Source organism: Dama dama, chromosome 20, assembly GCF_033118175.1.
Source record: "Dama dama isolate Ldn47 chromosome 20, ASM3311817v1, whole genome shotgun sequence".
NCBI classification, from domain to species: Eukaryota; Metazoa; Chordata; class Mammalia; order Artiodactyla; family Cervidae; genus Dama; species Dama dama.
This window is the reverse complement of record NC_083700.1, coordinates 40014855-40159033: the sequence shown is the minus strand read 5'-3', so window position 1 is coordinate 40159033 and position 144179 is coordinate 40014855. Positions and strand designations below refer to the sequence as shown.

General features: G+C 36.0%; 3 protein-coding genes across 13 annotated transcripts in view; all 3 read left to right on the top strand.

The window, feature by feature from the left end:
* Positions 1–31878: 31878 nt before the first annotated feature.
* Positions 31879–62208, top strand: RNPC3 (RNA binding region (RNP1, RRM) containing 3). Of its 6 annotated transcripts, none has more exons than XM_061121268.1 (15): positions 31879–32384; positions 33513–33560; positions 38538–38656; positions 39562–39645; positions 40073–40184; positions 41255–41323; positions 43409–43551; positions 45356–45481; positions 48194–48342; positions 50373–50534; positions 51604–51698; positions 51786–51844; positions 53907–54039; positions 54740–54808; positions 57310–62208. In XM_061121268.1, the coding sequence occupies exons 1-14, from the start codon at positions 32193–32195 to the stop codon at positions 54794–54796; spliced, it is 1548 nt and encodes a 515-aa protein (XP_060977251.1). In that variant the 5' UTR covers positions 31879–32192; the 3' UTR covers positions 54797–54808; positions 57310–62208. The 6 variants fall into 6 exon arrangements, with proteins under 6 accessions (XP_060977251.1, XP_060977250.1, XP_060977252.1 ...); XM_061121267.1 differs by having other exon boundaries at positions 55802–62208; XM_061121269.1 differs by having other exon boundaries at positions 31880–32384; positions 43460–43551; positions 54737–54808; positions 55802–62208.
* An 882-nt stretch (positions 62209–63090) lies between these two features.
* Positions 63091–119542, top strand: LOC133040976 (alpha-amylase 2B-like). Of its 6 annotated transcripts, XM_061121271.1 has the most exons (12): positions 95037–95216; positions 100631–100764; positions 105823–106036; positions 106371–106517; positions 107583–107780; positions 108175–108405; positions 109225–109358; positions 111530–111652; positions 111746–111845; positions 114634–114752; positions 114859–114984; positions 116297–119542. In XM_061121271.1, the coding sequence occupies exons 3-12, from the start codon at positions 105869–105871 to the stop codon at positions 116484–116486; spliced, it is 1536 nt and encodes a 511-aa protein (XP_060977254.1). In that variant the 5' UTR covers positions 95037–95216; positions 100631–100764; positions 105823–105868; the 3' UTR covers positions 116487–119542. The 6 variants fall into 6 exon arrangements, with proteins under 6 accessions (XP_060977255.1, XP_060977256.1, XP_060977257.1 ...); XM_061121272.1 differs by lacking the exons at positions 95037–95216; positions 100631–100764 and adding an exon at positions 63091–63227; XM_061121273.1 differs by lacking the exons at positions 95037–95216; positions 100631–100764 and adding an exon at positions 73858–73915.
* A 16701-nt stretch (positions 119543–136243) lies between these two features.
* Positions 136244–144179, top strand: part of LOC133040221 (alpha-amylase 2B) — a 13471-nt gene continuing 5535 nt past the window's right edge. Inside the window, exons 1-4 of the mRNA XM_061119973.1 lie at positions 136244–136411; positions 136903–137049; positions 141679–141876; positions 143154–143384. Of these exons, the coding sequence (XP_060975956.1) occupies positions 136244–136411; positions 136903–137049; positions 141679–141876; positions 143154–143384 (744 nt within the window). The remainder of the gene's footprint in view (positions 136412–136902; positions 137050–141678; positions 141877–143153; positions 143385–144179) is intronic.

Genomic DNA, 144179 nt, shown 5'->3' with positions numbered 1-144179 from the left:
TGCTAAAGGATCTTCTCTAGACAGGAAATGCAGAAAGGTTGTATAAATGTGAACCCAAAACAACAATGTAAATGGCAACGGGACTACACCTATCAATAATTACCTTAAATGTAAATGGGTTGAATGCCCCAACCAAAAGACAAAGATTGGCTGAATGGATACAAAAACAAGACCCCTATATATGCTGTCTACAAGAGACCCACCTCAAAACAAGAGACACATACAGACTAAAAGTGAAGGGCTGGAACAAAATATTTCACACAAACGGAGACCAAAAGAAAGCAGGAGTCACAATACTCATATCAGATAAAATAGACTTTCAAATAAAGGATGTGAAAAGAGACAAAGAAGGACACTACATAATGATCAAAGGGTCAATCCAAGAAGATATAACAATTATAAATATATATGCACCCAACATAGAAGCACCGCAATATGTACGGCAAACGCTAACGAGTATGAAAGAGGAAATTAATAGTAACACAATAATAGTGGGAGACTTTAATACCCCACTCACAACTATGGATAGATCAACTAAACAGAAAATTAACAAGGAAACACAAACCTTAAATGACACAATGGACCAGCTAGACCTAATTGATATCTATAGGACATTTCACCCCAAAACAATCAACTTCATCTTTTTCTCAAGTGCACACGGAACCTTCTCCAGAATAGATCACATCCTGGGCCATAAATCCGGTCTTGGAAAATTCAAAAAAATTGAAATCATTCCAGTCATCTTTTCTGACCACAGTGCAGTAAGATTAGATCTCAATTACAGGAAAAAAATTGTTAAAAATTCAAACATATGGAGGCTAAATAACACGCTTCTGAATAACAAATCATAGAAGAAATCAAAAAAGAAATCAAAATATGTATAGAAATGAATGAAAATGAAAACACAACAACCCAAAACCTATGGGACACTGTAAAAGCAGTGCTAAGGGGAAGGTTCATAGCATTACAGGCTTACCTCAAGAAACAAGAAAAAGGCCAAATAAATAACCTAACTCTACACCTAAAGCAATTAGAGAAGGAAGAAATGAAGAATCCCAGGGTTAGCAGAAAGAAAGAAATCTTAAAAATTAGGGTAGAAATAAATGCAAAAGAAACTAAAGAGACCATAGCAAAAATCAACAAAGCTAAAAGCTGTTTTGAAAAAATAAATAAAATTGACAAACCATTAGCAAGACTCATTAAGAAACAAAGAGAGAAGAACCAAATTAACAAAATTAGAAATGAAAATGGAGAGATCACAACAGACAACACTGAAATACGAAGGATCATAAGAGACTACTACCAGCAGCTCTATGCCAATAAAATGGACAACTTCAATGAAATGGACAAATTCTTAGAAAAGTATAACTTTCCAAAACTGAACCAGGAAGAAATAGATGATCTTAACAGACCCATCACAAGCAAGGAAATCAAAACTGTAATCAAAAATCTTTTGTAAACAAAAGCCCAGGACCAGATGGCTTCACAGCTGAATTCTACCAAAAATTTAGAGAAGAGCTAACACCTATCTTACTCAAACTCTTCCAGAAAATTGCAGATGAAGGTAAACTTCCAAACTCATTCTATGAAGCCACCATCACCCTAATTCCAAAACCAGACAAAGATGCCACAAAAAAAGAAAACTACAGGCCAATAGCACTGATGAACATAGATGCAAAAATGCTTAACAAAATTCTAGCAAACAGAATCCAACAACATATTAAAAAAATCATACACCATGACCAAGTGGGCTTTATCCCAGGAATGCAAGGATTCTTTAATATCCACAAATCAATCAATGTAATACACCACATTAACAAATTGAAAGATAAAAACCATATGATTATCTCAATAGATGCAGAGAAAGCCTTTGACAAAATTCAACACTCATTTATGATTAAAACTCTCCAGAAAGCAGGAATAGAAGGAACATACCTCAACATAATAAAAGCTATATATGACAAACCCACAGCAAGCATCACCCTCAATGGTGAAAAATTGAAAGCATTTCCCCTGAAATCAGGAACAAGACAAGGGTGCCCACTCTCACCACTACTATTCAACATAGTGTTGGAAGTTTTGGGCACAGCAATCAGAGCAGAAAAAGAAGTAAAAGGAATCCAGATAGGAAAAGAAGAAGTGAAACTCTCACTGTTTGCAGATGACATGATCCTCTACATAGAAGACCCTAAAGACTCTTCCAGAAAATTACTAGAGCTAATCAATGAATATAGTAAAGTTGCAGGATATAAAATTAACACACAGAAATCCCTTGCATTCCTATATACTAACAATGAAAAAACAGAAAGAGAAATTAAAGAAACAATACCATTGCAACAAAAAGAATAAAATACTTAGGAGTATATCTACCTAAAGAAACAAAAGACCTATACATAGAAAACTATAAGACACTGATGAAAGAAATCAAAGAGGACACAAACAGATGGAGAAACATACCGTGTTCATGGATTGGAAGAATCAATATTGTCAAAATGGCTATTCTACCCAAAGCAGTCTATAGATTCAATGCAATCCCTATCAAGCTACCAACGGTATTTTTCACAGAACTAGACCAAAGAATTTCACAATTTGTATGGAAATACAAAAAACCTCGAATAGCCAAAGTAATCTTGAGAAAGAAGAATGGAACTGGAGGAATCAACCTGCCTGACTTCAGACTCTACTACAAAGCCACAGTCATCAAGACAGTATGGTACTGGCACAAAGACAGAAATATAGATCAATGGAACAGAATAGAAAGCCCAGAGATAAATCCACGAACCTATGGACACCTTATCTTTGACAAAGGAGGCAAGGATATACAATGGAAAAAAGACAACCTCTTTAACAAGTGGTGCTGGGAAAACTGGTCAACCACTTGTAAAAGAATGAAACTAGAACACTTTCTAACACCATACACAAAAATAAACTCCAAATGGGTTAAAGATCTAAATGTAAGACCAGAAACTATAAAACTCCTAGAGGAGAACATAGGCAAAACACTCTCCGACATAAATCACAGCAAGATCCTCTATGACCCACCTCCCAGGATATTGGAAATAAAAGCAAAACTAAACAAATGGGACCTAATGAAACTTAAAAGCTTTTGCACTACAAAGGAAACTATAAGTAAGGTGAAAAGACAGCCCTCAGATTGGGAGAAAATAATAGCAAATGAAGAAACAGACAAAGGATTAATCTCAAAAATATACAAGCAACTCCTGCAGCTCAATTCCAGAAAAATAAATGACCCAATAAAAAAATGGGCCAAAGAACTAAACAGACATTTCTCCAAAGAAGACATACAGATGGATAACAAACACTTGAAAAGATGCTCAACATCACTCATTATTAGAGAAATGCAAATCAAAACCACAATGAGGTACCATTACACGCCAGTCAGGATGGCTGCTATCCAAAAGTCTACAAGCAATAAATGCTGGAGAGGGTGTGGAGAAAAGGGAACCCTCTTACACTGTTGGTGGGAATGCAAACTAGTATAGCCACTATGGAAAACAGTGTGGAGATTTCTTAAAAAACTGGAAATAGAACTGCCATATGACCCAGCAATCCCACTTCTGGGCATACATACTGAGGAAACCAGATCTGAAAGAGACACGTGCACCCCAATGTTCATCGCAGCACTGTTTATAATAGCCAGGACGTGGAAGCAACCTAGATGCCCATCAGCAGATGAATGGATAAGGAAGCTGTGGTACATATACACCATGGAATATTACCCAGCCATTAAAAAGAATTCATTTGAATCAGCTCTAATGAGATGGATGAAACTGAAGCCCATTATACAGAGTGAAGTAAGCCAGAAAGATAAAGGACATTACAGCATACTAACACATATATATGGAATTTAGAAAGATGGTAACGATAACCCTATATGCAAAACAGAAAAAGAGACACAGAAGTACAGAACAGACTTTTGAACTCTGTGGGAGAAGGTGAGGGTGGGATGTTTCGAAAGAACAGCGTGTATATTATCTATGGTGAAACAGATCACCAGCCCAGGTGGGATGCATGAGACAAGTGCTCGGGCCTGGTGCACTGGGAAGACCCAGAGGAATCGGGTGGAGAGGGAGGTGGGAGGGGGGATCGGGATGGGGAATAGGTGTAACTCTATGGCTGATTCATATCAATGTATGACAAAACCCACTGAAATGTTGTGAAGTAATTAGCCTCCAACTAATAAAAAAAAAATAAATAAATAATAAAAAAATAAAATCAATCAACCAATCACAAAAAAAAAATAAATAAATAAAGTTCTACTATACGTTCTCTGAATAAACTACAGAGAAAGAACCAAAACTAAATATAATTTTTCAAAGTAGCCAATCAAATTACAGATAGTAACAGAAGCTAGAAAACAAATAACATAAAGAACATTCTGACTAAGACTTAAATCTCAAATTGAAATCTGTAACAATCTTTCTTAACTGACTAAGCTGTTCTTTGTTCTTAATAAACTAAAGGGGAAAAACATTCTCTAGGAATTTGGTCTATAATTATATTTTTAAATACAAGATTTTTTAGTGATTTTGTTATCTCTGGAATAATACTCTTCTAAGTATTTACATAGCAAAGTTCATGGTAAGTACTCAATATATGTCCAATATTATTTTCAATTCATTTCCCACATACAAATTCTAGTCCTTTAACTCAGAATAATTAAGTCCTATTAAAAGCATCTTAAACAAGTGTATTTATCCTGCTTGCTTATGCTTCCCCTGAATAGGGTCTAGTACTGCTGATTTATAGTGGTTAATTTAAAAGATCTAGTTGACCTAAATATAAATTTAGCTTTGTTTGAAATTTCTGCAATTCCATTGAACATATTATTGTCCATCTGGATGATTAATTACTATAAATATAGAAAAGATGATCTCATATTGCCATTATATATACATTTTATGACAAGGTAGAGTTAAACATAATCTTTTTTTTTTTTAAACATAATCTTTGATAAATAAAACATTTTCTTCATAAGGAGACAAACAGAAATATTATTTGTTTATACTCTCTGACATTTTATAGGAATAGGGAAAAAAATGCCCAAACTAGCCTAAATGGATTAGATTAGGTAGTGAAAAAATAATTCATGAGAAAGTATTCCCTATTTAATTGAATTTGCAATTGATAGCAGAGTGTTAAAAAGTTCCATTTACTTAAATGTTTATCTTGCTAAATATTAGTGTCCTTGGAACTAGTGATTAAACAATTCTCCTAGGCAGTAGATCAATATAAGAGTTAGTGAACTAATTATATCTTATTTTGTCCTACTGAAAAGTACAGCATTATAAAGGTTTCACATTGTAATTTACAATCACAAACCATTAACTGTCTCAGCATGCTACTAAATGGTATGTTCTAATTTAGAATGTGGCTCCAACTAACTCTTAAATGAATTTACTTTAAAAACACTGAATGCTATACAACAGCATTTGGTAAACAGTATTTGAGGGATATTATTAAATATAAAAAAAACAAGTATGGCAATCACCAAATGAAGAAACAGAATGAAATTTTACAAAAGTTGTATTGAGAAATGTGATATATAACATTTGTACAGGTATATATAACAGGTGTACAATTTAATGATGCAATATGTGTATATACTGCAAAATGATCACCGTAATAAATTTAACAGCTATTATCTTATGCACTTTTTCTTGTGATGAGAACTTTTAATATCTATCCTCTTAGTAACTTTCAAATATACAATGCAGTATTTTTATCTGGAATGATCATGGTCTACATCACATCCCCAGGACTCATGTTTTATAACTGGAAGTTTGTACCCATTTCTCCCACCATCATCCCTTGCCTCTGGCAACCACCAATCTGTACAACTGAATTTTCTGAAGCTATTAACATAAAAACTGTACAAAAGTTTTCACATTTTACTGTTAAATAACCAACCATGAGACCTTAAAAGTGGCCCTACTATTCAACAGAATGGATAACAATTGATGGTGGATAAATGTAAAGAAAATCTGAGTAGTTGTCAGCTTTTCTGTTTTGTCATGCCCTCTGGTCAAAGACCAAATAAGGAACATGTCTATAGTTGAACAAGTTAGGTTTGTTGCTTGCTGCTGTGAGAGGGAATGCATGCTATGGAGAACTGTGGAAGTTTTCAGAGATCTAGACTCTGGCTGCATGATTTGGGAGAGGGTGAAAGCAGTGATGCCCTGAAGTTGATTGTTAGAAAATGGGACAATTTTATGATTGGGTATCTCAATAAATCTTATTTATAAGAAAGGTACACTAGAGTGAGGCTAAAGCTATAATTGGTAAAGAAGCAATAGACATTCATATTAGCTAGAAGACTGAAGTGTTTGCTCTTCTGTTGTTCCACTGTTATTTATGTTCTTTTGTGTTCAGACATGATTAAGTGGGCTTGTTTTTGTCTTGCTCCATCATGGTCACACAGTAGCCTTGTCTAATCTTGGCATTCTGTAAATTTATTCTATGAGCAACAAAAGAACACCAACATTTAGCTAGGAATGGCAGGGCAACTGATAAGAACACTAAGCCTATGTTGATAGTACCAGGCCAGCCCCCTAAACGTTGGCAGTGGCTTTTCTCTTCATCAGTATTCATTTATGTAGACATTTAGTTGACTTTTTTCCTCTTCTTTGACAATTAGTTTATTTAATTCAGTAAAAATGTATACAGTGGCTTTATTTTCACTGAATTCTGTACTATATTATCATGAATATTTTTAAAATGTTTTCCTTCCAATTTCACAGAGATAAAATTGACATTCAGGCCTGGATAAGTATAAGGTGTACAGCATAAAGGTCTGACTTACATTTATCATGAAATGATTACCATAATAACTTTAGTGAACAGCCATCATGTCATATAGACATAAAATAAAAGGAAAAAATTGTTCTTGTAATAAAAACACAGGATTTACTCTCTTAACAAGTTTCACATATAACATTAAGCAATGGTAGTTATATTACTCATATTGTACTTTAGACCCTTAGTACTTATTTATCTTACAAGCAGAAGATTGCAACTTTTGACCATTTGTCTTCACATGTAGATGCAAATGTGCTCCTGAATAAGCAATATGGGTAGAGTGTGTGCTAAATCACTTCAGTCATGTCTCACTCTTTGCAACCCTATGGACTGTAGCCCACCAGGCTCCTCTGTCCATGGGATTATCCTGGCAAGAATACTGGACTGGGTTGCCATTTCCTTCCCCAGATGGGGTAGAGTGCCTCAATATTAACTTTACTAAATTTAATTTTTTATTACAACTAATGATGTGATCTTTTAAAAATGTTTTAATGATATTGGGTGGACTTTCAATTTATATTAAGGACTTATGTAGGGGGAATTTTATCATTAAAACTAGTAATTCAAAAAGATTTGAAATAAATATGGAGAAAATAAAGCTGAAGTAGGAACTAGATTTTTTTGTTAACTTTGGAGAATCAAGGTTTACATAAAGTAAAAATAATAAAGAGCAAATAGGATAGAACTAGCTAATGGCTAACATTTATTAGATTATTATACCAATAATATTAACATTTTGAGTGCTAACAATGGGCCAAGTACTAGACAGGCAAAAATTTATTTACTCCTTGCAACAACAGCATGAGTTCTAGCATTATTCCAATTTTACAGATGAGGAAAAAGAATAAGACAAGTTGCATAACTTACCTTAGGTCATCCAGACTAATATGTAACAGAAACAGATATGTGATATGAAACCATGTCTGTCTGCTTTCAGGGCCAAGACCTCAATCTTTATGCTATCACTTTATTTTCTAAAGAGGTTCCTCTAGAAAGATAATAAATCATAAGATTTAAGGTTATGAGACATCAGAGTGTCTATCTAGTATGAGGACACAGAGAATATGATGCCAATCACTGATGAGGTCATTATTTTAGACTAGATAATATAATTTAATATTAATATAAAGAGTGAGAAATGTAATACATAATTTTCTGCTACTTCTAAGAGGCAGAGGAACCAAAGATCAAATTTTTAACTTTTTTTGGATCATGGAGAAAGCAAGGGAGTTCCAGAAAAAAAATCTAATTCAGCTTCTTTGACTATACTAAAGCTTAGTAGTGGCCACAGGACTGGAAAAGGTCAGTTTTCATTCCAATCTCAAAGAAAGCCAGTGCCAAAGAATGTTCAAACTACCGCACAATTGCATTCATTTTATATGCTAGAAAGATAATGCTAAAAATCCTTCAAGACAGGCTTCAACAGTATATGAACTGAGAACTTCCAGATGTACAAGTTAGATTTAGAAAAGGCAGAGGAACTAGAGATAAATTGCCTACATCCATTGGATCATAAAAAAGCAAGGGAATTCCAGGAAAACGTCTACTTCTGTTTCATTGACTATGCGAAAGGCTTCAACTGTGTAGATCACAACAAACTGTGGAAAATTCTGAAAGAGATGGGAATATCAGACCACCTTACCTGCCTCCTGAGAAACCTATATGCAGGTCAAGTAATAGAACCAGACATGAAACAACTGACTAGTTCAAATTGGGAAAGGAGTATGACAAGGCTGTATACTGTCACTCTGTTTATTTAACTTCTATGCAGAATACATCATGAGAAATGTTGGGCTGTGTGATTCACAAGCTGGAATCAAGACTGCTGGGAGAAATATGAACTACCTCAGATATGCAGATGATACCACTCTAATGGTAGAAATCAAAGAGGAACTAAAGAGCCTCTTGATAAAGGTGAAAGAGGAGAGGGAAAAAGCTGGCTTAAAACTCAACAGTAAAAAAGTAAGATCAGGGCATTTTGTCCCATCACTTCATGGCAAACAGACAGGGAAAAAGTGGAAGCAATGACAAATTTTATTTTTGTGGGCACCAAAATAACTGCAGATGGTGACTGTAGCCATGAAATTAAAAGGTGCTTGCTACTTGGACGGAAAGCTATTGCAAAACTAGACAGCATATTAAAAATAAAAGACATCTCTTTGCTGACAAAGGTCCGTAAAGTCAAAGCTATGATTTTTTCATTAGTCACATATCGATGTGAGAGGTGGACCATAAAGAAGGCCAAGTGTTTGAAGAACTGATGCTTTCAAACTGTGTGTTGGAGAAGACTCTTGAGAGACCCTGGACTGCAAAGAGATCAAATCAGTCAATCCTAAAGGAGATCAACCCTGAATATTTATTGGAAGGACTTATGATGAAGCTGAAACTCCAATACTTTGACCACCTGATGTGAAGAGCTGACTCATTGGAAAAGACTTAGATGCTAGAAAAGATTGAAGGCAAAAGGAGAAGGGAGCAGCAGAGGATGATATGGTTAGATAGCATCACTGCCCCAATGGACAAGAATTTAAGCAAACTTTTGGAGATAGTAGAGGACAGAGGAGCCTGGTGTGCTGCAGACTATGGGGCCACAAAGAGTCGGACATGTCTTAGTAACTGAACAACAAAATAAAAAGCACAAGAACATAAAAAGCAATCTGGAACCTATGTGCTACAACTAGAAAGTCAGTGTGTGGCATAGAAGATCCCACATGATGCAACTAAGACTCAATGAAGCCAAATTAATTAATTAATTAAAAATAAATTATTGTTTTAATGAATAGATAATTCACTAAAAGGTAGCTAGTACATTTCATGATTCTACCACTATTTCATAGAACATATGTGTCTTAGAACATAAAGTACAAACCTAGATCTCTCTCCTTGAAGTTAGTATTAAATTTTAACAAGATCTACTCATACTGTCAAGATTATTATATTTCTTTAGAGCATCACTAGATCATGAGTAAAAAGGATTAACAGAAGCCATGTTGTAAAATGACATAATCCTTTCAGAAAGTTGCCAATAACTTGACAAAACTCAAAAGTATGAAAAGTCTTCATACCCAGCTTCCTTACTACATACCAATAATCTAATAAAGAGAAAAAGATTAAAATCTAAAATGCAAAACAATAGAATAAAATACAGGAAAAAATTGTGAGCAACGAATTTCATCAAAATATTTATAATGTTGGAAACATACAAAATTTGTAATATCAGAGGACTAGCTAGGTGAATCACATACCCAAATAATTTAATACAATGCAATCATTTATAACTTATCTTTTAATGTTTCTAAGGATGTAGTGAAATATTTACACTATGTTAAGAATAACAAAAAAGCAAAATAAAACTCTATGCACAAACATAAGATCATAACTATGCAAATGTATATACAGAAACTGGAGAGAAATATAGTATGTTCTTTATGAATATTTAAGAATAGTAATGACATATTGGGCTTCCCTGGTGGCTCAGTTGGTAAAGAATCCATCTGCAATGTGGGAGACCTGCGTTTGATCCCTGGGCTCGGAAGGTCCACTGGAGGAGGGCATGGCAACCCACTCCAGTATTCTTGCCTGAAGAATCCCCATGGACAGAGGGGCCTGGCAGGCTAGAGTCCATGGGGTCACAAAGAGTCAGACACGACTAAGCAACTAAGCACAGCACAATGACATATTATTTAAATATTCCTTGAAATTCTACTTTCCGAATTTTTGACTAGTAGACATGTCTGTCATTCCCTTTCTTAAATACTCATTTTCTAGAATCTATTGTAAACATAGACCCTTGAAAGGCAGAACTTACAACTTTTTAACTCACCTCCTCATATTCAACCACAGAAAATCATTTATCCCAAAGCCAGTCAAGGTACTGGAAGTCCAATGCTAAATATTTCCAGAAATGAACTAAGACAGAATGATCATATCAATTACTGTAAAAAATAGATGCTGAACATTCTCAATTTCAACTTGTTGCTGTTGGTCTAATGATCATTATACAAAAGGAATGAGAAGGTGGTGAGAGAAAAAGAGAAGCCAAGTAGTGCAGCAGCAGAAAGGTAGAAAGCTGATTTTAGAGTTCACAGGATTTCTGAAAATAACAGAGTGGTCTCAGTTCCTGACATCCCAAATCCAGATTCCATGAAGCCCAACATTAATTATTTTCATTCTTTGGAATTCTGAGACATCTGTGGCTTTATAATAAACAACTTTTTACTTGACTTAGTTTAAGTTGGTTTCTGTACCTTGAAACCAAAAGAATTTGACAGGATAAATGAAAGAAAATGTAGCAGAACATCTTAACATACTTCCCCTCTTATGAAAAAAGGAATGGGAATATCAGCTGGAAAATAACAAGTTTCGTGTCCCTGTGACTATAAAATTCAGTTGTTATTTTGAGTTCCGGAGTTAACATGTTTTCTTTTATGACTAGCTGAAATTTCATTTAAAAACAGAAGAATGAGTCAGAGAGACTGGAATAAAGGGAAGTACAGGAGATTTCAAGCATGAAAAGGATTCAAAACACTAATGCTGGTTCTGATATGTACAAGAAAAAACTCCTCTATTAGCTAAGGTCAACCACCAGCTGACAGAAAATGAGGATCTCCGCCCTATAACCATGAGGAATTAGATTCTGCCAACAGCCTGAAAGAACTTGGAAGTTGATTATCCCTTGAGTCTTCTCATAAGAACTCAGTTAGTCAACACATTGGTTTTTGTTCCTTGTGAAATCCAGAGCAGAGAAACCAGCTGAGCCAATTTAGACTTCTGGACCGATGGAACTGTGCAGTGATAAATTTGTGTGTTTAAGAATCTAAATCTGAAGTAATTTATTTATGGTAGCAATAGGAAACTAATACACTATCTTAGACCATCTATCCACAGTTGAACATTCAGAAGTCTACAGACATATAAGAATCACAGTGTGAGCCTCGTCCAATTGTGATTCACAGAAATGTTTGATGTTTTAAGCCACCAAATATTCATATGATTCGTTAGGTACTAAATAAATGAAACAGATATAAGTACTGAGAATTGGGGTCTGCTGCATTAAAAATCAAAGCAAAGGTCATTGGCTTAGAGACTAGGTGAAGGGTGAAGCCTTGGAAAGTGGAGAGTAAATTTTAGTGAAGGCTGAAAATATGGTGATAAAACTGCAATAGGAAGCTATAAGTAGAAACCAGGTGCCTAGATAATATACAGAACCCTTCTGCCAAATGAGGCAGCAGGAGAGGTAAGAGATGCAGGTTTGATCCCTGGATCGGGAAGCTCCCAGGGAGGAGGAAATGGCAACCCACTCCAATATTCTTGCCTGGAAAATCTCATGAACAGAGGTGCCTGGTGGGCTACAGTCCATAGGTAGGAGGAAATGGCAACCCATCCAGTATTCTTGTCTAGAAAATCTCATGGACAGAGGAGCCTGGTGGACTGTAGTCCACAGGGTCACAAAGAGTCAGAGAGGACTGAAGCAACTTAGTGTATGCACACATCTGTGTGTGCACACTTGCATGTGCACGTGCACATGCGCGCGCACACACACACACACACACACACACACACGAGTATGGATAGTGAAAAGGGCATAATTAGATCCCTGGAAATCAGAAACATTTAAGGGATTCAGAGAGAAAGAGTAAAGGAGATCGATTGGTAGTATCCTAGGAAATGGGCAGAGGACCAAGAAAGAATGATTAAAGCAAACTGATAATGACAGAGGGGCCAGAAAGTTGTTTGACTATGTTAATGTATGTGCGTATCAGAAAAAAAAAATTATAAGTATGTACAGTGAAATAGTAATGGTGATCATCTTTAGTAATATGATTAATATTTATTTCTTCTCCTATTTACTAATATTTTCTATTTTTTCCTATTAAAGATATGTGTAAGCTAAGGGTTTTTCCTACTTTAACATTAATGAAGATATCTTTCTGTACAAAGAAACACTAAAATGCCACAGAGAAATAAATAAAAAGGAAAAAGGTGTTGACTTGATCTGGCAATCAAACATTATTTACAATTTAAAAAGCCATTCCATTTATCAAAAGAGGAACGGACAAAGAAGATGTGGTTGTTGCTGTGGTTTAGTCACTAAGTTCTCTTGCAGCTCCATGGACTGTAACTTACCAGGCTCCTCTGTCCATGGGATTTCCCAGGCAATACTACTGGCGTGGGTTGCCATTTCCTTCTCGAGGGACTCTTCCCCACCCAGGGATCGAATCTGTGTCTCCTACATTGGCAGGTGGATTCTTCACCAATGAGGCACCAGGGAAGCCCCAACAGAACATTACTCAGCCATAAAAGAGAATGAAATAATGCCATTTGCAGCTACATTGGATGGACCTAGAGACTGTCATACTGAGTGAAGGCAAACACAGAAAGACAAAAATCATATGACATCACTTATACATGAAATCTTAAAATGGGTACAAATGAACTGATCTACAAAACAGAAATAGAGTTACAGATGTAGAAAGAAATCTTATGGTTATAAGGGTTGAGGACAAATTAGGAGGTTGGGATTGACATATACACATACTATATATAAAATAGATAACTAATAAGGATCTACTGTATAGCACAGGGAACTCTACTCAGTACTCTGTAATGGCCTATATGAGAAAATAATCTAAGAATGTATATGTATATGCATAACTGATTCACTTTGCTGTATATCTGAAACTAACACAACATTATAAATCAACTACACTCCAATAGAAATTTAAAAATAAAAAATAAAAATAAGTTACTTAGGAAGTAAAAAACATTTTTAATGAAAAATGATTTCATGTGAATTTGGAAGATGAATGGAGGTTGAGGAATGAATGGGAGCATCCACTTCACAGAGCTGTCGTAAGTAACAAACATGAAAAAGTGGGTAAAGAGCTTGGCCAGTGCCTTAAACATATCAATAGAGTAAGCACTCCCAACAGCGAACACCAGTTAAGAATTTTAGGAAAGGATGACAATATCTATATCATGGTGAACACACTTTGGATATAGGTTACCTTCATCAAATACTTTGGATTCTTTGAATCTGTTTCCTCATCTGTAAATTGTGACTAGGAATATCTACATATGTTTGGTCACAAGGTTAAGAATTTGATACTATGTGCAAAGCCCAAGCTCTAAGCTTTGGTTTTGAAATATTTCTGAATTACTGAAATAAAGAGGTGGAGAGAGCAAGCCTATAAAATCCCTTACAAAAAGTTTGGCAGTGAAATAAAGGAGAGAGTATGATCAAGATACACAGAGCTAAGGGAGAGTGTTTCAAGACAGGTGAAATCAAGTATATATGTTTATTTTCAGAAGAGAAGGAAATAATGAAGAGTGATAAGATAAAGCTATGAAAAAAGAACTGAGGATTAACTCATGAAACAATATTATTGAAGAAATGGGAGTAGATGGGCTCTAAAGCATGGGAAAGGCCTTTATCTCAGTGATATTTCCTGTGAGAGCTGAAATCTGGGAAAATATTTTCTTGGTGTGTCCCAGCTTGAGTGTGCTTCCACCTCAAGGTTGGAGAATATTCACTGATGCTACAAGTTTGAAAGTGAAGAAGAACTAAAGAGCCTCTTGATGAAAGTGAAAAAGGAGAGTGAAAAAGTTGGCTTACAGCTCAACATTCAGAAAACTAAGATCATGGCATCCAGTCCCATCACTTCATGGCAAATAGATGGGGAAACAGGGTAAACAGTGGCTGACTTTATTTTTGAGGGCTCCAAAATCACTGCAGATGGTGATTGCAGCCATGAAATTAAAAGATACTTACTCCTTGGAAGGAAAGTTATGACCAACCTAGACAGCATATTAAAAAGCAGAGACATTACTTTGTCAACAAAGGTCCGTCTAGTCAAGGCTATGGTTTTTCCAGTGGTCACATATGGATGTGAGAGTTGGGCTATAAAGAAAGCTGAGTGCTGAGGAGCTGATGCTTTTGAACTGTGGTGTTGGAGAAGACTCTTGAGAGTCCCTTGGACTGCAAGGAGATCCAACCAGTCCATCCTAAAGGAGATCAGTCCTGGGTGTTCACTGGAAGGACTGATGTTCAAGCTGGAACTCCAAAACTTTGGCCACCTGTTGTGAAGAGCTGACTCATTTGAAAAGACCCTGATGCTGGGAAAGATTGAGGGCAGGAGGAGAAGGGGACAACAGAAGATGAGATGGTTGGATGGCATCACCGACTCAAGGAACATGGGTTTGGGTAGACTCCGGGAGTTGGTAATGGATAGAGAGGCCTGGAGTGCTGTGGTTTATGGGGTCACAAAGAGTCAGACATGACTGAGTGACTGAACTGACTGAACTGACAAGTTTGAATGTGATCATAATAATAATAATAATAATAATAATCTCCTTGCTTTTCTTGGTGTATTATAAAAATCATCCCTTCTCCCACAAAAAAGAGAAATTTAGAAAGATATTTGCTTGAATAAAAAAAAGAGAGAAATATATTTACTTGAGTGGTGCCTTATACAAACACCTTACCCCAAAATTATTGCTAGATTCCAGATATCCTTACAATTAAGCCTCAGTAATTTGAATTCCCACTTCATATAAACACTGATTAGCACAAGGTATGTGCTTGTTCCCTTAGTACCTGAATTAACATTTTGAGCACTTTTAATTTTGGAGGTTGTGTAAAAGGAACGTTTTTAGGGTATTTTTGGCAGGTGCTTTGGCTGGCTTAACTGAATCTATTCATTAGTACAAGGGGACATTTTCCACTAGTTGCAGACCAAACCTAAGGTAAAGCTTACTGAGTAAACATTTCTGTTTACTTGTCATGGTAAATTATTTGATTTACATTTGAACTAGCTTGCTATAGACAATAGTTTTGCTTGATAAATTAATAAATAGCACATAGGGGCCAAGGTACATGGCTGGTAATATGTTAAGGACAACATAACATTGAAAGGTTTTAAATAAAGTGAATAATAATATAATTAGTATGGCTATATTGCAATTATGACTACCATCATCATTTTACCTTCATGTGGAGTTGAAGTTTCTTCTAGAAAGTGAATATGAACATAATTCATATTTAGTAAGTATTTTGGTTATGCCTTTGTATTGGCCAGGGTTCTCTCTGAATATATGAAGATATTTGTTTTAAGAAACTGGCTTACCTGATTATGGAGGTTAACAAGTCCAAAATCTGCAGGGTTTGCAGGCAGGGAGGCTGGAGACTCAGGAAAGAATCAATGCTGCAGTTCAAATCAAAAGCAGAATTCCCTCTTTCTTGGGGGAGTTCTGTCTATTTTTCTATCTAAATCTTAAATTGATTAGATGAAGCCTATCCACTTTGAATCCATTTCATTCAAATTTCACCAATTTAAATATTAATCTCATCTAAAAACACCCTCACTGAAATATCTAAAATAATGTTTGAACATGTATTTGGCACCATAGCCCAGCCAAACTGACACATAAAATTAGTCATCATGCCCATTTTTAATTGTAATCAGGTTTAACACAACTTTTAAAACTGAGTTAGAAGGATATATATCTGTCAGAAATAGAGTTGACTGTAGTAAATGACTACCAGCAAGAAAGTTGTCAGATGCTCATACTTACCTCATCACTTCTGCTATTCTGGATAAGTAAGTTGTCTGCAAAACACTCACCCTGACTTTGTTTGATCTCCACCCCCACTCCCTAACCTTTTTTTTTTTTTTTTTTTTTATTATTTTTTTTTTCCAGTGGGTTTTGTCATACATTGATATGAATCAGCCATGGATCCCTAACCTTTATACCTACTTTGAAAAACCATCAACATTAATCCTATTGTTGCTCTTGTTTTAGTCACTGTCATCCTACTCTTTGCGACCTCATGGACTGTAGTCCACGAGGCTTCTCTGTCCATGGGATTACCCAGGCAAGAATACTGGAGCAGGTTGTCATTTCCTTCTCCAGGGAATCTTCCTGTCTAGGAATCAAACCCACATCTCCTGCACTGGCAGGTGATTCTTTACCCCTGAGACACTAGGGAAGCCTCAACATTAATCTTATGTCAGCCTTATTAAAAAATGCAAGCAGGCAATAAGTGGCATGCCATATGTTTCTCCCCTCCTCCCACTCCCCTCCTCTTCTTTGCTTCTGTCCTCTCCCCTCTTCTCTTTGGCAGCCTCTAAACCCAAGGACTTGTGAACACTGCTCTAGAGAGGTATGTTTGACATTAATACCTTACACAGGAGGGAATGAACACATGACAACTGGCCTAGTCAGGCAAGTATAATAACAGCACCAAACTCTTAAGACCATTCCTAGAAAAGAGAGTGCAGAGGGTAAGAGTTCTGATTGTTAGTGTGCATAAGCATACTAACACATATATTTTGTAATTTTTAAAAATATGTAAAACATTAAGCCATCTAAGTGGAATAACTCAGATGACTATGATATGCATTTTTATGATACACATTTCAAATATAGCATTACCAATGGCACAAATAAAACTGAAATTTATTCTCACACAAGTTAAAGGTCCATGCTGGTGTGACAGTTGTGCTACACAATTTAATCACAGAGTCAGCCTCCTTCTATCCTGTGTCCACCTATGTATTCATAGAAGATTCACTACCACCTATACAAAAGTAAGGACGAGAGAGGGAAGGAAAGATATTTCCTTTTTCTTTAAGGTTATTATTTACAGGAGGCAGAGAGTATGTCTATTTATATGCCACTGTCAAGTACATAAACATATCTAGCTTGAAGGGAGACAGGAAATCTTTTCCAGTCTAGATGATGTATCATTATTACAAGGGGAAAGAAAATGGGTGAGCGGCATTAATAAACAGCAGTGCTGACCACATATCTAAATTTTAGCTTAAAAATAATTATATACATATATAATTTTATATGTGTTATTTATATTATTTATATATAATTATTCTATTATATATGTATAAAATTAGGAACTTTAGCCTAATTTTCATTTTCACAATGGTCAAAGATAAAGTAATACAAGTCTATGCCCCAAACATTAATGCCAAAGAATCTGAACGGTTCTATGATGACATACAAGACTTTCTAGAATTAACACCAAAAAAAGATGTCCTTTTCATCATAGGACTGGAATGCAAAGTGTTGGAAGTCAAGAGATACCTGGAATAAGCAGGCAAGTTTGGCCTTGGAGTACAAAATGGAGCAGGGCAAAGGCTAACAGAGTTTTGCCAAGAGAACACAATGTGCATAGTGAACACCCTCTTCCAACAACACAAGAGATGACTCTACACATGGACATCACCAGATGGTCAATGCCAAAATCAGATTGATTATATTCTTTGCAGCCGAAGTTGGAGAAACTCTATGCAGTCAGCAAAATAAAGACTGGGAGCTGATTGTGGCTCAGATCATGAATTTCTCACTGCAAAATTCAGACTTAAATTGAAGAAAGTAGGGTAAACAACTAGACCATTTAGGTATGACCTAAATCAAATCCCTTAAGCTTATATACTGAAAGTGACAAATAGATTAAAAGGATTAGATTTGATAGACAGAGTAGCTGAAGAATAATGCATGAAGGTTGATAACACTGTACAGGAGGTGGTGATCAAGACCATCCCCCCCAAAAAAGTGAAAAAGGCAAAATGGTTGTCTGAGGAGGCCTTACAAATAGCTGAGAAAAGAAGAAAGGCTAAAGGCAAAGGAAAAAAGGCAAGATTTACCCATCTGAACACAGAGTTCCAGAGAACAGCAAGGAGAGATAAGAAAACCTTCCTCAGTGATCAGTATAAAGGAATAGAGGAAAACAATAGACTGGGAAGGAAAATTAGAGATAACAAGGGAACTTTTATGCAAAGATGGGCACAATAAAGGACAGAAATGGTATGGACCTAACAGAAGCAGAAGATATTAAGAAAAGGTGGCAAGAATACACAGAAGAACTGTACAAAAAAGATTGTAATGATCCAAATAACCATGATGGTGTGATCACTCACTTAAAGCCAGACATCCTGGAATGGAAGTCAAGTGGGCCTTAGAGAGCATCACTACGAACAAAGCTAGTGGAGGTGATGGAATTCCAGTTGAGCTATCTCAAATCTTAAAATACGAAGTGGTGAAAATGCTGCACTCAATATGTCAGCAAATTTGGAAAACTTAGCAGTGGCCACAGGACTGGAAAAGGTCAGTTTTCATTCCAATCCCAAAGAAAGGCAATGCCAAAGAATGTTCAAACTACCACACAATTGCACTCATCTCACAGGCTAGGAAAGCAATGCTCAAAATTCTCCAAGCAACACTTCAACAGTACATGAACCAAGAACTTCCAGATGTTCAAGCTGGATTTAGAAAAGGCAGAGGAACCAAGATCAAATTGCCAACATCTGTTGGATCATAGAAAAGCAAGAGAATTCCAGAAAAAAACATCTACTTCTGCTTTATTGGCTAACCCAAAGCCTTTGACTGTGTGGATCAAAACAAACTGTGGAAAATTCTGAAAGAAATGGGAATACCAAACCACTTGACCTGCCTCATGAGAAATCTGTATGCAGGTAAGGAAGCCACAGTTAGAACTGGACATGGAACAACAGACTGGTTCCAAATAGGAAAAGGAGTACATCAAGGCTGTATATTGTCACCCTGCTTATTTAACTTATATGCAGAGTACATCATGAGAAATGCTGGACTGGAAGAAGCCCAACCTGGAATCAAGATTGCCGGGAGAAATATCAATAACCTCAGATATGCAGATGACACCACCCTTATGGCAGAGCGAAGGAGAACTAAAGAGCCTCTTGATGAAAGTGAAAGAGGAAAGTGAAAAAGCTGGCTTGAAATTCAACATTCAAAAATCTAAGATCATGGCATCTGGTCTCATCACTTCATGGCAAATAGATGGGGAAACAATAGAAACAGTGACAGAATTTATTTTGGGGGGCTCCAAAATCACTGCAGATTTTGACTGCAGCCATGATATCAAAAGATGCTTGCTGCTTGGAAGCTATGAAAAACCTAGACAGCACGTTAAAATGCAGAGACGTTACTTTGCCAACAAAGTCCATCTAGACAAAGCTATTTTTCCAGTAGTCATGTATGAATGTGAGTTGGACCATAAAGAAAGCTGAATGCCGAAGAACTGATGCTTTTGAACTGTGGTGTTGGAGAAGAAAGGACATCTTTTTTAGGTGTTAGTTCTAAAAGGTCTTGTAGGTCTTCATAGAACCATTCAACTTCAGCTTCTTCAGCTTTACTGGTCAGGGCATAGACTTGGAAAACGGTGAAATTGGATGGTTTGCTTGGAAACAAAAAGATCATTCTGTCATTTTTGAGATTGCATCCAAATACTGCATTTCGGACTTTTTTGTTGACTATGATGGCTACTCTATTTCTTCCAAGGGATTCCTGCCCACAGTAGTACATATAATGGTCATCTGAGTTAAATTCATCCAATCCAATCCATTTTAATTCATTGATCCCTAGGATGTCAACATTCACTCCTGCCATCTCCTGTTTGACCACGTCCAATTTGCCTTGATTCATGGACCTAACATTTCAGGTTCCTATTTAATATTGCTCTTTACAGCATTGGACCTTCTATCACCAGTCACATCCACAACTGGGTGTTGTTTTTGCTTTGGCTCCATCCCTTCATTCTTTCTGGACTTACTTCTCCACTGATCTCCAGTAGCATAGGAGAAAAGGAAAGATATACCCACTTAAATGCAGAGTTCCAAAGAATAGCAAGGAGAGATAAGAAAGACTTCCTCAGTGATCAATGCAAAGAAATACAGGAAAACAATAGAATGGGAAAGATTAGAGATCTCTTTAAGAAAATTAGAGATACCAACGGGACATTTCATGCAAAGATGGACACAATAAAGGACAGATATCAAACAGAACTAAGAGAAGCAGAATATATTAAAAAGAGATGGCAAGAATACACAGAAGAACTATACAAAAAAGACCTTCAAGACCCAGATAATCACGATGGTGTGATCACTGACCTAGAGCCAGACATCCTGGAATGTGAAGTCAAGTGGGCCTTAGGAAGTATCACTACAAACAAAGCTAGTGGAGGTGATGGAATTCCAGTTGAGCTACTTCAAATCCTAAAAGATGATGCTGTGAAAGTGCTGCACTCAATATGTCAGCAAATTTGGAAAACTCGGCAGTGGCCACAGGACTGGAAAACATCAGTTTTCATTCCAATCCCAGAGAAAGGCAATGCCAAAGAATGATCAGACTACTGCACAATTGCACTCATCTCACAGGCTAGGAAAGTAATGCTCAAAATTCTCCAAGCCAGGCTTCAGCAATATGTGAACCCTGAACTGCCAGATGTTCAAGCTGTATTTAGAAAAGGCAAGGAAACAGAGATCAAATTGCCAACATCCACTGGATCATCGAAAAAGCAAGAGTTCCAGAGAAACATCTATTTCTGCTTTATTGACTCTGCCAAAGCCTTTGACTGTGTGGATCCCAATAAACTGGAAAATTCTGAAAGAGATGGGAATACCCGACCACCTGACCTGCCTCTTGAGAAACCTGTATGCAGATCAGGAAGCCACAGTTAGAACTGGACATGGAACAGCAGACTGGTTCCAAATAGGAAAAGGAGTACATCAAGGCTGTATATTGTCACCCTGATAATTTAACTTCTATGCCGAGTACATCATGAGAAATGCTGGGCTGGAAGAAGCACAAGCTGGAATCAAGATTGCAGGGAGAAATATCAATAACCTCAGATATGCAGATAAGACCACCCTTATGGCAGAAAGTGAAGAACTAAAGAGCCTCTTGATGAAAGTGAAAGAGGAAAGTGAAAAAGCTGGCTTAAAGCTCAACATTCAGAAAACTAAGATCATGCCATCCGGTCCCATCACTTCATGGCAAATAGATGGGGAAACAGTAGAAACAGTGACTGACTTTATTTTTGGGTCTCCAAAATCACAGCAGATGGTCTTTGCAGCCATGAAATTCAAAGACGCTTACTTCTTGGAAGGAGAGTTATGACCAACCTAGACAGCATATTAAAAAGCAGAGGCATTACTCTGTCAACAAGAGACCATCTAGTCAAGGCTATGGTTTTTCCAATAGTCATGTATGGATTTGAGAGTTGGGCTATAAAAAAAGCTGAGCAACAAAGAATTGATGCTTTTGAACTGTGGAGTTGGAGAATACTCTTGAGTGTCCCTTGGACTGCAAGGAGATCCAACCAGTCCATCCTAAAGGAGATCAGTCCTGGGTGTTCATTGGAAGGACTGATGTTGAAGCTGAAACTCCAGTACTTTGGCCACCTGATTCAAAGAGCTGACTCATTTGAAAAGATCCTTATGCTGGGAAAGCTTGAGGCCAGGAGGAGAAGGGGATGACAGAGGGTGACATGGTTAGATGGCATCCACAACTCAGGAGACATGCTGTTGCTCCTGCTGCTAAGTCGCTTCAATTGTGTCAGACTCTGTGTGACCCCACAGATGGCAGCCCACCAGGCTCCGCCGCCCCTGGGATTCTCCAGGCAAGAACACTGGAGTGGGTGGCCATTTCCTTCTCCAATGCATGAAAGTGAAAAGTGAAAGTGAAGTCGCTCAGTTGTGCCCGAGTCTTCACGACCCCATGGACTGCAGCCTACCAAGCTCCTCCGTCCATGGGATTTTCCAGGCAAGAGTAGAGGAGTGGGTCAATGGACATGAGTTTGGATAAACTCCGGGAGTTGGTGATGGACAGGGAGGCCTGGCCTGCTGCGGTTCACGGGGTTGCATTGAGTCAGACACGACTGAGTGACTGAACTGAACTGAGATGAACTAAGAGATCTTTTTAAACATTGTTTCTAACAAAAATTATAAATATAATAATAAGAGGCTGCTGGAATGACAGTAATGCTAAAATGCATTACTAAGTAAAATTGAGCTAGTCAGAGGGTAAAGTACACAATGAAATAAAGCAGGATAAAATATATGCAATTCTTATTTCATGCTTAAACTTTCAGATTCCTTTCACCTCACCAACCTTAGAAACACATTTGCCCCAATTTTGTGCCCTCATTATTCAGTTGAGGGCTTAATACCAGGAACATTTGCCTTGTCTAGGACACGATTGCCATCTAGTGATAATGACTTGTAACTACAAAATATGGGAATGTATTTAGTGGGTACACACATGGATGTGCTTGTGCTTGTGCTTAATCACTCAGCCCTGTCCAACTCTTTGCTACCCCATGGACTGTAGCTTGCCAGGCTACTCTGCCCTTGGGGATTCTTCAGGCAAGAATACTAGAATGGGTTGCCATGCCCTCCTCCAGGGGATCTTCCCAATCCAGGGATCAAACCCAGGTCTCCCACATAGCAGGCGGAGTCTTTACTAACCAATCCACTAGAGAAGCCCACAAACTTGCATGCATTACCTCACAACAAACCATTCTTTTTTTTTTTCCCAATGAATATTTATAGAGCTCATATTATGAGTTGGAATGTGGAGAGACAATGGTTGGAAATAATTAATATGGCTCCTAAAAGTTTAATGGGGAAAACAGATATCCAAATAATCACCAGTTAAATGTAAAAATAGCAAATATAATCACTTCTTTAGCAAATATAATCAATTCTCTAATTGAAAAAATATGTAAGTAATTAGGTTAAGATGAACTCATGAAGGTGGGGCCCTCATAATGGGATTTGCCCTTTTAAGAGTTATACCAGAACATTTACTCTATCTCCCTCTCCCTCACTCTCTGTCATGTGAGAAGGCCAGCCAGGAAAAGAGTTATCACAAAAACTTGATAATGCTGACACTGATCCTGGACTTTCAGCTTCCAAAACTGTAAGAAAATAATTTTCTTTAGGTAATCCACTTAGTTTATGGTATCTTTTTTATGGCAGCCCAAGCTATCTAATGCAAATTCTGAAAACAGAATTGCTAGATGAAAAGGTGTATTTATATTTTATTTAAGCAAAGGTTAAGGATTTACTCTTCTGAAAGCTAAGACAAAATTTACCTTCATATGCATGCCAACATAAGATTTCACAGCTGGTTAAAAGGCTTATTTTACCCAGAAGTAAATCTACACAGGCTATCCATAAGATCCACACATCATCATCTCTCAATAAGTAACACAGAATAATACTGACATTTTGTCTTGAGCAGCATGATAATTTTGCAATGAATTCTTTAGCCTAGTTTCTTAAAGTTGGCATGCAAATCAATGAATATGTAGCCCCTAGTTACCAGCAGGATATATTTTAGTTTCTGTGAGCAATATTAATTTACACATAACATTCAGTGACCACTAATCTACTTGTAAGGCATACGTTGGACCATTCAACTTCAGCTTCTTCAGCATTACTAGTGGGGGCATAGACTGGGATTACTGTGATATTGATGTCCTTTTCATTATTGGGGACTAGAATGCAAAAGTAGGAGTCAAGAAATACCTGGAGTAACAGGCAAATTTGGCTTTTGAGTACAGAATGAAGCAGGGCAAAGACTAATATAGAGTTTTGCCAAGAGAATGCACTGGTCATAGCAATCACCTTCTTCCAAAAACACAAGAGAAGACTCTACACATGGACATCACCAGATGGTCAATACTGAAATCAGATTGATTATATTCTTTGCAGCCAAAGATGGAGAAGCTCTATACAGTTAGCAAAAACAACACCAGGAGCTGACTGTGGCTCAGATCCTGAACTCCTTATTGCCAAATTCGGACTTAAATTGAAGACAAGTAGGGAAAACCACTAGACTATTGAGGTATGACCTAAATCAAATCCTTTACGATTATACAGTGGAAGAGAGAAATAGATTCAAGGGATTAGATATGATAGACATAGTGCTTGCAGAACTATGGACAGAAGTTCATGACATTGTACAGGAGACAGGGATCAAGACCATCCCCAAGAAAAAGAAATGCAAAAAGGCAAAATGGTTGTCTGAGGAGGACTTACAAATAGCTGAGAAAAGAAGAGAAGCAAAAGGCAAAGGAAAAAAGGAAAGATATACCCATTTGAATGCAGAGTTCCAAAGAATAGCAAGGAGAGATAAGAAAGCCTTCCTCAGCAATCAATGCAAAGAAACAGAGAAAACAATAGAATGGGAGAGACTAAGGATCTCTTCAAGAAAATTAGAGATACCAATGGAACATTTCATGCAAAGCTGGGCACAATAAGGGATAGAAATGGTATGGACCTAACAGAAGAAGAAGATATTAAGAAGAGGTGACAAGAATACACAGAAGAACTGTACACAAGATCTTCACAACCCAGATAATCACAAATGGTATGATCACTAACCTAGAGCCAGACATCCTGGAATGCAAAGTCAAGTGGGCCTTAGGAAGCATCACTATGAACAAAGTTAGTGGAGGTGATGGAATTCCAGTTGAGCTATTTCAAATCTTAAAAGACGAAGCTGTGAAAATGCTGCACTCAATATGTCAGCAAATTTGGAAAACTCAGCAGTGGCTACAGGACTGGAAAAAGTCAGTTTTCATTCCAATCTCAAAGAAAGGCAATGCCAAAGAATGTTCAAACTACTGCACAATTGCACTCATCTCACAGGCTAGTAAAGTAATGCTCAAAATTCTCCAAGCCAGGCTTCAACAGTACGTGAACCGTGAACTTCCATATGTTTAAGCTGGATTTAGAAAAAGTAGAGGAACCAGATATCAAATTGGCAACATCTGTTGGATCATTAAAAACGTAATAGAGTTCCAGAAAAACATCTACTTCTTTTATTGACTACGCCAAAGCCTTTGACTGTACAGATCACAACAAACTGTGGAAAATTCAGAAAGAAATGGGAATACTAGACCACCTGACCTATTTGTCGAGAAATCTGTATGCAGGTCAGGAAGCAACAGTTAGAACTGGACATGGAACAACAGACTGGCTCCAAATAGGAAAAGGTGTACGTCAAGGCTGTATATTGTCACCCTGCTTATTTAACTTATATGCAGAGTACATCATGAAAAATGCTGGGCTGGAAGAAGCACAAGCTGGAATCAAGATTGCTGGGAGAAATTCAATAACCTCAGACATGCAGATGACACCACCCTTACAGCAGAAAAAGAAGAGGAACTAAAGAGCCTCTTGATCAAAGTGAAAGAGAATGAAAAAGCTGGCTTAAAACTCAACATTCAGAAAACTAAGATCATGGCATCTGGTCCCATCACTCCATCGCAAATAGATGGGAAAACAGTGGAAACAGTGGCAGACTTTATTTTTTTGGGTTCCAAAATCACTGCAGATTGTGACTGCAGCCATGAAATTAAAAGATGCTTGTTCCTTGAAGAAAAGTTATGACCAACCTAGACAGCATGTTAAAAAGCAGAGATGTTACTTTGCCAAAAAAGTCCATCTAGTCAAAGCTATGGCTTTTCCAGTAGTCATGCATGGATGTGAAAGTTGGACTATAAAGAAAGCTGAGTACCAAAGAATTGATGCTTTTGAACTGTGGTGTTGGAGAAGACTATTGAGAGTCCCTTGGATGACAAGGAGATCAAACCAGTCCATCCCAAAGGAAATCAGCTCTGAATATTCATTGGAAGGACTGATGTTGAAGCTGAAACTCCAATACTTTGACCACCTGATGGGAAGAACTGACTCATTGGAAAAGACCCTGATGCTGGGAAAGATTGAGGGCAAGAGGAGAAGGGGATGACAGGATGAGATCGTTGGATGGCATCACCAACTCAATGGACATGAGTTTGAGTAAGCTCCAGGAGTTGGTGAGGGACAGGGAGGCCTGGCTACTGCACTCCATGGGATCACAAAGAGTCACAAACGACTGAGTGACTGAACTAAAGGAATACGTTAATGCTTAGGGGATACAGAGAGCAATATAGCAATTCTTATTTTCAAGCTTACTAGCAAGGGGGAAACCACACACACACTCAGTTAACTATAATAAAATGTATATATGATGATTTGAACTATAAAAATACATTCTGCCTTAGGAAAAGGAAAAGTCTTTGGTGGTGGTTTTATTAAACTACAGAGTTTTGGCATGGTTTATTACACAGCAGTAAACAACAAAAGCATTGAAAAATCTAGTTTTCTGTGTTTCAGCTGCTGCAACACAAAGGAGAACAGAAAGTGCAGAGACAGTGTTGACGGACAAGGAACAATATAGTGAAAATGCAACATTTGAGGACATGAAGAAAATTAGGGAGCCAAAATGCAGATCTCTGTGGGAAAAACATTTTTGAAAGTTTTAGCTAGTACAAAGATCTTAGTCAGGGGTCTGAAGAACTCAAGAACAGAGAGAAGGTTCATATGTCTATAGTACGGTGTGAAGGAGGGGGAAAAGAATAGATGAAGTTTGAAAAGTATTAAATACTACCCTGGAGAAGCCAGATCATGTAAGCTCTTACAAATCAAAGGAAGAACTTTAGCTTTTAGTCTAAGTGAGAGGAAAGGCCACTGGAGAGTTCCAAGGGCATAACAGAATCACTGTGGCTGCTGTAACAAAAACATATTGAGGAAATATTATATATAATATTACACATGTGTAATAAATTTAAAAATATAAAAATTAAGTCTATGATTTATTCATGTATTTTCATACTTGAATAAATAAAAATAAAATTATATTTTATATTTATTTTTGGGTTGGTCATAAAGTTTGGGTTTTTCTGTAACATCTTATGGAACACTTGAACAAACATTTTGGCCAACCCAATATATATTTATGTTTTATAACAATATATATAATATCATATATTTATAAATTAAAATGTGTATTCATTTACATATTCTTAAAATATAAATATATATATTTATTATGAAGAACTGGCTCATGTGACTATGGAGGCTGAAAAGTCTCATGATGTGTCATCTGCAAGCTAGAGATCCAGAAAAGCTGGTGGTGGAATTCAGCCTAAGTTTGAAAGCCTAAGAACCAAGGGGAGTTGATGGTGCAGAACCCAGTCTACTATTAAAGATGAGATAAGATGTCTCAGCCTAATCAGTGAGGCAGGAAAAAGGGGATGATTCTTCTTTTCTCCACCTTCTGTAGTATTCTGGTGCTCAGCGGATTATATGATGCCTATCCACATTAGTGAAAGTAATCTACTTTACTGAGTTCACCAATGCAAATGCTAATCTCATCTAGAAACACCCTCAGCTACATACCCAGAAATAATATTTAATCTGGGTACCTTGTGGTCAGCCTAAGTGACACATAAAATGAGCTATCACAGAGTATATTTTTAATGGTGAAAGAATAGGCTTTACTATGGGAAAAAAAATTAACTAGCCCTAAACTAACAGTGTATTTATTCAATAAAAGTTAATAAAAGCTATTTCTTACTTATGCAAAATTTGGAGACAGTCAAGCACATTTGTAGGGCAGTTGTCATCGATGTGGTGACCAGGTAGGTATTCTATGCAGTGTTTACCTCACAGCTCTTTGACCTTAATATACAGCCCCTACAATCACTGCTTACACATCTCTTCTTCTATAATATAGTTTGGAATTGACACATGTTGCTTTCATTAACAGCCCACTGACCGGAATGAATTGTACAGTCCCATCTAACAAGGGAGTTGGAAAATGCAGAGAAATAACATGGAATAATTGCTGAGCCTTACTGAGTCCGCCCAGGCGGCAGTGCCTCTTAAAAATCAAAAGGTGGGACTTCCCTGGTGCCCAGTGGCTAAGACTCTGCTCTCTAAACCCAGAGGGCATTTCCAGGTCAGGGAACTAGATCCAACATGCCACAACTAAGAACTCACCTGTTGCAACTAAGATTCTAAAAAAAAAAAAAAAAGAGGGGTAATAGGCAACAAGGAAGCAATGAGGGATGATGTGAAAAAATTACTAAAACAGTAAGGGTACCATAAGCTGAGAAAAGTCTGGGAACCTCTGGGCTATAAAAAGAAAAGGATATGAGAAAAGCACAACTCAAAGCAGACCACAGCCACTTGCACTTAAACATGGAAGAAATGAAAGCAAATCACATCTTCCTCCTATCCCTCAGGTCAAGCCTTATACGAGGGGAGGGTAAGAATTGTGAATTTATTAGAGTTTGAAGATGATATTTCAAAACCAACTTGGACTATTAGTAACTGAGGGTGACCAAGATATTATGAAATCTGCCTGAGTCATTGTCAAGGGAAAGATAAGTTGTATTCAATTGACTACCACTAAAGCAATTAAGTAAAGAGAAAATAAAATGTTGTCATGTTCTTATCTCACTGAGTTGTGATAGCTCAATTATAGTAAAGACAATTAAACTTACCTTGACGACTGATGTAGCTATTACTGACTATAAGAGGAAGGGATAATATTAAAGTTAATCCATTCATGAATTCATTCATTGAACAAATATCTACATATGCCTACCATATGCTAGGGCTTCCTTGGTGGCTCAGACATTAAAGAGTCTGCCTGCAATACAGGAGACCCAGGTTCAATCCTTAAGTTGAAAAGATCCCCTGGAGAAGGAAATGGCACCCCACATTAGTATTCTTGCCTATGAAATCCCATGGACTGAGGAGCCTGGCAGGCTACAGTCCATGGGGTCACAGACATGACTGAGTGACTAACACACACACACACCACATATGCTAATTATATATGATAACTGTAAGAGATGCTGGAGAAAGCCTCCAAAGATAGTGTTTAAAGCAGCACGCTCCAATCAGTTTGGGCTTCCCAGGTGGCTCAGTAAAGAACTGGCCTGCCAAAGCAAGAGACACAGGAGATGAAGGTTCAATCCCTGTGTTGGGAAGATCCCTGAAGGAGAAACTGGCAACCCACTCCAGTATTCTTGCCTGGAAAATCCCATAGACAGAGGAGCCCAGTGGGTTACAATCCACAGGGCTGCAAAGAGTCGGACGCGACTGAGCACACTAATCAGTTTCTCTCTCTACCTTGGCTGTATTATTTTTTTCTTTCTCACTCAAACCACTTATTTATTGTCCAAAAGAAACCCATTTACTTACTCATCCACATGTTTCAGTCAGTCTTTACTACTAGAACATAAGTGCCAAGAGAGAAAGGATTGCTTTGTTCTTCCTCCTCTCAATTCTCAACACCAGCATTCCCCATGGATCAATACTGGTCCCATTTCTCTCTACTTATACTCTTACACTTTGGATATAAATATTACATGTGCTGATGCTACATATGTACCCAGTGTTGCTGTTTCTCCAGAATGCCATACTTACACATCCAACTACCTACTTTAAAAATGGATACTGAATAGGTTCTTTAAATTTAATGTTTTCCTTCCTCCCTTATAGTCCCTAAACTAGCTGCAATTTAGGAACTCTTCTCATCCTCAGTAAATGACATCATCATTCATTGGGACTTAAGCCAAAACCCCCAAATTTATGTGTAACTACTCTTTTTCATCTGCAAATCTATTAATTCTACTTCCAAAATACATCCCAATTCCTGTTTTTTTCCCCATATCTACTGTTGCCAAGGGCTTCTCTGTTGGCTCAGTGATAAAGAACCTACCTGCCAAATAAGGAGAGGTGGGTTCCATCCCTGGGTTGGGAAGATCCTCTAGAGAAGGAAATAGCAACCTACTCTAGCATTATTGCCTGGGAAATCTCATGGACAGAGGACCCTGGCGGGCTATATCCATGGGGTTGCAAGAGTTGGACATGACTTAGCGACTAAACAACAACTGTTACCATACTATTTCTAACAGTGTCTTTTGCCTAGGCCGCTGCAGTAGCCCAGTTAGTCTTCCTGCTTCTACTCCATTTTTCACATTGCAACCAGAGAAATTTTCATACCTAACATGTAATCATTACATACATATTTACACAGGGCTCTATTAAAAAACTGTGTCAGTTTCCAACTGCTTTTCAGATAATCAAGACTCCGAACTAACCCATAGAGCCCTCATGGTCTGGCTCTCCATACATGACATTTTTGTGGATGGGTCCATCACAGTTTCTCTAGTTTTTATTCGTTTTTCCCTTCTCCGCTCCCCAATCCGTTTTCCATGGGAGCCAAACTTTGGTATACTGCTACTGCTGCTGCTAAGTCGCTTCAGTCGTGTCCGATTCTGTGTGACCCCATAGACGGCAGCCCATCAGGTTCCGCCGTCCCTGGCCCTCTCCAGGCAAGAAAACTGGAGTGGGTTGCCATTTCCTTCTCTAATGCATCAAAGTGAAAAGTGATAGTGAAGTCGCTCTGACTCTTCTCGACCTCAAGGACTGCAGCCTACCAGGCTCCTCCGTCCATGGGATTTTCCAGGGAAGAGCACTGGAGTGGGTCGCCATTGCCGTCTCCTTTGGTATACTATTTATTGCTATACAGTTACCATCTGATCAAGGAGCAAATTAAAAAGAGCAGTAAGAGGCACCTTAGACCTCCAGACTATAGTTGCTGCACCTAAAATACCTCTACCTAGAATTCTCAAGGCCCTCGCTGTATGGAATAAGTAAACATCTCAGGCTCACTCCATTCAGAAACAGGGCAGAATAGTGTAAAGTCCAGTCTTACTAGCAGGATCAAATTCCAGCTCTCTCATTTACTAGCGATGTGATTTACACCTCCTTGTACACATCAGTCTTCAACTGTAAACTAGGGAGTGATGTTAGGGTATCTCTTCCTGCATGCCAGTCCTGTCCGACTCTGTGCGACCCTAAGGACTGTAACCTAAGAGGATCCTCTGTCCTCATGGGAGAATCCCATGGAATACTGGAGAGGGTTGCCATTTCCTCCTCCAGGGGATCTTCCCGACCCAGGGATCCAACCTGTGTCGCCTGCGTTCTTTTACCACTAAGCCCCAGAGGCAGCTAGTTGCATAAAAGGGAACAACGGCCATACCTTATCAGGCTGCTGGGTCCCATGATTCAACAAAACAAAACACGGTTTGTGTCTCAATTTTTTCTTCCTTAAAACTGAGTTAGCCTGGCTATGTGAAGGATACTAAGCCGAAAACAAACGTGCAACCTTCAGGCATTCCAGTGCCGTGGGCAAACACCCTGTATTTGTCAGCCAATCACAAGCACTTGGAAATCTGCCAGGATTAGAAACCTAACAAGCGCCGTTCGGGACCGCCCGGGTGCCACGCCCAGACCGGCGCGCCGCTCGCACATGCGCAGCAGTAAGTCCTTCTGTCCTTGTTAACTTCGTCTTCAGAAAAGGCGGCTGAAGTCCGTCGTACTTTAACATTTTAATCCTCACACCTCTCTCGGGGGAATTTTTGTTTTAAACATCATCAGCAGCTATCTGGAATTTGAATCATTTTGGTTTCCCATCACTGTGGAAATTCCCGTTCCAATCTAAGGAATTTGTCTCCGAAAAGTTGTCACCCGTCAGTGGTGCAGGTCTCGCGAGAAGGCGACCGTGTCGCGTTATTTCCTTGTTTCCAGAATCCTTAGCGCGGAGTGGAAGAAGACTCTTTTAGCTCCGCTTCTTTTGATTAATGCGCGTTCCTCAGCGGCTTCACAGGTTCTGAGTCTGTGTGAGAAATGGCGGCCCCAGAACAGCCGCTGCCAATGTCCAGAGGATGCCAGAGCTCTGCTTCGCTTTCTCCCCCGCGGGGCGACCGAACCCTTCTAGTGAGGCACCTGCCAGCCGAGCTTACCGCCGAGGAGAAAGAGGACTTGCTGAAGTATTTCGGGGCGCAGTCCGTGCGTGTCCTGTCTGATAAGGGCCGCCTGGTAAGAGCGCGCGAGCCCCTAGTTTCCGGGGAAGATCCTGTGCTGGTGACCTGGGGAAGGGAAGTTCTGATAGAAGGAAAAAGAAGAGTGGGGAAGATGCGCTTGTGGAGTGGGGGCTTCCTCTTCCCCCTCCCAGTCTTTCCTCTTTTATATCAAAATATCTTTCTTCCCAAATCAAGTTTTAATTGGCTTGTGCCTCGATTAGTTGCCGCGCTGAGGAAAAGGGCGTTTGAGAAAGGCAAAGCAGACTGAAGTTATAGTTCGTGTCTCACCCACCCTGGGAATCTCTAAACTACTCGGATTTTAGAAGTGTTTCTCTAAAACTCAAGAGTATTCTCAAAAATATTTTTAAAAAGGGGCACTTAAAGATTTTGGTTTGCTTATAAGCCAACGTTAAGACATTCATCAAAATAGAGGAGAAACTACAGAAGTCGACAACTTGAGTAAGCTAGTTAGAGGATTTCTAGAGGAAGATGTTCTTCATAAAAATCATATGACGTAATCTTTCAGGGAGAGATAATTTAAGACTATTGAAAGTTCAACCCAGGAATGTACAAAATTACTTTATTTTCCATTATATCTGAAGACGTTTTAGATGATTGCTCTTCATTAAAATAGTGACGGTGATGTTATGTTTCTGCCAGATGATCTATGATGGGACAGGGCATCAATAGTTAAGTCTCCCCAAGTGATTTTAATATGCAGCCAAGGTTGTGAATTGAGTTAAAAGAAAGACCCATTTAAACTTTGCATTTGGCTATCTAGTGAAAAGTTTAGATCTTTGGATGCGTTATACATGGAACATATTTTATGATTTTGGATAGTTTAAGAATGGACCTCTCTGGATAGTAGAGGTTTTTAAACGTACGGATGGTTGAAGTACTTGAAAATATATTTAAAACATGCTGTGTGTGTGCACTCCCAAGGCTTTCATTTAAAAGAATTCTGATCCTAAACTGATTCAAAAACACTGTCCTGAAATTTGTAATCAGTTAAATGATCTTGATTTCCTGCCTTTTCTGTGATTTTATTAATATGTCAAATCACTGTCAGCTGGTAAAATATCAGACGTCCTTATGAGAAATTGAAATTATATTTGAAATAATTTGTACCTTAATTGTTTTTCAGAAACATACAGCTTTTGCTACTTTTCCTAATGAAAAAGCAGCTGTAAAGGTATGACTGTTTCTTTTCTGTTACTTATTACCAACTTTCTATTATCCAGGCATAGTTAAAAAATGAAACATGAGGCTAAACTATAGTTTTTAAAAGCAAAGTGAAGTAAGTGAAAGTCGTTCAGTTCTTTCCTACTCTTCAGGACCCCATGGCCTATATAGTCCATGGAATTCTCCAGTCAGAATACTGGAGTGGGCAGCTTTTTCCTTCTCTGGAGGATCTTCCTAACCCAGGGATTGAACCAGGGTCTCTTGCATTGCAGGTGGAGTCTTTACCAGCTGAGCCACCAGGGAAGCCCTTTTAAAATCAGAAAGGTTTATCTTTCCAGAGTTTGCCTCATTGGCTACATTTGGCTTGTCAGTTGGCAGATTTTGCCCAAAGTTTAGATATTTGGGCATAAGACTATTATGAGTTGACCAAAAAGTTCGTTGGGGTTTTTCCTTATGATGATATGCAATAGATTAACAGGAACATGAACTAAAATTGAATTGTAACCTGTTACATAATTAAAAATGACAAGCTTTGAAGGATGCAAACATCCTTTAGACATAACAGTTGCAAGGCAAGGTGCTTTAAGCATTAAATAGAGAATGTATATTTAAAAAATCCTAGGGGATCATTTGCAAAGGAGGTGACCTTTGAGGTAGACCTGTAATGATTAGTTGGATCTTGAGACAAAAACAAAGGGAGATGGGCCTTCAATGTTTAGAGACCGCTAAAGAAAGCTGTGGAGCATGGAAAGCTCTAAGTGGAGCAAAAGCTGAGTGTTGAAATCAAAATAGGACTTGGAAAGTAGGTTGAGTCTAAATTTGGGTTGAAGGAAGGGAGGGATTGAATTTTGTTCAGTAGTTATTCTTAAGGTACTTGGTAAATTTAAGCTGACCAGTAACATAGTCAGCTCTATGAAAGATAGCTTGTAGAGTTCATGTAATGGATTAGGTATGGAAAAAGATTAGATATAGAAAAATCAAAAGGAAAGCCTAGACAAGAGAACTGTTACAGTGGCCAAGGTAGGAGAAAAGATCTGAATAAGGCAGTAAGAGGACAAAAGAAGAAGTAGATATACATTTGGTAGAGATTGTGTTTGTAGGTCCTGTGATCCCTGTAGATACGGTTAAAAAAGAGGGAACACTTAAAGATTTTCAGACCGAGTTCTTGAGTTATTACATTAGGTAATATGAGGGGCAGGACTCACAGAATGTTTGCAAAGGTTTGTAATGAATTCATACATTATCTATTAACTTTGAGGAGTCAGTGGGCTACTTCTGTGGAAATATTTTAAAAAGCAATTAAAAATATGGGTCTAGAGTAGAGGCAGGCTTAAAAATGGAATTTCTTCAACAAGGTGAATGAACATGGTTTCCCAAAGGAAGAAGAGCCAGCAAGGAAGACAGGGAGGGAGGGAGAAGTTAAAAAAGGAAGTAGAACTAGAAAACAAATTCTCATGGCTGCAAAGAGAAGGGAGTTTTAAGAAGACAAGATCCTCTGATGACACAAGGTGAAGAATTAACAGTCTAATAATAAAGTACTTTTTATTGTAAAACTGTAGAAATGACCAAATTCTTAATAAGGGGAAAGGACACTTTAAATTGTAATATATCCATACACTGGACTACAACCCTCAGAAAATGAAGTCAAATGAATATGTATTGATCAGGAATGTAACCCAGATAGATTCATGAACAAAGCTGGGAAATACATATAGTGTAACCTTGGAGTTTTTGAAAACTACTACTATGTATGTTAGTGTATGCCTAGAACAAAATGTGGAGAAGGCAATGGCGACCCACTCCAGTACTCTTGCCTGGAAAATCCTATGGATGGAGGAGCCTGGTAGGCTGCAGTCCATGGGGTCGCTAGGAGTCGGACACGACTGAGCGACTGCACTTTGACTTTTCACTTTCATGCATTGGAGAAAGCAATGGCAACCCACTCCAGTGTTCTTGCCTTGGAGAATCCCAGCGACAGCGGAGCCTGGTGGGCTGCTGTCTGTGGGGTCGTACAGAATCGGACACGACTGAAGTGACTTAGCAGCAGTAGCAGAACAAAATGTAACAGAGCTATATACCAAATAATAAATGTCTTTCTCCCAGGGTGGAATTACAGAAGACTTTCACGTTGTATATATTAAAATATAGGAAAACATTTTTTTCAAAAAAGACCTTTTGAAATATAGTTTTAAAATATTGTTGGTAAAATATGGTAATGAACCACATTGTTCTAGAGTCAAAATTAACTTGGAGGAGAGGACATGGAACCCGTCATTGTCTTTGGGAAATACTATATTGAAAAGAAGGAATGAGAAGATAGTAGCAGTGATAGAGTTTTTAGGCTATAGTGCGCTTGATTGATAGTTTTTTAAAACAAAGGGAGAGACATGTTTCTAATAAGTAGCTGAGAAAGCTATGAGGACTAGTTAACGTTAAAAATTAAAAGCTATAACTTTGAAGAGAATGTGTGACACATTTTGAGGGGAAGAAACTTGAAGTAATTCACCTGTATTTCAGATAATCAAAGGTTCGTTGACAGTGAAAAGTTCTAGATTGAATTAAGGACTTGAAAATTATTAAAGCATTTAGAAACTTGGTTTGTATAATGGAGTCAAATAAGAATGCATAAAGATGGTAAAATAAAATAGAGTCCCAGTTAAGCCCTAAAGTTCCATTTGTTCAAAAAATACTGAGTACTTGCTATGTGCTGGATGCTCCTTTAAATCTTGGGATCAATCAGTAAATAAAACTCAGATTTGTGCCCTCATCTGAACTCATGTTCTCGAAGGAGAGACAGACCATAAATAATAAACTTAATAAGTTATTTAGTATTTTAGAAAATGAGAAATGCTATTTGGAAAAAAAAAAATAGGATCAGGAGTGCTGGGTTGAGAGGGTTAAGCTATAGTTAAGGTAGTTAGGGTCATGTTGATCAACATTTTGAAAGAAGTGAAGGAAGTTAGCTAAAGAAATAATCTGGGGAAGTGAATTCCAGTAAGTGGAATAAGTGAAATGCACTAACTTGTGACCAAGGCATAAAAAATGAGGGGAGAAGTTGAATTTGAGGTCAGAGAAGTTAGGGCCATAACATGTACATTTGAAGTACACTAGATTTTGCTGAATAAAATTGGGTGCCATTGTAGTACTGTGAGCAAAACAGCATCATAATTTGTCTTATATTTAGAAGTATCACTTTGTGTTGAGAGTAGATGGAAGGCAGGGAAGAGTAGAAACAGGAAAATGTGTTAAAAGATTATACTGCTAGTTTGGGCCAAAGATGATGGTTTCTTGGACCATGGTGGTAGCAGTGGAGATGGTAAGGAATAGTTAGATTCTAGATTAATTTGGAAGTAGAAGCAAATAGGAATTCTTGATGGCTTGGATATGCAACGTGGGAAAGAGGTATTAAGGATGATTGCAAGATTTTTGACATGAGTAAATGAAAGAAGGGAGTTTCCATTGAAAGTTTCCAGATGGGAAACATTTGAGGTGAGGGTGGGGAGAGAAAATTCAATTCCTGGAGTGTTAAGTTTAAAATGCTTAAAATTAAAAGAAGCTATCCAGTAGTTTGGATGCATGTTCATTGACTTAAGGACAGAGATTTTGGCTGAAATTATAAGTTGGGAAATTATCAGCATAAAGATGGTCCTTAAATTTAGGGTACTGGATTAGATCCAAAAATAGACCTCTGGAGTATACCGACATTAAGATTTCAAGACAGTATAAGCCAAAATGATTCAGGAGTAAAATACAGTAAGTGTGGAAGAAAACTGTAGGGAAGTTATAATGTCTATAGACTCCAAGTGAAGAACATGTATCAAGGAGGGAGTGATTGTGTTAAATAGTATAAAATGAAGATAGAGAGTTGGCCATTGGTGTGGCAGTACAGAATTTGTTGTTTATGACAAGCAGTGTCAGTGGAATGATCAAGGCATAAACCTGATTGGAGTGAGTTTGAGACTCGATGGGAGGAGAGGAATTTTAGATAGAGGGCATAAATGTTTCATGAGGAGCTTTAGTGCAAGAGTAATTTAAGGGGAGAGTGGGGAATAGTGATAAGTGGGATCAATAGATGAGGGAAAAATACTTTTTTAGGATGGGAGAAGTCAGATTGTGCTTGTATGCTGTTGTGGACAATCCCGTAGAGGACAGAAAATTAGCAATGTAGGTAGGAACACACCCTGTACAGTTTCAGAGAGAAGAGGGGCTGGGATTTAGTATACAAGTGAAATGAAGTGAAATTGCTCAGTCATGTCTGACTCTTTGCGATCCCATGGACTGTAGCCTACTAGGCTCTTCCATCCATGGAATTTTCCAAGCAAGAGTACTGGAATGGGTTGCCATTTCCTTCGCCAGGGGATCTTCCTGACCCAGGGATTGAACCCAGGTCCCCACATTGCAGACAGACTCTTTACCATCTGAGCTATCAGGGAAGCATATACAAGTCAACTAGATTTAAATAAGAACATGGATCATTGATATGTGATAACAGATAGAAGGTAGAATATGTGGATTCAGAAGATGGTAGATGAGAAATTATGGTGGGAAATCCTAAGTTCTCATTTTGTAGCTTCACTTTTCTTAAAGTAGGAAGCAATATCCAAGGCTAAAAGAATGGGACAGGAATATCATGAAGTTAAGGAAGAAGGCATTAGGGTGCAAAATATTATCTTAGAGATTGGTAGAAAAAAATGAACTGAAATGTAGTATGTAACTGGTTGGCTTCACTAAGGGTTGCCCTCAGATTTGTGTTTTTGATTGTGAAGTTAAAGTGAGACCAGCCCAGTTCATTATGTTTGTTTTTCTAAACATTGCCTAAGGAGTAATGAAGGCTTGGCAGCCTGAGATTAGAAATGGGTGAAAAATAGCCAAAGAAATGTCATCAGCTTTAACAAAAAACATGTATAAATTACTTTATATGTTGTCTCTAATAGATAACTTTGGTACAGTTATTAATATTTTTACTCTTTTGTTCTTCCAACTGAAGGCATTGACAAGACTTCATCAACTGAAACTTCTGGGTCATACTTTAGTTGTTGAATTTGCAAAAGAGCAAGATCGAGTTCATTCACCATGTCCTTCTTTGGGCACTGAAAAAAAGAAAAGGTATGTCGATAGGTTTTCCTAGCCTTTTAAAAGTTTATTATTATTTTTTTATTTTATTAAAAAAATTCTTAAAAATTAAAAAATTACTAATTTTTTTAAAGAGTTGTATTGCTCTTGGATTATTTTCAGACTAGCAAGTAAATAATCTGAAACAGTAAATGACTGTATCTGCCTACTGAATCTAGTACTTGAAAGCAATATATTTGTTTGTTCCTAATATGCATTAGTAACCTGAGTATTGATTTAATATTAGGACTTAACTAATGTGAAGTAGAAAGAGAGTAGGGTGAAAGTGTTCAACTATAAGTGGAGAGAAGGTAACTAGTATAAAATCCTAGTATATAGCAAGGTATTATTAATAGGCACGGCCTTGATTCCTAGCTGTAATTCTTCGTAGCTATATGACCTTTATAAATTGATTTACACCAGTGATTCTCGTAGTACAATCCCTGTACCAGCTGCATCGTCTAGAATCTTGACTGAAGGAAAGATTGTTCATCCTTAACCTAGTCCTATTGAATCAGAAGTTTGGGTTGCTTGGGGTGGGGAGGAGCATAGGCCTCAGTGGTCTGATTTTTAAGAAACCCTTGCTAATGCACATTAGAGACATTTGTATGCCACTGTTTTATACCTGTGAACTTCAATTTTGGTGGATGAGGGCTGTCAGTAAGATTCATCATACCATTTTTGTGTGGTTGCTATGAAGAATAAATGAAAATGTGGCTTGCCTTATATAATATCTGGAATTAGTTTCTCTTTTTCATTGGTATTTACTTAACAGTTGAAAATTTTACTTATGCAGCTGTTTTCATAATGCTGTGTATGAAAAAATAGTGTCATTTTTGTGTGCAATTTTTCATTGTTTCTTCTATAGATAACATCAACTTTGATTCCATATTTCTTAGGTCTGATGATCCTATGGAAGATGATAAAGAAAAGAAAGAACTGGATTGTTTAACTATAGAAAATGGAATTGCACCAAACCATGGGTTAGCATTTTTGTTTGTATTTCATTGTGTCTTTTGGTTTTATTTTGGATAGATAGGTTTGTGTGTGTGGGGTATGTGTGTGTGTGTTTTGTCAAATAAGATATTTTTAAAGGACATTTTATTATATATAATGAAGATTTTTAGTGTGTTGATTAAACATATTGAACATAAGAGTTTGTCATTGAATTTGGTTCCATTAAAATGTTCAAAGTTGTAAGATAAGCTCTGAAAAGAAATGCTATATTCTTCTATAATTCAGAGAGAAGGCAAGTTGCTGTTTAAATGTAATCATTTGGATCTTTTAGGAACAGAGTACTCTTAGATTTACTTAATAATTTGAGCAATTTGTATGTTATTAGGTTACCTTAAATGAGTTATTGATATGAAACTTACTAAACCACAATAAGCATTTTAAATATTTTTTTAGGCTGACTTTTCCTCTAAATTCATGCCTGAAGTATATGTACCCACCACCTTCAAGCACAATCCTAGCAAATATAGTAAATGCTTTGGCAAGTGTGCCTAAGTTCTACGTGCAGGTAAGTAGAATAAACATTTCTCAAAGTAAATACTTTCTCATACTTTTTAAAAAATAGTTGTATTAATCAGACTAATTCCTATAGGGGTGATAATATTCCAGAATTTTAAAGATGTCTTAGATTGGGCTATTATAGCTAAGTACCATGATTGGGGCGGTTTTTAAATAATAGAAAACTATTTCTCACAGTCTAGAGGTTGGAAGTTGTATTCCAGTGTGTCAGGATAGTTAGGTTCTGGTGAGGGCCCTCTTCTGGGTTGAAGATGGCCATTTTCTCTTTGTAACTTCATATAGCTGAAAGAGTATGAGAGAGCTCGCGGTTGTGCTTTTTATAAGGTACACTCATCCCATTTATGGGGGTTCTACCCTTATGACCTAATAACTTCCCAAAAACCTCATGTCTTAATATCATACCATTATAGGTTAGGATTTAACGTATGAACTTTTGAGAGGGACATAAACATTCAGTCCATTGCAAAAGGTAGTGAAAAAATTACTACTTTCAAGTAAGGGTTTTTATAAACTATAGCATAAAAATACTAATATGTTTAGTATTAATAATACTAATAAGGATAAGCTAATTTGGGAAATGTAACCTCTGGTAATTCTTCGTTACTTTAGCATATGCTTTTCCTTTCTTAGAGGAAAAGATATAGAGGATCCCTCAATAAATGCTTAGAAATATTGACAATAAAAGATACTTTTAAGTAAAAAATATAGATGATGATTTTCTTATTATTATGCTTCTCTATGTTTCATAATTCCACAATAATCAAGGGAAAAAACACTTTAGTAAATTTTACATTGTAAGAAAATGACATTTTTAATAATGATAATGATGGTATTTTGCACAATTGATAAATATTTTAGGAAGGCTGATCTTCTAAGATATACCAGTGCCTGAGATATACCAGTTTAGTCTTTTCCTGGGATTATAAAGGCAAGAGGTGATCCTTCGTTTGCACTAAATTAATCACTTGTGTTATTGCAAAGTTTTTGAGTACACTATCAGATGTGAGTTGAATCATGATTTTTCTATTTGATTTCAAATGTTTTATCCCTTTTATTAAGGTGCTTCATCTTATGAATAAAATGAATTTGCCCACACCTTTTGGACCAATTACTACCCGGCCTCCCATGGTAAGAAAGCTCTTGGAATTTTCAACATTCAAAATTTCTCTTCTTGTGGTGAGATTATTGAGGCTAAATTTTACAAATGTTGTGCCAGTGATCTCTAACATTTATTGAAAATGAAGAACCAATACAAAGTTAACTTAATAATAGTACTGTGGAGAACTGAAAGTGGGAAAAAACCAGAACTTTTTTTTTTTTTTCTTTCTTGGCCATGCTGTGCAGCATGTGGGATCTTAGTTCTGTAATCAAAAATTGAACCCATGACCCCTGCAGTGGAAGCGTGGAGTTGTAACCACTGAACTGCCAGGGAATTCCCCAGAATATTAAAGCAATGCTTTTGGTAATAGAGGCCATCATTTCTCTTAGGGTTATTCAGTCCTTTGATCTAGAACATTGTGCTATCCTATAAGACAGTTACATTTTAACAAGCTGAATTGTCTAAAATTTCAGTCATTCTGGTTTTATTGCTGGTAAGTTACATTTGCAGGAGATAAAAAAGGTTGATAATTTTTTTATTAGAGTTTACTATGCAAATCTATCAATAATTTTGTTGGTAGGTTATATCTGCTCTTGAGTAATTTTAGTAATTTTATTGTTTGCTATAATACTCAGTACTTTATTGGAGAAGGCAATGGCAACCCACTCCAGTACTCTTGCCTGGGAAATCCCATGGACGGAGGAGCCTGGTAGGCTGCAGTCCATGGGGTCACTAGGAGTTGGACATGACTGAGTGACTTCACTTTCCCTTTTCACTTTCATGCATTGGAGAAGGCAATGGCAACCCACTCCAGTGTTCTTGCCTGGAGAATCCCAGGGACGGGAGCCCGGTGGGCTGCCATCTGTGGGGTCGCACGAAGTCAGACATGACTGAAGCGACTTCGCGGTGGCGGCAGTACTTTGTTTTTTTATGTTATTTTTATTTTTATTAATTGGAGTATAGTTGATTTACAGTGCTGTATTTCAGGTGTGCAGTCACACCTATATCAGTTATATTAATACATATACATATAGCCACTCTTTTTTAGATTCTTTTCCCCATATAGACCATTGTAGATTATTGAGTGGTTTCCTGTGCTATACAATAGGTTCGTATGTATATTATGTATAGTAGTGTATATATGTCAATCCCAATCTCCCAATTTATTCCTCCCTCCCTTCCCTCCTGATAATCATAAGTTTGTTCAGATTCATGAGTGATTCTTAAGTCATGTTTGTAACTCTTTTATTTCTGTTTTCTAAATGAGTTCATTGTATCATTTTTTTTAGATTCCATGTATAAGCAATATTATATGATATTTGTCTTTCTCTGACTTAACTTCACCTAGTAAGACAGTTTCTAGGTCCATCTGTGTCACTGCAAATGGCACTGCTTCATTCTCTTTTATGGCTGAGTAATATTCCTTTGTATAAATGTCCCCTTAGTACTTTTTTAGATAATAGCAGTGATAAATTATTTTAAAGGCTAACATATAAATAGAAAATTTGCTTTTGTATTGTGCATTGATTGCTTTTCTAATGTCTGTATTAGCTTCATAATCTTTCTTTGTAACTCTGAAACCTCAATGCCTGGCATGTGCGAGGATAATAGTTAAGATTATACTAGCTGCTGTTAACAAAACTCAAATCTTAGTCATTTAACACAATTCATATTATCTCTTGCTCATGCCAGGTTCATTCCAAAAGTAGGGCAGAATGGTGTTCTTTTCTGTCACTAAAAAGACCCAAGTTAATCTGCATTATGTGCATTCCCTGGTTGGTGAGGAAGTTACCATGCAGCCTGCAGGTAAAAAAAACAAGAGAGAATTTTATGTGTGGGAAACTTTTATGCTAACCTTTTCATTGACTAAAGCTCAGGTGAAATCCAACTGCAAGGGAAGTTTGGAAATTTAGTCCAGCTAGGTGCCAAGGAAGAAGAAACAAGTTTTGTGATCGACTAAAGTCTACTAAGGCAGGTGTTCCATCAGTATATGTTGAATCTGTAAAAGAAAATCATGAGGAATAGAGAAATGTGAGAATCATGTATCTGAATGGAAATAGTTTTCTATTCTGTAAACATCATAGATTACCACAGTGTTTTTTGTTTTTACTTAGTATGAGGACTATATGCCATTACATGCACCTCTTCCACCTACATCTCCTCAGCCACCAGAGGAACCTCCTTTGCCAGATGAGGATGAGGAATTATCTAGTAAAGAATCAGAATATGAAAGCAGTGATGATGAAGACCGTCAGAGGTATGTAATGTCAAATATTTGTGTAGATTCTAATAAACATAGAATATATGAATGAGATTCTCTTACTCTTCTTAAATTTTGCATATAGTTCTTCCTAATTCAGGGTCCTTAGCATTTGTCCATCCCCAGCTCCCCATTATACTATAGATTAAGACCTGAGACTAGAAATCAAGACCTAAGGAAAAATTTTTGCATAACGAGTAATTTTTTTGATTAATAATGGTATAAAATTGATCATCGTTTTTTATTGATTCTGTATTTGAGAATTTGCCCACTTGTTACAGTTTGTTTATAACTTCAACATCAGTAATTGCAGTGCTTTTACGGTCTTCTGGCAGACATGGGCATGTACAGAATGGTGAAAAATTTGAGTCATTTGACATGCACATTGCTAGATGAGGTAGAACAAAGGGACATTCTGTCCTCTTGTTTCAGCTCTTATACTGTAAACAAGAGTCTTTTTCATTGTTTATATGTACCATGTTTTTCACATTTTTGTGCTGTTTGTTGGTTTTGCTGTTTAAAATGCCCCCAAGTGTAGTGTTGAAGTGTTGTCTAGGGTTTCCAAAATCAAGAGGGCTATGATTTGTTTTATGGAGAAAATTCTGTGTGTTAGGAGGCCTGAGTTAGTGCTGTTGACTATGAGTTCAGTGTTATTGAATCAAAAATATATATTAAATAAGATGTTCTTAAAAGTAAACAAACATAAAATGAGGTGTATATTGATCAGTGAATGAAATGTGAGCACATGCTTGCGGGAACCTAATCCTGAATTTCCTCTAGGGACAGTGATTCATTATTCACTAATTCAGTGTTTGCGAAGACTTTATAGAACAAAATTAGGTTGTATTTCTGTTTTGTCAGCTTACTTCCCTGGACTTTATTTACCCCAGAGTAATTTCTAGAGCAACTTCATAGAATTTTTACAAGAATATTCATAATAATTACTGCAAATGAATTATTCTTTTATTGGTTGTTCTTGATGATCTACATATATTTTATTTAAAGCTTCTGGAAAAGAGCAATAAGTTGTTAATAATGTTCAGCAGAGCCTAAAATAAAATTAAACTCTGGAGAAATAGAGCTGTGACTAATGGTTTTGAACTTGCTTTGTGGAAACACTGTATCTGATCCTGTGGAAGAGCCAAGAAAGACTAGACAAGATCTATTCTAAATATTCATAATCATAATGCAGATAAGTTATATACAAAGTATCAATTGTCAACCCTTGATTGATTAAGCTACTTTAGAGTATAGTATTTGAAAACTCTGTTTTCAAGAACGGTGTAAGTTATCTTATTTATATAAGGATGCTTTCCAACAATTATGCACAAAATGTTTTTAAATAAAGTATTTAAGTCTAGGTTTTCTTTAGTAATTAGAATATGAATCAAAATAATTTTACTATGTTTGTAAGGTCTGTTGAATGTCAGTCAAGGAAAGAGCAGTAAAGTTACAAAGATTATATTTAGTGTATCTTGTTTAACTTTTTGGCACAAAGTACAGTCATTTATTTGGGCAACTAATAATTTTCATAATAAAACATATCTTTAAAACTTGACAAATTGCAATTAAGAAAATTCCTGGTTCCTTCAAGCTAAGATGAAAATTGATCAAGGAGATTCATAACTTGAGCTTTTGTCAAATGAAATATATCTTAAATTATGACTTAGAGATTCTACTTAAGCTATACAAATCATTTTATAATTTATAAGCTCAAATAAAAATTTAAGCTTAACAAAAACAATGGTAAATAACTGGGCTTTTACATAAATCTTATTTACTTTTCTTTCCGCTAATGTAGAATGACCAAACTAATGGAACTGGCAAATCTTCAGCCCAAAAGACCAAAACCAGTAAAGCAGCGCCATGTGAGAAAAAAGAGAAAAATAAAGGATATGTTGAATATATCATCATCTATTTCACACAGGTAGTTTTGTTCTAGATTATAGGATAAGGGTTCTTTATATACTTTGTTTAATTGCTTAACTGAAATCATTTCTCATTCTGACTTTCATCAGTCCATTTGGCTTACCAGTGATTTCTTAGTTGCCAAATTCACAAGTATCCCTAATTTTCTCAAAGTTGACCAGCATTTGATACTATTGACTATGCCAGGTTTCAAAATTGTCTACCTTTAATTTTTTTGTTTCTCATCTTAACTCTGTCTCTTCCTCTTTTTCTTCATACTTTTTTCTTTTGTGACTTTCACTCACTCACTCACTCGCTTTTTAAGTACTGGATTCCATTTACTCCTGTCTGTGGTCATTTTCCATTCATATGTTTTCACTACTTGTTAATATCATTAATTTTTATGATTTACCTGTTGTAGCTGATAGATTCCAAATCTCCATCTCTAGATTTAAACTTCTGAGTTCCAAAGTCTTTATTTCCAGTTTCCTGTTTGTATACTCAATGTCTTGTATGCACTTAAGGTATTATTCAAAACAAAATTAATTTACTTTAATTATCTCTTTCTCTTCCTGTACTGACAGTTTTGAAAATGCATCACCAGTGTGCTTATATGAAAGTTTGTTAGTTTTTCCTAACTATACTACCTAATATCAAACATTTTTTTGCTTCAAAGTACCCTAGCAGGTAAAAGTTCACATAGCTTAGCACACAGGACCCACCTTTAAATATTTATTCAATGTGTGATAAGTTTTATGCTAAATATTGTGGGGTTTGGAGTATGCTTCCAAAGCTCAGTGCTACCTTTTCAAACAGTGAGTTAATGGTCTTATGGACAGGTAAAACATACACACAGATGACTATTGTATGAGCATTTATAATATTAAATGTTATAACAAGATGTAACTGAGAATGAACGATTGTGAGAAAGGAGAGATCACAGCCAGTTAAGAAATCTGGAATGATTTTAAGACAGAGGAGACAGTTTGAGCTGGGCTTGAAGGAGGAGCGGCAAAAATGGGTCAGGGAAGAGAGATCCAATTTGAATTAAAAAGTACATTTCCAGAGGTAAGACAGTTTGGTGCGTAGGAATAGAAATGATGAAAGGGAAAGCTAGAAGGATGTGGAGATACCTGCCTTCCTTAAATGTTATGTTACGATATTTGAATACATTGAAGAAACCGTTTTAATACCACTGACATTAAAAAGTTAAAAATTTCTCTCAGATTTTATCATCTTACAGTAAGCTTTCAGGAAATATACTGATGTGGGGTGATGATCAGGGCTATAAGTATGAAAGAATTTTATTAGATATAAATTAATTTCCCACTATGTCTTAAACTTTGTGTTAGAATAGAGAAATTGCCAGTGAAATAGTGTTTATTACTGTGTATTTTGTTTGAAATGTATTATCCCTTTTGACTGATGATCTGACATTTTGCATTAACAAATTTTTTTTTGAAATTATGGTAGAAACTATTAGCCTGTTTACCATGGATTTCTGTGTACTTAGATATCTTAATCAGTGAAAATTGCCATTAATTACAGTTTTAATTCTATTCAGCTTTTCTACAAGGTAAATTTACTTTGAACTTGTAAGTAACTTCATAAATTGAGAAAAGTTTGTTAAAATGATGTTTTTACATTTTTATAGGAGTGGGTCTTTAATCTTTGGATTTTTTAGAATTATTTTCTCATGTTAAGTGTACATAACATGTACATAACATTAAGTGTACATAACATATGATGCATATTTCCCACCTATGTATGTTTTGATATCACAGTCCCATGCTTTTAATTTCTATAACAGCACCAAGCAATTAAAAACTAATATAGTTGACCCTTAAACAATGTGGGTTTTAACTGTGTGGGTCCACTTATATTTATGCAGATTGTTTCAGTAAATACTACAGTACTACATGATCTGAGGTTGGTTAAGTCCATGGATATGGATCCATGAATACAGAGGAACCATGGATATGGAAGGTTGATGAAGTTATATACATACAGATTTTTGACTGCTATGGGGTCAGGGCCCCTAACCTCTTGAGTTGTTCAAAGGTCAGCTGTAATGTGAACCAATTAAATTTACCAGTGGCTACATTAAAAGATGAAATTAATTTTAATAATGTATTTTATTGAACCAGTTATACCTGAACTGTTATTTCAAAATACAATTAATATAAAACATTATTGAAATGTTTTACCTTTCTTTTTTTCCACACAAAGTTATCAAATCTGGTGTATATTTTGTACTTAGAACATAAGTACAGATTAGAACATAAGCAAGATTTCAAGTGCTTATTAGCCACATGTGGCTTATGGCTACTCCATTGGCCAGCATAGATTTATTACATATAGTATATAGAATACAGTGCATAAAATGCTTACATTAATCATAGAGTGAACTTTTTTGCATATTGGCCAGTATCCTGACGTTCAGGATCAATAGTCTTAAAGTTCTATCTCTGTCATTTACTGACTGACTTTATGCAATTATTTAACATCCTTTAACCTCAAACTCCTTACCTATCTAAACTAAGAATTTAATAATATCCATATGAAAATAGTTGTTAGGATTTTTAAAGTATTAAGTGTAAGTTACTTTGTTCAGTGCCTCTAGTGTGTTTTATTAGTGTTAATGTTTTAAATTTAAAGTTAATATGAAATAATATTTTTCTCAAAATTTTGTTTGCAATTACAAAGTAATGCTATGATTGTTTATAAACAGCAGTTTACATCCAGTGTTGTTACCTTCGGATGTATTTGACCAACCACAACCTGTAGGTAATAAAAAAATTGAATTCCATATATCCACTGACATGCAAGCTGCATTTAAGAAAGATTTAGAAAAGCAACAAAATTGTGAAGAAAATTGCGGTAAGCACATTCTAGTTCTTTAACATGCTATGTAAAAATTTTTCTCAATCAGTTTTTTGTGTTAGAATTAAATTTTGTGTGCTTCTGTTTTTAGTATTTGTGAGTATATTTAAAATGTGCAATTTGGTCTTCCTTAGTGTCATGGAATACTATTCATTTTAAACTTTCTAAATAAAACTAAAATTGGTTCTAAATGTGTTACCTTTTACTAGTAATGAACTCTAGGGTCAAATTTAGTCTGGTTTTTGCTGATGTTTATTTATGCGAAAAATATAAGTGTTTCTTGTACTGAGTTATTTTTCACTGCTTACTAAATGTGTGATGCTCTGTGGTTTTACTAGTACAGTTGAATTACTGGTTAGGAAAACAAGCTGTGAAATCTTTTGTAGGTTTCATGTAGATTTTATTTAATCCAAAAGACACGGAAGGTTGTTAAGCAAGATAGCATTCTTAAGTTTAAAGATAATATATTGATATTATAGATTTTTTTTCCTGCTTATTTTAAACATTAATTTGATATTATACTACAATGGCATTTCTTTATTCTTTTAATTTTTAAATTTTAGAAATAATACCAGCCTACAGACAATACAATCAGAACAGAAGCCTGTGAAATTTTATTTATTTTATTTATTTATTTTTTTTTTATTATTATTTTTTTTTTTTTCCAGTGGGTTTTGTCGTACATTGATATGAATCAGCCATGGATTTACATGTAGTGAAATTTTAAAAAGTTAACACTTCAAACCCCACTTTTCCCTATCTGACTACTTAGAGATAAGCATTGTTAGTAATTTGATATGAAGATAGTCCTTCCAGATCTTATCCTATGCTTATGTATAAACATTTTATTTTCTCTTCTTTTTTTAAAAATAGTCATCATAGGTTACTTTTTGAGGCTGTATTACACTCTATGGTATAGTTATGCAAATGTTTCGTCAAACTCTATTGATAGAAGTTGAGGTTTTCTTTTTTTTATTACTACAGAAATTCTGGTATGTACATTTTTGTACATATATCTTTAAGCACTTAAATGAATATAGGGTAGAGTTCTAGTAAGTATTGCAAATGTACTGAATGAATAGCTAGTTTTAGTCTTGTCTCTCTGATGGTAGTGAGAACATGTTGCCTTTACAGATAGCTCTTTTTTATTTTGTTTCAGTGTCTGTATTTGATGGCTAGTCACCCTTTGACACAAATTTCTATTTTTTTAAGCATAATTTACTCTAAGACTTATCTGTTATTGAGGGGCGTGGTAGTCATCCCATTCTGCATCAATGTAGAGTAATGGTGAATAAACAATGAAAACAGTTTTAAAGGTTCTTTTCTTGCTGATGCCTTCAGGCCACAGGAGATCTCTTGGAACAATAGTTTTGCTGCATTAGGAGGAGACTTTTAAGATCCTAAGTGTGGCATGTTATTTGCATCATTTTCATAGCTTTTTTAAGGTTTTGTTTGCCTTTTTAGGTAGTATAACTGGGAATTTTTCTACTGCATGTTTAATCCTGTCCTTCCCAACCCTCTACCCCAAATCAGTTTAACTTTCGCTGAAGCTAAAATTCATGTTTTCTGAATGAAATTCATTATATTGCTATGTTGTGAATTAAAAATTTATAATGATTTTAATTTTCCTAATTGAGTAACTGTGCAAATACATATTTTTCCTGACCTCTTGTAGGATCACCATTAGTATTGACCTTTTTTTTTTTGGTGGGGAGAGGTATAATGGATGGTTTTTTTTTTGTTGGTTTTTTTTTTTTAGTATCCTCAAATGGAAGTGTCTTACTTTATGATTTTCATGTTATAGTGTCAGAGTTGAATAGTCGTGATAGAAACCATATGGCCTGCAAAACCTAAAATATTTACTGCTTGAACCTTTATAGAAAAAGATTGCTCACCCCTGTTTCAAAGCATTGAGAAAAACACCAAAGAGGTTTAGTGCTAGAAGATATCGTAAAAATTAAAAATGGAAAAGAAAAACTATTTTGAAGGGAAGATTTTTAACGACTAATATCAATGTTAACTCTTAGACTTACCTGCTACTGAAGCTGATGCATCTAATATAGGATTCGGAAAAATCTTCCCCCAACCAAATCTGAACACCACGGAGGAGATTAAAGACGACTCTGATGAAATGCCATCAGAATGTATTTCTAGAAGGGAGTTGGAAAAGGGCAGAATTTCTCGAGAAGGTAATTTCATGAAATAAACCAGAACTTACTTCCTATTTTACACTTCTTTGGCCCTTCAGAAACAAAACAAATCTCTTCATGTTATTTACTTTAACTAAAGCATGTACTTCAAGACATCTCTTCAGTTAAATGTTTTTAATCATCACTTTTGGTTTTTAGTGCTCATACTTTATAGGGAAGAAAGTATTCCTCAGTACACTGCTCCCAGAGTATATTTGTTTGGAAGAATATTTTCATTTCTGAAACTTTTATATGACATCTTAAGTCAGTATGACCAACAGTCTGGAATTCTGTATTCAGGTTACAGTTGATAGACCATCACAATACTGTGTCTGAGATGTATGCAAAGCAGTTGTTTGTCTAAAATATAGTTTTAACTCTTTGGTAATTAAAAGCCTGTGTTTATGAATTTTATATCCTAATATGATAGCTTTTTACTTCTAATGGATTTTTTCCTATTTTAGTATATCTTAAAATATTTAGGGATTTTAGATTGACATGTGACACATTATAATTTTTTCATAATAACGGGAAACAGACTTCCAAATCGCATTTTTGCTTAAACATATAGTTGTCAGGAATACATTTCAGAGACTAAATAGAAATAGCTACATAGAGATTCAGAACCCACAGTTTCTTTGAAATTCTTGATAATTACATTGTAAGTAATTTATTTTACATTTGAATATATTGGTGTCTAGTACTTAGGGAGATTGACTTTAATCAGAACAATAACACAGATGTTTGATAGCATCTTTATTTGCTTCAGTCTTTCAAATAAAGTAACTCATTCTCAAAATTAAGCTTTAAAGTGCTTTAATGAAAATATTTTTCAGATACATTTTAGTTATTCTAGATGCCTGAAATTTTTTAACTTATCACTTTAGATTTTTAATGGGTATTTTTATACCATTAGTAACATTGTCATTAATTTCTATGATTTTAACATTTTCTTAATGCTTATTTGTCTATTTAGCAGTTACATTTGAATGCTGTTAAAGTTTTTCTTCAAAAAATTGATGAAGCTGTCTTAATTTTATATCTTTGTCTTGCTTTGTTTTTATGTAAGAAATGGAAAATCTTTCAGTTTTTAGAAGTTACGAACCTGGTGAACCAAACTGTAGAATTTATGTAAAGAATTTAGCTAAACATGTTCAGGAAAAGGTAAGCTGAAATTTATAAATTGGTTTTATTATTTTGCATATTTTCCCCTGGTTTTCCTTATTGGTCTTTTCTTTGTTGAAATTCTAGGACCTTAAATTTATTTTTGGAAGATATGTTGACTTTTCATCAGAAACACAGCGGATAATGTAAGTGGCATGTATATTCTCAAATTATGTTTTGTTATTACTCTGTTAGAAATTAACCCTTTTTTAATATCATTTTCCCTTTAGCAGTTAAAATTATATGAAGAAATTGCTCATATCTATTGCATAATTAATCTTTTAGACATCTAGATCAGGATTCAGCAAATTTCTTTTTAAATAGTAAAAATTTAATATTTTTATATTAAAATATTACAGTGTCTGTTGCAACTACTCAGTTTTGTCTTTGTAGCATGAAAGCAGCTCTAAACAATACATAAATGAATATTAATGACTGAGTTCCATAAAACATTAATAGAAACAGGTTTCATCATAAATTCTAGACTTCGTCCCTAACCCTAAAGCGGTGGTTCTCAAACTTTAACTTGCCTAAAAGTTTAGTAAAACCATTTCCTTGGTCCATCCCTAGAAAGGATGGTTTTCTAAGCTGAGATAGGGTGGATATATTTGTGTTTCTAAAAAGCCCGTGGATAACGCCAGAGCTGCTGGTCCAAAGATTAGATTTTGAAAACTAGTGTTTTAATGACTAATTCAGGAGTATACGGTACGAAAGCCAAGTGTTTCAGATTCTTACTGTGGTGGTAGCTTCTCTTCGTTCAGTTGGAAAGACTGAAAATTGGAAAGATTTCCAATTTTATGAGTGCAAAAGAGAAGGATATGATTGTAAATGATTTAAAAGCTAATGTTTGAAGTTAGAATTTCATTCTTTGAAATTTTATAATCAGTTAACTAAAATATGTATGACCTTGGCCATATAAATTAGAAGTAAAAATTAGAAAATGTAAGGAGGGAGACTCTTGAATGGAAGTTAGCTAGAGAAGTGACTCATGTAAAATTAATATTTTTAAAGTCTTAACCCGGGCAGTGTACTTCTTTAAATAAGCATACACTATGTTTTAAAATTGTCCATTTATATTCATCAGTGGCAGATACCTCTTTTTATCAGGACACCAAAAGTTTATTCTGCTGGATGTGCAAATACTAACCCTTGTTCTTGTTGTTGCCTTTGTATAAGTGGAAAAAATTTAAAAATATATACATTCGTGTGTGTGTGTGTGTGTGTGTGTGTGTGTGTGTGTGTGAATGTATGTATGTCACAAACAAATGTATTGTGTTATTGTATGTGTCTATATATATATGCATGTGTCTGTGTGTATATGTATATGTACATACCATGTTTATGCATCCTTTCTATTTCCCATATTGCCTCCCATTACCATTTGAGAGGAAAAGTAATTCTGTATTGAGAAACTGTACACATCAAAATGGTAAATTAATAATTGTTTCCTGTGGGACTAGTCTTGTGAATTTTTTAGAAAAAAATTTGACTGCACATTTTGATTCTTAAAAATTCTTTATATGCTTTTGCTAGTCTCATAGACTAAATGTTAGGCATTACTTTAGTTTTAAATTATAGTCTGTTTTTTAAGTAATTTAGAGTATAGTTTCCCCCCCCAAAATGTTGACAGCTATACACTAGGGAATAATGACTAACTTGGAATACAAAATCTGGTTTGTGTTTTTGGCCTTAACTTTAGCTCTCAGTGTTAACACTGAAGAATTCACTCAATCTCTGTACACATCGTCTGTAAAATGGTGATTTTTGACTAGGTGATCAATAAGGTCCCTTTCTCCTCTGAAATTCCATATTAATTTTCTATAGTTTCTGTCAACCCTTTTATTCCTCATCATATAGTTGTTTTTGTCACTTGAGTAAACAGTATTAAATTGGCTGCATAAAACTTTTAAAAAAGAGATAAAAGAAAAACTTATTTACTTTTATTGTTGTAAGTACTATGATTTTTTAAATCACATATGCTTTTATAATAGTTAAAAAATGATAAGAACATCAACTTACATCACCTACTTATGAAAACAATTTTAAAACAGAATATAAAATATAATTTTAGAAAGCCTAAGTAATGTGCGAATCAGATAGTATAGTCATTTTTATTCTGAAATAGCAGAATTTTAACACATTCCCATTCACAATCAGAATTCTTTGACATTCTTTGAGTCAAAACATTCTTTCTTCCATGACTTCTAGGTTTGATATACGCTTGATGAAAGAAGGTCGCATGAAAGGACAAGCTTTCATTGGACTTCCAAATGAAAAAGCAGCAGCAAAAGCGTTAAAGGAAGCTAATGGATATGTTCTTTTTGGAAAACCTATGGTGGTTGTATCCTTCAAATTAGTTGGTTCCAGATTGAGTTTATAGCAGTAAGGGTATAGTTGAAACTAATTTTTATATTATGCTTTGGAAATCTCAGCAGCTTGCATTCCAGCTTGAGAATATTCAGTTATAAATATTTATAATATAAACATTTGAGTCAGATGACAATGTTATTTAGATTTTTATCAGAAAATAAGCATAATGAGGCTATTAAAATCCAGCCAAGTCTAAACATTTTATTTAATACTTAAAATATATATACTCATGCTAAACCAAAGATAGTACAGTATCCAGAAGTACATTAGAATCCTTCAAAGGAAGATATGATTCATTGTACTTCAGTTTTATATTTTATTGCATTGTAATTCATATTTATGTTTAAGAATTTTAATAACAATATATCATTGATTAGCCATCGTATTTTCCGCAGTTAATGCAATTTCAAGCTAGAAATCAGTGGGATAAATGAAGGAGCAGAGGTCTAGGTGTAAAAAATGACTAAATGAAAGGGAAAATTTTTTGCTTCTCCCCCAGATCATAGACAGCTAGGAGGCATTCAAGAAATACTGACGAACGACTGAGTAGGAAGACAAATAGAGAAATTAAAAGCTCTGCTGCTACCCTGCATTAGGATGTTCTTGATAATTCTTTAGAAAAGATTCCTTTCATGTTTGTGAAGGAAACCTTAATTTTTAAATATTAGCAGTTTGCTCGATCTGCTAGACCAAAACAAGATTCTAAAGAAGGAAAAAGAAAGTGTTAAAAATTAGTAAAGGTAAGTGTGGAGATAACATACTGAAAGGATGACTTTCTTGAGAAAAAATTAAGAAAGGATAATAGCCTGAGTAATGTTTTTGAAGAACCCATCACTCTGACCGTCTAACTATGCTGTTAATTTTCATTAAACTTCACAATTCTGGAATAAAGCTCTTTTGTATGTAAAAAGTTAAATTTGGAGAGAATGAATTTTATAAGGCAATGTATCTTTAATATTCTTAATTTACTTTCTTTTCTTAGAATAAATCAGTACTTCTTACATTTTAACGTGTATTATAATCACCTAGAGAGCCTGATAAAACACAGATTACTGGGTTTCCTCTAACCCCCATACAGAATTTCTGACTCAGTAGTTCTGCAAGGGTGTTTGGCCTTGGGTTATCAGTTTTTCTAGTTTTCCTGTGAATAAGATTTTCTAGGATACTGGACTTTTTAATGCTAACATTGGGAAAATGTCTGCCAAGTTAGGACAAGTTGGTTATGCTTGGTGAGACATGAGAATTTGCATTGCTAATTTTTAATTGTCCTCCTCACAGAAATATGTCCATATTTTTTGGAATGAAGTATTTCATCTTTCAAATAAGTAATTTGAATTCATAATTAAGCAATTTAATAATTAAAAATGGTAAAATGAAGCATTTTATGTCAATGTTGATTTAAGAAAGATGAGTGGAAATATATTCATTTTGTTTTAAATCCTTCTGCTTTAGAATAATGGAAGAACATGAATAAATGGGCCAGAATTACTCATGGTTAAGCTGAAAAAATTATATAAAGTTTTGCTAATGTTTATTCCTTTTGGGAGGCACCTTGAATATTTGAATTTTGTAGTAAAGTATCTATACTGGTATAGTCAGATGTCTTACAAATACCTTAGAAGAACAGATGAAAATAAACCATTTTCTGTATGTGTTTAAAGTAAACATTTATTTGTAAATCTAACATGAAATATGAGAAAAAAATTAAACTGCATTCTGCTGTTCCTCTTTAGAAGCATCCCTGCGTAAATACTGCTGTAATACTGTCATACACAGTGTATCCTTTCTTGTCGTATCCTTTTGGGGCAGTGTTTTTTTATTTTCCTAGAAGTGTTTTGTCTCTCCCCAACCCACTGATCCAGCTTAAGCAATATATATATATATCTCTATATTTTTTTTACAATGTATTGAAATTAAGTATTTCTAAAATTATCTGTGTTGATTGAACAAATCTTTTATGTGGTTTTTAGATTTGTTGCTGAATTTTCTATGCTATCCTTTAGGTTATGTAGTTTTTCCAGAGAAAGTTAGTGAATCAGGTCAACTTATTTACTTGGAGAATGGATGCATTTACTTTAACACAGATTTTATTCTTCTTCTATTTATATAAGTCTAATTGAGTAACATAAATGCTCTCTTTCATGATGTATCTGGTTTAGGTGTTCTGTATAACCTGTTATAAAATTTGACTGGGGAAAGGGTTTTTTCCCCCTATAAAAAATACATATGTTGAAAATTTAAATAACTGAATTTCAGTGTGAATTCCAGATAAAAGTAGCAAACATCTGAGGTTTTATTATGGAAATCTCCTTTGAGATAGCAAGTGGAAGTATCTTTTTTCCCTTTCTTTTTCTAAACAAAATAAAAGGATTGAGAAAAGAGTAGCAGAGAGGGAAAAAGATAAAGTTGACTCAGGGTAGCACAATAAGTGGAAAGAAACAGTTCTGGTAGGTATGTAAGAGCAGTGGTTTCCAGACCGGTTGATAATCAGAACCACCCAAACAGTGGTTCTCAATTTTCACTGCATATTAGAATGACTTGCAGAACTTAAAAAAAAAAAAAAAACTAAAGAAAAATAATAAAGTAAAAAGTATTTTGCTTGGATTTCTTCCTAGAGTTTTGTTTTAATGGTCTGTATTTCTGCGTAGATATCAGTATTTTCTAACCTCACAGAGTATTGGTTCTAATGTACAACCAAGGTTGAGAACCACTGAGGAAGGATTTTTATACATTAAGATTCCTGGATTCTATCATAGAACTAATAGATGAGAATCTCTGGAATGAGGACCAAGAATCTAATTTTCCCTTAGTGGTTCTAAGGACTGACCAATTTGAATACTGCTTTGTTAGATTAAACTGATAATGTGGATCCAAGACATTACCCTAGCCATCTAAACTTTTATTAGTAGGAAAATACAGCATTGGAGGATTTACATCCCTTTTCTTGCAAATCCTACTAATAGTACTATGAAAACAATGCAAAATTCTGTTGTTAATCATTATCACTCAGAGTACCAAAAGCAGGAAATATTGAAATTGCTGTTGCTTTTTTCTATTGGCACAGTTAAAATTTTTATTTTTTAATGTTATAAGTCAGTTTATATGCTGTTAAGATGATTAAAATTTTGTTGCACTGACATGATTCACTAATTTTCTAAATAATGTTCTAGCTTTTAGTTATTTTAGAACTAGGGAACTGTTTAGTAATCATTATTTTTAATGAATTTTTATGGTGTTTTAGGTACCTTTTATCTCTCAAGTGCTTTCCACCTTTGTGGAGATGAAATTGACCACCTGGACTATGGAACTGTGCGTAATAGCTTTTAAAGTGTATTTAAAAATTAAATCTATATGCATTCAAATCAGTTTATTAGAGATCTGTCACATATTTTAATCATCTTCCTCATATAATAAATTATTTTCTTTCCAATTAAAATAATGATCTTAATTTTTCTTTGTTATTTATATGTTGAGGAAAGTGTAATTTGATAATTACATAAATTTTTTTATCAAATAATTTTATAATACTAAATAGAAATTTTCTTTTATGGTTACAAATATTGCCCTTTTTCATTCTCACTTGTATACTGATGCACTTAACACTTTTTTTTTATAGTAATCTTATTTTTTGTAATTATTCTCAGAGTAGTTCTGCTTGGCTGAGTTTTGATGATTTTGATGTTGTTTTGATTTTGTTTTTTCTCTTAAGTGGTGGGGAATTTTTCACAGGTTAGGGAATTTGTATACTTGCCCTAACAGTTTTTCATTGTTATGTCTCCCCGTGTATCAGAATGTCACGCAGTGGTATGAATGTTTCCTATATAAAATTATTCTGTTCCCTTAGTAAAATTAACTTCAGCTCTATGTTAAGTAGGAAACATTGATATGTTTTATTGAATTTGTTCTGGTTGATACTCTTCTGTGAGTATGTAGTAACAGTTTTACCTTAGAGTCACTTAGATCTTTGTTAGAATGATGTTGTATATTACAGCTTCTTCCCTTTTACTCATAGCTTTGTGAAATAAGGTAAGTGAAAAGTTTAAAGGTAGGAAATAGAAGAATGGAGATTTGAACCCTGGCACATGCTAATATTTAGATGTCAAGTGGTAAGAAAACTTGACTAAGAGTAGGTAAACCCAAATGAAGAAAGAAGCTCAACTAGGAAGGAGTGATTAAATATGTTAGGTCTGTTGATGATGCAAGAACGATGAGTTCCAAAGACAACTGTTAAGGAGTCTTGCTCTCTGAGGGAATAGTGAAATGGGTTGTTAATACAGGGGGATATAGTATCAAGAAGGTTTTGTTTTTATTTGATAAAGATGGAAAATATAGCAGATTTGTATGGCCTAATGTAGTACAGAAAAAACAAAGACATGATGCAGGAGTGAGAGAAATGTCCCTGGAACCATAGATATGGTGTATAAATAGAAGGGTTAGTTTTAAAGGTGGGTGTGTAAACAGCTCCTTAATAGCAGTGGAAGGAAGGGCAGATTATAAAGATCTAGATATTTGCAGTTTGGTATATCTAATGGGAGCATATACAATTTTTGTTATATTTTCTCAGTTAATAGGAAGCAAGGTCTTGAAGTAGAGGGATGAAGTGTTGGGGAAAAATGGATTGAGGAAAGATGTAATATAGATATTTAGGGAAGTGAGAAAAAGACGCTTAGAAGGATTGCTGGATATTACTTAAAAAGTGCCTACTTGAAGTCCATGGTTGTTAATTTAATTGAGATCAGTCAGTGTGGTTTTGTGTTTTTCCCAGTTTAGCCTTTGTACTGCTATTGAGTGGACAGTCAGATTTTTAAAGTTGGAATTTCCTCACATGAATATAACAAAAAGGGAGAAGGGGAAAGGTGTTGACATAATCAAAAGAATGATTATGAAGGAGGGACATGGAAAGTAGTCTGGTAATGAGCAAATTGAGAAAATGGAGTTTCATGCACAATGGAGAAATGGTATGATCCATTGAGATTGAAGTGTGGTTGAAGATGTGTTGTTATTTCCTAGAGGTAGGAAATTTGGGAGGTTGAAATAGAGTAACGGACTGAGATTGAAAGTGTTAGAGTACCGTAATTAGTAACTTTAGAATATGAATATGGTAGTTGAGTGAAAGTGAGGTTATGTAAAGATATGAATTCAAGAAATTAAGAAACTTGGATATTGAAAGGATCATATGCATTTTTTGAAATGATCATTAATTATGATAGGAATAGTGAGCCAAAAGCTAAATTATTCCTTGGAATGTGTAAATTTGTCAGGTTTATGACAGTCCACTCCACTCTTCTTGCCTGGAGAATCCCATGGACAGAGGAGGCTGGTGGGCTACAGTCCATGGGGTCGCAAAGAGTTGGATACAACTGAGTGACTAACACAAACACACCAAAAAAGAATATTTTTTAAAATCAACCTAAATAAAACCCTGGAGTCCCTGTCCTGCTATAGTGTTAAGAATTTCAGCCTTAATAGTTCACTGAAAAATAGTGTTTTTAAAGTGGTTTTACAGGTATAGATTCTAAATTCAAATCTTGTGTCCATGCCTTAGTTGCTTTAAGACTTTTTTTTCCCATTTTCCATGGGAATAATAAAAATGGCTACTGTGGGATTGTTATAAAGATGATTAGATGGATATAAAATACTTAAGTCTGGTGTTGTGTGTGTGTGTATATATATATATATATAAAGAGAGAGAGTCACATTTTCAATAAATATTAGCTCTCATAGTGGTGGTTGTGGTGGTTTTCAACTCACCCTGATACTGAAGGTGATATAAAAATTCTGAGATTTTCAGTAAAAATTCAGTCATCTTTCCACCTCAGTTATCACTGAGATGCCCAGATTCTTCCTTGCCACACCTAGGGAGCAGGAAACTATTTGAAAAGTTTAGGATCTTTGGTGTCTAGAAATTATGGAGATGGAGAAGTACTTACATAGCAAAAGCCCAAATAGCTAGTCCGTCATTGGATTTTTCAGTTATTTTAAACAATAGTAACTTTTTCCTTTTGCCAGAGAGATTTGGCACACTGGCCAAGTGTGGGTCAGACATTTCACCTCTGAGGCAAGAAGTGAAGTTTCATATAAAACATGTGACTTGAAAGTTGGGAATAGGCTTGTTCTCTCAAGGAAAAGCATAGCATTGTAAAATCAAAAAAGAAACTTAGATATTAGGCAGCCAAAAACAAATGTTTTGCTACAATATGAAGTCTATAAAACTCTTTTTGCCATGTGGTTGTTTTCCATTTATGCCTTTTACAAGGGCCTGGGCTGGTTCCTAGGGTGTAAAATTTAAGGAGGCATATACTTTCAAGTAATTCAAGTGCTCTTCACCTTACCCTAGTCGTTAACAAAATGAGCATAATCCTGATTGTGTAAATCAACAAATTAAAAAAAAATGATAGCATCCAAGTTGGGCTTCCCTGGTAGTTCAGTGGTAAAGAATCTGCCTGCCAATACAGGAGACGTGGGTTCGATCCCTGGGTCAGAAATATCCCCTGGAGAAGGAAACGGCAACCCACTCCAGTATTCTTGCCTGGGAAATCCCATGGACAGAGGAGCCTGGCGGGCTACTGTCCAAGGGGTTGCAAAAGAATTGGACACGACTTAGCAACTAGACAACAACAGCAAAGCACACAAGTTGCTGGTTTAGATGATTTGGAAAGTATTTGCTGTGCAAGTGAAACTCCTTCAAAAACCAGTGTCTTGAGAGATTAAGTCTTTGAAATTTGAAAGGAAGTAAGGGAAAGGAATCAATACCTATTAAGGACCTAAAATTTCAAAGACATCCTACTGAGTGTTTCAGATCAGTTCAGTTGCTCAGTCGTATCTGACTCTTTGTGACCCCATGAACCACAGCACGCCAGGCCTCCCTGTTCATCACCAACTCCCGGAGTTTACCCAAACTCATGTCCATTGAGTCGGTGATGCCATCCAACCATCTCATCCTCCATTGCCCCCTTCTCCTCCTACCCTCAATCTTTCCCACCATCAGTCTTTTCAGATGAGTCAGCTCTTCACATCAGGTGGCCAAAGTGTTGAAGTTTCAGCTTCAACATCAGTCCTTCTGATGAACACCCAGGACTGATCTCCTGTAGGATGGACTGGTTGGATCTCCTTGCAGTCCAAGGGACTCTCTGTTTATGTATAGTAATTTGATCTTCTAACACCCTATAAGAAGAGAACACTTCCCTTTGTGAGTAATGAAGTTTTTTGGTGAACTTCAAATCTAAGTTAATAAGATGCTTTATTACATTTAATTGTTTTTACTAATGCATGTAAAGTAAAAGATAGTGACTTCAGAAGGATTGTTCAGTAGAGATGACAGCTAAACTACATGTGTTAGGCACGTAAGAGACAGAACTGATGATTCTCAGAAGTAGATATAGAATTCCCACCCCCATAACTTAAGCTACTATATATTATACACTGGAATTTCCTGAAAGCAAACTATAGTAGAGATACAGCATTCACACAAAGGATAGTATAGGGAATTTAGAATAAACAACCAAGACTCACCAAATACTGAAAAAGTACTAGGAAAAAGAGATTCTGTACCCACTGAGCTCAAGCTTTAATACTATGGGGAAAAACTGGGAGATCAATGAAGTATCTTTGATTTAATATACAAAGATTTAAAGGGATGACAATGTTTAAAAATGTATGTGTATATTTATATGTATATCAGAAATCAGTAAAAGGGTATTTGACTACATAGGACATTTCTTTTTTATTACATTATGGTATGGCATCAATATACCACTTCTCTAGTACTTATATTCCAGGATCTTTGAAAATTTAAGAATTGCAGAAGAAAATATGAACAGCTGATTAATTTCTTTATCATGAATCTTTTCAGAGCTTTATATGATACATAAAATGTTATATATTATTTATGAAAACATTTAATATCTTTCTGTGCAAGAAAAAGATGGAGGGGAAAGAGAGTGAAATTTGAGTGGGTTGTTCTCTCTCTATATATATATATTGGAATTTTCTTTTAAAAATGTATTTGAATATTTTTCTAAATGTTAGCATTATTAAATTTGGGTCTTGGGATATGGAGTCTGTTACACTTTTTCACACTTTCCTGTATGACAAATACATCACCTCTTAAATGAAAAATAAAATAATGAAACATCTCTAATCCAGTGTTTCTTAGCCATTTTTTGCCCATCTCCCTCCATAAATTTTTAGACTTTGTTTTTTTTTTTCCTAATCATCCTTATGAAATTTTAATACCACAGTATAATGTTATGTCTCTTTTGGACTGTGTATCTGTTCTTATGTTTTTAAAAGAGTAAGGTTTTTCTTCCTGCCCAACCCAGTGAACTATCCAGCAGTAGAATTTAGAAGATAATTATTCTTATTAGCAAGCTAAGAATCTTAAATCATGTAATTCTCTGATCTTAGCTGAGCAAAATCAGATATTGGTAACAGAAATATCTGAAAAAAGTTCAAGTTCCTAGATATTAAGTAATGCATTTCCAAGTTATATATATGGATCAAAATAGACTTTTTAAGAGAAATTGGGAAGTACTTGAATGAAAATGAAAATATGGCATCAAAATTTGGGAACTGCAGCTGAAAGGAGGGTTTTTAAGAGAATTTGGCTTTATTAGAAAAGAAGAAAAATAACAAATTTAACCTTCTACCCTAAGGAACTAGAAAAAGAATAAACAGAATGCAGAACAAGGAAATAATGAAAATAATTATACATCAGTGAACTTGTAGACAGAAAAGAGTTGAAACTATTGGAAACAGAGCTAGTTCCTGAGAAGATCAATTGAAACAGTTCTAACCTGACAGCAAAGGAAAACTGCTCTTCTCTCTCAGGTTGTAAGTAAATGATACTGGAGTATTTTTAGTAAATTTATTTCCATAAATACGGCAACTTTGATGAAATGAGCCAACTTCCTGAAAGTATTTAACTAAACTTATTTGAGAAGCAGGTAACCTACTTCTCAATTCTGAATAACTCCATATCTAATAAATTTACTTTGTAGTTAAAAGTCTCCCTGGAGGCCTGAAGAGCTTGACTTGTGAATTCTGCCAATCATTAAATGAAGAAACCAACAACACTGTACAACAAAACACTTCCAAATTCATGTTAAGAGGCCTGCAGTACCTTAAGTCATGAAAGAAGACTGTGTGTTTCTATTTCTTGTAAGTATAGATATAAAAATCTGCAACAAAATATTAGCAAGTTGAATCAAGCAATATGTAAAAAGGATTTAAATCATGACCAAGAGAACTTTATATTGGGAAAGGCAGTCTGTTGAACCTTTTGAAATCAATAAATGTTTATTCATCCTGTCAGCAGACTAAAGAAGAAAAAGCTTATGATTATCTTAATAAATGAAAGAAAAACATTTGACAAAGCTAAATATCCATTCTTAGTAAAAACTCGGTAAACTGGGAATGGAAAAGAGCTTCCTTAAGCTGAAAAGTGTCTGCAAAGTCTCCCAGTTGTCTTTCAAAGTGAAGTGAAGTCCCTCGGTCGTGTCTGATTCTTTGTGACCCCATGGACTCTAGTCTACCAGGCTCCTCCATCCACAGAATTTTCCAGGCAAGAGTACTGGAGTGGGTTGCCATTTCCTCCTCCAGAGGATCTTTCCGGCCCAGAGATCGAACCTGGGTCTCCCGCATTGTAGGCAAATGCTTTGCCGTCTGAACCACCAGGGAAGTCCTAAAGGCTAAATGTTTTTCCCCAACGGAAGGGGAGACAAGTCAAGGAAGACCACATTGAATACTATTCAACATCTCACTGACAGCCAGTGCATAAAATGAGAAAGAGAAGGGTATACAAATTGGAAATTAAGAAATAAAACTATTCTTATACAGAGATGATATGATTGTTTATGTAGAAAATTCCAAAGATTTAAAGGCTCCTACAATTGAGTTAAACAAGATTGTAAGATTAAAAGTAAATATGTAGGAGTCAGTAAATAAACTAGCAATGAACTGCTAGACCTTGAAATTTTTTTTTTTTTTACAATTAACATTGCAGTAGTACCAGAATTGAAATAATTAGGTATAAATCTACGAAAATGTGTACTAGGCCCTTATGCCAAAGGCCCTCCACCAAACTTTGAATTAATCAAAATTAAAGACTTAGGTAAACAGAGAACTATACTGTATACATGACTTGAAAGAGTCATGATTGTTGTGATGTCTCCTCAAATAGATTAATTTCAAATTGGATATTGTAGCAGGATAATTTGTTGATACTGCTAAACTGACTTTCAGAGCTCTTTGGAAAAACAGCAATCAGAATGTCCAGCACAATTTTTAAAAAGTCAACAATTATATGACTTAAGTTACATACTTCTAAGGTTTATTATACAGCTAGAATAACAGTGAAATATTTGGCAGAAGGATAGATGCATAGATCACTGAAATAGAAAACTCCACAAGTAGACCCACACATGTATGGCAGATTAATTTTTGACAAAAATAAGACAGTTCAGTGGAGAGAGGATTGCTATTTAAATGTAAGATGTTAGAATAACCAGACACCTGTATCCCCACCCCCCACCCCCAAAAAAGAAAAACCTCTAAAAACTTTCTTTCACACAAAATTGATTTGAAATACAGACCAAAAGTTACAGGAAAAAATATCTGTGTGACATTACTTACACAAGGAATTCCTGTATACAACACCAAAAGTTTTCTTCATTGAAGATAAATTAGATGTCATACAATAAAAATCTTATTTAGAAGACACTATGAAGAATGAAGAGGCACACACTGGGGAAAATCTTTGGGCAGCATATATTTGACAAAAGAATATCCAGGATATATATAAAGAACTGTAAAAATAAGAAAACAAAAATGAACAATAAATTTGTAAACACTTCACCAAAGATTAGCAGATGGCAGATAAGCACATGAAATGATGCTACACATCATCCGTTAAGTTCAGTTGTGTCCGACTCTTTGCGACCCAATGAACCACAGCACGCCAGGCCTCCCTGTTCATCACCAACTCCCGGAGTTTACCCAAACTCATGTCCATTGAGTTGGTGATGCCATCCAACCATCTCATCCTCCGTTGTCCCCTTCTCCTCCTGCGCTCAGTGTTTTCCAGGATCAGGATCTTCTCAAATGAGTCAGCTCTTCGCATCAGGTGGCCAAAGTATTGGAGTTTCAGCTTCAACATCAGTCCCTCCAATGAACACCCAGGACTGATCTCCTTTAGGATGGACTGGTGGGATCTCCTTGCAGTCCAGGGGACTCTCAAGAGTCTTCTCCAACACCACAGTTCAAAAGCATCAATTCTTTGGTGCTCAGTTTTCTTCACGGTCAAACTCTTACATCCACACATGACCACTGGAAAAACCATAGCTTTGACTAGACGGGCTCTTGTTGACAAAGTAATGTCTCTGCTTTTTAATATGCTGTCTAGGTTGGTCCTAACTTTATTTCCAAGGAGTAAGCGTCTTTTAATTTCATGGCTGCAGTCACCACCTGCAGTGATTTTGAAGCCCCAAAAAATAAAGTCAGCCACTGCTTCCCCGTCTATTTGCTGTGAAGTGATGGGACCAGATGCCGTGATCTTAGTTTCTGAATGTTGAGCTTTAAGCCAACTTTTTCACCCTCCTCTTTCACTTTCATCAAGAGGCTCTTTAGTTCTTCACTTTATGCCATAAGGGTGGTGTCATCTGCATATCTGAGGTTATTGATTTTTCTCCCAGCAAACTTGATTCCAGCTTGTGCTTCTTCCAGCCCAGCGTTTCTCATGATGTACTCTGTATATAAGTTAAATAAGCAGGGTGACAATATACAGCCATGGTGTAGTCCTTTTCCTACTTCGAACCAGTCTTGTTCCATGTTCAGTTCTAACTGTTGCTTCCTGACCTGCATACAGGTTTCTCAAGAAGCAGGTCAGGTGTTCTGGTATTCCTATCTCTCTCAGAATTTTCCACAGCTTATTGTGATCAACACAGTCAAAGGCTTTGGCATAGTCAATAAAGCAGAAGTAGATGTTTTTCTGGAACTCTTGCTTTTTCAATGATCCAGTGGATGTTGGCAATTTGATCTATTTAGAGAAATACAAAATACAACCACAATAAGATGGCACCACATACCTATTAGAATGGCTTAAAATACATGCTGATAGTACCAAGATTAGTCAAGAATGTGGAGCAACTACAGCTCTCATATATTGCTGGTGAAATTACAAAATGGTACAACCTGCTTTACAAAACAGTTTGAGGAAGTTTGTAGTAATGTTAACATGTGACTTCACCACCACACTTCTGAGTATTAATCTAAGAACAACAAAAACTGTGTTCACACAGAAATCTATACCTAAGAGGTTTCTGGGAAAATGATGGGGTAGGAAGTACCAGGAGTCCCAACTTAGCACCTATATAGTTGCACCAAAGAATCTGCTTGATGTCACTATTTTGGAACTCTGGAGTCTAGGGCTTGCAACTTCCAGACAAAGCCTTGGACAGTAAATTGTAGTTAATTTAGACCAGTTTCAGCTCTTAGCATGGTGATAGCAACCAGTCTCCCAACGCCAACCATGTGGGCAGGCAGTCATATATGTATCCTGGAACACCTTGCTAATAGGAGTCAGAGTGGGCAAAAAGAACCCTGAGCTCTTAAATATTGGGGTATCTATGCCATGATTGTTAATGCCACTTTTGATCACAGAGGTGCAGAGATTGGCAGCCATGGTTGTTACACCTCCCATGTTTGTAATCCCTCTCTCCTATCTCTACCACTCCCAGTGAAGTGACTTACAGGGGAATAATAAGCCAGGTCGCCCCTTTTGCCTTTCCTCTTTAGTTTTTCCCACTTGTGGGAGCCAGACATGCTTAAAGACTAGGACATTCCAAAAAACTGCACATATGGGGAAGATTAGAAATTGACCACTAATCCCAAGGAAAGGGTAAAAAATGTGGGAAGATCTTGGGTTTTACAATTCAGGTTGATCCTTGACACAGATACAGCATGCAGTAATTTAAAAACCAAAAACAATAACAAATGAGCAAACTGTAGAAGGGGCTGAATCTGAATTCCAGAGTTACCATAATGTAAAATCAAATGACTAGTTTTCAACAAAACGTACAAAGGAATAGGAAGATATGAGTGATTCAAAGAAAAATAATAATTGTATGGAAACTATCCCTGAATAAGATCTGATGGCAGATATGCTAAGCAAAGAGTAAAATAACTGTTCTAAAGATGTGGAAGGGACTAACAGCAGATGTGGAGGAAGTAAAAGCAAAACAATGTATGAGTAAAATGGCAATATCAATAGATAGAAAATGTTTCTGGAGCTGAAAAGTACAATAACTGAAACAATTCACAGAAATCACTCAGGGAGATTTGAGTATGCAGAAGAAAGAATCACTGAGCATAGGACAATGAAAATTATCAAATTTGAGGAACAAACCAAAGATTGAAGAAAAGTGAAAATAGGCTAATGTCCTGTGGAAAACTATTAAGCAGGCCAACAGGCACACTGAGTCCCAGGAGAGAGAGAAAGGAAGAGCCAGAATGATTGAGGAAGTAGTAGCTGAAAACAAATCTGATGATGAATATAAATATCCAAGAAGTCCAATGAATTCCAAGTAAAACTGACTCAAAAGTCCACATCAAGACATAGTAAAATTACATAAAGACAGAGAAGTGAATATCCACATAAAAGGGATTCTCGAAGATTATCAGAAGATTTTCCATCAGGACTTAGGAAGCCAAAAGGAGTGGACTGATACAAATTTAAAAATTCAACTAGGAATTCCCTATCTGGCAAGACCATTTTTTGTTGTTTGTTTCTTCAAAAGTGAAGGAGACATTGGCATTCCTAAATAAAGCTCAGAGAGTTAACCACTAGACCTTTCCTGCAAGAAATGCTCATGGAAATCTTACAAGGGTCAAATGAAAGGACACTAGGTCATAACTAAAAGCCATATGGAAAAATACAGATCATAATAAAGAGAAATACAGGAACAATTATAAAAACTAATATTATTGTAAAAGTGATCAGTTGCTAAATTTTTTATATACAGGATTTAATAGACTAATACATTGAATAGACAATGATTAGTCAATAAGCTTGTAATATTGTAATTGTGGTTTGCAAATCTACATGTTGTTTTCTATTTCATTAAGGGACTAATGTATTTAAAATACTTGCTTATGTTTAGGGGCACACAGTGTATAAAGATGTAATTCAGGGGACCTCAACAATTGAAAAGACTGGAAACAAGTGTAAAGACTTTTTTATATGTTATTGAAGTTAAGCTAGTATAAATTAAATTAGAATTTATAACTAGTATGTTAAGTGTAAACCCCATGATAACCACAAAGAAAAGAGCTATAAAATACACACACACACAAAATGAGAAAGTATTTAAACCTTTTACTACCAAAAAAATGTCAACATAAAAGATACTGTGTGGTGCTGGAGCTGTGGCTTTGTGGCACAGCAGCGACTTTGAGGAGATACCCCACATCCAGGGGCAAAGGAGAAGCCCCAGCAAGATGGTAGGAGGGGCGAAATCATAGTTTAGAATCTAACCCCATACCTGCCAAAGATGCTCAAGGGGCTCAAACATACTTTGTGTGCACCAGGACCCAGAGACCCCACAGAGACTGAGACAGAACTGTGTTTGAGTATCTCCTGAGGAGACAAGATTACAGAAAAATAACCAATCTGATCAATTGGACCACAGTCTTGTCTAACTCAGTGAAACTATGAGCCATGCATGTAGTAGGCCCACCCAAGATGGAGGGGTTATGGTGGAGAGTTCTGATAAAATGTGGTCCACTGGAGAAGGGAATGGCATACCACTTCAGGATTTTTGCCTTGAGAACCTCGTGAACAGTATGAAAAGGCAAAAAGATAGGACAGTGAAAGATGAACTCCCCAGGTCGGTAGGTGCCCAATATGCTACTGGAAATCAATGGCGATATAACTCCAGAAAGGATGAAGAGACAGAGCCAAAGCAAAAACAACACCCAGTTGTGGATGTGACTGGTGATGGAAGTAAAGTCTGATGCTGTAAAGAGCAATGTTGCATAGGAACCTGGAATGTTAGGTCCATGAATCAAGGCAAATTGGAAGTGATCAAACAGGAGATGGCAAGAGTGAACATTGACATTTTAGTAATCAGCGAACTAAAATGGACTGGAATGGGTGAATTTAACTCAAATGACCTTTATATATACTACTGTGGGCAAGAATCCCTTAGAAGAAATGGAGTAGCCATAGTCAACAAAATAGTCCAAAATGCAGTACTTGGATGCTGCCTCAAAAACTACAGAATAATTTCTGTTCATTTCCCAGGAAAACCATTCAATATCACAATAATCCAAGTCTATGCCCCAACGAATAATGCTGAAGAAGCTGAAGTTGAACAGTTCTATGAAGACCTACAAGACCTTTTAGAACTAACACCCAAAGAAGATGTCCTATTCATTATAGGGGAATGGGATACAAAAGTAGGAAGTCAAGAAATCCCTGGAGTAACAGGCAAATTTGGCCTTGGAGTACAGAATGAAGCAGGGCAAAGGCTAATAGAGTTTTGCCAAGAAAATGCACTGGTCATAGCAAACACCCTCTTCCAACAACACAAGAGAAGACTCTACACATGGACATCACCAAGTGGTCAATACCAAAATCAAATTGATTATATTCTTTGCAGCCAAAAGTGGAGAAGCTCTAAATAGTCAGCAAAAACAAGACTGGAGCTGACTGTGGCTCAGATCATGAGCTCCTTATTGCAAAATTCAGACTTAAATTGAAGACAGTAGGGAAAACCACTAGGCCATTCAAGTATGACCTAAATCAAATGCCTTACGATTATACAGTGGAAGTGACAAATAGATTCAAAGGATTAGATCTGATAGCCTGAAGAACTATGGATGGAGGTTTGTGACACTGTACAGGAGGCAGTGATCAAGACCATCCCCAAGAAAAAGAAATGGCAAAAGGGTTGCCTGAGGAAGTCTTACAAATAGCTATGAAAAGAAGAGAAGTGAAAAACAAAGGAGAAAAGGAAAGATACACCCATTTGAATGCAGAATTCCAAAGAATAGTAAGGAGAGAAAAGAAACCCTTCCTCAGTGATCAATGCAAAGAAATAGAGGAAAACAGTAGAATGGGAAAGTCTAGAGATCTCTTTAAGAAAATTAGAGATACCAAGGGAACTTGTCATGAAATTATGGGCACAATAAAGGACAGAAATGGTATGGACCTAACAGAAGCAGAAGATATTAAGAAAAGGTGACAGGAATACACAGAACTATACAAAAATATCTTCATGACCCAGGTAACCAAGATGATGTGATCACTCACCTAGAGCCAGACATCCTGGAATGTGAAGTCAAGTGGGCCTTAGGAAGCATCACTAGAAGCAAAGCTAGTGGAGGTAGTGGAATTCCAGTTGAACTTTCATATCCCAAAAGATGATACTGTGAAAGTGGTGCACTCAATATATCAGCAAATTTGGAAAACTCAGCAGTGGCCACAGCTGAAAAGGTCAGTTTTCATTCCAGTCCCAGAGAAGGGCAATGCTAAAGAATGCTCAAACTACTGCACAATTATGCTCATCTCACATGCTAGCAAAGTAATGCTCAAAATTCTCCAAGCCAGGCTTCAACAGTACATGAATGGTGAACTTCAAGATGTTCAAGCTGGATTTAGAAAAGGCAGAGGAACCTAGATCAAACTGACAACATCCTTTGGACCATTGAAAAAAACAATAGAGTTCTAGAAAAACATCTATTTCTGCTTTATTGACTATGCAAAAGCCTTTGAGTGTGTGAATCACAACAAACTGTATAAAGTTCTTCCAGAGATGGAAATACCAGACCACCTGACCTGCCTCCTGAGAAATCTGTATGCAGGTCAAGAAGCAATAGTTAGAACTGGACATGGAACAACAGACTGGTTCCAAATCGGGAAAGGAGTACATCAAGGCTGTATATTGTCACCCTGCTCATTTAACTTATATGCAGAGTACATCATGAGAAATACTGGACTGAATTTAGCACAAACTGGAGTCAAGATTGCCAGAAGAAATAGCAATAACCTCAGATATGCAGATGACCCCACCCTTATGCAAGAAAGTGAAGAACTAAAGAACCTCTTGATGAAAGTGAAATAGGAGAGTGAAAAGTTTGGCTTAAAACTCAACATTCAGAAAACTAAGATCGTTGTATCAGGTCCGATCACTTCATTGCATATAGAGTGGGCTCCAAAATCACTGCAGATGGTGAGTGCAGCCATGAAATTAAATGACGCTTACTCCTTGGAAAGAAAGTTATGATCAACCTAGACAGCATATTAAAAAGTAGAGGCATTAGTTTGCCAATGAACATCCATCTAGTCAAAAGCTATGGCATTTCCAGTAGTCATGTATGGATGTGAAAGTTGGACTATAAAGAAAGCTGAGTGCTGAAGCATTGATACTTTTGAACTGTGGTGTTGGAGAAGACTCTTGAGAGTCCCTTGGACAGTATGGTGATACAACCAGTCAATCCTAAAGGAAGTCAGTCCTGGGTGTTCATTGGAAGGACTGATGCTGAAGCTGAAACTCCAATTTTGGCCTCCTGATGCAAAGAACTGACTCATTGGAAAAGACCCTGATGCTGGAAAACATTGAAGGTGGGAGGAGAAAGGGGTGGCAAAGGATGAGATGGTTGGATGGCATCACCCACTCAATGGACATGAGTTTGAGCAAATTCCAGGAGTTGGGGATGGACAGGGAAGCCTGGTGTGCTGCAGTCCATGTGGTTACAAAGAGTTGGAAACGACTGAGCTACTGAACTGAACTGAGAAGACACTAAAGGAGGAAATGAGCCCCCCTCCCACCCCGCCCTGTAAAAAAGCAACAAGTATGAGGCATATAGTATACAAGCAAAATGATAATCTCTTTAAAATACAAATGAATTAAACTCTCCTGGGACAACACCAAGATTGAGAAAAGATACAAACACTGGATCCCACTGTATGCTGACTACCACAGTCACTTTAGATCCAAAGCCCAAATCGGTTGAAATTTTGAAAATGATACTCAATGCAAATAATAACCAAAAAAGAGCAGGAGTAGCTATAATTAAAATAGACTAATATACAAAATAGACTTAGTCTAAAACGTTAGAAGAGACAAAAACATTAATACAAATTTCAATAGAGAAAAATGATATACTAATAATTATAATCATTTACACACCTAATGACATTATCAAAATATATGAATCAAAAACTGACAGAGTTTGAAGGGAAAAATAGGTAATTCTACAATAACAGTTGGAAACTCTGGGCTCTGGTAATGATAATGTGTAGTTCAGTCAAGCAGAAGTAAGGAAATAAATGACTAAATAACTCCCTGCCTAATAGCCATATACAGAACACCATAGCGAACAATAGCATACATATTTATCTCAAGTGTCCATGGAACATTTTCCAGAATAGACCATATGTCAAGCCACAGATTAAGTTTCAATAGATTTGTAAAAAGATGTGCAAAGTATCTTTTCCAACCACAATGGGATATTGTTAGAAATAAATAAAAGAAGGAAAACTGGAAAATCCACACTGTTGTTGAAATTAAACAGTGTGCTGTTGAACAACTAATGGGTCAAAGAAGTTACATGGGAAATTGGGAAATACTTAAAAACAGAAACACAACATCCCAAAAACTATTGTTCAGTCACTAAGCTGTGTCCAAATCTTTGTGACCCCATGAAGTGCAGCACAACAGGCTTCACTGTTCTTTGTTATCTCCTGAAATTTGTGCAAACTCATGTCCATTGAGTCAGTGATGCCATCCAACTGTTTCATCCTCTGTCACCCCCTTCTCCTGTTGCCCTCAATCTTTCTCAGCATCAAAAATCTTTTCCAGTGAATCAGCTCTTCTCATGAGGGGGCCCAAGTACTGGAGCTTCAGCTTCAGCATCAGTCCTTCCAAATAATTTTCAAGGGTTGATTTCCTTTAATATTGACTGGTTGCAGTGACCAAAACCATGGGATGTATCAAAAGTAGTGCTTAGAGGAGAATTTATAGTTACAGTCACTAACATTAAAAAACAAAGATCTCAAATCAGTGAGTTAGCTTTATAACTTTAAAGGACTAGAAAAAGAAGAACAAACTAAACCCAACCTAGGAAGTGTAGAACATAATAAAGATTAGAGTGAAGATAAGTGAAATAGGGAATTTAAAAAATAGAGAAAATCAATAAAACCAAAAGTTGATTGCTCAAAAAGACCAACAAAATTGACAAACCTATAGCTACAGACACAAAGGAAAAAAAAAAAAAAAAAAATCACTGAAATCTGAAATGAAATTGGAGACATACTACATTACAGATACTATAGAAATAAAAAAAGATTATAAAAGTAATATAACAATTCTCCACTAATGAAATACATAACTAGATAAAATGGACAAATTCCTAGAAACACAAACTTACTAAAGAGTAAATTGCAAAGAAATAGAAATTCTGAATAAACCTATAATTAGGACAGAGATTGAATCAATGATCACAAATCTCCCAACAAAGATAAGCCCTGAAACCTATGCCTTCACTATTGATTTCTGGCAAGCATTTAAGGAATAATTCAAACTAATTTTTCTTAAGCTTTTCACAGAAATTGAAGAGGAGGGAAAGTTTCCTGATTCCATGAGACCGATATTACCCTAATATCAAATAAAGAGAAAAACACTGCAAGTAAAGAAGACAGCAGGCCAATATCCCTTTGGTTCAACACTGATGCAAAAGTCCTTAAAAGGAACATATTAAAAGGATTTTGCATCATGATCATAAGGGATCTACACTGTAATACAAGGATGGTTCAGCATTGAAGATCTATCAAACCTAACAGAATGAAGGTAAAAACTACACCATCAACTTAATTGACAGAAAATCATTTGACATAACTCAATATACTTTCATGATAAAAACACTCAATGAACTGGGAACAGAGGAAACTACCTCAGTATAATAATATTCTTAAATGAAAAAACTCATAGCATCATGCTGCTGCTGCTAAGTCACTTCAGTCATGTCCGACTCAGTGCGACCCCATAGACGGCAGCCCACCAGGCTTCCCGGTCCCTGGGATTCTCCAGGCAAGAACACTGGAGTGGGTTGCCATTTCCTTCTCCAATGCATGAAAGTGAAAAGTGAAAGTGAAGTTGCTCAGTTGTTCCTGACTCTTAGCGACCCCATGGACTGCAGCCTACCAGGCTCCTCCATCCATAGGATTTTCCAGGTAAGAGTACTGGAGTGGGGTGCCATTGCCTTCTCTGTCATAGCATCATACTCCATAGCAAAAGACTGAACGCATTTCCACTAAGAACCAAAACAAGTCAAGGAAGCCCACTATTGCCACTTCTCTTCAAGGTAGTGCTGAAAATTGTACCCAGAGCAATCAGGCAAGAAAAGAATAAAAAGAATTCAAATTAAAAAGGAAGAAGTAAGATTATCTCTCTTCACAGATTTTTTTTTTTCTCCTGCTTTATGGAGACATAATTGATATATAAAATTCTCAAAGTATACAACACAGTGATTTAACATATATGTACACTGGAAAAATATCCACATTGATTTATTTCACACACTCATCATACCATATGTTTTTGCTTCTTTTTTTGTTTTAACGAGAACATTTTAAGTATTACTCTCTTAGCAAGGAAGGAAATGGTGACCCACTCCAATATTCTTGCCTAGAGAATCCCGTGGACAGGGGAGCCTGGTGGGCAGCTGTCCATGGGGTCGCACAGAGTCGGACACGACTGAACGACTTGGCATGCATGGCATGCTCTTAGCAAATTTCAATTATAGATTACATTGTTACCAACTATAGTCATTATACATCATGTCCTTAGTCCTTATTCATTTTATAACTGAAAGTCTGTAACTTTTACCAAGCTTTCTGTATTTCCCCCACCACCCAGCCCCTGGCAACCACTTTCCTACTCCCTGGATATGAGCTCAGCTTTTTTTTTTTTTTTAATAGAAATGATACCATGCAGTATTCGGTCATCTTCTCTCTCGTTTCTTTAATGCCTCCAAGCTCATTCACACACAGTGGAATATTATGCATAAGTATATGTATTTATGTGTGTGTGTGCATACGTATATACTTATATCATGTTTTCATGATCCATTGATTTGTTGTTGGCCCTGTAGGTTCTATTGCAATGAACATAGGAGTACAGATGCCTCTTCTAAACAATGTTTTGTTTGAATATATACCCAAAAGTAGAATTAGTGGATCATATAGTAGATAGATTTTAATTTTTGAGGAATTCCCATGCTGTTCTTCATAGTGACTACCAGTTTGCATTTCCACCTGCAGAGTATAAGCCTTCTCTTTTGTTCACATTCTTGCTAGCATTTCTTATCACTTACCTTTTTGATGATAGTCATACAAACAGGTGTGAGGAGGGTGATCTCATTGTGGTTTTAGTTTGCATTTTTCTGCTGATTGGTTATGTTGAACATCTTTTCATGTACCTGTTGCACGTTGTATGTCTTATTTGGAAAAAAAAAAAAAAATCTGTTCCGGTCCTTTGCCTATTTTGAAATTGGCTTATTTGGATTTTTTTTTTTTTTTTCTATTGAAATGTAGATACGATCTTATTTAGAAAATCCTGAAGATTTCACACACGCACACACAAAATCAACATACAAAAATCAGTTGCATTTCTATACACAAATAATGAACAATCTGAAAAGGACTGATCAGTCTGTACATGGAAACAATTCAGTTTACAATAGCCTGAAAATGAATAAAATGCTTAGGAATTAATAAAGGAGATGAAAGACTTGTACAGTAATAACTGCAAAACATTGCTGAAATTAAAGAAGACATAAATGGAAACACATCCCCACATTTATGGATTGGAAGATCTAATGGTGTTGAAATATAAATTCTATGAAAAGAGATCTGCAGAGTCAATGCAATTCCTATCAAAAATCCCAACTTTTTTTTTTTTTTTGAGCAATAGGAAAACCCATTCTAAAATCTATATGGAATTTTAAAGAACCCCAAATGGCCAAAACGATCTTTTGAAAGAAGAACAAAGCTGGAATACTCATACTTCCTGATTTTAAAACCTACTACAAACCTACAATGTGATAATGTCATAAAAAGAAACATATAAACCAATGAAATAAAATAGCCCAGAAATGAATGAATGTGTTACATGTATGGTGAAATGGTTTTTGACTAGGTTTCCAAGACCATTCAATGAGGAAAGATTCTTTTTAACAAATGGTACTGGAAAAACTGGATAGTCACGTGTAAAAGAATGAACTTGGTGACTTACTTAACACTATATACAAAAATTATCTCAAAATGAAAAAAAAAAAATTATCTCAAAATGGATCAAAAATATAAATTTAAAAGCAAAAACAATGAAACCTTAGAGAAGAAAATATAGGATAAAGACTTCACAATGTTTTATTTGGCAATATGCTACCAACAACACAAGTAACAAAAACCAGTCAAAATGGATTTCATGATAATATTTAAAACATGAACGCCAAAAGACACTATCAATAGATAAAATCCACCCACAGAATGGGAGAAAATATTTGCTAGTCCTGTATCTAATAATGGATTAATATCCAAAGAATAGTTAGACAGGTTCTGGGCCTCACCTGGCTTCCCTGAAGTTGCTTCTCCATCTTGGGGTTGTCAGTGAGATGGAGTTATGTTTCCACATTCACAGCAGGAAGCTTGCTGGGTATTTGTTGAAGTGCTGTCATCTTTATATATCTTAGTAGGGGCCAAAATTCCATCCTCTTCAGTGCTGAAATGCATTAACAACAGAGGATAAAGAAGGCAAGGTTCCTAGCCCAGAGGAAACACAGAGGTGAAAGCCTCAATGACAATTTAATGAAAGCATATACATTTGGAGTCAGGAACTGCTGTGAAAGACCTGTGACATTTAGAGAGACTTTATGGAGAGGCTTATTGGAGAGGAGAAGCTGCTATTCAACAGCGACAAATGTAGGATAGATTTGGAAGAGATGAAATAATCATCTCTCTTTAAACCCCAGAAAAGGAGGTGACTACTAGACAATTCGTGGATTACAGCCTTGTTGTGGTGAAGGGGCTTGTTTAATTCACTGAAGCTCTGAGCTATGCCATGCAGGGCCACCCAAGATGGACAGGTCATAGTGAAGAGTTCTGACAAAATGTGGTTCTCTGGAGGAGGAAATGACAAACCACTCTGGTATTCTTGCCTGGAGAACCCCATGGACAGTATGAAAGGGCAGAAAAATATAATGCCAGAAGATGAGCCTCCCAGATTGGAAGGTGTCCATTATGCTACTGGGGAAGAACAAAGGCCAATTACCAAAAGTTCCAGCAGGAATTAAACAACTGGGACAAAGCAGAAATGACATTTAGTCGTGAATGTGCCTGTCAGTGAAAGTAAACTCCAGTGCTATAAAGAACAATATTGCATAGAAATCTGAAGTATTAGATCTATGAATCAAGGTAAATTGGGACGAGGTCAAGCAGGAGATTGGGTTTCCCAGATGGTTCAGTGGTAAAGAACCTGCCTGCCAACCAGGAGATACAGGTTCAAGCCCTGAGTCAGTGTTGGTCTTTTAATGGACCTGAACCTGGTGGGCCGGAGTTGATGATAAGAGAGTGAAAGAAGGAAAGAGGCTAATATTCCCTGGGTTATGCAGCCGGCTTTCATGCTCCAGGGAATCAGCCAGAAATAGAGAGATAAAGAGAAAGTGAGGAAGAGAAAGAAAGAAATACACTGGAACCAAAGCTCTGATGGAGCAAAGGTGTTTTAATTCTCAGGGCGTGGGCATATATACTGTCATACAAGGTAGTTATCCTCAGCAAAGATAAAGATTAAAATTCCAGACTTACAAAACACAAGGCTATCCCTATTAAAGAGAGAAACTAACAAAGGAGATGCCTGGATTCCTCAGCCCCGGGAAAGGCGTGCCTCTCCTCTTCATTCCTGAATATTCAGGAATTAATAAGGGCCAAAGGTTTCCTGACAGATCCAAAACAGCACACAGGAACCCTCCTGTTAAATGCATCCTGACAAGTCAGGAAGATTCCCCCGGCAAAGGGAATGGCAACCCACCCCAGTATTCTGGGCTTCCTTGATGGCACAGTGGTAAAGAATCTGCTTGCCAATGCAGGAGATGTAGGAGACCCAGGTTCAATCCCTGGGTTGGGAAGATACCCTGGAGCAGGAAATGGAAACCCACTCCAGCATCCTTGCCTGGAAAATTCCATGGACAGAGGAGCCTGGTGGGCTACAGTCCATGGGGTAGCAAAGACTTGGACATGGCTGAGTGATAGAGCACATAAGCAGGAGATGGCAAAATTGAACATTGACATCTTAAGAATCAGTGAAATAAAATGGATGGGAATGGGCGAATTTAATTCAGATGACCATTGTATCTACTACTGTGGGCAAGAATCCCTTAAAAGAAATGGAGTAGCCCTCATAGTCAACAAAAGAGTTCAGAATGCAGTACTTGGGTGTGATCTCAAAAATGGCAGAATGATCTCAGTTTGGTTTCAAGAAACACCATTCAATATCACAGTAATCCAAGTCTGTGCCCAACCACTGATACTGAAGAAGCTGAAGTTAACTAATTCTGTGAAGACTTACAACACGTTCTAGAACTAACACTAAAAAAGATTTCCTTTTTATCATAGGGGACTGGAATACAAAAGTAGGTAGTCAAAAGATACCTGGAGTAATAAGCAAGTTTGGCCTAGGAGTACAAAATGAAGTAGGGCAAAGGCTAACAGAGTTTGTCAAGAGAACACACTGGTCATAGCAGGCACCCTCTCCCAACAACACAAGAGACAACTCTACAAATGGACATCATCAGAAGGTCAATACTGTAATCAGATTGATCATATTCTTTGCAGCCAAAGATGGAGAAGCTCTATAGAGTCAACAAAAACGAGACATCTGTGGCTCAGATCAAGAACTCTTTCTTGTAAAATTCAGACTTAAATTGAAGAAAATAGGGAAAACCACTAGGCCATTCAGGAATGACCTGACTCACACCCTTTATGATAATAAAGTGGAGGTGATAAATAGATTCAAGGAATTAGATCTTGTAGACAGTGTCTGATGAGTTAAGGTCAGAAGTTTGTGACATTGTGTAGGAGGCAGTGACAAGAACTGTCTTAAAGAAAAACAAATTCAAGAAGGTAAATTGGTTGTCTGAGCAGACTTTACAAATAGCTGAGGAAAGAAGAGAAATGAAATGGAAGGGAGAAAGGGAAAGCTGTAGTCAAGTGAATGCAAAGTTCTACAGAATAGCAAAGAGAGATAAGAAGTCCTTCTTAAATGAAAAATACAAAGAAATAGAGGAAAACAATAGAATAGGAAATACTAGAGATTTCTTTAAGAAAATTGGAGATATCAAGGGAACATTTCATACAAGGATGGGCATGATAAAGGACTTAATTGAAGCAGAAGTGATTAACAAGAGATCGCAAAAATACACAGAAGAACTATACCAAAAAAGGTCTTAATGATCTGGAAAACAACGATGGTGTGATCACTCACCTAGACATCCTGGAATGTGAAGTCAAGTGGACCTTAAGAATCATTACTGAAAACAAAGATAGTGAAGGTGACAAAACTCCAGCTGAGCTATTTGAAATCCTGAAAGATGATGCTGTTAAAGTACTGCACTCAAAATACCAGCAAGTTTTGAAAACTCAGCAGTAGTCACAGAACTGGAAAAGACCAGTTTTTATCCCAGTCCCTAAGAAAGGAAATGCCAAAGAATGTTCAAACTACCATACAGTTGTGCTCATTTCACATGCTTTCCCATTATAGCAAGGTTATGGGCTTCCTTGGTGACTCAGTAGTAAAGAATCTGCCTGCAATGCAGGAGACATGAGTTCAATCCCTAGGTCAAGAAAATCACCTGGAGAAGGAAATGGCAGCCTATTGCAGTATTCTTGCCTTGAAAATCACATGGGCAGAGGAGCCTCCCAGGCTATTGTCCATTGGGTCACAAGAGTCAGACATGATTTAGCAAGTAAACCACCAACCACAACCTCAGCATGGTTATGCTCAAAATCCCTCAAACTAGGCTTTGGCGGTACATGAACTGAAGACTTCCAGATGAACAAGGCAGGGTGTGAAGAGGTAGAGGAACCAGAGAGAAAATTGCCAACATTCTTTGGATCATGGAGTAAACAAGGGAGTTAACAGTAAAATATCTATTTCTGCTTCATTGACTACCCTAAAGCCTTTGACTGTGGGTCACAACAAATTGGAATATTCTTCAAGAGATGGGAGTAGCAGACCACCTTACCTGTTTCCTGAAAAATCTGTATGTGGGTCAAGAAGAAACAGAACCCAATATGGAACAACTGACTGGTTCAAAATTAGGAAAGAATTATGACAAGGCTGTATAATGTCACCATGCTTATTTAACTTGTATGCACAGTAAATCATGCAAAATGCTGGGCTGGATGAATCACAAGCTGGAGTCAAGATTGCCAGGAGAAATGGCAACAACCTCAGATATGCAGATGATATCATTGTAATGGTAGACAGTGAAGATGAAATAAAGACCTTCTTGACAAAGGTGAAAGTGGAGAATGAAAAAGCTGGCTTGAAACTCGATATTTTTTTTTTTTAAATAAGAAAATGGCATCTGGCCCCATCACTTCATGGGAAGTAGAAAAGGAAAAAGTGGAAGCAGTGACAGATTTTATATTCTTGGTTTCCAAAATCACTGTGGACCATGACTGCAGCTATGAAATAAAAAGTCACTTGTTCCTTGGAAGGAAAGCTATGACAAACCTAGTCAGAGTGTAGAAAAGCAAAGGCATCACTTTGCCGACAAGAGTCCATATAGTCATAACTGTAGTTTTTCCAGTAGTCGTGTCCAGATGTGAGATTAGCCCATAAAGAAGACTGAAAGCTGAAGAATTTATGCTTTTTAATTGTGGTGTTGGAGAAGACTCTTAAGAGTCCCTTGGACTGCAAGGAGATCAAACCAGTCAATCCTAAAGGAAATCGTCCTTGAGTACTTATTGGAAGGACTTGCTGAAGCTGAAGAGCCAATACTTTGGCTACCTGATGCAAAGAGCTGACTCATTGAAAAGTACGCTGATGCTGGGAAAGATTGTACATTAAAGGAGAAGTTGACTGCAGAGTATGAGATGGTTAGATAGCATCACCAACTCAATGGACATGAATCTGAGCAAACTACAGGAGATAGTGGAGGACCGAGGAGCCTGACATGCTGCATGGGGTAACAAAGGGTTGGACACAAGGATGGAGGAATGGGAAGTTGAATTGGTACAGAATTTCAATTTTACAAGATAAAAAGATTTATGTAAATCAGTGGTGGCAATTGTTGTATAATGTTATGTTTGAATTTAATACCAATGAACTATGCTTAAAAATTAATGGTAAATTTTTATGTATGTGTTTACAACAATTAAAAAAACCCTGCCTATAAATAAATAGCCTGCTTTATTCATCATCCTCCAAATTGGAAACAACCCAAATGTTTTTCAATTATTTTTGTACCTCTACATAAAATAGTGACAACTGATCATGGATTTATCTCAAGTGTATCATGTTTGGTAAAAGAAACCAGACTCAGAAAATCACATACTATGTGGCCACATTTTTATATAATAATATAAAACTAAAATTATAGAACAGCTACCTGGTGAGTAGTTACCAAGGGGCCAGGTCTGGGTAGATGAGTTGACTACAAAGAGAATTGTGAGGTGTGATAGAAATATCTACTGTAATCCTTTTAAAAGTTCTATAAATCTTCATTGAGCTCCCATGGGTTGCAACATAGAGATATAATTTTATTGTTTTGAGTGTGTTTATACAATTTTCCCAATATCAGATATTGAAGAGACTATCCTTTCTCCCTGGGTGTTCTTTGTTCTCCTCTGAAATAATAGTTGACTCTATATTTAGAGGTTTTGACTTTGGGCTTTCTGATCTGCTCCACTAGTCTATTTTTGTGCTATTCCCTACTGTTTTTTGTTTTTATTACTATAGATTTATAGTATAATTTAAAATCAGGAAGTGTGATACCTTCAATTTTGTTCTTTTTCCTCAGTATTGTTATTTAGGGTCTTTTGGGGTTCCATACAAATTTTAAGATTGTTTTCTTCTGTTTCTGTACAGAAAGTCATTGATATTTGATGGGAATTGTGTTGAATCTATAGATGGATTGGGTAGTATGGGTATTTTAGTAACATTAATTCTTCCAGTCCATGAACATAGGATATTTTTTCATGTGTTTATGTATTCTTCAGTTTCTTTCAGCAAACTCTTTTGATTTTTGTTGTATCAATGTTTCACTTTCTTGGTTAAAATTATTCCTAAATATTTTGTTGTTTTTAAGGTTATTTTGAATGAGATAGATTTCTTTATTTTTTTTAGATGTTACATCATTAAATCAATGTATAGAAATATAACTGGTTTCTGTATGTTGATTTTATATCTTGCAACTTTTCTGAAATTGCTGACTAGTTACAATACTTTTTTCTGGATGAGATTTTCAATATACAAGCCCATATTATTTACAAATAACTACAGTTTTACTTCTTCTTTTTGGGTTTGAATGCCTTTCATTTCTTTGTCTCACCAAATTGCTTCAGTTAGAACTTCTGCTGTATTGAATAAGAGTGATAAAAGAGGACTTCTTTGTCTTGTTACTGATCTTAGATGAAAAGCTTTCAACATTTTTGCTTTGAGTATAATGTTAGTTGTGTGTTTCTTGTATATGGCCTTTATTATGTTGAGGTATGTTCCATCTATGCCCAATCTGTGGAGTATTTTTATCGTGAAAGGATGTTGTATTTTGTCAAATGATTCTTCTATATCCAGTGAGATGATCGAGATGTTTGTCTTTCATTTTCTTAAAAAGTTACATTTATTGCATATGTTGAACCATTCTTGCATCCCAGGGATAATCTTACTTGGTCATGATGTATAATAAGCATTTTAATGTATTCTTGAATTGAATTTGCTAATATTTTGTTGAGAATTTTTACATCTATATTCACCAAAGTTACTATCCTATAGTTTTCTTTTCTTGTGGTGTTCTTGGGTGACTGATATCAGGATAACATGGGCCTCATGGGATAAGTTGGAGATATTCCTTCTCACTTTTCTGGAAGAGTTTCAAGAAGGGATGGTGTTAATTCTTCTGAAAATGTTCAGTAGAATTTGCCAGTGAAATTATCTGGTCCTGGGGTTTGGGGTTTTAGAAGGATTTTGATTACTGATTCAATTTCTTTACTTACTATTAGTCTGTTCAGATGTTCTGTTTCTTCCTGATTCAATCTTAATAGGTTGTGTGTTTCTAGAAATGTTTCTACTTCTTCTACATTATTTAATTTATTAGCATCTAATTATTTTTTAAAGTTTCTTATGACTTTCTGTATTTCTTCAGTATTATCATCTTTTTTTTCTTTCTAGTTTTATTTCTCTTTTATTTATCTTTTCTTCATAGTTAGTCCAGCTAAAGATTTGTAATTTTTAAAAAAATTTTATAAAGAATGAGCTTAGTTTTGTTGATCTTTTCTATTGTTTTTCTGATCTCTATTTCATTTATTTTCTCTCTAATCTTTACTATTTTCTTCCTTATGCTAACGTTGGGCTTGCTTTGTTCTTTTTTTCTAGTTCCTTGAGATATAAAATGAGACTTTTTTTGTCATTTTTCTAATTTCTTAATATCTACATTCAATACAATGAACATTTCTCTCAAAATTGCTTTTGATTTATACCATGCATTTATATATGTTGTATTTTCGTTTCAAGATAGTATTTTTTTAATTAATTTATTTATTTTTCGAATGATGATTGCTTTGCAGAATTTTGTGTTTTCTGTTAAACTTCAGCATGAATCAGCCATAGGTATATATATCCCCTCCCTCTTGAACCTCCCTTCCATCTCCTACCCCATCCCACCCCTCTAGATTGATACAAAGCCCCTGGTTGAGTTTCCTGAGCAACACAGCAAATTCCCATTGGCTATCTATTTTACATATGGTAATATAAGTTTCCATGTTACGTTTTCCATACGTCTCCCCTCTCCTCCTCTCTCCCCCTGTCCATAAGCCTAATCTCTATGTCTATTTCTCCATTGCTGCCCTGGAAATAAATTCTTTAGTACCATTTTTCTAGATTCTGTATATATGCATTAGAATATGATATATATATCTCTTTTTGACTCACTTCACTCTGTATAATAGGTTCTAGGTTCATCCACCTCATCAGAACTGATGCAAATATGTTCATTTTTATGCCTGAGTTATATTCCATTGTGTATATGTACCACAGCTTCTTTATCCATTCATCTGTCAATGAACATCTAGGTTGCTTCCATGTTCTAGCTATTGTAAATAGTGTTGCAGTGAACACTGGGATACATGTATCTTTTTCAATTTTGGCTTCCTCAGGGTATATGCCTAGGAGTGGGATTGCTGGGTCATATGGTGGTTTTATTCCTACTTTTTAAAGGAATCTTCATACCATTTTCCATAGTGGCTGTATCAACTTACATTCCCACCAACAGTGAAAGAGCATTCCCTTTTCTCCACATCCTCTCCAGCATTCATTGTTTATAGACTTTTTGATGATGGCCATTCTGACTGGTGTGAGGTGATATCTCATTGTAGTTTGAACTTGCATTTCTCTAATAATGAGCGATGTTGAGCATTTTTCATGTGTTTGTTAGCCATCCATATGTCTTCTTTGGAGAAATGTCTCTTTAAGTCTTTTACCCACTTTTTGATTGAGTTGTTTGTTTCTCTGGCATTGAGTTCTGTGAGCTGCTTGTATATTTTGGAAATTAATCCTTTGTCAGTTGTTTAATTTGCTATCATTTTCTCCCATTCTGAGGGTTGTCTTTTCACCTTGCTTATAGTTTCCTTTGCTATGCAAAAGCTTTTAAGTTTAAGCAGATCCCACCTGTTTACTTTTGTTTTTATTTTTATTCCCATTACTCTAGGAGGTGGGTCATAGATCATCTTGCTTTGATTTATTCATCGAGTGTTCTGCATATGTTTTCCTCTAGAGTTTTATACTTTCTGGTCTTACATTTAGGTCTTTAATCCCTTTCGAGTTTATCTTTGTGTACGGTGGTAGGAAGTTTTATAATTTCATTCTTTTACATGTAGCTATCCGGTTTTCCCAGCACCATTTATTGAAGAGCCTGTCTTTTCCCCGTTTTATAGTCTTGCCTCCTTTGTCAAAAATAAGGTACCCATCGATGCATGGGTTTATTTCTGCACTTTCTATCTTGTTCCATTGGTCTATATTTCTGTTTTTCAACAGTACCATACTGTCTTGATGACTGTAGCTTTGTAGTATAATCTGAAGTCAGGAAGATTGATTCCTCCAGCTCCATTCTTCTTTCTCAAGACTGCTTTGGCTATTTGGGGTCTTTTGTGTTTCCATATGAATTGTGAAGTTTTTTGTTCTAGTTCTGTGAAAAATGCCATTGGTAATTTGATAGGGATTTCATTGAATCTGTAGGTTGAATTTGGTACTATAGTCATTTTTCACAATATTGATTCTTCCTACCAGGAATGTGGAATATCTCCCAATCTGTTTATGTCATCTTTGATTTCTTTCATTAGTGTCTTATAATTTTCTTTGTACAGTTCTTTTGTCTCCTTAGGTAAGTTTATTCCTAGACATTTAATTATTTTTGTTGCAGTGGTGAATGGGATTGATTCCTTAATTTCTCTTTCTGATTTTTCATTGTTAGTATATAGAAATGCAAGTGATTTCTGGGTATTGATTTTGTATCCTGCAACCTTCCTAAATTCACTGATTAGCTTTAGTAGTTTTCTAATATTATCTTTAGTGTTTTCTATGTACACTATCATGTCATCTGCAAACAGTGAGATATTTACTTCTTCTTTTCTGATCTGTATTCCTTTTGTTTCTTTTCCTTCCACAATTGATATAGCTAGGACTTCCAGAACTATGTTGAATAATAGTGGTGAGAGTGGACACCCTTGTCTTGTTCCTGATTTTATGGGGAATGCTTTCAGGTTTTCACCATTGAGAATAATGTTTGCTGTAGGCTTATCATATATGAACTTTACTGTGTTGAGGTAGGTTCCTTCTATGCCCATTTTCTGAAGATTTTAATCACAAATGTGTGCTGAATTTTGTCAAAGGCTTTTTCTGCATCTATTGAGATGATCGTATAGTTTTTATCTTTCAATTTGTTAATAAGGTGTATCACATTGATTGATTTGCATATATTGAAGAATCCTTGCATTCTTGGAATAAACCCAACTTTCTCATGGTGTATGAGCTTTTTGATGTGTTTCTGAATTCTGTTTGCTAAAATTTTTTTCAGGATTTTTGCATCTATGCTCATCAGTGATTGGCCTATAGTTTTCTTTTTTGTGTGTTGTCTTTGCCTCATTTTGGTATCAGTGTGATGGTGGCCTCGTAGAATGAGTTTGGAAGTGTTCCTTCCTCTGCAATTTTTTGAAAGAGTTTTAGAAGGATAGGCATTAGCTCTTCTCTAAATGTTTGATAGAATTCTCCTGTGAAACCATCTTGTCCTGGGCTTTTGTTTTTTGAGAGATTTTTGATCACAGCTTCAATTTCAGTGCTTGTAATTGGTTGTACATAATTTCTATTTCTTCCTGGTTCACTCTTAGAAATGAACTTTTCTAAGAATCTGTCCATTTCTTCCAGGTTATCCATTTTATTGCCATATAGTTGTTCATAATAGTCTCTTACAATCCTTTGTATTTCTGCATTGTCATTGTAACCTCTCCTTTTTTCCTTTCTAATTTTGTTGATTTGATTCTTTTTTTCTTGATGAGTCTGGCTAAATTGTTTGTCAATTTTGTTTATCTTCTCAAAGAACAAGCTTTTAGTTTTATTAATCTTTGCTATTGTTTCTTTCATTTCTTTTTCATTTATTTCTGCTCTGATATTTATGATTTCTTTCCTTCTAATAATTTTGGAGTGTTGTTGCTCCTCCTTTTCTAGTTGTTTTAGGTGTGAAGTTAGGTTGTTTGTTTGATGTTTTTCTTATTTCTTGAGGTAGGATTGTATTGCTATAAACTTCCCTTTTAGAACTGCTTTTGCTGTATCCCGTAGGTTTTGAGTTGTCATGTTTTCATTGTCATTTGTTTCTAGAAATTTTTCAATTTCTCTTTTGATTTCTTCAGTAACCTGTTGGTTATTTAGAAACGTGTTGTTTAGTCTCCATGTCTTTCTGTTTTTTGCATTTTTTTCTTGTAATTGATATCTAGTATCATAGCATTCTGGTCAGAGAAGATGCTTGATAAGATTTAAATTTTCTTAAATTTACTGACATTTGATTTGTGACCTATGATGTGGTCTATCCTGGAGAATGTTCCATGTGCACTTGAGAAGAAGATATATTCTTCTGCATTTGGATGGAATGTCCTGAAAATACCAGTGAGGTCCATCTCATCTAATGTATCATTTTAGACTTGTGTTTCCTTATTAATTTTCTGTTTTGATGATCTGTCCATTGGTGTGAGTGGGGTGTTAAAGTCTCCTACTATTATTCTGTTACTGTCAATTTCTCCTTTTGTGTCTGTTATATATTAAGGTACTCCTCTGTTGGGCATTGATATTTACAATTGTTATGTCTTCCTCTTGGATTGATCCCTTGATCATTATGTAGTGTCTTTCCTTATTTCTTGTAGTAGTCTTTATTTTAAGGTCTATTTTTTCTGATATGAGGATTGCTACTCCAGCTTTCTTTTGCTTCCCATCTTCATAGAATGTATTTTTCCATCTTCTCACTTTCAGTCTATAAGTGTCTTTAGGTCTGAAGTGGGTTTCATGTAGACAGCATATATATGGGTCTTGTTTTTGTATCCATTCACCCAGTCTGTGTCTTTTGGTTGGAGCATTTAATCCATTTACATTTATAGTAATTATTGATATTATGTTCCTATTGCCATTTTCTTAATTGTTTGGGGTTCATTATGTAGATCTTTTTTCTTCACTTGTATTTCTTGGCTATATAAGTCCCTTTTACATTTGTTGTAAAGGGGTTTGGTGGTACTGCCTTTTCATTATTTTTTTAACCTATTGTTTGAGGTCACCTTTTCACAGGCTTCAAGGTTAAATTCTTTCTTCCTTTTGCTTTTTGCCCTCCTAAGGTTGGCCCAGTGGTTTATGTAAGCTTCGTATAGGGTGACATTTGCTGCTTTTAATATTCTTTCTTTGTGTTTAGTCTTTGTTAGTTTCATTAATATGTGTCTTGGCGTGTTTCTCCTTGGGTTTATCCTGTATGGGACGCTTTGTGCCTCTTGAACTTGATTGACTATTTCCTTTTCCATGTTGGGAAAATTTTTAATTATAATCTCTTCAAAAATTTTATCAAACCCTTTCTTTTTCTCTTCTTCTTCTGGGACCCCTATAATTCAAATGTTGGTGTGTTTGTTATGGTCCCAGAGACCTCTGAGACTGTCCTCAGTTCTTTTCATTCTTTTTACTTTATTCTGCTCTTCAGAAGTTATTTCCACCATTTTATCTTCTAGCTCACTGATTCGTTCTTCTGCTTCAGACATTCTGCTATTGATTCCTTATAGAGTATTTTTAATTTCAGTAATTGTTTTGTTTGTTTCTGTATATTTATTCTTTAATTCATCTAGGTCTTTTTCACTTGATTCTTGCATTTTCTCCATTTTCTTTTCAAGGTTTTTGCTCGTATTAACTATCATTATCTTGAATTCCTTTTCAGGTAGTTTGCCTACTTCCTGTTCATTTATTTGGACTTCTGCATATGTAGTTTGGGTTACAGGGGTTCTGGCATCACCAGGTACTCAGGGGAGTTGGTGGTTAGGGCAGGAGGGAATACACTGCTCTAGAAGGGTGTGGCAATGGGTATTGGCCAATATGCTCCAGCGTTTTTGCCTGGAGAATACCCCTCCCTGACAGAGAAGCCTGGAAGGCCACAGTCTACAGAGTGGCAAAGAGTCGGACATGACCGACTCTTTGTGCATAGATGCAACACTTTGTGCATAGATGCAAGACTTTTTTTGCCTGTGACAGCTCTGCCCCAGTAAGAGTTGAGCGTGAAGGTGGCACAGCTGCTTGAGTTGTGGAGACCTAGCAGCACCAAGTGTTCAGGAACATGGACTGCCTCCACCGCAGGAGTTATGGCCCTGTCAGTCTTTTCCCAAGCCCCTTGTAGCTGGTGATCAGAAGGCCTCTTTGGCCAGTCTTTCTCCATAGCTCCGCCTGTTCAGGCACTGAGGTCTCCCTTGCCTTGGGTCCTTCTCTGTTGTTTGGCATGTCAGGAACATAGAGGGGGCCCCCCTGACTGGGCTCCGACTCTGTAGATCAGTGCATCAGTCACTTGAAGGAGCACCCTGGATGGGGGTCCTACCTTGTAGTTCAGTGCATCAGGTGTTTGATGGGCCAGCTTCTCTATTGTTCAGCTGCTGATGCTGGCGTGTGGGAAGAGAGAGGCTATGGTGATGGCTCAACCCCCTATGCATGACTCAGCAGTATCACCTTGCTTTCATGGCTGCCTGTCTTTCCTCCACAGGCATTTTCCACCATGAGCTCCTCCCTCCCATCTCCTCGATCTGTCTCTCCTCAGTCAACAGCAGCCCTCGACCTGGGATTGCTCCACACTCCCCAAACTCCAACTCCCAGCGATTGCACCTTCCAGGGGCCCCTCATCCTTGTCTGTGGTATGTATGACTGTGGCAAGGACTGTCTAATTGTCATTCCATTTAGGCTGCCACAGATTAGCTCTTTCACTCTCAGCCTTAAATGTTTCTCCTGTGACTCAGACAGTTGTCCCGATGTGAGGATCAGACCCCTGCTTTAGTTCTCCCACCTGCTGAGGGCAGGTCCAGTCCTACTAACACTCCTGTTTTTTCTCCTAGTTCCTTCATCCTACCGAGTTTTGGATGGTTCTGTATATTATTTTCCTCTGCTCAGGTACTACTGTCTGCTCTCAGCTGGTATTCTGCATGCACTTCTGTGTCTGAGGGTGTATTCCTGATGTATCCATGGAGAAAGATGTACTCCAGGTCCACCTACTCTTCTGCCACCTTGTTCTTCTCCCAAGATAATTTTTAATTTTCCTTTTGATTTCTTCTACTGCTCATTGGTTATTCAGAAATGTGTTGTTCAGCTTCCACATATTTGTAGACTTTACAGCTTTCCTCTTATTGATTTCTAGCTTCATACCACTCTGGTCATACAAGATAGTTGGTATGATTTCAGTCTTCTTAAAATTGCCAAAGTTTGTTTTCCATCCTATCATATGATCTATCCTGGAGATTCTGTGTTCACCTCAGAAGAATTTATTCTGCTACTATTGGGTGGAATGTTTTATAGATGTCTGTTTGGTCCATTTGTTCTAAAGTTTGGTTCAATCCATTGTTTTCCTTTTGATTTTCTGTCTGTATGACCTCTCCATTGCTTACAGTCGCATCTTAAAATCCCCTACTATTGTACTGTTGTCATTTTCTATTTGCTTAATATATTTTAGTGCTCTGATGTTGGGTGCATGTATATTTTCAATTGTTATATCTTCTTGAAGTATTGACCCCTTTGTCTTTATATTATAACCTTTGTTGCTTGTTCCTGTTTTTTTCTCTAAGTCTGTTTTGTCTTATATAAATATGGGTAACTTACTTGGAATATTTTCTTCTTTCCCTTCACTTTGAGCCTATGTATGTCTTTAGACCTTAAATAAGTCTCTTATAGGCAGCATATAGTTAGGTCTTGTTTTCCCCAGCCCACTCTGTGCCTTTTGATCCATGAATCCAATATCTTTACATTTAGAGTGATTATTGATATGAAAGGACTTATTACAGTCATCTTCTTATTTGCCTTCTGCTTGTATTTCATCTCTATTGTTTCTTTCCCCTCTGTTTCTACCTACTGTTGTAAATTTGTCATTTTCTCAGTCCCCCTTTTTATGTTTTGTGTTTCTATTGTAGATTTTTGCTTTTGGGTTACCGTGAAGCTTACATAAAACATCTCATGGGAATAAAAGTCCTTTTTTTTTTTTTTTTAATCCTGATAGCAACTTTTCTTTTCTCATATATAAATATTTCATCAGTTTACTCCTTTTATATTTTTGATGTCACAACTTTCCAGTTTTCTTCTGTGCATTCATTACCAAATTATACTAGTGATAGTTATTTTTAATCCTTTTTCATTCTACCTTTATACTATAATTAAATGGTTAACACACCTGTATAATATAGTTTTCTAATTGTGATCTTCTATTTTTCATTTTTACTAAAGCATTGCATATTTTCAGATATCTTTGTGTCACTAGTTGCATCTTTCCATCTCAGCTTGAAGAGCTTTTTTTAGCATTTCTTGTATGTCAGGTCTAGTGACTTCAGCTGTTGCTTATATAGGAAAGCCTTTCAGTTCAGTTCAGCCACTCAGTTGTATCCAACTCTTTGTGACTCCATGGACTGCAGCACGTCAGGCTTCCCTGTCCATCACCAACTCCCAGAGCTTGCTCAAACTCATGTCCATTGAGTTGGTGATTTATTTCTCCTTTATGTCTGAAGGATAACTTTGCCTGATAAAGTATTCTTACTTGTCAATTTGTAATCTTTCAACATATTTAATATATCATGCCATTCCTTCCTGGCCTGTAGAGTTTCTTGTGAGAAATCCACTGATAGTCTAATGGAGTTCCTTTGTAGATCATGTTCCTTTTTTCTCTGGCTAAATTTAGGATTCTTTCTTTATCATTGATTTTTTTTAACAGTTTCATTGAAATGTGTATTGGAAAAATTTTGGTATTGAGATAACAGGCTGTTCTATTAGTTTAATGAACTTGTATGTCTAATTCCTTTCCCCAGTTTGAAGAGTTCTTAGCTATTATTTTTCAAATAAATTCCCTTCCCCCTTTTACCTTTCTCCTCCATCTGGTACACCAATTATTCTTATATTTGTTTCTCTGATCAAGTCCTTAGGGTTCATAGGGTTTCTTTATTTAAAAAAAAATCTTAGTTCTTCTAACTGGATCATTTCTAAATTCTTATCTTCCCAGTCACTTATTCTTTCTTTCATCTAATTTGTTCTGTTACCTTTGCTGTCTAATGAGTTCTTTATTTCATTTATGGATTTATTCAGCTTCAGAATTTCTGTTTGGTTCCTAAAAATTCAACTTCTTTGGTAAACAATTCCTTTTAGTCATTAATTTTGTTCCTGAGTTCATTGACTTTCCTTTCTGAGTTTTCTTATAGCTTATTGAATTTCTTCATAATAGCTATTTTGAATTCTTTATCAGATCTCAGTATTTTATGCCTTTGGGTTCAGTTCCTGGAGAATTATTATTTTCTCCTTGTGATACCATATTTCCTTGATTTTTCATGTTTGACAGTATGTGCCTTTGCTTTTACAGTTGAAGTAGCAAATACTTTTCTTAGTTAAGAAATGTTTACTTGGACTGTTACAGCTCAACAGGCTGATGATTAGAAAACTTTCTTTTGTTTTCCAGAAGGAGGCACTGTAGCTCAAGTTTTGGATTTCTCCTGTAGACACTGGCTCTTGGGACTGTGCTTGTGAGTTTAAAAAGAATTGACATCAATATGGGGGTAGGCTTGCTTAGGCTTAGCAACAGATTTTGGGGGTGCCATAGCTTGATAGGGGGATCCTAGAGGGGGAATCCAAGGTTCCTGAAGCAGATAGTAGGAAACATGTTCCTCCAATGCCTTTATCTTATCTGCCCCTTTTCCTTTCCTCCCCTCCTTCCCATCATAGAAGTCACTCCACAGAACTCCAGATCTACTAGGGAGAAATGGGACCTTGCATGTGGCCAATTTGTCACTCACCACTTTTGTTTTCTGCCGCCTCCTCTAACACAGAGGTAGCTATTTCCACTGCCAAAAGCCCAGTGTCATTTAAGGGTCACCTTGGAGAGGAGAGCTGCCTCAGTAACGTCTTCCTTCTCCTCTACCTCCAACCATGGCTCAATCCTGCTCCAGTGGCTTGCTGGGTTCCCTCATCAAGCTGGCTGGACCTCCGCAAATTCTCTCTTTTGAGGGTCCACCCAATTGTGTGCTCTCCAGGTTACACTTCTACCAATTGGAGCAAATGAGAGTGGGGCAGACTCATCCATTCCCTTGAATCTGTAGCCCTCTTTGAGGCCCCGTCTACCTACAGGAGGGTAGAAATCTCCTAAGTATCCTGTATAAAAAATGCAGAGGACTTTTGTTTGGTTGTGGATGTCCAATTAGTTATAAGTCAAATGGGAGAGGAAAAAAGGAACAATTCATACCACCATGATGCTGATGTCATGTCAGTTTTGCTCCTTTTTAGAGTGGTTGGTTATTTGTCTAGTGTAAATGCTACTTGTCGTGTTCTTAGGTCTTATTTTCTACATCAATAAAATAAGATGATTATATTTAGATAAGTGTTTTCAAATGACCAAAAAGCAGGACAAGAACAATGTATTAATGGCAGTTTTTTTATAATTTCATGATTTTATATTAAATATATATATATTTGAAATTTTGGTTATTACTGAAAATCTAGAAATCACTGGACTAATTTATTCCAATAGTCTCTCTCAATGTTAACATTCCCTGATATTATGGTTTATCTTTCCCTTGACTTCTTACATTCCAAGAGAAAGAAAATGTCATTTAAAAATATTTTATGAATCAAAGATCTTAAGGGAACTTAGTGATTGTATCACTCAGGAGAGAATATGTTATGCTGTAGTAACAAAGAACTAAAAATTATCAGTGCCTTACAGTAGAAAAGTTTATCTATCATGTTCATCTCAGATTAACAACAGGATTCTTCATATCAGTCACTTTATAATCTGTCACAGAAAATCATCTTGACACATGTTTTGCAATCATAGAAGCCTCAAAGTAAAAACGTTGCTTCTGTTTGCATTTCATTGCCAAAGCAAATTGCATGATCACACCTGAATTCAATAGGACAGAGGTGTATATTTCACCTGCAGGGAGGAACACTGAATATTGAATAAGCCACAAAATATTCTGTGGGTGAATATGATACCAGGAATAAAAACTAACAGAAGTATTAATTTTATTTAGAATGAAAGAAAAAATAGGAAATTTTGGAATAACTCTTACTATTTCTGTAATCTTCTCAACATATTAATATTAACTGAACAGAAATTTCCATATTTTAAGATATCATCACGTATAATTTTTTTGTTTGATTTTTTAGAACCACCCAGTGAGGGAGATTAAAAAGACTGAATTGTGATAAAAACTCACTGCAGTATTATTAATAAATCACTTGGTTTTGAATTTCAGTGTCAATATTTACTAAACTATGTTCATGGACAAACTGCATTATTCCATTTCTTATTGTCTCAGGTTCCTTCTTTAAAGACTGAGTATAATCATAATTCTATCCTGAATTTATATATCTGTGAGGAGTCAAAGTGGTAATACATGGAAAAGGCACATAGTAACACTTGATTCACATCACTAGTCATTATTTTTTGAAATTTTATCATATTTATCAACAGTACTGTTATTCTCATTTTTCAAATGAAGACCTAAATGCAATCTACAGATTTTAATGTTTTCCCTGAGCTTCACATAGTAAATGGCAAAGCTTGGATTCAAAATTAGATTTCCAGTTTAGAGATTTTGTTTACAGTCTACTTACACTTAACTAATTTGACACAATCATACTCTAATCTGTGTCTTTAAGGTTATTTTAGCAAATAGTACCCCCCGCCCCACCATGAGTTGATATAAATGGATTGGGAAAAAAAGACTGATTGAGATTAGGAGAGGATATTGAGAATGAGAAAGGAAAACAGATAGAAAGTAAGCAGCTGAGAAGATGTGGTGCAATTAGAAGAGGAGGCCGGGGAGCAAACTGAGCTGGGGGAGTGAGGTCAGCAGTTTGCTCAGGAAGCAGGAGGGAGAGTGGCCAAATCTGGGGTCATGTGGAGCTCAGAGTATACTTTTTGTACAAATTAGGTTTGGAGAGTTTGAGCAGGATTGTGAGAGCACCTCTTGAAAAGAAGAGTATTTATAGGAAACCTAAAAATCCTGAATTCAGAATTTGTTTTTCCTCACTGGAAAGAAAACTAAACCAGAACTGTGTGAATTTGTTGTTTTATAATTGGAAAGACTGAAGTGTGGATTTGGGAGACCACTCACTTAGGGAAGTTGATGTGGTAAGTTATTAAAATTGTTTTGAGTGTCATATAGTTCGCTCTTCCATTTTTTTCTCGAAATGAGTGATTTCTGTCATATGCTTTGATACAGTTCAGAGTTCACAATCTATTTTTGACTTGTTGACAACTCAGATTTCAGTATCCAGCAGCACAAAATGTACTGTGTTTGAAATGCATTTGGGCCATGGCTCAAAATGTTTCTCTCATTTCATAAATGTGGTATGTAAACTTGATTGTCTTTACCTTCATTTCTCTAATCTTTACAAGTGACTTATTATCCTGAGAATAAACCTTGTAGATAAGTCTAAGTAAATAGAACTGTTTTTCTTAACATTAGATATGTTTTATTGAGACTTCAAACATAAATGTTCCCTAAAGAGTGTTGCTTTGTTAAGATATTATCAAACATCCTATTTAATATTTTTTAGGAATTCCTAAGACATCTCATTTGGTAAATTATAGTAACCGTTAGAGTTTTAAAATAAAAATAAATTTCCACTTTTTAGAACAATCCAGAAAATATGAGGTATGGGCAACAGAGCACTGATACTAGTGTTACTGTGAATAGCTTCTCTGAGTAGAACCACTTTAGGAAGACTATAGTAACAAGTAGATTATAATAACAATAGAAGTAGATATAACAGCTATTCCAAGTTCTTATTTTTCTGTTTTGTTATTAATGCCAAAGATGTCAAGAATTTACAGTATTTACCTTCCAAGATATAAATACCTGTTTTAATGTCTCTGCTCTAAAGTTTATAGCTCTTTAGATTAATTTAGATGAAAATTAAGATTACATGAGAAAACATATGACAATGGCTGATCCTTGGTAGAAGTTATTATATGTTTTCATATCTCCAGCTATGCTCTGATACTAGTAAAACCCCCCAAATTGTGTCTGCAGGTTATCCTTTATTCTAACAATACTTTTAAATGCTTTGTGAAAAATGCTTGTTATTTAAAGGACAGTTCAGAGATAACTGATGAGGCAATGATGAGAAGTTTTTACAAAACTAGTATGTGGTCTGCCAGAAACTCTAAAGAGGCTTTAAAAAGAGAGAGCTAGAAAGAAAGAAAAAGAAAAGAGAATGGGGAAAAATTACAAGTGGAAAACATTCCTGGTTTCTTCTTGTCACCATCTGTTCCTCTGGGGGGATATGAAAATACTCTGAGATGTAGAAAATATTTGGGAAGAGTAGAATGGAAAGACAATATTTAAGATGAAAAGTGAAAGTGGAATGAGAGCATGAGTTTCTAGCAGTTGAATAACACCAGAAGTAAAAATAATGATATAATAATAATATTACAGCAACCAAATATTGATACATTGAGCTTTTACTGTATCCATGCACTGGTATAACAGTTTTACATGTGTTAATCAATTTAATCATCATAACAGCTCTATGCAGTACATATTGCTTTTTTCTAGTTTATAGATAAATTTTAAGATCACACAGCTGGTAAATGTCAAGGTCAAGATTTAAACTATATTTTATGTAACTCCTAAAATCTCATTCTTAATCATTACATTTTTATATTTGAAAGCTTGAGTCAAGTGTGAAGTTCAAATGATGCTCTTATCTCTGAACTCTTTACCACCATCAGTGCTATGTCATCCACTCTCTACTCAGTCTTTCCTATTCTGGTTCTAATATTCATCTACATTCAATTATTTTCATGTCCTCTTTGCAAATTTTTCTTCCATTTTTGTTATTGAAAACATTTATTTGGTAATTAAATTCCTCTCCCTACTTTGAAGGCAGCTTATATATGTTCCCTCCTACCTGCCCCATCATATAGACTGCAAAGCTGTAACATTGGATTCAACATCTGCATTGGTACCTCGTCAACTTTCAAGAGTCCAGCTCTCCAGGTCTGATAATCCGCCCAGAGTGCATTGGCTTATACATGCTAGTTGCTTATAATGGCATTTATTTTGATTGGTTGGTGTCTGTGCTAAATCAGTTGTTAAATATTTTGTACATCATTTCTGAAACTATCACTTCTTTGTTGAAAACTGCCAAATCTCTCTTCTTTATTCATATCTAGTGTTTTTTAATACAGTAAACTCAATATATCCTGTATTCACTCTTCAGGGTCCCTAAACCAAGTTTGCCTCTAGATTACACTATGAATAATAATAGTATTGTCATTGTTTTACTCACTAACCTTTAAATCATAGAGTCCTCTTTGATTCTTCCTTTTCTCTATTCCCCTACATTTGATTAGCTACCATTTTTGTATAATTATCTCCACCAAATCTATGGTTGGGCTTCCCTGGTGGCCTCAACAGTAAAGAATCTCCCTGCAATGTGGGAGACCCAGGTTCCATCCCTGGGTCAGAAGATCCCCCAGAGAAGGAAATCCCAACCCACTCTAGTATTTTGCCTGGAAAATTCTATGGTCAGAAAAGCCTAGCAGGCTATAGTCCATGGGGTCAAAGAGTCAACACGACTGAGCAACTAATACACACAAATCTATTGCCTCTCTCCCCTTTATATCAATTCATTATTGCTGAATAACAATAATAACTTACTATGTCTTAGATATCTCTTTGTCGACTAAGTAGTTCTTATACTGATTTAGCTATGGAACAATCATTCAACTACAGTTAGCTGGAAGGTCAGCTCACATGATTGGAAAGGCTCAGGCCACTTAAATCTCTCCATGTGGTCTTCTATCCCAGTTATCACACCACAATGGTCTCAGATTTTCAAAAGATGTGGAGATGACAATCAAACTTCTGACTGTTTGTCTCTTGTTCGCTGATATCCCTCTGGACAAAAGAAGTTATAAACCAACTCCATAATCTATGTAGGAAGAGATTCCACAAAAATACAGATACTGGCAAATGTCATTCATTGGGTGGCACTTATTGGTACATAGTCTGCAATTTTTATTTTTACTACTAAAATCCTAATTCAGATTTTTCATCACTACTCTGTTTTACTACTGCATAAGTTTCTATCTTTGCCTGTCCATTCTCTTTGCCTGCCAATCCATCTGCTATACTCCAGAAACTCTAATCATGTTACTTTCCATTTTAAAAAACAAGCAAAACCTTCTGTAGCTTCTCATAGTTTTCAGAAGAAAGTATGCTTGCTTCTCCCTGACTTTGCAAGACCCTCAATATAATTTTACTAAGTCCTCCACCACTTCTAATTCAATGTTCTATAAAACTATATTAATTTCTTGCTATTCTCCTTGCCCAATTCCTACAATTGATACACATTATTTCCCCTTATTTTAAAACCATTTCACCTTATCTCTTTTCATTAAAATAAAACTGATTCTTAAGGGCAATTTTCAGTCAGTTTGGTTCAGTCGCTCAGTTGTGTCTGATTCTTTGTGACCCCATGGACTGCAGCACACCAGGCCTCCCCTTCCACCAATTCCTGGAGCTTGCTCAAACTCATGTCTATCAAGTCGGTTTTGCCATCCAGCCATCTCATCCTCTGTGATCCCCTTCTCCTACTGCCTTCAATCTTGCCCAGCATCAGGGTCTTTTCCAATGAGTCAGTTTTTTGCATCAAGTGGCCCAAGTATTGGAGTTTCAGCTTCAGCATCAGTCCTTCCAATGAATATTTAGGACTGATTTCTTTCAAGATTGACTGGTTTGATTTCCTTGCAACCCAAGGGACTTCAAGAGCCTTCTACAACACGTCAATTCTTTGGACAAACCACTTCAGCATTCTTGTGTTAAGGACCCCATGAACAGTATGATAAGCAAGGCAGTTTTACATTCCTCTATTCCTGTCAGTCACAAAGGATTTTCATATTAATGAAATCCCAGAACACTTTACTCGTATGTCTCTTAAGATAAAGATTATGTCTTTCACTTTTTTATTGTTATTTGTATTTGTGCATGGACTTGTCCTTTCTCAGACTTAATATGATAAAGGTGCTACAATAGTGCTGTCCAATAGAAATATAATGAAAGCCACATATGTAATATAAAAATTTTAGTAGCCATATTAAAAGAGGTAAAAAGAAACTGGGGGATTTAATGTTAATAATAAATTTTATCTAGCCTAGCTTCCCTGGTGGCTCAGATGGTAAAGAATCCTCCTATAATGTGGGAGACCTGGGTTTGAACCCTGGGTTGCAAAGATCCTCTGGAGGAGGACATGGCAACCCACTCCAATATTCTTGCCTGGGGAAGCCGCATGGACAGAGGAGCCTGGCGGGCTATATAGTCCATGGGGTCACAAAGAGTCGGACATAACTGAGTGACTAAGCACAGCACAATGTATCATAAAGTATCTCAACATGTAAACAACATACAAATTAACTTTTACATTCTTTTTCATACTAACTCTTCAAAATCTGAAGTGTATTTTACATATATAACATGTTTCTGTTTCAATTCAATGAGTCATTCAGTCGTGTCTGATTCTTTGTGACCCCGTGAACAGCAGCACACCAGGCCTCCCTGTCCATCACCAACTCCCGTAGTTTACTCAAACTCATGTCCATTGAGTCAGTGATGCCATCCGACCCTCTCATCCTCTGATGTCCCCTTCTCCTCTCGCCTTCAATATTTCCCAAAATCAGGGTCTTTTCAGATGAGTCAGATCCTGGCATCAGGTGGCCAAAATGTTGGAGTTTCAGCTTCACCATCAGTCCTTCTAATGAATATTCAGGACTGATCTCCTTTAGGATAGACTGGTTGGATCTCCTTGTGGTCCGAGGGACTCTCAAGAGTCTTCTCCAACACCACAGTTCAAAAGCATCAATTCTCAGCGCTCACCTTTCTATAGTACAATTCTCACATCCATACAAGACTACTGGAAAATCCATAGGCTTAACTAGATGGACCTTTGCTGGCAAAGTAATGTCTCTACTTTTTAATATGCTGTCTAGATCAGTCATAACTTTCCTTCCAAGGAGCAAGCGTCTTTTAATTTCATGGCTGCAGTCACCATCTGCAGTGCTTTCGGAGCTCAAAAAAATGAAGTCTGCCACTGTTTCCAGTGTCCATCTATTTGCCATGAAGTGATGGGACCAGATGCCATGATCTTATTTTTCTGAATGTTGACCTTCAAGACAACTTTTTCACTCTCCTCGTTCACCTTCATCAAGAGCTTCTTTAGTTCTTCTTCACTTTCTGCCATAAGGGTGGTGTCATCAGCATATCTGAGATTATTAATATTTCTCCTGGCAATCTTGATTCCAGCTTGTGCTTCTTCCAGACCAGCGTTTCTCATAATGTACTCTGCATATAAGTTAAATAAGCAGGGTGACAATATACAGCCTTGACGTACTCCTTTTCCTATTTGGAACCAGTCTGTTGTTCCATGTTGAGTTCTAACTCTTTGCTTCCTGACCTGCATACAGATTTCTCGAGAGGCAGGTCAGGTGGTCTGGTATTCCCATCTCTTTCAGAATTTTACACAGTTTGTTTTGATTTACAGGCAAAGGCTTTGGCAAGTCAATAAAGCAGAAATAGATGTTTTTCTGGAAATTTCTTGCTTTCTCGATGATCCAACGGGTGTTGGCAACTTGATCTTTGGTTCCTCTGCCTCTTCTAAATCCAGCTTGAATATCTGTAAGTTCATGGTTCATGTATTGCTGAAGCCTGGCTTGGAGAATTTTGAGCATTACTTTGCTAATGCATGAGATGAGTGCAATTGTGCGGTAGTTTGAGCATTCTTTGGCATTACCTTTCTTAGGGATTAGAATGAAAACTGACCTTTTCCAGTCCTATAGCGACTGCAGAATTTTCCAAATTTGATGGCATATTGAGTGCAACAATTTAACAGCGTCATGTTTTAGATTTGAAATAGCTCAACTGGAATTCCATCACCTCCACTAGCTTTGTTCATAGTGATGCTTCCTAAGGCCCACTTGACTTTGCACTCCGGGACATCTGGCTCTAGGTGAGTGATCACACCATCATGGTTATCTGGGTTATGAAGATCTTTTTTGTATAGTTCTTCTGTGTATTCTTGTCACCTCTTCTTAATATCTTCTGCTTCTGTTAGGTCCATACCATTTCTGTCCTTTATTGAGCCCATCTTTCATGAAATGTTCCCTTGCTATCTCTAATTTTCTTGAAGAGCTCTCTAGTCTTTCCCATTATATTGTTTTCCTCTATTTCTTTGCATTGATCACTGAGAAAGACTTTCTTATCTCTCCTTGCTATTCTTTGGAACTCTGCATTCAAATGAGTATATCTTTCCTTTTCTCCTTTGCTTTTCACTTCTCTTCCTTTCACAGCTATTTGTAAGGCCTCCTCAGGCAACCATTTTGCTGTTTTGCATTTCTTTTTCTTGGAGTGGTCTTGCTCCCTGTCTCCTGTACAACTTCATGAACCTCCATCCATAGTTCATCAGGCACTGTATCAAATCTAGTCCCTTAAATCTATTTCTCACTTCCACTGTATAATCATAAGGGATTTGATTTAGGTCATACCTGAATGGTGTAGTGGTTTTCCCTACTTTCTTCAATTTGGAGTTTGCCAATAAGGAGTTCAGATCTGAGCCACAGTCAGCTCCCGGTCTTGTTTTTGCTGACTGTATAAAGCTTCTCTGTCTTTGGCTGTAAAGAATATGATCAATCTGATTTTGGTGTTGACCATCTGGTGATGTCCATGTGTAGTCTTGTCTTGGTTGTTGGAAGAGGGTGTTTGCTATGACCAGTGCATTTTATTAACCAAACTCTATTAGCCTTTGCCCTGCTTCATTCTGTACTCCAAGGCCAAATTTGCCTGTCACTCCAGATGTTTCTTGACTTCCTACTTTTGCATTCCAGTCCCCTATAATGAAGAGGACATCTTTTTTGGTGTTAATTCTAGAAGTTCTTGTAGGTCTTCACAGAACCGTTCAAATTCAACTTCTTCAGCATTACTGGTCGGGGCATAGACTTGAATTACCGTGATATTGAATGGTTTGCCTTGGAAACGAACAGAGATCATCCGTTTTTGATCTGTCATTTTTGAGACTGCAAGTACTGCACTTCTGACTCTTTTATTGACTATGATGGCTACTCCATTTCTTTTAAGGGATTTTTGCCCACAGTAGTAGACGTAATGGTCATCTGAGTTAAATTCACATATTGCAGTCCATTTTAGTTTGCTGATTCCAAAAATTTCGACGTTCACTCTTGCCATCTCTTGTTTGATCACTTCTAATTTGCCTTGATTCCTTGACCTAACATTCCAGGTTCCTATGCAGTATTGCTCTTTTTACAGCATCAGACTTTACTTCCATCACCAATCACATCCACAACTGGGTGTTATTTTTGCCTTGGTTCCGTCTCCTCATTCTTTCTGGAGTTATATTTCCAGTGATCTCCAGTAGTATATTGGGCACTTACCGACCTGGGGAGTTCATCTTTCAGTGTCCTATCTTTTTTGCCTTTTCATACTGTTCATGGGGTTCTCAAGGCAAGAATACTGAAGTGGTCTGCCATTCTCTTCTCCAGTGGACCACATTTTGTCGGAACTCTTCACCATGACCCATCCGTCTTGGGTGGCCCTACATGGCATAGTTTTGTTGATTTAGACAAGGCTGTGGTCCATGTTATTAGATTGGTTAGTTTTCTGTGATTGTGATTTTCAGTCTGCTGCCCTCTGATGGAGAAGGTTAAAAGCTTATGAAAGCTTCCTGATAGGATAAGACTAACTGAGGGGGATATATTTCAAGGGTTTAATAGTGAAGTTTTCCTTGTGGCTACCGTATTGGACATTGCAACTCAAATATTCTATGAGAAACTTTGATGTAGTACAGAAAATGTTGACTTATGTTAGGACGATTATCAAATTTCAAGTTTGTAACTTATTATGTGGGTCTGAACAATGTACCTGGTCTATCTGAGCCTTAGTTCCTTTATGTGTACAAAGTTTCTGCAATGATTAGAGTAGACTGTATTATACAATTTCTGACATAGTGTTCATTTATTAAAAAAAAAAAATCAAGGTAGAGACAACCCAAGCTACACCAATGTCTTGCACAGTACCTGAATTTTAGAGTCTGTATGTTGCAACCATTTTTTGATCACATAAGCCATTATGCTATTTGTTTTGCAAGGACCATTAACTATGAAGTCTACCCTTAAGAAAATCTGTTCCAGAATGATGGCCATATAAATACTTACTTTTTACAGTAGAAATCAAATATCACTTAATAATATCATATAAGTTTAAAAACTATCATACAGAGTAGTCCTACCTAACTATCAAGATAAGCTTCACAAAGATGCTTTATGCATCTGAAAGGCAGCATAGTTACTAGGTATTCAAGGGTGATGGAAGGGAACTTGAAAGTACTTGAAAGTCATGAAGAAATAAAGTGGCTTGTAAAATATGAAGGAATTTTAGTTTTTCAATGGATGGGTGTTAGGGACTGTGTGTTTGTGTTTCACTCCACCACAAAATTCAGATGTTGATACCCTACCTCTTCTCAGTGGGATAATATTAGGCAATGACAACTTTGGGAAGTAATTATGTTAAGGTAAAGTCATGAGAGTGAAGCTCCCCTGATAGAATTAATGTCCTTGTAAGAAGCAAAAAAAGCGTAAAATTCTCAATGGTCTACACTATGTGAGGATACAAGAAGGAAATTGGCCATCTGTGAACATGGAAGGGGGCTTTCACCAGACACTGGATTTCTGATATTTTGATCTTGGGTTTCCCAGACTCCACCAATGTGAGAAATAAATGTTTAATTATAAGCTATCCAGTCTATGATATTCTTGCTATAACAGCTTGAACTAAATAATAATTTTAAAAAAACTTTGGACACAGAGATTATTCACAAAGTGGGTTGGAGGAAGGACTGAAGGAGAGCACTAGGATTCATAGGCTGCTCTTGGTATTTCCTCCATGAAGCTAGTACTTCTTCGTTTTTCATCTTAGTAAATGGTGTCACCAAATACCCACTTCTTTAATTTTTCTCTTTCCCTTATGCTTGAGTTCTAATCTATCTATAAACCCATTTCACTTTTACCTGTGAAATGTATTCTGTCAGTGCCCCAGTCCAAAATATTTACTTCTTTCCTAGACCACTGAAAAAACCTACTGATCTGTTTGCTGCCATTCTTGTCTTCCTATAAGCCAATTTCTTCACAGCAGAGCAAGAATTATTTTTAAAAGTTAGTCAGAACCTCTTAGGTCCCTTTTTTTGAGCCTCGGTGGCCTTCTCTTTCATTATATTCTATAGGGTCCTACATGATCTGGCCTATTTCTCTTCACCTCATCTTGTTTTCCTTTCCACTTTGCCACCTGCTTTAGTTGTGCTTTTATTTATTTTATCTTTTTAGTGTCATTTGAGTATTCTAAGCTTTTTCCTACTTTGGACTTTTATTATTGCACTTTCTTCTATCTAGATTACTCTTTTTCTGACCTTAAAATAACTACCTTCTTCTAATCTTTCAAATTCTACCTGAAAATCACTTTGTCAAAGGTACCTTCCCTGAATATTCAGTCTAAAATACACTGATGGCGAAATCATTTTCTATTTTATTACACTGTTATTTAATACTAGTTCTTATTGCCATCATACACTGTTTTAGTATTATTATTATCTACTCATATATTTCTTTGTTTTCTACTGTAATGTAAGTTGCTCAAGAACAGTATCTTGTCTGTCTTGTTCATCATTGTATCCTGAATATTACCCATTTTCTTAGCAAAAAAACAGACACTCATTTAATGCTTGTTGAATGACTAGATTAACTTTTTTCCCACCTGTACTATATTCTCTCTAGTAGAATTTCATGTATATTAAGAAGGAAAATGGATGTGAATTCATTAACAGTGTTTTATCAGGTATAAGAGATACTTGGTTATAAGAAATAAGGGGGGGGGGGGGGGAAAGCCACACTCTACTGCTACAGCCAATGCATTAACCACAGGATTTGATGAAGAGGGGAGGGAGGAAGGTCTGTTTTCTCGATTCATGGTCATTCTTCTTCCAAGTGGTTTCTTAAATCTTGGCGCAGAAAGTTAAATGATTAAAATTTTTGATTGAGGATAAAACCAGAATGGAATTGAATAGTCTGTTTTTGTTTTGTTTTGTTTTTGAAACTGAAATGATACAAATGTTTGCAATATTTTGACTGTGAATTCAGTTGACTCCAATTGTTTTTTTTCTTCTGTTAATAAAAGACTTCAGAAATAAGGTCTAATCTTAGCTAAGTAATGCATGATTATGAACTTTATATATATTTTAATATTCTCTCAATGAGGAAAACATTGTTATAAAAGGTCATTTAGATCATGACTCTCCAAACCCCTGGCCATGGACCAGTACCAGTACCAGTCCATGGCCTATTAGCAACTGGGTCTCACAGCAGGAGGTGTATGTGGCTGGTGAGCCAACAAGGCCTCATCTGCTGCTCCCCATTGCTCCCACAACTCGAAATACCACCTGTACCATTCCCCACCCCTGGCTAGCCATGGAAAAATTGTCTTCCATGAAACAGGACCCTAGTACCAAAAATGTTGGTGACCGCTGACTTAGGTGGTATTCCTAGGAGATTTTATGGATGTTCTTCATCTGCTTAATGTTATTATTGATAGTTCTCTTCAGATTATGAATAAAGAGTTTGTGGTCCAAATGTTTATTCATGTTAACATTTACTTTGTAAAATATGCTTCTTACAGGAATATAGATAGTTGCTGGAAAGAACACTGACAACTTCAGTGCAAAATGAAGTTCCTTCTGTTGCTTTCAGTCATTGTGTTCTGCTGGGCTCAGTATGCCCCACACACCAAATCTGGACGGACATCTATTGTCCATCTGTTTGAGTGGCGCTGGGTCGATATTGCTCTTGAATGTGAGCGATACTTAGCCCCCAAAGGATTTGGAGGGGTTCAGGTGAGTATTGTTCATTGTATAAATTGCAGACTTTACTGTGCTGAGAGTAAGTGATAGTATCCTCTGTGTCTGAAAGCTAGGACAACATTTTACTTCAGAATTAAAGAACTGTAAGTAAAACAGTTTTCTGAGGAAGAAAAAAATTGAAATTTTTGGCGACCTTGTTTTATTTCTAAGATAATTTTTTTTCACCAGGATATCAATAGTTGCAAAGAAATGTAGCTGCAAATACAAAGATTCAGAAGTAATTTTAGACTGTTGATTAGTTTCTAGAATATTCAATGATATAAAGTAAGCCATAATTTGATACTTATTAAGTGTGTTTTATTTGTAGATCTCCCCACCCAATGAAAACGTTGTGATTACTGACCCTTCAAGACCTTGGTGGGAAAGATACCAACCAGTTAGCTACAAGTTATGTACAAGATCAGGAAATGAAAGTGAATTCAAAGACATGGTGACTAGATGTAACAATGTTGGTGTAAGTGAATTAAAGTTTTCCTTAAACATATTATATAGAAAAATAATTTATCTCTCTTGCCTCTTGTTCCTTTTATGCAGAATAATTTTCATATATTTTGAAATTTTACTTTAGCTATAAATAAATTTTATATTTTAAAAATATAAAATTTAGTTGTTACCTAATATTCAGCTTTTATAATTATTTATATATATGCCATTTGTCCACTAAAGAAGATGAAGGAAAAGTTTAAGGCCAGAAGCTTACTTATAAAGCAAAATAGCAACTTTTAACCCTTTTGCCTGTACACATTCCTGGGAAATACTTTTCCAGTTTTAAATAGGAAATTCTACTTATAATATTTGCTGTTAGGTTCATGTCACTTGTTTCTCCACCCATAATCCTGGGTCTTCCTTCCCACAAGTTTTATGATGATATGTAATTATTTTCTCTTTGATAAGGAGGATAATGACGGGCAATACCTAACTTTATTTCTTCTGATCCTAAATAGATACCAGAAGCTGGCTTCTTTTTTCTTAGGATGGCCCATGTAAATTTCAACAACAACAACAAAAAATCAATAATCTCTCCTGCCTCAACTGATTCTGATCTCCTGCCAATAATAGTGTCTTTGCATTTTTTTTTTCATAGTTTTAGTAGTTTGGGGTTCATTTAATTTATCATGCTCAGTGCTTACTCAGTCATGTCTGACCCATTGCAAGCCTATGGACTATAGCCCGCCAGGCTCCTTGGTCCATGGAATTTTCCAGGCAAGAATACTGGAGTGGGTTACCATTTCCTCCTCCAGGGGATCTTCTCTGACCCAGGGATCAATCCCATATCTCCTGCATCTCCTGCATTGCAGGCAGATTGTTTACTCCTTGAGCCATTTGACCAAGTGGCTAGAATGCATGTAGGACTTCCGTTCACAATGCTTTCTTTTACACTTGACTGTTACTCTTCTAAGATGGTAAGTTATAAAATAACAAATATTTTGGAGTGTCATCAATGTGCTATAAACTGTAAATAATAATATAAATTTCTACCTCTGTGTAAGCCAAACTGAAATAGAAATTTTTCTTTCAGGTCCGCATTTATGTGGATGCTGTAATTAATCATATGACTGGAAGTGGTGTGAGTGCGGGAACGAGCAGTACTTGTGGAAGTTACTTCAACCCTGGGACTAGGGATTTCCCAGCAGTCCCATACTCTGGTTGGGATTTTAATGATGGAAAATGTAAAACTGGAAATGGAGAAATTAAGAGCTATAATGTTGCTTATCAGGTACTTAGCAAAAATGAGCTATCTATGCTTTTTATTATCCGCATGTGGCTTACTGATCTCCATTTTAAATGTTAGTTTAGATTGTTTAGGAAAACAAGATGCCAAGTCTGACTGTTAAAAATAATAATTTCAAATCAATATTTAAAACATTTTCTCAAATCTAATTTTTCACAATGAAAAAGGTCATCCACTGTATTTTCTACATTCTCCATTTTTATAATGAAAAATATTTCAAAGTTATGTCTATACTAGGATGTCAGTAACCTCAGAGACCAGTGCAAATAAGGCGTTATAGAAATATCTATTAATATTAATGAATAAATGAAAATAATTAAATGGATTCTCAGGTGGAGGTGATGTTCCAAGGATCAATCACAAAGTTTTACCTTTGTAGGTCAGAGACTGTCGTCTGGTTGGTCTTCTTGATCTTGCATTGGCGAAAGATTATGTGCGCTCCACAATTGCTGAATATCTAAACCGTCTCATTGACATTGGTGTAGCAGGTTTCCGAATTGATGCTTCTAAGCACATGTGGCCTGGAGACATAAAGGCAATTTTGGATAAGCTGCATAATCTAAACACAAGCTGGTTCCCTGAAGGAAGTAGACCTTTCATTTACCAGGAGGTATGTCAATACATGTGTATGCTAAGTCACTTCAGTCATTTCTGACTCTTTGCAACCCTATGGATCATGTCCATATAAAATAATACCATTTATTATTCATCAGAGCATAATTCATCATCAGTATTCATCCATAATTTATCAGAAAATAAATGGAAGATTTCATTAAAAACACAGTTTCTTTAGATTAATGGATGAATCATTTATATGAAAGAGTGCTCCTTAGCCTCCTTTTATTCAGAGACTGTATATTTATCATAGGAGGTATTTTATGCAAGTTCTGAGAATGCATATAGGTTGCAAAAATCTCTATGTCATATAACTTCCCCAGAGGTCATTATAGAAGACAGATAATGTAGAAATTGTCTTAAGACAGGTTATCTGACTTTAAATCTTGGCTCTAGCACCATTAGCTGTATTTATTTAGTAAATTGATCAACCTGAGGAACAATTTTTTCAAAATTTATCAAAAAGAATAATGATAATGGTTATATCTTTATATTCTTTGGAGAGTTAAAAAGGTAAAGTTTATCAAACACTGAGAAATATTGTCAGCCCGACATTAAGTGCTATATAAATATGAGATACTTTTATCATTTATGAATAAGACTAATTCAGACAGCATTCTCACAGGACAACAGGTTACTTTGTCATGCTCCTTTTAATATTGTACTATATATTTTAGCAAAGAAAAATAAGAATTTTGATATAAGGAAAACTATTTGGGGCATTTCATATAAATAGTATAAAGTTATTTTCTATATAATTTTAACTTGTTAAAATTTTTTCTTAAAATGATATGTTTTTCTTCATTTCTATGAGGTAATTGATCTGGGTGGTGAGACAATTGCAAGCAGTGAGTACTTTGGAAATGGCCATGTGACAGAATTCAAGTATGGTGCAAAACTAGGCACAGTTCTGCGCAAGTGGAGTGGAGAGAAAATGGCTTACTTAAAGTAAATGAAATACGATTTCTTTTGCTTGAATTATTTCACAGATTTATTTGTGATATTGCCCCAGCGTGACTTTTCTTCTTAATGCATTTTTGTTTAGACAACTCTCAAGGATTCATTTACTAATAACAAGTGTTATACTTCCATAACTGCTAAGGGATGATCATTATTATTTAGGACGTCAATCACAAGGAGGTGCTTTTTGAGATCCAAAGCATAAAATAGAGATTTTAATCTGTGATTTCGATCTAGAGATTTCAGTATGACTCTACTAGATTTGACTAATGTTTACATATAATTTGTAAAGGCCAGGTTATTGTTAAAATGATTCTATAATTTATGAAGTTCCTACAATGAAGCCATGCTACAGAATTACATATATTAATCAACTAATTGATTTCTAATATTGACATTATAACAATATGATATTGAAGGCTTATTTAAACCCAGTTGCTCATTCTGTATCATATGATAGTGGATATTGGTCCTTCTGAAGCCCATCTAAGTTATAATATACTGAAACTTCTAAAATATCTTTTATAACAAAAATCTTATACCTGTAACATGAATGTCATTTAAGTAATTCCTACATATATACATGTATGGAATGTATTCCTAGATAAAATTGAGGTGGCCAAAACGTTCTTTCAGTTTTTAAGTATAAATAAAAGATACATTTTTCATTTTTACCAAGAACCTTATTGAACAACACATTCACCATTTAGTTCCACTATCTTCTGCCATTTTCCAGGCAACTTCATAATTCTGTCTTCCCAAAACCTTTTATCTTTTTGAGCAAAGAAGTATTCCAGATGCCTTTTACAGTCTTCCAGGTAATTGAAATTTTTTCCATTAAGAGAATTTAAAAAAGGCTGAAAATATGGGAATTTGAAGGTGCAGTGACTGATGATTATGGTAGATGAATCAGAACTTCCCAGCTGAGCTGTAACAGTTTTTGCCTGGTCATCAAAGAAACATGCAGTCTTGTATTATCCTGATAGAAGATTCTGCATTTTCTGTTGACTAATTCCAGTTGGTTTTTGTTGAGTGTTGCTTTCAGTTCATCTCATTGAGAGCGGTCCTTGTTGGAATTAATAATTTGGTTTTCCAGAGGAGCTCATAATAGAGGACTCCCTTCCAATCCCACCATATACACAGCATCACCTTCTGTGGATGAAGACTGGCCTTTAATGTGGTTGTTGGTGGTTCATTTTGCTTGCCCCATGATCTCTTCCATTCCACATTATTATACAGTATTCACTTTTCATTCTTTGTTGCAGTTTTGTTTTTAAAATGGAATGCTTTATTTATGTTTAGAGAACTGCATGCAGAAATATAGTCAAGAAGGTATTTTTCCCCCACTTAACTATGTGGAACACAAATATGAAAGCAATTAACCTAACCAAGCTAGTGCAGATGATTTTCAATTCTTGATTTGGGTATTTTGAGTTTGTTGGCCATCACATGTGTGGTATCACATTGATTGTTCTCAAAAGTGTCTCAGTTTGATCACTATCAACTTCAGCTGGTCTACTAGACCATGGAACATCGTCTAGTAAGAAATCTCTAACATGAAACTTTGCAAAACTTCAAAAAAATTTGCACTTTTTGACACATTCAATCAGTAACAGCACCTTCTCCATATCCTGCACAAATCATTTTTTTGCATTTCAGTTTCATTTTTGTTTCTCGAAATGGTGGGCATCCCTGATAGCTCAGTTGGTGAAGAATCCGCCTGCAATGCAGGAGACCCCAGTTTGATTTCTGGGATCTCTAAGAGTTGGACACGACTTTAATGAAGCATAGTATGCTGAAAATGCTGCTTTTTTTTCTTCCAACATTAATATTAAAATGGCTAACAAAAATTCACCAATTTTGATAATTTTTTTTAAAATGCACACTGCTTTGACAGCTGTCACAACACAATCTAACTAAGTTGTTTCAGTTGAAAGATAACTAAGCACTACTAGAACCATCTAATGGCAAAAACCAAATGCAACTTTTGGCCAACCCAATATATCTATATATATTACATTTAAAAAGCCCTGAGAATAATCATTTAATTAGAGATTTTCCTTACAGGGTGCTATAGTTAAAGGAATAGACATTTAGGTTACTCTAAAGTCATTGTAAAAGAATACATATATGTGTTTTTAAGATTTATTTTTTAATAGGAACTGGGGAGAAGGCTGGGGTTTCATGCCTTCTGACAGGGCACTTGTCTTTGTTGATAACCATGACAATCAGCGAGGGCATGGAGCTGGGGGAGCATCTATTCTTACATTCTGGGATGCTAGGTAAGAAACAAAGTTCCCCATTTTTAAACCTACATTTTAATGATGTTAAAAATATTATTTTTTTCTATAATGATATAATTTTATGCCTTTTAGACTGTACAAAATGGGCGTTGGATTTATGCTCGCTCATCCCTATGGATTTACACGAGTGATGTCAAGCTACCATTGGACAAGACATTTTGAGAATGGAAAAGTGAGTTTTGGTGCTGTCCAAAATATCTTTTTCTCAAAAAAAAAAAAAAGTTAATTTTGGTTTAATTTCTTGTGATGCTGTTACATTCACTAGTTTGTCAAATATGTATTAAGTGTAAATTTGATGCAGTGCTCTTTTAACAATGCAGTGGATATTTAAAAGTTAAAAATGAATGATCTGTGTTGATAGAGTATGTAGGCTATTTCAAATATAACAAATATACACTCTTAGCCAACCCCCCTACAAAAAAAAAGTACCACTTAAAAATAAGGATACAGTGAGTAAAATGCATATTAAGGTATTTGGAAAGTTAGTGAAAAGTTTTCTTTTCAAACTGGAGATTTCAAATGCAGCATCATACAGCAACTTCATACCTCAAGGGGAAAATTCTCTTCAGATAGATATTTCTCTTGTTTCTAGTAGGTTCTTTTCAAGTTGAGAAGTCCATTACTACTTTTTACAGCAACTCATTTTATTCTTAGATAGCCTTAATATTTAGGTGTTCCTTTATATTGACCCAACTTATAGTTTCCACTACAATTAGTCTTTTTTTATTTCTGATGTCAGGAGTCATGGCGTATGTTCATTTCCCCTTTTCCATAACATTTGCAAGGCTTTTCCAAGACTTCCGCATGCTAACAACTCTTAGCTTTGTGCATCATACATCACTCCATATGGTTTAAGACAGATATTGATAACCTTCCTTGACATAATCTGTCTTTTCCTATGATTATCTTCGAAAGTACCAAATCAGAAATTTGGTCAGTTTAGTAAAGGATGTTGTTATATTTTGATTAATATATTTATTGAAAAAAGAGTGAAATAAAATAATATTTATTTAGCAATTATCATCTGTAAAGTATTTTTACATATCTTATTCAAATTTTATAGAAACTAAGTCATATATTCATTTTATAGAAGAGGAAAGTGAGGCACAGAAGTTATATGTATTAACTAAGTTTTCCTTGTTAGTAGTAACTGAACCTATTACTTATTCTTAGTAATAGAACCTAAGACTAAGTCTTTTAGTCTTGCTTTTTCTAATAAAGTCCTTGCCATTTCAATGATATTACACTCACTTCCTATAGTGATAATTGAAAAGTCATTGTAATTCCTTAGAAAGATAATGAGAGGGTTAAAAAAAAAATCATTCCCTTGTTTGAAATATGGCACTAGAGACTGAGAAGTTACGGATAAGAGAAATTCAGTAAAAAATACTGAGCAAGTTGGATAGTGAATGAAGACACTACAAAGACACAAATAGGACAGATTGGGTTTGGTGTACTAAATGAGTGGCCCAGATGGTAAAAATAAGGACACATGTAATGTTAAAAATCTAAGCTTTTATCAATAAGTAGTAAAACTGGATATTTGTTTTATATCTGGATATTTGTTTTATATCGAGAACAATAAGTAGGAAAACTGGATAACTACATGTAAAAGAATGACATTAGACCACTTCCTAACACCATATACAAAAATAAATTCAAAATGGATTAAAGACCTAAATGTAAGGCCAGAAACTATAAAACTCTTAGAGGAAAATATAGGCAGAACATGCTGACATAAATCACAGCAAGATCCTCTTTGACCCACCTCCTAGAGTAATGGAAATAAAAACAAAACTAAACAAATGACACTTAATCAAACTTAAAAGCTTTTGCACAGCAAAGGAAATTATAAACAAGATGAAAAGACAGCTCTCAGAATGGGAGAAAATAATAGCAAATGAAGCAACTGACAAAGGGTTAATCTCTAAAATATACAAGCAGCTCATGAAACTCAATATCAGAAGAACAAATAACTCAATTAAAAAAAAAAAAAAGTGGGGAGACAGAAGACCTAAACAGACATTTCTCCAGAGAACACATACAGATGGCCAGTAAACACATGAAAAGATACTCAACGTCACTCATTATTAAAGAAATGCAAATTAAAATTACAATGAGGTAGCACCTCACATCAGTCAGAATGGCTATCACCAAAAGATCTATAATTGAATGCAGGAGAGGATGTGGAGAAAAGGGAAACCGCTTGCACTGTTGGTAGGAATGTAAATTGATACAGTAACTATGGAGAAAAGTATAGAGATTTCTTTAAAAATTAGGAATAAAATTATCATATGACCCAGCAATTGCACTACTGGCCATATACCCTGAGAAAACCATTATTCAAAAAGACACATGTACCCCAATGTTCATAGCAACCCTATTTACAGTAGCCAGGACATGGAAGCAACCTAGATGTCCAGTGACAGATGAATGGATAAAGTTGTGGTACATATACGCAATAGAATATTGCTCAGACATAAGAAGGAATGAATTTGAGTCAGTTGAACTGAGATGGATGAGCCTAAAGCCTGTTATATACAGTGAAGTAAGTCAGAGAAAAATAAATGTATTAATGCATATATATGGAATCTAGAAAAATGGTATGTTTGAACCTATTTGCAGGGTAGGAATAGAGACATAAAGAACAGACTTGTGGACACAGCAGGGGAAGGAGAGGGGGAAAAATTGAGAGTAACATTGAAACATACATCACCATATGTAAAATAGATAGCTAGTGGACAGTTGTATTACTCAGGGAGCTCAACCTACTGCTCTGTGACAATGCGGAAGGGTGGTATTGGAGGGTAGGGCATTGAGGAGGGAGGAGGCATGTGTATACTTGTGGCTGATTCATGTTTTTATGCAGCAGAAGCCAACACAACATTGTAAAGCAGTTTTCCTCCAATTAAAAAATAAATATGAACTTTTAAAATTTACTTATTTTTTTGGTAATTGAGGATGTTAATGATTGGATTGGGCCACCAAATAATAATGGAGTAATTAAAGAAGTTACTATTAATCCGGATACTACTTGTGGCAATGGCTGGGTCTGTGAACATCGATGGCGTCAAATAAGGTAGGAATACTTATTTAGACATATCCTCTAATAATAAACTTTCTTAACATTTTGTTTTAAACTGTTGAAGCATTCATCATTATTTCACATGCTCTTTTGTTTTTAGGAACATGGTTATATTCCGTAATGTGGTTGATGGCCAACCTTTTACAAACTGGTGGGATAATGGTAGTAACCAAGTAGCTTTTGGAAGAGGAAACAAAGGATTCATTGTTTTCAACAATGATGACTGGTAAGTAAATATCAGTTAAAAATGATATTTTATGCTAATATTCTTGGTTTATTCTTTTCCTGCTCATTTACTTTTTTCATCTCTGAAAAATTCTTTAGATGGCAGATTAAGAAAACATAATGATCATAAAAAACCAGAAGAAAGATCATGATGATGACTGTTATTCTTTTGACCTCTGTTTATAAGTGCTTTCTTTTCTAAGTGGAGTTATTTTTTGTGCACTCTTGCATATCTTTGGCAGATATGATGCACATGTTTAGGCCCCGCATATAAAATACACAGCATAGTTAATAAAAACTTTGTGAAATTTCTGGAAGAATGTCTTATAGGAATTTTAAATCAATAATGGAAAAATGTTCCCTCTAGTACAAAATATCTTTTTCTATAACTCTTTTTCACCTACTCTCCTATCTGGTTTTTTGATCTTCTTTTAAACTTTACTGTCTCTTTGTGACAAATACTTTTTAAAGCAGATATATAATGAATATATATAATACATATAAAGGTCATTTAATCACCTCAGGAGATTTTTGAGTTTTAGTTCTGAGACATCTCACACTGATTTTCATTTATGATACTTAAAATTCTCTGCCTCCAGTATACTGTTTCCCTTATGTATAGACCTATAGCTCAGAAGACCTCATTGCAAGCAGTTGCAATGTCTTAATCCAAGGCCAACTTCCACTCTTCTTAGCTCACTCTAGGCCAACATATATTTCAGTGACAAAAAAAATAAATAAAGTATATACTTATCTTCCCCAGGAAGTTATTGCTAGTCCTTTGATGTCTGTCTTTTATAGATGGGAGAAACAAGTTTATGAAACATCTTTATATTTTGAAACTGTATACTTCTTTATAGAAATGTGAGATTATTTTTATCTGCAACCTCAATTTATTTTAATTTCTTGAAAACAATTTTTGAAGAAATAATCAAATTTAAATTCTTGAAAGTAATAAGTATCTTCTTAAGTTCAGACAAAGGCAAATTAAAAATATTTGTGTTTACCAAAGGTAGTAATTTTCTCTAAGGGACACAAGTCACTCAAATCTTCGCTGATACTCTTCAACCTTATTTTTTTTTTATAAAATTTATTATTGACTAGGAAACTCTGAAGTCCTCTATTAGAATTTTGTTGGCTCTGAGAAAACTGGTTACATCCACTGAAGAGGTCTTTGTGTTTGAATTTTATTTTAATTGAGATCTTGACTGCTTAGAGTTCTATAGCACACAATTAAACTATTTTAGAGACAGTCTCTAATCTTGATTTTACTTGTGGAAAATTCAAGTTAAATCTTAAATTTCATTTTACAGGGCATTATCTGCAACTTTGCAAACTGGTCTTCCTTCTGGTACATATTGTGATGTTATTTCTGGAGATAAAATTGGTGACAATTGTACAGGAATTCAAATCAATGTTTCTTGTGATGGTAATGCTTATTTTTCTATTAGTAACTCCGCTGAGGATCCATTTATTGCAATTCATACTGAATCTAAATTATAAAATGTAAATTAAATATATATATATATATCCAGAGAAATAAAGTTTATTTTATTATATATGTAATATATAACTTCATAATTCATTAATTTTGGTAAAAGCTATAATAAGTAATCAGCTTGAACAACTCAGAAAAGCATAAAAAATTATAATTATTAGACAGTCAACATTTTGTTTCATTTTGAAGATTCTCATTATGTTATTTGTCAAAAGAATTTCTAAGAACTCAGAAAGGCATGTTGAAAAATATGTTTGTTGCCATTAACACCATTTGCCCAGCTATGTATCTCTAATCCACATCTGTATTTCTTACATAAAATGTTTCTAACAGAAGCACAGCATAGCTGATTTAATGATGATTCCTATACAGTCATACAAGTATAACACGGGTATTTTTCACAATGTAAAGACCCTTTCATGATTAAGAAGTTAAAAAATAAAAGAAACAAATTATGTAGTCTATAATTCTTAATTCTCTTGAGCTCACAGGTATCTTCTCCTACTTTATATTCTTTCTTCTTTTTCTTTCTCTTTCCAATAGCTTTAACATGATGATGTTGTATGGCTTTTGTTCCATCTCCTAACCCCTAATATGGATGTATGTTTAGGTAGGGCTCTCATGGCACCCTATACTCAGATTTTCTTCCTGATATTTCAGCTATTTATTCTCCTTCACTTTGATTATAAATTTGAAATTTATTAAGTCTCTCATCTAGGTATTCTTATAACTCTCAGTTGTTTTATTTTCATGATTAAATAAGAAAATAAAAGCCATATCTTGGAAACTCTCTTTTAACCCATAAATCTTGTATCTATACTTGCCCCTATCATTTTCTTCTCTCATCCTATCATAATGAGCATAGAGCACTTCATTTTACCAAAGTCCATGCCCTCCATTTTCACCTTTTTGAGGACTTTATTTCTTAGATTATCCCTTTTTTTCTGACTTAACAATCTTTCTTTTTTTTTTTCTGAAAAATCAGTCCCCTCTCTCAGCTAGATAAAACACATGGCCCTCAATTTTTCTCTTCCTTGTCAAACTCCTGTTTTCATGACACAGTCTCAACATCCTCAACACCAGTCATTTTTCATCTCCTTACTCCAGTTTCCATCATTACTTCATTTAATCTGCTCTTGTCAGCATAATCAAAAATATTTTTGTTACTAATACTATGTATTCCTTTATCCTCATCTTGCTCTGTCTCACTACATTATTCAATATGGAGAGACACTCTCACTTCCACTCTTCCTTTGGTCTCTATGATTCTACTCTCTCCTTATTTTCCTTCTCTCTTACTGATTGCTCTTTTTCAGGTTTGTTTGTTTGTTTGTTTTAATTGGATTAGCTTCTGTTTCACCTAAGAACTCAGTTGGATCTAATTATCTGTCTCTCTAACCTCTCTCAAAGTGATTGCAATCATTTCCATGGATTTAAAACACATTGGCATAGAGACCTGAATCTGCCAACCAGATCTCTTCTTCACCTTTACATTTACAACAGATGCTTCACATCTCTACTTCAGATTTCACAGATATCTCATACCTGACATATCCAGAATGAGACCTTGAATTTTGTCTTCAACAAACCTTTTGATACTCCGTGCTGCTCTGTTTCACCACTTACTTAAAAACCTGGGATATTTCCTTGATTTTTTTCCCCTTTCTCTTAACTTGCCCTATTCACCCACATAAACCTTAAATCTACTAATTTTTATTCAAAATAATTCTTAATTCCTTGCACTTCCTTTCCTGTATCCTCTTCATTTTTCTTGCCTGTGTTCCAAAACAATTTGTATCCTATTTGTACTGTTTTACTTCCTCAACTGATTTACTGCATTCCCTGATAGCTCAGTTGGTAAAGAATCCACCTGCAATGCAGGAGATGCTGGTTCAGTTTCTGGATTGGGAAGATCCGCTGGAGAAGGGATAGGCTACCCACTCCAGATTCTTGGGCTTCCCTTGTGACTCAGCTGGTAAAGAATCCACCTGCATTGCAGGAGACCCGGGTTCAATCCCTGGGTTGGAAAGATCCCCTGGAGAAGGGAAAGGCTACCTACTCCAGTATTCTGGCCTGAAGAATTCCATGGACTGTATAGTCCAGGGGATCACAAAGATTTGCACAGGACTGAGTGACTTTCACTTTCAGATTGAGTTCTTAAAAAATATGTACCCGACTCTGTTCTGAGACTGAGGATTCAATAATGACCAAAATAGAATACTATCTCATAGTATTATGATGAGTTGGTAAGAAGGAAAATATAGAAAGTCATGACAATAAGAGGGGAATTTGACTAATCCTGGATAAACATCTTTGTAGAAGTGGCCTTTGATCTGAGATTTGAATGATAAATTTGTGTTAGTTAGGGAAAGAGGTGAGAAAAGAACCTTCCAAGTAGAAGAGGCAGAATTTCCTAGCTGGGTGAAGGATCTGGGTGAGTTTGAGTAACTAAAGATTAGAGAGGAGAGTCTGGGAGAAGAGGCTTCAGATGCAGACAAGTGTAACCATCCTGTGAAGAATTTTGGCCTTTTATCCTAAGATAAGTGATAATCCACTGCTGGATTTTGGAAAGGTGGTAGTGCTGGTGGTGGTTTTCTAATTTGAAAACATCACTCTGGATGCATATAGAGAATTGAATGATTAGAGAAAGGGCTAAAGTAGATGCTAATATTGCAATGAGCCCCTCCATAATCAAAAGAATAGGAAGTTATGTTAGTCAGGTATTCTAATAGTAACAATTTCAGTAGATATCTTTCATGTTTTATTTTCCTGGACAAGATCTTTAAACTCTAGACAAATATCTTTCCTGTCAAATACTGTTATCCAATAACAGAAAGCCTTTCAAATATCCTTTTTGACATTTGCAACCTTAAATTCATAATGTTCATCTTCCTTTCCCTTCCCTGGGGGGCTATAGACCTTATTATCATGGTTTACTCGATTTCTCTCTTAAAAGGGTCCTCTGGATACAATTTTATATAAAAGAAAGCAGGTGATTCTGATATGTTACAAAACTGCTATGAGTTGTTCCCAGGCCCTGGCTTGTGATTAGTATCCTTGCATCCATCCTGCAATGCATTTGTTATAAACAATAAAGTCTGACTTTAAATTGTGAGTCTGTGGTGTTTTGTATATAATAATATTAGTAAAATAAGAGAATTTAGTCATTTAAGAAAAGGATGGCTAGATAGTGGCAGTGGAGAGAAAAGAACACAGTTAAGAAATATTTAGATGGTAAATTCAGAATGTGATGCTGAATCGGACCTGAGTGACATAAAAGAAGAGGGCTTCAAAAGATGAAACCAGATTTCTGGTTTGCAGAAATGAATGACTGGTGATGCCAGTCACTGAGTTATGGGACCGCTTATAAAGAACAGGGCTTCCCTTGTGGCTCAGCTGGTAACGAATTTGCCTGCAATGAGGGAGAGCTGGGTTCAATGCCTGGGTTGGGAAGATTCCCCGGAGAAGGGAAAGCCTATCCACTCTAGTATTCTGGCCTGGAGAATTCCATGTACTGTATAGTCCATGGGGTCGCAAAGAGCTGGACACAACGGAGTGACTTTCACTTCACTTCACTTCATGAAGAACAGGAGCCAGCTGAACTAAAACCCGGGTTAAGAGCATTTGAAGGAAAGTGGGGGCAAACATTCAAAAATGTCTCCAAATTGAAAAATAACATGTCATATTCAAGAAAATGAAGAAAGGCCAGTGTGACTGAAGGTCTGGTATTGGCAAGGGAAAGATCAAAACAGGCTGGAGAGCTGGGTTCATACTGGATAATGTATAGTTCTATAGGTTATCATAAGGAGTTGAGAAATTATACAAAATGTCTTAAAAATTTAGTAGTTTTAGGCCTGGAAGTTTGTAGTTTGACTTAAATGCTATGACTATTATTCTGTGAAAGTGAAAGTCCCTCAGTCGTGTCCAAATCTTTGCGACCCATGAACTATACAGTCCATGGAATTCTCTAGGCCAGAATACTGGAATCTTTCCCTTCTCTGGGAGATCTTCCCAACCTAGGGATCGAACCCAGTTCTCCCACATTGCAGGTGGATTCTTTACCAGCTAAGCCACAAGGGAAGCCCAAGAATCCTGGAGTGGGTAGCCTATCCCTTCTCCAGCAGATCTTCCCAACACAGAAATCGAACCGGGGTCTCCTGCATTACAGGCGGATTCTTTACCAACTGAGCTATGAGGGTAACTATTTGCAAAATAAATTGAGATAATGAAAGAGGAAATTAAAATATGTCAATTTTTGAGAAGTATAAACTTCGTAAGGATAAGGCCTTGGAATAGACATGTACCTCTAATCCTCTTTCTGATTTTTCCCAAATTTAATTAATTTCCGATTACCCTGATTTCTCAGGTCATAAATGGCATAGGATCTCAATAAAAATATTATAAGCTCAGTACCAGATCACCATAATGATGTGAATATCTTAAATTAATTCACGCAAATTCTTTGGTTTCCCTGTACATATAAAAGTTATCTTTATACTATAGTCTATTAGGTATGCAATAGAATTATACCTTTAAAAGTGTACTTACCTTAATTAAAAAAATTAATACTTTATTGCTAAAAGAGGCTCTCATCTGAGCCATCAGTGAATCATAATCTTTTTGAAGAAATATCGTCAAAGATCACTGATCACAGATCATCATAATAAGTATAATCATAATGAAAAAGTTTGAAATATTGTGAAAATTGAAAGTGTATCAGAGAGACACAAAATGAGCACATGGTGTTGAAAAACTGATACTTATAAACTTGCTCATAGACCTTCAATTTTTAAGAAGTGCAGTATTTGCAGAACAGCAAGGAATGAGATATGTGTCTATTTGAAAAAATTCAATATCCTCTCAACAAATGAAGTATAGAAGGAATGTAACTCAACATAGGGCTTCCTTGATGGCTCTTTGGTAAAGAATCCATCTACCAATGCTGGAGATGAGGGTTCAATCAATAGTATCCCTTCCAGAAGGAAATGGCAACGCACTCCAAGTTTTTGCTGACAATGCTTATAGACAGAAGTGCCTGGTGGGCTACAGTCCATGGGGTCACGAAAGAGCTGAACACGACTTGACAACTAAACAACAATCTCAACATAATAAAAATCATACATGACAAGCCCACAGATAACATCATACTCAAAGGTGAAAATCTGAGAGTTTTTTCTTTAAAATCAGGAACCTCACAAGGATGTCCATTCTCGCCATTTCTATGCAAAGCAATGTAGGAACACATTAGGCAAGCCAGAGACATAAAAGGCATTCAAATTGGAAAGGAAGAGGTAAAATTGTCTCCGTTTGTAGATGACAACATATTATATATGGAAATTCTTAAATACTCAGAAAGATATCTGTTAGAATTAGTAAACAAATTCAGTAAATTTGCAGGATACAAAATCAACATGGAAAAAAAATCATAATAACAGCAAACCATCAGAGAAATTAAGAAAGCAATCTCATTTTCAACAGCACCAAAAATAATAAAATACTTAAAAATAATTAGTCAAAGGAGTGAATGATCTGTTGGCTGAAAACTAAGACATTGAGGAAAGAAACTGAAGAGGACGTAAACTAATAGAAAGATATCCTATGTTCTTGGGTTGGAAGGATTAACATTGTTAAAATGTACATATCACCAAAAGTGATCTACAGGTTCCCTGTCAAAATTCCAATGACATTTTTCACAGAAATAAAAAGCAATCTTAAAATTCATATGATATCACCATACACCTTGAATATCTGAGGAAAATCTTGAGAAAGACAAAAAAAAGAGCTGAGGCTTCACTCTTCCTTATTTCAGACTAAATTTCAAAACTATAGTAATCAAAATAATACAATATTGGCACAAAAATAAGACACATAGGCCAAAGGAACAGAGCCTAGATATAAACCCTCACTTATATGGTCAAACGATCTTTAACGAGGGTGTTGACACCAGTCAGAATGGAAAGGATAGTCTCTTCAATAAATGATGCTGGAAAAATGATTTTCTGCATTCAAAAAGATGAAAATGGACCCCTGTCTCACAGCACTGAAAAAATTATTTGAAATGACTTTAAAGACTTAAATGGTGGCTCAGATAGTAAAGACTCTGACTGCAATATGGGATACCTGAGTTCTATCCTTGGGTCAGGAAGACCTCTTGGAAAAGGGAATGGCAAACCACTCCAGTATTCTTGCCTGGAGAATTTTGTGGACAGAGGATCTTGGTGGGCTACAGTCCATGGAGTTGCAAAGAGATGGAAATGACTGAGAAACTAACTCTTTCACTTTTCACATGCAAAAGAATGAAACTCAAATAAGTGCAACTAGATGCTGGATCAATATATGATAAAGGCTTCCTAAAGACATTTATGTTCAATAAACCAAAGAGATTATACATTCTGTGGTATCAAGCAATAAGTCATAAGGTTTTTGCAAAGACAGAAAAATCTTTATTTAAACCAAACTTTTTAGAACATTTGCCTTTTGCTCTTATGATTGTGTCAAAACAAATTCCTTCCTTCCAATTTGAAAGTAACTGGAAAAAATTCAGGGCCTTTATTTAGTGCTGGTTTAATTGATTTAATCTTTCTCTTCTTTTGTTTCCCTTTGCAAGCCTCTTTTTAAAAATCTAGAGATAAAGAGAAAACAAATCTAGATTTATCAAATGCAGCTTACAGTTTGTTGCAGAAAATTATAAAGTTTTAGAAGAAATTTTTGAGTGCCAATAAAGTAATACTTTAAAAAAAAAAAAACAGAAGAGAAAGTGATATATTTAAAAAAACAGAAACCTTCAAAGGTCTTTCACAAGAAATCGAACAGATGGGCAAACATGCAGCCTGTTTGCTCTTTTTGTCCTTGAACATGAACTCTGGAGAAAAAGTGAAATATGGCTAAGAGCCACTCACATAATTTGTTTTTAGTTAGAAATAAGTGTGTTGGAAGAGTTTAGGTACAAAAAGCACCATTTACACTAGAATGAAAGGTAATATTTGTTATTTTTCTGTAATTGCAAAATGCAACCCATTTGGAGGGATATTTTTAAAGGACTTTTTTGTCATGAAATGCTTATATTTTCATCAATTCAATGAATGGATATTTTGGAAACCCTTGAACCTCAGTTTCTTCACCTGTAAAATTAAAATAATATCTACTTTTTTAGCCTGGTGTATTAAATGAGAAATTGTATAATATACTGAAGCTGAAGTTCCAATACTTTGGCCACCTGATGCAAAAATCTGACTCCTTAGAAAAGACCCTGATGCTGGGAAAGATTGAAGGTAGGAGGAGAAGGGGATGACAGAAAATGAGATGGTTGGATGGCATCACCAACTCAATGGACATGAGTTTGGGCAAGCTCTGGGAGATGGTGAAGGACAGGGAATACTAGTGTGCTTCAGTCCATGGGGTCACAAAGAGTCAGGCACAACTGAGTTACTGAACAACAGCATCAACAAAACCTTTTCTAGGTCAAAATCTTTATGCTTTTTCTAACTGATAAAAACAAGGATCCTATATGGTGTAGGTGATGATCAGATTCAAGGGATTAGATCTACTAGACAGAGTGCCTGAAGAACTATAGATGATAGTTCATAACGTTGCACAGGAGGCAATGACCAAAACCATCCTTAAAAAAAAAAAAGTGCAAGAAGGCAAAGTGGTTGTGTGAGAAGGCTTTACAAATAGCTAAGGAAAGAAGAGAAGTGAAAGGCAAGGGAGAAAGGGAAAGATACACCCAACTGAATGCAGAGTTCCAGAGAATAGCAAGGAGAGATAAGAAGGCCTTCTTAAAATAAACAGTGCAAAAAAATATAGGAAAATAACAGAATGTGAAAGACTAGATATCTCTTCAAGAAAACTGGAGTTATCAAGGGAGCATTTCATGCAATTATGGGCACGTTAAAGGGTAATAACAGTAAGGACCTAACAGAAGCAGAAGAGATTAAAAAGAAGTGGCAAGAATACACAGATGAATTATACAAAATCATTTTATTGAGTCACTCACATAATTTGTTTTTAGGTAGAATAGTGACCCAGAGAAGCATGTTGGTGTGGTCACTCACCTAGAGTCAGACATTCTAGAGAGTGAAGTTAAGTGGGCCTTGGGAAGCGTTACTATGAACAAAGTTAGTGGAGGGGACACAATTCCAGCTGAGCTATTTAAAATCCTCAAAGATGATGCTGTTAAAGTGCTGCACTCAATATGTTAGCAAATTTAGAAAACCCAGTAGTGGCTAGAGTACTGGAAAAAGTCAGTTTTCATTCCAATCCCAAATACAATGCTAAAGCATGTTCAAATTACCATACAATTGCACTCACTTCATATGCTAGAAAGGTTATGCTAAAATCCTTCAAGGTAGGCTTCAGCAGTGTATGAACTGAGAACTTCCAGATGTACAGGCTTGATTTAGAAAAGGCAGAGGAACCAGAGATCAAATTGCCAACATTTGTTAGATCATAGAAAAAGCAATGGAATTCTAAGAAAACTTCTGCTCCATTGACTACAGTAAACCTTCGACAGTGTGGATTACAACCAACTGGAAAATTCTTAAAGAGATGGGAATACCAGACCACCTTACATGTCTTCTGAGAAATCTGTGTGTGGGTCAAGAAGCAATAGTTAGAATGAAACATGGAACAACTAAATGGTTAAAAACTAGGAAAGCAGTATGACAAGGCTGTATATCGTCACCCTGTTTATTTATCTTATATGCAGGGTTCAGTTCAGTTCAGTCATTCAGTCTTGTCCAACTCTTTGGAACCCCATGGATTGCAGCACACTAGGCTTCCCTGTCCATCACCTACTCCTGGAGCTTACTCAAACTTATGTCCATTGAGTTCATGATGCCACACCATGAGAAATGCCAGGTGGATGAATCAGAAGCTAGAATCAAGACTGCTGGGAGAAATATCAACAACCTCAGATATGTAGATGATACCATTCTAGTGGCAGAAAGTAAAGAGGAACTAAAGAGCCTCTTGATGAGGGTGAGTGAGGAGAGTGAAAATTTGGTTTAAAATTCAAAATTCAAAAAACTAAGATCATGGCATCTGGTCTAATCACTTCATGATGAATAGAAGAGGAAAAAGTCAAAGTCAAGGCAGTGATAGATTTTTTTCTTGGGCTCCAAAAATCACTGCTGACTGTGATTGCTACCCTGAGATTAAAAATGCTTGTTCCTTGAAAGGAAAACTGTCAAATCTAGACAGTGTATTAAAAAGCAGAAACATCACTTTGCTGACAAATCTCTGTATAGTCAAAGCTATGGGTTTTCCAGTATGGATGTGAAAGTTGGACCATAAAGAAGGCTGAGTCCTGAAGAATTGATGCTTTCAAATTGTGGTGCTTGAGAAGGTTCTTGAGAGTCCCTTGGACAGCAAGGAGATCAAGCCAGTCAACCCTAAAGGAAATCAACCCTGAATGTTCACTGGTAGGACTAATGCTGCAGCTGAAGCTCTGATAATTTGGCCACCAGATGCAAAGAGCCAACTCATTGCAAAAGACCCTGATGCTTGGAAAGACTGAAGGCAAAAGGAGAAGGGGCTAGCAGAAGATAGATGGTTAGATAGCAACACTGACTCAATGGACATCAGTTTGAGTCAACTCTGGGAGATAGTGAAGGACAGGGGAGTCTGGAATGCTGTAGTTGGACACCATATAGGACTGAACAACAACAAATAAGCTGTTTGACTTAAAAGGAGGGAAATGATGCATGTTCTGAGATGGTCTGAGAAAGCTTTGTGGAGAAGGAAGGTCTTGATAATTAGATAAGGAAGTTTTGAGGTTTTTAAAATTTATTATTTATTTTACTTTACAATGTTGTATTGGTTTTGCCATACATTGACTTGAATCCACCATGGGTGTACATGTGTTCCCCATCCTGAATCCTCCCCCACTTCCCTCCCCATCCCATCTCTCTGGGTCATCCAGTGCACCAGCCCCGAGCACCCTGTCTCATGCATCAAACCTGGACTGGCAATTCATTCCACATATGATAATTTACATGTTTCAATGCCATTCTCCCATATCATCCCACCCTTGCCTTCTCCAACTGAGTCCAAAAGACTGTTCAATACATCTGTGTCTTTTTTGCTGTCTTGCATACAGGGTTATCATTACCATCTTTCTAAATTCCATATATATGCATTAGTATACTGTATTGGTGTTTTTCTTTCTGGCTTACTTTACTCTGTATAATAGGCTCAGTTTCATCCACCTCATTAGAACTGAATCAAATGTATTCTTTTTAATGGCCAAGTAATATTCCATTGTGTATATGTACCACAGCTTCCTTATCCATTCATCTGCCAATGGACATCTAGGTTGCTTCCATGTCCTGGCTATTATAAACAGTGCTGTGATGAACATTGGGGTACACGTGTCTCTTTCAATTCTGGTTTCCTCAGTGTGTATGCCCAGCAGTGGGATTGCTGGGTCATATGGCAGTTCTATTTCCAGTTTTTTTAAGGAATCCCCACACTGTTCTCCATAGTGGCTGTACTAGTTTGCATTCCCACCAACAGTGTAATAGGGTTCCCTTTTCTCCACACCCTCTCCAGCATTTATTGCTTGTAGGCTTTTGGATAGCAGCCATCCTGACTGGCGTGTAATGGTACCTCATTGTGGTTTTGATTTGCATTTCTCTGATAATGAGTGATGTTGAGCATATTTTCATGTGTTTGTTAGCCATCTGTATGTCTTCTTTGGAGAAATGTCTATTTAGTTCTTTGGCCCACTTTTTGATTGGGTCTTTTATTTTTCTGGAATTGAGCTGCAGGAGTTGCTTGTATATTTTTGAGATTAATTCTTTGTCCATTGCTTTGTTTGCTATTATTTTCTCCCATTTTGAAGGCTGTCTTTTCACCTTGCTTACAGTTTCCTTTGTTGTGCAGAAGCTGACACCTTATCTTTGACAAAGGAGGCAGTAATATACAATGGAGAAAAGACAATCTCTTTAACAAGTGGTGCTGGGGAAACTGGTCAACCACATAAAAGAATAAAACTAGAACACTTTCTAACACCATACACAAAAATAAACTCAAAATGGACTGAAGATCTAGATGTAAGACCAGAAACTATTAAACTCCTAGAGGAAAACATAGGCAAAACACTCTCTGACATAAACCACAGCAGGATCCTCTATGACCCACCTCCTAGAATATGGAAAATAAAAGCAAAAATAAACAAATGGACCTAATTAAAATTAAAAAAAAAAAGATAAAGAGGTTTTAAAAGGAGGAGAAAAGAGGGAGGAGTTTTCCAAGAAGAAAAGGTGTGAAAGAGGCACAAAGGAATGAAAGAGACTGTGTGGTGATAAATAGATCAGTTGATTAGTGAGCCTGTGGAAGGAGATTTATAAGATACTATTGGAAAATAGTTTGGATAAGTAGAAAGAGACTAATATATTTCCCCTCAAGTCTTTCCTATTAGGTTTGATGTATTAATACCAACAATAGCATTTCCAAATATATAGAATATCACTACCTATGCAAGATAATTATATGTTACCATGGGGAAATTCTAGGAACTATCAGTCTTTAATTGATATAATTAGAATTAGTTTATTAAGTTTTAGTTTACATTACTTTTATGGTTTCCATACTCCTCCTACCAGCCCCCAGCTGTGCAATTTAAATGAAATTAAATTATACTGTAGTCCACTAGCACATAGGTCTGTCAATATATGAATCCTTTCAAGTTTGTGTAAATCTGTATTTGTCAGTCCTCACTACAAGTTTCTATTGTGTGTTGAAATATTTGATTTTGAATGACAGCCTACTTCCTGCTTACTATTTTTAGATCACTGGGGATGGAAATAATAGGACTATCCCTTGATTCAACTGTCAGTCCAGGGACACCTCAAGCTTGATATAAAATTTTGAAAAACCCCTCAATCTGCCAGAAACTAATGGTTTTAGGAATATTCCTGGCTTTGTAGAAAAGAGTTCAATTATAAAATGTTTTCCTGTATCATAATGAGTATTAATAAATTGTATCCAACAAAATTCTCCTTCAGTGAAAATTTTAGAAGGAAAAGCATTATTTTTTACAGAGTATTTTCTGCCTTGTATTCTAAAGTTACCAAAGCAATGAAGAAATTGGTATCCATTTTTTGTAAAAAAAAAAAAAAAAACAGTCAACAAAGGGAAGGAAAATAAAAAAGACTAATATCTAAATAAAAAATCTTCTGAGAAAAGCATATTTTGGTAAATATAGTTTCATTTCATAGAGGTTTAGTTTTAAATTTACCAAATGGTCCCAGTTTCTGGGGTGAAATTTATTGAAAAACCAAAGAAAAGCGTAAGGAAGATAGAAACCAAACCATTGCCTTTATTTAAAAGCTAATAATATAAGAGAGAGCTTCCCTGGTGAGTAGACAGTAAAGAATCTACCTGCAGTGCAGGAGACCCTGAGTTGGGGAGATCCCCTGGAGAAGGAAAGGGCTACCCACTCCAGTGTTCTTGCCTGAAGAATTCCATGGACAGAGGACAGGATTTTTTTTTCTTTTTTAAAATTTATTTATTTTTTATTTTAATTGGAGGCTAATTACTTTACAATATTGAATTGGTTTTGCCATACATTGACATGAATCAGCCATGGGTGTACATATGTTCCCCATCCTGACCCTCCTTCCCACCTCCCTCCCCATCCTATCCCTCAGGGTCATCCCAGTGCACCAGCCCTGAGCACCCTGCCTCGTGCATCGAACCTGGACTGGCAACCTATTTCACATATGATAATATACATGCTATTCTCTCAAATCATCCCACCCTCACCTTCTCCCACAGAGTCCAACAGTCTGTTCTTTACATCTGTGTCTCTTTTGCTGTCTTGCATATAGGGTCATCGTTACCATCTTTCTAAATTCCATATATATGCATTAATATACTGTATTGATGTTTTTCTTTCTGACTTACTTCTCTCTGTAGTTTTTATCAGTGGGCAAATGACAGTCTTAATAGTGAACTTAAGAATTAAATAGACATTTATACTCAACAGGCTGAACTGGAGCAGGGCCCCTAGAAAGGCAGAGTGAATCCAGAAGAAAAATGCAAAATATCTTTATCAATATATAAAAATCATTGCCAAGAGAAAGAGAAGGAACTAAGCTATATGTGTGCAATATTTCCTTCCAAATAATCAAAAGACTACCCACTCCTCTAGTGAGTGAAGGGCAGAGAGAAGCCAGAGCATTCTGTAAAAGTAACTATTCCTTAAAAAATAAAAAATAATTGAGTAAGGAAAAATAAATCTCCTTCATGGTTCTTTGTGTTTTAAAAGTGTAATAAGCATTTTGTGTCAAAATAAATAATTTTAATAAAGAAAAGAATATGAATAAAAAAGAACCTCAACTACAGTTTCTTTCTATACATTTTCTCTATTCTTTACTGCTGCTGCTGCTGCTAAGTCGCTTAAGTCGTGTCTGACTCTGTATGACCCCATAGACGGCAGCCCACCAGGCTCCGCCATCCCTGGGATTCTCCAGGCAAGAACACTGGAGTGGGTTGCCATTTCCTTCTCCAATGCATGAAAGTGAAAAGTGAAAGTGAAGTCACTCAGTCGTGTCCAAATCTTCGCGACCCCATGGACTGCAGCCTACCAGGCTCCAATCTCCATGGGATTTTCCAGGCAAGAGTACTTGAGTGGGTTGTCATTGCCTTCTCCACTATTCTTTACTACTGACATTTTAATAAATATTCAGAGCTCTCTCTAATACTTAATTTGCTTTGGAATCCTGGAATTCCTATCTATGGCCCATGATTGTCTTTGATTTTATCTCCCTTTTGAAACCTTCCTACCCTTATGCAACATTTGGTCATGAAGAACTCACAAGAATCAGTTAGGTTCAGTCGCTCAGTCATGTCTGACTCTTTGCGACCCCATGGACTGTAGCGTGTCAGGCTTCCCTGTCCATCACCAACTCCCCAAGCTTGCTCAAACTGTCCATCAAGTCGGTGATGCCATCCAACCATCTCATCCTCTGTCGTCCCCTTCTCCTCCCGCCTTCAGTCTTTCCCAGCATCAGGATCTTTTCCAATGAGTCAGTTCTTTGCATCAGGTGGCCAAAATATTGGGGTTTCAGCTTCAGCATCAGTGCTGCCAATGGATATTCAGGACTGATCTCCTTTAGGATGGACTGGTTGGATCTCCTTGCAGTCAAAGGGACTCTCAAGAGTCTTCTCCAACACCACAGTTCAAAAGCATCAATTCTTCGGTGCTCAGCTTTCTTTATAGTCCAACTCTCACATCAATACATGACTACTGGACAAACCATAGCTTTAATGGCTTAATAATGTTTATGTTAACTGAATTAAATTTTAATAATTCTTTTAAGGGTCTCCTGGAAATAATCTTAACTCAGAGGTATGACTGCATTGGTAGTAATATCATAATGGGGAAGATATGTAAGTAGACTCTGAGCAGTCATCCAGCCACTAAATATCAGTCTCTGCCTACTCTATCATTTTCCACTTAAGACTAAAGAATGCTGTGAGTGACAAAACCTGTAATAATCATTTATACTTACACACCAGCTGAAAAGTTCCTTGGAAGTATGTTTATTTTCTATTTAGCAGTAACATATATATTCCACAGATGGAGACTCCTATGAATGCAAATGATAGAATATCTCACTTCCTCTCTCAAAAGTACCCTTCACACAAAGCTAGAATCTTTTAAATTAACAATGTTTAACATGGGACATATTCTAGTAAAGGTTTTGTTAAAGGGGTGGTAGGGAAAATGCCTACTTTTTATAATGTGATTATTTAGACTGTGCAGGAAAGGAAAATTTCCTCTATGATGAATCATTAGCCTAGTTATTTATTATTTTTTTAGCTATTTACATGTGGATTTAATTAGTGTATATATAAACAAATTAACTTTAGGAGTAAGGGTAAATTTTGTAATTTTATATTTAGATGATTATGTAGTCAAATAGGTTACAAATTTGTTTTTTAACTTACCAAAAGAAAAATATAATAATGAGGCTACTCTGTATGGAGTTGTAAAGGGATGTTTAGGGGCTGGATTGCCTGTCCTCACAATTCTCCCTCCTTGTCCTGGGCAGCTTGAAAATATCTATAGGAGCATGGTATGTTGCTTTTAAGCTTAAGCACAGGAAGAAACCTTTAAAATATTATACTTTTATATTTAATTTCAGTACCTTACATGGGAAATGTTTTTGAGAGGATGTGTGTTAGTCACTCAGTCATGTCCAACTCTCTGCAACCCCATGGACTGTAGCCTGCCAAGCTCCTCTCTCCATGAAATTCTCCAGGCAAGAATACTGGAGTGGGTTGCCATTTCCTTCTACAGGGGATCTTCCTGACCCAGGGATCAAACCTGGGTCTCCTGCATTGCAGGCAGATGCTTTACCGTCTGAGCTACTAGGGAAACCCAAAGTGAAAGTGACTCAGTTGTGTCTGACTGTTTGTGACCCCATGGACTGTATAGTCCATGGAATTCTACAGGCCAGAATACTGGAGTGGGTAGCTGTTCCCCTCTCCTTGGGATCTTCCCAAACCAGGGATTGAACCCAGGTCTCCTGCATTGCAGACAGATTCTTTATCAACTGAACCACAAGGGAAAGCCGTTTCTGAGAGGTTTAACAGTTATATTTTGTAAAGTCATTTATGAAATGTATGTATGTGTGTTCAGTTATTTCCAGGTCTTTGCAGCTTCATGGAGTCTGCCAGGCTCCTCTGTCCATGGGATTTCTCAAGCAAGAATATTGCAGCAGGTTGCCATTTCCTACTCCAGGGGATCTTCCCCACCCAGGGATCTAACCCTTGTCTCTTGCATATCAGCATTTGCATGTGGATTCTATACCACTAGTGCCACCTGGGAAGCCTGTATTATGAAATAATCTATAATATGTCAAAATCTTCTTACTATTTTTTACGGCACTATTTTTATATAATGCATAATATTGAAAATAAGTAGAATGTAACTCACAAATAGTGTAAAAAGTTGAATAGTTTTCAGTTTCAGTAATGCTGCATAATCAATAAACTCAAAATCTCAGGCAGTTAAAACAACAAATGTTTATATTTCTTGCTCTGAGGTCTGCAGGTTATTTGAGATATCTCTGCTTCATGCTGCAGTTTACCTGGACTTGACTTCAGGCTGTCAGTTAAAGTCATATCTGATCCATTTTCTTCAATCAGTGGCTACTCAAGGTATATTCTTTTCATGGTTCAAGGCAGAAATATAGGGACCAAGTCCAATCATGAAAGGACACATAAAGCCTTTGCTTGCTTCAGTGTGAAAATATTCCATTGATTAAAGGAAGACATGTGGATCAGCCTAAAAGCTGTATTTAGTGGCTTTGAGGATAATGTCATTTGAGGAAGAAAATATACCCTATATACTTTAATAGGAAGAATCTCAAAGTCATATGGAAAAAATCTTCAGAATTTGGAATAATAATACAGGACAAAAATAACAAAGGCAAGTATATATGTGAAATATCAAACAAAAACCAAACTCAGCTTTTATCATAGACACTTCAAGACAGACATTGTATACTAAATTACCAATGTATTAGCATACTTATATGTGCACAATACTTTCCATTACCATCATCCTGATTATATAGCTTCCATAGTTAGCAATGACTTTTAGTGATAATATCTTCTAGGATATTATCTACATGAACAGAAGATTTCAACATGTGCAATGTGATGAATATTTATCCTTGTCAAACATCTCCTTTTTTGGTAACAGCACACAGCTTTCCTGTTAAGAAATCACACAGAGACCATATTTCACCTGTTCTGTTAAGGCATGAAAGTGAAAGTGTTAGTCACTCAGTCGTGTCCGACTCTTTGCAATCTCATACACTGTAGCCCACCAGACTCCTCTGTCCAAGGAATTCTCCAGACAAGAGTCCTGGAGTGGGTTTCCATTCCCTTCTCCAGGGGATCTTCTTGACCCAGGGATCAAACCCAGGTCTCCTGAATCACAGGCAGATTCTTTTTATCTGAGCCACCAAGGAAGCCCTGTCTATTAAGGCATAGTCAGCCTTATTTCTCACCTGCAGTGGTAGGCATATGATCTAGGTTGGGACAATCAAGACAATCCATTTCCTTGTCACAATATTTTGTTCAGGGATGGGTTTATAAACCAAGTCAGAAACCAATTAAGAATCAGTCTTGAATCTTTGGCTCTAACTGTTGATAAAGATGTGCTTGGTTTTTTTTTTTTTTTTTTTTTTTTCTGAGTTTTCCAGACTGGTCGGAAGTAAACTTTGCGTTTGAACAGTTTTGCCACTGTGTGGCAAAAGCCTGCCTGAGAATTAAGCCAAGACATAGGAATGAAGAGACAAGAGATAGAGACAAAAAAATGTCTTGAGGATTTTTGCGTATTTAATTCCAGTCCAAAGCCATCTGTATCCCTTACTTCCTAGTCACAGAACTAACATATTTTACTGGATTGTTTTTATCACTTCAAATCCAAAGCATTCCTATTAATTCCTTTGCTTCTTTTTGCTCTACGGTATATCTCCAAAATTCTCTTTTCTGGACTCATTTTCCATATCACTTTGCTGGCATACACATAACCCCTCATTTCAAGGGTGATCTACTCCATGTGATCTTAATTTTTCACTATATCCTAGACTCAAAATTAATTCGTTTGTTATTTTCCCTGACAGTGCAAATTTGCTGAATAAAATGGCTTCTTTAACCAATATCTTTGTTTGCTCAGTTAAGTATTCATATCAGCACTCTGGTCTCAGTGAAGATGTGTCTGAAGATTCACATGTTTCATGATATGTCTCAAACTCTATTTACTGTGGCACTGACAGCTTGCCCTCAAAGCCTTCCAGATTCTCTACCTGGAAGATGTGACACAATATCTCAGACATAATTGTTTTCTTCTGACTATGTGGCAACCTGCCATTTTCCTTGTTTGCATTATGGCTTCCTTGATGCCTGTTAAGCTACTGAGTGGAACTACCTCTTCACTAATATAGACCACCAGCCTCTTTCCTGCTGATGCTGTTTCCTTGTTAAAAGACTATGCTGTTGAAACCACTTCCACACCAAAGCCAAAATAGACTCTTTAGTGCCAGTCTTTTTTAGTCTACTAGGAATTTCTTTCCTGCAACATTATATTGCCTAAGTATCCAATCATCGTCACCTTTTAATTTATTTCTATTAGAAAGAATTTCACTTTACATGCATAGTTTCCTTCTCTAGACTTTACCAATCAATCTATGGGAACTTGACCTCAGTCCATCTTAGAGATAGAGGCATTTATATTATTCAGAATCACTCCTTACCCTTAATAATTTGATCAAGTTTTGTCTTTATTTTTTTCATGAGTCCTTTCTTCAGGATTTCCTAATTTCTTGGGAAAGAGAGAAGTCTTGTCTCTCAGTTCTTTTTTTTTTTTTTAGTTAAATGTTATTGTTATTACAGCTCTGATTATGTTAATCCCACCACAAAATATTTCTGACTGGAAATGTTGAGTGTATGGATTTTATGGAATTTTCCTGAATTCTAAGATAAAACTCCACTGTCTCCTCTTATTCTCAGAACAACAAATAACTGTATTACTGCAGATTAAGACCATAGAATCTTAACACTAAAATAGAATGGAACACCCCCTGTAGGCAAGCAGAAACACTTTAGAATTCCCAATGACTTTTATCATTTTCTGTTAGAAATTAGACAGCTGTTAGAATTATTTCAATCATCAGATCTATTCTTTGTTTCTTTTTTGATTATCTAGAATCATCACTCCAGGCTCACTTTGACCCCTAATGCTGTTCAAAGCCCCCTACTCAATCGACATATAAGTCTACTGAGAATTGACTTGTTGCCTCACTTGGTTACCCTAATGTATTTTTAAGATTAGAAGTAGAATGTAAATGCATCGATGCTTATATTGTGAAATATGCTTTACCTCAGTACTGTGATCATTAGCATTTAATTACTTACCTTATCTGAATCCAAAGTTTTTCACAGTGACACTGCTTTTGATGGTAAAATCTATAGTTTTGAAAAAAATCCAGAACATCAGAATAGATGTTTTGATGCAATACTTTCACTAAGGGGTTTGCTCAGATGTTCTGTGTGCATTCCTGGAGTAAATAAACCTAAAGATCTTATATTTGGTCAAACTTGAGTCCTGTGATAATGTCCTAATGGAAAAGAAACCACAGAATTAACTTCTCTTTATTTAGTCTCTTGATATATCTGATATTCTATGATTGTATGTATGACTAAATCTATTATTAACCTCAATAAAATGTTGTATTGAAACTTAACTTCTTAATGCAGAAACTTCAATAATGAAAAATTTTGGTTGGGAGTGAAACCAAAACTGAACTGAATATTTTGTTTGTTTTGAAATTGAAAGACTGCAAATGTTTGCAATAGATAGGGCAATATTTTGACTGTGAGTTCAGGTGGCTCTAATTGTTATTTTCCTTCTATTAGTGAAGGACTTTAGATATAAGATCTAATCCTAGTTAAATAATACATGATTACACACTTTATATATATATAATGCCAGATGTTTAAAAGGTTAATATTCCCATGATAAGGAAAACATTGTTATTAAAGCTCATTTAGATGGCATTCCTGGGAGATTTTATGGATGTTCTTCATCTGTTTAAATTATTATCAATAATTCTTTTCAGATTATGAATAAACAGTTTGTGCTCAAGTGTTTGTTCATGTTATCATTTACTTTGTAATATATACTTCTTATAGGAATATAAATAGTTGCTGGAAAGAACACTGACAACTTCAGTGCAAAATGAAGTTCCTTCTGTTGCTTTCAGTGATCGGGTTCTGCTGGGCTCAGTATGACCCACACGTCAAATCTGGACGGACATCCATTGTTCATCTGTTTGAATGGCGCTGGGTCGATATTGCTCTTGAATGTGAGCGATACTTAGCCCCCAAAGGATTTGGAGGGGTTCAGGTGAGTATTGTTCATGTATAAATTGCAGACTTTGCTGTGCTGAGAGTAAGTGGTAGTATCCTCTGTGTCTGAAAGCTAGGACATTTTACTTCACAGTTAAGTACTCTAAATAAAAGCTTTCTGAGGAAGAAAAAAATTTGAAATTGTTGGTGACTTTATGTTTTATTTCTAAGATAAATTTTTTTCAGCAGGATATTTCCAATGCAATGTTAATATTTTCAACTAATTTTAAAGAAATGTAGTTACCAAAGATTCAGAAATAATTTTAGACTATTGATTAATTTAGAGAATATTCAGTGATATAAAGTGAAGTGAAAGTGAAATCGCTCAGTCGTGTCTGACTCTTCTGCAACCCCATGGACTGCAGCCTACAAGGTTCCTCCGTCCATGGGATTTTCCAAGCAAGAGTACTGAGTGGGTTGCCATTGCCTTCTCTCAGTGATATAAAGTGAATCATAAATTGATACTTATTAACATTGTTTTATTTGTAGGTCTCCCCACCCAATGAAAATGCTGTGATTACTGACCCTTCAAGACCTTGGTGGGAAAGATACCAACCAGTTAGCTACAAGTTATGTACAAGATCAGGAAATGAAAATGAATTCAAAGACATGGTGACCAGATGTAACAATGTTGGTGTAAGTGACTTAAAGTTTCCTTTAAACATATGATATAGAAAAATAATTTCTCTCTCTTGTCTCTTGTTCCTTTTAAGAACAGTTTTCATACATGTAAAATTTACCTCATGCTTTAGCTATAAATTAAAATGTAATTGTTACCTTATGTTTAATTATTATAACTATTTGTATATGTACAATTTATCCACTAAAGAAGATGTAATTAAAAGTTTAAGACCACAGACTTCAACTAATGTATAAGGTTAAGTTTTATTTTATAAAGCAAAACATCAGCTTTTAACCATTATGGTTGTACACATTTTTGGGGAACACTTTTCCAGTTAGGAATTAGGAGTTCCACTTACAACATTTGCTGTTTCTTTCATGTGAATTGTATGGCCACCCATAATTCTTGGGTATTCCTTCCCACAAGTACTATGATGGTTTGTAATTATTTTCTCTTTGATGAGGAGCATAATGAGAGACAATTGTTGTTGTTCAGTCACTAAATTGTGTCCAATTGTTTGTGACCCCATGAACTGCAGCATGCCAGGCTTCCCTGTCCTTCACTATCTCCTGTTCTTTGCTCAAATTGATGTTCACTGAGTCAGTGGTGCTATCTAATCTTCTCATCCTCTTCTGTCCTCTTCTCCTTTTGCCTTCAATATTTTCCCACATCATGGTTTTTCCAGTGACTCGGCTCTTCGTATCACATGACCAAAGTATTGGAACTTCAGCATCAGTCCTTCCAGTGAATATTCAGGGTTGATTTCCTTTAGGATTGACTGCTTTGATCTCCTTGCTGTCTAAGGGACCCTCAAGAATCTTCTCCAGCACCATAGAATGAAAGCATCAATTCTTTGGTACTCAGCCTTTTTTAAGGTCCAAATCTCACATCCATACATGACTACTGAAAAAAACATAGTTTTGGCTATACTGACTTTTGTCAGCAAAGTGATGTCTTTGCTTTTTTAACACACTGTCTAGATTTGTCATGGCTTTCCTTCCAAGTATTTTTTTTTTTTTTGTCATTGATGCCTTATTGACATGTGTCACCATCTCTTTTACAAACTAGATTATGGTTTTAAATGGAATGCACAAGACAATATCTACAAACACCAAGGAGAGTTAAGTATTGCATCTCTATTTCATTTGGAAAAGAGAAGATTCCCAGATCAAGCTGGTTTTGATTCTTGAGAGAAAAGGTGGTGGAGATAATTCATGGCAACATGTGAATAGACAAAATCCTCAGTAAGAATGCAGTATGGTAGTGTCTGCTTTGAAAGAAAGGATTAGGTTCTTCAAACCAAGTGTCAGTTGCTTGACTCTTAGGTAATTAAATATGGCCATGTACCACACTGAGTTCTAGTTTGCATGGGGTTTGAGCAAGAAACTTAAATAGACAAGATAGTTTTACAGATCCTGTATACAGGATTTGTTTGTTTTTTCCATTTATGCAACTCAAAAAAAAGTTAAACGTGAAGCAAAAACATACATTTTTCTTTAATATTAACTGTCTTTCCTGGTCCTCCTTCAAATCTGTTTGCATTTGCTGTGTACATAATGTTCTAGAATAAGTATATTGAGAGAAGATTGAATCCCAGACAATGAGCTAATTTTAGAGAAATAAGTGACTAGACACGCAGTTTCTTTGTTTCTTTTTTTTTAAAGCAGCTGCACTAATATTTCTTGAGTGTGGCAGGAGCCTCAGAGCCAATCATTCATCAAAGAAGCGTCTTTTAATTTCAGTGTTTCAGTCACCATCCACAGTGATTTTGGAGCCCAAGAAAATAAAGTCTGTCACTGCTTCTACTTTTTCCTCTACTATTTGACATGAAGTGATGGGACCAGATACCATGATCTTAGTCTTTTGACTGTTGAGTTTTAAGCCAGCTTTTTCAGTCTCCTCTTTCACCTTTATCAACAAGTTCTTTAGTTCCTTTTCACTTTCTGCCATTAGAGTGGTATCATCTGCATATCTGAGCTTACTGATATTTCTCCAGGCATCCTTGAATACAGCTTTTGATTCATTCAGCCCAGCATTCCGCATGATATACTTTGCATGGAAGTTAAACAGAGTGGCCATATACAGCCTTGTCTTACTCCTTTCCCCATTTCGAACCATTCAGTGCTTCCATGTAAGATTCTCACTGTTGCTTCTTGACCCGCACTTAGTTTGCTCAGAAGATAGGTTAGGCGGTCTCTTATTTCCATCTCTCTAAGCATTTTCCACAGTTTGTTATGATCCACACTGTCAAAGGCTTTGGCATAGTCAATGAAGCAGATGTTTTACTGGAATTTCCTTGCTTTCTCTGTGATCTAATGAGAGTTAGAAATTTGATCTCTTGTTTCTCTGCCTTTTCTAAAATTCGGCTTTTACATCTGGAAGTTCTTGGTTCACGTATTGCTGAAGCCTAGCTTGAAGGATTTGAACATAACCTTGTTAGCATGTAAAATGAGAGCAATTGTAGTGTAGTTTGAACATTCTTTGGCACTGCTCTTCTTTAGGATTGGGATGAAACTTGACCTTTTCCAGTCTTGTGTCCACTGCTGAGTTTTCAAAATTTGCTGACATATTGAGTGCAGCACTTTCATAGCATCATCTTCTAGGATTTTAAATAAATCAACTTCAATTCCAACACCTTCACTAGCTTTCTTTGTAGAAATACTTCCTAAACGCCACTTGATTTCACACTCAAGGATGTCTGGCTCTAGGTGGGTGACCACACCATCCTGGTTGTCAGGGTCATTAAGACCTTTTTTTTTTTTTTTAATAGTTCTTCTGTGTATTCTTGCCTCCTCTTCTTAATCTCTCCTGCCTCTGTTAAATCCTTACCATTTCTGTCCTTTGTTAAGCCCATCTTTGCATGAATTGTTTGCTTGGTAGCTCCAGTTTTCTTGAAGAGTACTGTTTTCCTATCCTTTTTTGCAATGTGCATTTTAGAAGGCCTTCTAATCTCCTTGCTGTTCTCTGGAACTCAGCATTCAGTTGGATATATCTTTCCCTTTCTCCCTTGCTTTTTGCTTCTCTTCTTTCCTCAACTATTTCTAAAGCCTGCTCAGACAGCTACGCTGCCTTTTTGTGTCTTTTTTTTCCCCTTCTTTGGCATGGTTTTGGTCACTGCCTCCTAGACAATGATACAAACCTCTGTCCATAGTTCTTCAGGCACTCTGTCTATCAGATCTAATCCCTTGAATCTGTTCATCACCTCTACTGTAAATTATAAAGAATTTGATTTAGGTCATACTTGAATGGCCTAGTGGTTTTTCCTCCTTTTGTTAATTTAAGCATGAATTTTGCAATAAGGACCCTATGTCAGCCACAGTCAGCTCCAGATCTTGTTTTTTGCTGGATACATAGAGCTTTTTGATCTTTAGCTACAAAGAATATATAGGCATCTTGCCTGTTACTCAGGATATCTCTTGACTTCCTACTTTTGCATTTCAATCCCATGTGAAAAGGACATTATTTTTTGGTGTTAGTTCTAAAAGGTCTTGTAGGTCTTTGAGAACCAGTCAACTTTAGGTCCTTCAGCTTCAGTGGCTGGGCCTTAGACTGGATTACTGTAATGTTGAATAGTTTGCCTTGGAAACAAACTGAGATTATTCTGTTGTTTCTCAGATTGCATCCAAGTAGTGCATTTCAGACTCTTTTCTTGACTATGCAGGCTACTCCATTTCTTCTAAGGGATTCCTACCCACAGTAGTAGATGTAATGGGCATCTGAATTAAATTTGCACATTCCCATCCATTTTAATTCACTGATGCCTAAGATGTTGAAGTATACTCTTGCTATCTCTTGCTTGACCAAGTCCAATTTACCTTGATTCATGGATCTAACTTTCCAGGTTCCTATGTGATATTGTGCTTTGCAGCATTGGACCTTTCACCACCAGACACATCCACAACTGAGCATTGTTCCACTTTGGTACAGCCACTTCATTCTTTTGGAGCAATTAATAATTGCCCTTCACTGTTCCCAGTGGCATATTAGACACCTTCTAACCTGGGGTCCTCATATTCCGGTGCTATATCTTCTTGCCTCTTTGTGTTGTTCATGGAGTTCTTGCAGCAAGAACACTGGAGTAGTTTTCTGTTCCCTCCTCCAGTGGGCCACATTTTGTCAGAACTTCTCACTAGGAGCCATCCATCTTGGGTGACCCTTCATGGCATGGCTCATAGCTTCACTGAGTTACACAAGACCCTTTTTGCCACAACATGGCTGTGATTCATGAAGGAGATGAGAGACAATATCTACCTTTATTCTTCTGATCCTAAATAGATAGTAGAGTCTGGCTTCTTATTTCTTAGGATGACCTATGGAAATTTCAATAACTAATAATAATCTCTCTTGCCTCAACTGATTCCTATCTACTGCCAAAAAAAGGTCTCTTTGCATTTTTTCACAGTTCTGTTAGCTTGGGTTTCTCTTAATTTATTATATGTATAAACATTTTCCAAGCTCTAGAACGCTTATAGGGCTTCAATTCACAATGATTTCTTTTCACACTTGACTGTTTTTATTGTAAGATAAATTATAAAATAACAAAGAAGTATTTTGGAATGTTATCAATGTGCTGTAAAATCTAACTAATAATATTATAAATTTATATCTGTAAGTCAAACTGAAATGGAAATTTTCCCTTTCAGGTCCGCATTTATGTGGATGCTGTAATTAATCATATGACTGGAAGTGGCGTGAGTGCGGGAACAAGAAGTACTTGTGGAAGTTACTTCAATCCTGGAAGTGAGGATTTTCCAGCAGTCCCATACTCTGGTTGGGATTTTAATGATGGAAAATGTAAAACTGGAAGTGGAGATATTGAGAGCTATAATGATGCTTATCAGGTACTTAGCAAAATATCTATCTACATCTTTTATTATCCATATGTAGCTCATTGATCTCCATTTTAAATGTTAGTTTATCTTTCTGGCTTACTTCACTCTGTATAATGGGCTCCAGCTTCATCCATCTCATTAGGACTGGTTCAAATGAATTCTTTTTAATGGCTGAGTAATATTCCATGGTGTATATGTACCACAGCTTCCTTATCCATTCATCTGCTGATGGGCATCTAGGTTGCTTCCATGTCCTGGCTATTATAAACAGTGCTGCGATGAACATTGGGGTGCACGTGTCTCTTTCAGATCTGGTTTCCTCAGTGTGTATGCCCAGAAGTGGGATTGCTGGGTCATATGGCAGTTCTATGTCCAGTTTTTTAAGAAATCTCCACACTGTTCTCCATAGCGGCTGTACTAGTTTGCATTCCCACCAACAGTGTAAGAGGGTTCCCTTTTCTCCACACCCTCTCCAGCATTTATTGCTTGTAGACTTTTGGATAGCAGCCATCCTGACTGGCGTGTAATGGTACCTCATTGTGGTTTTGATTTGCATTTCTCTAATAATGAGTGATGTTGAGCATCAGCATACTGACACATGTGTATGGAATTTAGAAAGGTGATAACGATAACCCTATATGCAGAACAGAAAAAGAGACACAGAAATACAGAACAGACTTTTGAACTTTGTGGGAGAATGTGAGGGTGGGATATTTCAAAAGAACAGCATGTATACTATCTATGATGAAACAGATCACCAGCCCAGGAGGGATGCACGAGACAAGTGCTCCGGCCTGGTGCACTGGGAAGACCCAGAGGAATCGGGTGGAGAGGGAGGTGGGAGGGGGGATCGGGATGGGGAATACATGTAAATCCATGGCTGATTCATATCAATGTATGACAAAACCCACTGGAAAAAAAAAAAAATAATAATAATAATAAAAAAATTAAAAAAAAAAAAAAAAAAAATAAATGTTAGTTTAGAGTGTTTAGGAAAACAGCATCCCAAGTCTGACTTCAGAATCTCATATTAACATTCAAAACATTTTCCTCAATTTAACTTTTCAAAATGGAAAAACTCATCCACTTTTTCTCCATTTTCTCCATTTGTATAACGAAAAATATTTCAAAGGTATGTCAATACTAGAATGTCAATATCCCCAGAGACTGGTGCAAAGAAATCACTATTGAAATATCTATTAATGAATAAATGAATGAATAATTGAATGGATTTTCAAGTGAAGGTGATGTTTTATGTATCAATCACAAATTTTTTACCTCCATAGGTCAGGGATTGTCGTCTGGTTAGTCTTCTTGATCTTGCACTGGAGAAAGATTATGTGCGCTCCACGATTGCTGACTATCTAAACCATCTCATTGACATTGGTGTAGCAGGGTTCCGAATTGATGCTTCTAAGCACATGTGGCCTGGAGACATAAAAGCAGTTTTGGATAAACTGCATAATCTAAACACACAGTGGTTTCCTTCAGGAAGTAAACCTTTCATTTACCAGGAGGTATGTCTCTCTTTCTCTCTCTCTCTCTCTCTTTCTCTCTCTCTCTCTCTCTCTATATATATATATATATCCATATAAAATATGACCATTTATTATTCTTTAGAAAATAGTTCATCATCAATAATTCATCAGAAAATAAATGGCAGATTTAATTTAAAATGCAGTTTCATTAGCTTAATGGCTGAATCATTTACATAGAAGAATGTTCCTTAACCTCCTTTTATTCAGGGACTGTACGTCTAACTCTATCACAAGAGGTTTGTTATCCAAATGACAAAAATTTATTTAGGCTGCAAAAATCTCCAGGTCATGTATCATTTCCCCAGAGGCCATTATAGAAGACAGATAATAATATAGTTGTCTTAAGACAGAATATCTGACTCTAAATTTTGGCTAGATCACCATTAGGTGTGTTTGTTTAGGCTGATTCATTAACCTCTCTGAGCAACATTTTTTTCAGAAGTTATCGAAAGGAATAATGATAATGGTTATGTCTTTGTTTACTTTGGAGATTTGAAGAGATGACATTTATCAAGTAGCAAGAAATATTACCAGCCAGATATTAAGTGCTATACAAATATGAGCTAGTCTTATAATTTATGTGCAAGTCTAAATTAGGTCAGCATTCTCACAGGACAAGTTACTTTGTCATGTTACTTTTACTACTGTAGGATAGATATATTTTAGCAAAGATAAATGAGACTCTTGATATAAGGAAAACCATTTGGGGCATTTCATATAATATAAAAGAGTATAGAGCTATTTTTAATGTAATTTTAACTTAATTAAAAGTTT

Coding starts and splice junctions, on each gene's coding strand:
- RNPC3 (XM_061121265.1), top strand. CDS start 32,193: ATGGCGGCCCCAGAACAGCCGCTGCCAATGTCCAGAGGATGCCAGAGC. Junction 43,552..45,355: donor GATGATGAAGACCGTCAGAG/GTATGTAATGTC, acceptor CCGCTAATGTAG/AATGACCAAACTAATGGAAC. Junction 51,845..53,906: donor TCAGAAACACAGCGGATAAT/GTAAGTGGCATG, acceptor CATGACTTCTAG/GTTTGATATACGCTTGATGA.
- LOC133040976 (XM_061121272.1), top strand. CDS start 105,869: ATGAAGTTCCTTCTGTTGCTTTCAGTCATTGTGTTCTGCTGGGCTCAG. Junction 106,037..106,370: donor AAGGATTTGGAGGGGTTCAG/GTGAGTATTGTT, acceptor TTTTATTTGTAG/ATCTCCCCACCCAATGAAAA. Junction 108,406..109,224: donor GACCTTTCATTTACCAGGAG/GTATGTCAATAC, acceptor CATTTCTATGAG/GTAATTGATCTGGGTGGTGA.